This window comes from Chenopodium album, chromosome 26 (assembly GCF_948465745.1).
Source record: "Chenopodium album chromosome 26, dcCheAlbu1.1, whole genome shotgun sequence".
NCBI classification, from domain to species: Eukaryota; Viridiplantae; Streptophyta; class Magnoliopsida; order Caryophyllales; family Amaranthaceae; genus Chenopodium; species Chenopodium album.
In genome coordinates, this window is record NC_137859.1 from 1705392 (window position 1) to 1849570 (window position 144179).

At 33.1% G+C, this 144179-nt stretch overlaps 16 protein-coding genes, 2 non-coding genes and 2 pseudogenes across 18 annotated transcripts; 8 read left to right on the top strand and 12 right to left on the bottom strand.

The window, feature by feature from the left end:
* The first annotated feature begins 1341 nt into the window (after positions 1–1341).
* On the top strand, positions 1342–3246 carry LOC145616131 (uncharacterized). The gene is made up of 3 exons (XM_081670832.1): positions 1342–1731; positions 1904–2086; positions 2569–3246. Exons 1-3 carry the CDS (start codon positions 1342–1344, stop codon positions 2758–2760), a joined length of 765 nt encoding a protein of 254 aa, XP_081526958.1. The 3' UTR covers positions 2761–3246.
* A 4557-nt stretch (positions 3247–7803) lies between these two features.
* Positions 7804–11451, bottom strand: LOC145618145 (uncharacterized). The gene is made up of 6 exons (XM_081672936.1): positions 10947–11451; positions 10759–10836; positions 10588–10668; positions 9999–10153; positions 8642–9861; positions 7804–8087 (listed from the first exon to the last, which is right to left on the bottom strand). The coding sequence occupies exons 1-6, from the start codon at positions 11349–11351 to the stop codon at positions 7963–7965; spliced, it is 2064 nt and encodes a 687-aa protein (XP_081529062.1). The 5' UTR covers positions 11352–11451; the 3' UTR covers positions 7804–7962.
* A 2117-nt stretch (positions 11452–13568) lies between these two features.
* LOC145616627 (E3 UFM1-protein ligase 1 homolog) lies at positions 13569–22850 on the bottom strand. The gene is made up of 20 exons (XM_081671384.1): positions 22515–22850; positions 21567–21878; positions 21185–21451; positions 21048–21095; positions 20481–20546; positions 20291–20394; positions 19912–20005; positions 19774–19830; positions 19143–19560; positions 18909–19063; positions 18655–18720; positions 18492–18560; positions 18303–18395; positions 18120–18185; positions 16329–16375; positions 16111–16174; positions 15278–15355; positions 15100–15162; positions 14436–14528; positions 13569–14020 (listed from the first exon to the last, which is right to left on the bottom strand). Exons 1-20 carry the CDS (start codon positions 22686–22688, stop codon positions 13907–13909), a joined length of 2448 nt encoding a protein of 815 aa, XP_081527510.1. The 5' UTR covers positions 22689–22850; the 3' UTR covers positions 13569–13906.
* A 424-nt stretch (positions 22851–23274) lies between these two features.
* Positions 23275–26776, bottom strand: LOC145617811 (ankyrin repeat-containing protein At5g02620-like). The gene is made up of 4 exons (XM_081672563.1): positions 26436–26776; positions 25746–26201; positions 25129–25538; positions 23275–24504 (listed from the first exon to the last, which is right to left on the bottom strand). Exons 2-4 carry the CDS (start codon positions 26065–26067, stop codon positions 23629–23631), a joined length of 1608 nt encoding a protein of 535 aa, XP_081528689.1. The 5' UTR covers positions 26068–26201; positions 26436–26776; the 3' UTR covers positions 23275–23628.
* A 6208-nt stretch (positions 26777–32984) lies between these two features.
* LOC145617984 (nudix hydrolase 9-like) lies at positions 32985–36986 on the bottom strand. Its single transcript, XM_081672758.1, has 9 exons — positions 36864–36986; positions 36637–36711; positions 36442–36498; positions 36157–36245; positions 35465–35523; positions 34782–34930; positions 34211–34342; positions 33619–33777; positions 32985–33381 (listed from the first exon to the last, which is right to left on the bottom strand). The coding sequence occupies exons 1-9, from the start codon at positions 36948–36950 to the stop codon at positions 33271–33273; spliced, it is 918 nt and encodes a 305-aa protein (XP_081528884.1). The 5' UTR covers positions 36951–36986; the 3' UTR covers positions 32985–33270.
* A 1028-nt stretch (positions 36987–38014) lies between these two features.
* LOC145618034 (uncharacterized) lies at positions 38015–43078 on the bottom strand. Its single transcript, XM_081672812.1, has 3 exons — positions 42950–43078; positions 41625–42196; positions 38015–39869 (listed from the first exon to the last, which is right to left on the bottom strand). Exons 2-3 carry the CDS (start codon positions 42166–42168, stop codon positions 38323–38325), a joined length of 2091 nt encoding a protein of 696 aa, XP_081528938.1. The 5' UTR covers positions 42169–42196; positions 42950–43078; the 3' UTR covers positions 38015–38322.
* Positions 43079–46280: 3202 nt separating this feature from the next.
* On the bottom strand, positions 46281–48125 carry LOC145617770 (3-ketoacyl-CoA synthase 12-like). The gene has a single exon (XM_081672520.1). The coding sequence runs from the start codon at positions 47933–47935 to the stop codon at positions 46514–46516; it is 1422 nt and encodes a 473-aa protein (XP_081528646.1). The 5' UTR covers positions 47936–48125; the 3' UTR covers positions 46281–46513.
* Positions 48126–50818: 2693 nt separating this feature from the next.
* On the bottom strand, positions 50819–52702 carry LOC145616132 (exocyst complex component EXO70H1-like). Its single transcript, XM_081670833.1, has one exon. The coding sequence runs from the start codon at positions 52700–52702 to the stop codon at positions 50819–50821; it is 1884 nt and encodes a 627-aa protein (XP_081526959.1).
* A 573-nt stretch (positions 52703–53275) lies between these two features.
* TRNAA-AGC (transfer RNA alanine (anticodon AGC)) lies at positions 53276–53348 on the top strand. Its single transcript has one exon. It is a non-coding gene; the product is annotated as a tRNA-Ala (tRNA).
* A 69-nt stretch (positions 53349–53417) lies between these two features.
* TRNAR-UCG (transfer RNA arginine (anticodon UCG)) lies at positions 53418–53491 on the top strand. The gene has a single exon. It is a non-coding gene; the product is annotated as a tRNA-Arg (tRNA).
* A 749-nt stretch (positions 53492–54240) lies between these two features.
* Positions 54241–56507, top strand: LOC145616133 (cis-prenyltransferase 4, chloroplastic pseudogene; annotated as a pseudogene).
* Positions 56508–57482: 975 nt separating this feature from the next.
* LOC145616134 (uncharacterized) lies at positions 57483–57893 on the top strand. The gene has a single exon (XM_081670834.1). The coding sequence runs from the start codon at positions 57483–57485 to the stop codon at positions 57891–57893; it is 411 nt and encodes a 136-aa protein (XP_081526960.1).
* Positions 57894–76242: 18349 nt separating this feature from the next.
* LOC145616228 (calcium-transporting ATPase 4, endoplasmic reticulum-type-like) lies at positions 76243–83866 on the bottom strand. Its single transcript, XM_081670920.1, has 9 exons — positions 83726–83866; positions 81994–83493; positions 81567–81636; positions 81348–81466; positions 79858–80136; positions 79397–79774; positions 78544–78653; positions 77250–77478; positions 76243–77161 (listed from the first exon to the last, which is right to left on the bottom strand). The coding sequence occupies exons 2-9, from the start codon at positions 83407–83409 to the stop codon at positions 76580–76582; spliced, it is 3183 nt and encodes a 1060-aa protein (XP_081527046.1). The 5' UTR covers positions 83410–83493; positions 83726–83866; the 3' UTR covers positions 76243–76579.
* A 12209-nt stretch (positions 83867–96075) lies between these two features.
* On the top strand, positions 96076–98245 carry LOC145617899 (uncharacterized). Its single transcript, XM_081672658.1, has 3 exons — positions 96076–97041; positions 97403–97478; positions 97788–98245. Exons 1-3 carry the CDS (start codon positions 96223–96225, stop codon positions 97973–97975), a joined length of 1083 nt encoding a protein of 360 aa, XP_081528784.1. The 5' UTR covers positions 96076–96222; the 3' UTR covers positions 97976–98245.
* Positions 98246–102213: 3968 nt separating this feature from the next.
* LOC145617462 (dirigent protein 25 pseudogene) lies at positions 102214–103398 on the bottom strand (annotated as a pseudogene).
* A 664-nt stretch (positions 103399–104062) lies between these two features.
* Positions 104063–105768, bottom strand: LOC145617461 (uncharacterized). The gene has a single exon (XM_081672164.1). It carries the CDS (start codon positions 105717–105719, stop codon positions 104352–104354), a length of 1368 nt encoding a protein of 455 aa, XP_081528290.1. The 5' UTR covers positions 105720–105768; the 3' UTR covers positions 104063–104351.
* Positions 105769–110261: 4493 nt separating this feature from the next.
* Positions 110262–112751, bottom strand: LOC145616135 (putative F-box/LRR-repeat protein At5g02930). Its single transcript, XM_081670835.1, has 4 exons — positions 112728–112751; positions 111471–112352; positions 111192–111299; positions 110262–110555 (listed from the first exon to the last, which is right to left on the bottom strand). The coding sequence occupies exons 1-4, from the start codon at positions 112749–112751 to the stop codon at positions 110262–110264; spliced, it is 1308 nt and encodes a 435-aa protein (XP_081526961.1).
* A 2999-nt stretch (positions 112752–115750) lies between these two features.
* On the top strand, positions 115751–118093 carry LOC145617755 (11S globulin seed storage protein 2-like). The gene is made up of 3 exons (XM_081672505.1): positions 115751–116056; positions 117017–117737; positions 117839–118093. The coding sequence occupies exons 1-3, from the start codon at positions 115861–115863 to the stop codon at positions 117990–117992; spliced, it is 1071 nt and encodes a 356-aa protein (XP_081528631.1). The 5' UTR covers positions 115751–115860; the 3' UTR covers positions 117993–118093.
* A 516-nt stretch (positions 118094–118609) lies between these two features.
* Positions 118610–121484, top strand: LOC145616524 (monofunctional riboflavin biosynthesis protein RIBA 3, chloroplastic-like). Its single transcript, XM_081671262.1, has 7 exons — positions 118610–118772; positions 118889–119153; positions 119499–119717; positions 119847–120172; positions 120395–120524; positions 120624–120920; positions 121032–121484. Exons 1-7 carry the CDS (start codon positions 118717–118719, stop codon positions 121284–121286), a joined length of 1548 nt encoding a protein of 515 aa, XP_081527388.1. The 5' UTR covers positions 118610–118716; the 3' UTR covers positions 121287–121484.
* A 12646-nt stretch (positions 121485–134130) lies between these two features.
* On the bottom strand, positions 134131–135918 carry LOC145616136 (uncharacterized). Its single transcript, XM_081670836.1, has 2 exons — positions 135816–135918; positions 134131–135120 (listed from the first exon to the last, which is right to left on the bottom strand). Exons 1-2 carry the CDS (start codon positions 135849–135851, stop codon positions 134131–134133), a joined length of 1026 nt encoding a protein of 341 aa, XP_081526962.1. The 5' UTR covers positions 135852–135918.
* Between the last annotated feature and the right edge of the window lie 8261 nt (positions 135919–144179).

A 144179-nucleotide genomic window follows, 5' to 3' on the forward strand; every position in this document is an offset into this window, starting at 1 on the left:
TTTACATTGGAAAGATAAATTTACATTGGGTATGTAAAATAGTAGAGAGAGAAAGTAATAAAAGTACATTGGAAAACAAAATTTATATAGGAAAGATAAATTTGCACAAATATTGTTGTAATTAGAGAGAATTTTGATAAAAAATTGATAATAATGGTATTTGAAAAAAGCAAATGGGACTATCATTTTGGGACTAAAAATAAGCCATAAGGGACTATCATTTGGGGACGAAGGGAGTATGAGTTATGACTCTCTATACCAGAAACATAAAAATATACGAAGTATATATATAAAAGGAAAAGGTTATCAAATACAGTACAAAATTTGACTTTGTAAAATACTTGTATTACACTTATTACAACATCGAAGAAGTACCTCTCTCATTAAAGTTATTAATTTATTTATAAATCTACAGAGCATAATAAAAAGGTGACTTTAAAAAAATAAATAAATTTGTAAAAAAAAAAAAAAAAGAGTGTTATATGTGTAATATGGTATTCACATGGGGGCTGAATATAAAAATGATGAAATGCTGCAAATTGAGTCTTTCTCAACGAGTCTATCTTCCGTAGACCCCGCGCAAACCCGCCGGAAAGAGAATCAAAATAAAATTTGGTTTGGGTTTGGGTGGGGTTTCATTTTCGTTTTCTATCTTTTTACTGTTGCTTATGTCCATTTTGGGCCCTTTTCCTTTTTTCATCCTCTCTTTTTAGTTTTTATTTACTGTATTTAACCTGTTATTACTACCTCTAAAACACATGGGAATAAAATAATCAAGTATTTTATTTTCTTATATAGAATAAAAACAAGTAATTTATATACATAATCTATTTTCGCAAATTCATGAAAGTTATTTTAACAACATAACAGAATTTTAAGAAATTAATTATCACATCATGAAACATAGCCTGTTCACCCAAAAAAAAAAAAAAAAAAAAACAAAAAAAACCATGAAACATACCTAAGTTAACTTCTAAATGAAAACTTTAACAAAGGCAGGGAATATATAAAACAATACCTTAAAACACATCAGTGTAAAATAATAAGATGATTAATTGATTAGACTTTACATGAGATTAAAAACTCTTTATTAAGGTATGATTAACATAGATTAAGGAAAAGGGTACTGTAATTACTTTTTTGGGTGGGGAACTCAGGAAGTGGTGGTACACTGGTACTGCTAGAGAGACAAGAATGTAGGTAATGAGTCAACGCTTTTGCATTAGAGAAATAATCTCATATATATAAATAAGTTGGCAAGAGCACAAAGAATCTTCATTTATATTCATTTTTGAATTTTCAAGATCTTGTATTTCATTTCTGAAAAACAAAACACTAACCATGTATTGTCAGAATAACAGCTCTTTTGTTGATCATTCCACTGATTTCATTAACCAAAATTACCCTTCTAATTTATCACCTATGTTAGTCCAGTCTCTTGCAGGCGATTACGATTCTATTAATGAAGCTTTCATGCTAGCAAACGCCAATGGGAATACAAGTACTGGGAGCGGGTGTACTAGCAGTAGTTATATAGGCTCACCAAATTCACCTCTTAGTTGTACCAGTAGTCACCCACCAAATACTACTGCCTCTTTGATGCAGCGAAGCCTCAGTAGCCACTCACTCCATAAAAACGGGTTTTACCAGCATGTTTCGTCTCCTGTTGGACTCCATGACCTGGATATTGGGTCGGTTAGAAGGGTTTTTAGCACAGGTAATTTGGATCAGGTAATTCTTCAAATCATTTTAAACTAAGTCAAAAAGACCCAAATTACTGACATGATCTAAATAGTTACAACTTCGGAAATTTAGTAAAACAATACATACATAAATCAGAAGCACCACTTACTTTTAAAACCATATTCGTTCTAATTAACATAATTGATCATTCTCATGACAGGGAGTCCAAACCTTACGCCACCACCATCACCACCCGGTTGGAAGTCCATTGGCAAATGAAAGTACAAGCATTATCATTGAAGGTATGACTAAGGCATGTCGCTACAGTCCTGAAGAGAAAAAAGAAAGAATTGAGAGGTACCGCAGCAAGAGAAATCAGAGAAATTTCAACAAGAAAATTCAGGTAAGACTTAAAACAGTAAAATTCATCAAGATTCCAAAATTCTATGTAGGTTACTACAGAGCACTCAATTGTATTAGCATAACCTCAAAATCAAACATGGTAAATTGAAACATGTCCTATCCAATCATAGTAAGCTTCATGATAAGATATGTTACATAAATAGCCCCTTGAAATTAAAGGATTTGGTGACATGAGAAAGCTGAGAATCAGTCATTGCCACTAACATAAACAAAATATATTCAGCGAAAGTCATCTTTATAGCACTGTTGATTAGAATGAGTAGAACAAACAGTTATTAATCATGTTAACCTCTTGCAACTGAAGCAATTCAAACACTAAATTTCAATGATCACTAGGAAAAGCCTACACTACAAAGTCCAGAAAATTAATTTGTATTTGATAACAATATTTTATATCTTTGTCATATAGCACAGAATGACCACCTAACTAACTCTTCTATGGTTGCAATGCTTGGCCATCAGTACGCATGCAGGAAGACATTAGCAGACAGCAGGCCAAGAATACGGGGTCGATTTGCAAGGAATGATGAAATCGAACAGCCTACCACTTTCCAAGACCTACAATGGAATCAGATGCCAGGCGATGAAGACGATGAGGATGAAGGGCAGTGGATTCATCTCCTCAACTCCCTTTCAACCAATTTAGTTCCTTGAAGAATGTCCACTATCAGTTAGAATGCTTGTTAGACTTTTTAAGTGTCAAACATTGTTTTCAAATTGCAGCATACAGCAAGCAGCAGTCCTAGGAATTCATCATGTATATAATTCTGGTGGGTGAAGTATCCTAAGTAACATGGTACTAGAATTGATCAGCATTCAAAGTAGTTTGCATAGTATTTTGCATGACGGGGTCATGCATGTAAAAATAAGTGTACACCATTTTGAATGCCCCAATCAATTCAAAACTAGTTCAAGTTCTACGCCATTATTTGGCCCCATAGAACATTAAATAAAAGTTGGACAGGCTTTTAGTAAGAATGCTGTAATATCTCTACATATTTTAATCTGTAACACTAATAATGTGATTACACTTAATTATGCCTACTCAGCATATTATATTGATGAAACTCATAATGATAATCAGCAAAAACTATGACAAAAAATCTCTATTTTGGCGGCCAACTTACGCTTTGTCGGCCGCTCGTGGAACTGACATATTATAATATTAGTAGAACTACCTGCCCGTCTTTGACGGAATTGCTAGCCAATTTTCTAGATTATTAGATTAAATAAAATAATTAAAGCTCTATGTAAGCCCAATGCCTTTATCGTGTCATCAAATGGTTATCAACCAGCAGTGTATTCAGAATATGGTTTACAGTATCATCAAATGGTTACCAACCCGCGGTGTAATCTAAAATTTGGAAATAATTAATTTTTATTACTAATACTGTGGACACCTGTCATGTCATTGGTAGTATTTTAGCTTTCAGTTCTTACTTCATATTAGTCAAATGCCTAGCATATTTCTTTTCAGTACCTATTTTAAGTATTACAGTCTTCAATTAATATTTAGAAACTTCAGACTCTGGTTTGTTGTATATAAATCCACCCCTATTATTAACCATACAAACCTGTCCAAAACACAATATTTCCTCCTTTCTAAATAGCAACATATTCCTTTTTAGGATATTATTTGCAACGTTATTTTATTAGGCCAATGATTCTGCCTATCTATCTCTTTATCACATGGGTCTCCAAAAATACCGTGCAAGTGTGCAACCCTTCTACGTTGTGATTGACAGAGAAAAGGGGGCAGAACAGGGGGAGTACATTCAAAGGTGTTAACTGTCTTAGATATCAAAGTTGGACACTAGAAAAATTGGCATGTAAATAAATATCACACAAATTCAAAGATATGTATGTTTTACGTACACCATAATAATTGATACCTTCCTCGAGATCAATTCACGCAATTTTAAGCTGGAAGTTTACATTGTTTTGCATATTTAAATCACAAAAGCAACTCATAGTATTTTTTCCCCTTCCTACTAACAAGGAAAGTTGCACATACTAACATTCTTCAGAATATACCAAAATTGCACTACATTCTAGACAGTTTAAATTTGAATATAAGTGAAATTATAATAACTTTAAGCTCTTGAAAATAATATCAAAGTGGTACATATCAGGAGGAAGAAGAAAAAACCTAACTGAATATACTAAAGAATAATAAAAACATCTGTAGTCTGATAGCTAGAAAATCCCCCAAAAGATTGTGGCCAGGAGGATACTAGGATAGGACCATCACAATTTTATAATTTAGAAGTATCACATAGAACAGAAAATGGCTATGCACATGACAGAATAAAAAAGATAATAAAAGAGGAAAAGAATTAAGTTACTGACCGACATAATGCTTACTGCTTAGATCGACATGGAGCCGCAACCTACCTGACCCCTATTAAATGGGAAAAGGCATTAGTTGTTAAATCATCATTATCTTTCATTATAGAATAAGATGTACACAAATTATTCAGATGATAAATCATAAAATCAGCAGCCGCCAATTGTTATAATTATTTAGTTAACCATTATACTTCCAGGTGCCGGTAAAACTATATGCCTATGTCCCACTAGAAATATAACACAAGATATGCAGCTAGCACATGAGTAGCACTTCTATCAGTTAGCAAAAGAGTTGGGAAACTTGCAGTAGAATCAAGGAAGTATTAAAAGGAAAATAAGGAATCACACGTTTAATCATGAAAATAAATTAAAACCTCATGGGGACACCTAGGGATTTGCACGCACCACTTTCAGCAAAGAATTCCTTTAAGCTTGTTTAACTATTAGCTAGTACAAGGCAGGAACATTGTGAGGTTTCTCTAGCTCAGGTGGCAAGAAGGCCAAGAACTTGATGCCGTATCCCCATGCATTTATTCCCTGCAAGGAATTCCACTTCTGGTTGGAAAGAAGGTATACAAAGGCAATCATATTGTTAGCTTCTCATCTCCAACACCAAACAGTGAAAAACAAAAGAAAATATTTTTATTTAAATAATAGCAAAAACAAGAATGATCCACCTTCACAATTGAATTGAGCAGCAACACATACAATCTGACTGTGAGGTCTAAATGCTAAAGACAAGGAAGTAGCTGGGTAAAAAAAGGAATGTTCCTCAAGTATATTCTAGGAATCCTTTAACCTAGGGAGCTCCATCATTAAGATTATAGGCATAGGGAGGCATGATACTTTTCTATATACAAGTGGATTAAGTAATGGGAAAAAGGCTATAAACCTTAAATAATCAGGTTTATGGGTCTATTTACTGAAAGATGAGTCTCCATCATGTGATGCCTTCCAAGAAAAATGCAAAGTATCAGACTAAATGAATTTTTGTAATAGCCACTATAACATAACATTATAAATAAAATTGACTAATCCACTACCCCCATCTCCTCCAGAGAAACAAGTAATAGTCCCCAATTACTTAGCCATGAAGAATTCGGAGTCTTACACAGCAGAGACAAAATATTTCAGCAATGATTTCATTGAATGAACCAGTGTATTTGGAATACGGTATGTTCTATTGTGCAAGCACATGAATGGGTATGGGAACATAATTGGCTATATAATATAGTTTTAAATATTCAACAAGTACACCAGCATACTATAACCCAATTCACATGTTCCTAAAGAGCTTTTCTTGGGGGGGGGGGGGGGGGGATGAGCATGTAATACTATGGTGGATACACTGAGGTTCTTTAGAAGAATAGAGCACACCTGACAGTGAATCTTGACCTGCAAATATTATCAATGGAATCCACAATAAGCAAATATAAATTTTCATCCCATCTTCATGTTTATTTTCGTCATACAACAAATAACCAAACACCTAATTACGGAATTTCCACCTAAATCATGGAATCAAACATAGACTGTTTTATAATGTAAAGACCAGTGTGCAACGGATTTTCAACTCCATTTGACAATAGATTGTTCTGTGACAAGTGTTTTGAAATCACACTGAGACATCCGTTAACGAACAATATTGCAAGACCAATAAAGCAGACAGATACAATCAAAATCACAAGTACAAAGGGTTCTCATAAATTTTAGTCACACAGATTTAAACACCCTTTTTTTTTTTTCCTTAAAACTAACTAACAAGGTTTGAAAACAAATACTTACAACAGTGAAAACAATAAATTTAAAACAAAATGAAAAGGAAATTTTCATATACTAAACAAGGTGACATAACACTTGTGAGATTTTCTCCGGTGTCTAAAAAAATAAAAATAAATAATTAATTAAAATCATGAGATATTGTACATGCGACTACATGACCACGCTTATTTTGTATGACCTAGTCCACCTAGAAGAGTCGATATATAAAATGATTCTCAACAAAAATATCTTCATCACAGGTTATGAACAAATCGGTAGCAGGCAAAATAAACTGATCATGCTAGAGTAAGCCACTGTCACAGCAAATGGCTCAAGCATCTGCACATCAAGCACTACCTTGTTACTTCTCCAAAGAACCTAATATGCCTACTCCAGTAACCTTATAATGCATCTTAAAGACTATATTTAATAAGCTAGATCTAAAAAAATGGTGTCTTGGCACAGTTACAATACAAAAGATGATTGCTTGGATGTAGTTATATACGAAGTACTCTAATAAAATGGAAGCTAAGCTATTGAGGAGTTCTAAAAAATTAAACATTTATATGTAAATAGTGTATATAACAGTGGCAATTTCCATATTTTTTGGGAAATGTAGATGGGTTAACTTCAATAAACATCCCAGAATAAATTTCCCTGTAGTTAGTAAATATTCTTCATTTTTCCCAAACTTGGGCCCTGTTCTCTTACCTTACAAAAAAAACTATTAAGTAAAAATAATTTCAGTTCAAAAATAAGTTTAGTTCAGTAAAATTAAGTTCAGTAAAAGTAATTTTAGTTCAGTAAAATTCAGTTTTCTTAAAGAAGAATTATAATAGAAAATTAGCAAAAATAATTTCAGTTCAACAAAAATAATTTCAGTTCAGTAAAATTAATTTAAGTTCTGTAAAAATAATTTAAGTTCAGCAAATATAATTTTGTTTCAGTAAAAATAATTTCAGTACAGCAAAAATAAGGTGATGAGAGCGGGGCCTTACAAACAAAAAAAAAAGCCCTTAATCATTCGCATTAGTTAGCTAATACCCAATTTTCTAATGATTGAGTAGGAAATTACAGTAATATTATAGGATATTAAAAAATAAACAGAACAAAAAAAGCAAGTAAGACAATCATTTCAGCTAAAGAAATGCATGGATATATAGTCAGCTGTCCCTCACCTCAAAAAAGAAGGGACCAAAGGAAGGACTTAATAGTTTTAAATTGAGTGAAGAACTTTTGAACTTTCCAATCCTGCAGTGTTCTGTTTAATTATCAAGTTTTCTCACTTTGGACTAATTTCTAATCCTTTAGTCTTATTCAGACAAGTAATCGTGAACAAAGGTTTTAGGTGACTCTTATTGGGGGGCTCCCAAACAAATCAAACTGAACTTTCATTATGGCTCATGGACTCACGACCATATGGCTACATGGACCTGTGAAAAACCAAAAAGATAATACAGGTTTGAGAGGGCTTGAACATCTTATTTAAGAAAATAGGTGAAATTATTTGTACAACCTTAAGTCTCAACTATAAGGTAGGTCAGATAATGAGAAGTTATGCAATTGTCCAACTATGAAAATATGAGCTCAGGATTAGAAATTCTCTTCTAAATAATTAATGTTGCATAAGTACATGAATACATGATGTAGACAAAAGGCTGGTAATAACAAAGCTCGTATATTTGTATATACTGCCTCACATGTACAATAGCCAACACAGCTCCAGAAAAACTCCAAAATTTCTCCCTATACTGACCTCTTCCTGGTCTTGAGGATGGAATTTCTTTTCTTCTTAAATTGAACTTGAAATAACCGCTTGAAAGGAAACCTAATAACTTTGCCTGTATCCCGTCCCTTCACCTTATGATTACCTGCATTTTATAGCATATATACAGTTAGCAAAAGCATCATTTTAGAAATAAATACACCACTTGTCTTAATCGTCTGTTCCAAAATAGATGCATTACTTCTATCCTTGGTAAGTTTCTACCATATTTTATCATTTCACTCTCTTCCCATTATTCCACTCGAAAATTATAATCATCTCTCTCTCATGGTCCCCACTTAAGTAAATCTAAAAAAAAACAATCTCTCTCACATCCCTTTTTTCATGATCCCCATTGTCTTTTCATAAAAATAAATAAATCACCCACTAGCAAAACAAAATTAGAGAATCTATTTCCAAGAAACACAAAAGAATGTAGATTTTTCTTCCTCACTTTATAGGCATTTTTTCTGACCTCCCTTAACAACATCAACATCAAAGAAAAAACTACTTAGGGAGGATCACATAATAATGATATACCACATGATGGTTGGTGTTTTGGGTAACTTCAGTCAAGAATTTAACAAAGCAATAGAAAGAATATGCAACACGAACATAAACAAATTACTTTAAAATTACAAGATAGGATTAGTACATCACCTAACTTATTTTTGCCCAAATATTGATGATCAGCATCACCAACCTCTTGTACGTGTTTTCTACATTTCATCATGTCATCTGAAAACATGGATTTTGCAACTAAAAGATCATTTCCATTTTTTTCATGTTGGTGAGGATCCAATGGTAGCATGGTATCGGCAACTATAAAATCTTTAGTGTCAGTTTTGACTTCGGTGTGATCTCCCTTATGCTCCTTAATTTCTTCCACCTCCTCCAATGGATGCTGGTCACAATGTAGTAAATAATCACTATTGTTGCTCTCATTAAATGAATCCAAATCCATCACATTTCTAGCAGGTAAAGTCTTGTTTTTGTCAGCTACTGAATCTTCTTGTGGTGCCAGAGGTTTTCCATCTAAAGATGATTTAGAAATGTGTGATTTATAGGACTGATCAAAGGATTGCATCTCAGTTGAGGTCTCAGCATTTGTACTGTTCAACACATCAGAAGCTAACTTCAATTTATTAGTCTGTAAACCATTGCAATTAAGACCCTCAGATTTCATTAAGACCTCCTTCCTTGAACCAGCAATACAGCCCACATCTAAACCCTCATCTTTTGAGGTTATTTCCTTCATACAATCACTGAACACATTTTCTGCGTTATTGACGTGATCCTGCTGCTCTAATTTATGTAAAAGTGGAGAGGTGGTGGTTTCAAGTGCATTAGAGCTCTTCAACTCTTGTAGAATTATTGCAGAATAAATACTGCCATCCTCATCATTATTGCAAGCCAGCAGAGATTCGGGCAGAACTGCTTGCTTAGAGTTTTCAGCAGCATTGCCCTGTTGATCCATGCTGCACGAAGAAGTTGGCTGACTTAGCATTTTCTCAGTCTTTTTGGACAGCTCGAGATCCTTGGAAGTTGACATTAATTTTGTTAAGTTACTGGACATACATTGTTTACCCTCCATTCTAAAACTTGTGTCGTTTAATTTTAAACCATGTGATGGCATATGATCATCAATAGAAGAAGAATCAATGCCTTTAACGGTTTTGGAACTTTTTCCAGACTCAGCAAATGCTTTTTCCATATCATCTAAAAACAAATCACCTTCACCACTGGAAATTGGATCCCAATCAATATGATCAACAATCCAAGGCTCTTTGGGACCAGTTTGCACTCCAGGCTGCATCAAGTCAATTCTCATTGCCTCTTTGTAAAACTGCTTTGTCCTTATACCATCGGTTAGTAACAGTCTGCAGGGTAAAAAATACAAGTAGTTATAAGCAAAGGGTAAGAGCAGGTGACATATATCAAGCACTAATCATGCCCCCAAGCTTGCCTGAGGAGGAAAATAGAAGCAGGAATAGAGGTTTCAAAAATGAAAGCAAACCTGCAATTCTTAGATATAGTCGCTTTAGCACACTCATTTGAAAGCCCAAGCAACGATAATAGATTAGTCACATCGTTTGGACCTCTAAGCTCAAGAACCGAAGGAGCAGCACTGGATACAATTAAGTTCTTGCCTTGAGTCCACTCCACCAATAACTGATGTCAATAAATTGCTTGAGTTATTTATGAATAGGTTATAAGAAAAGTTCAACGATTAGTAAACTACACATTTTAACACCTCTCGAAATGCAAACGAGTTTTCACAAATAACAAAAGCAGTAGTTCTAATTACAATAGCAACATTCAAACACCTTAATTTTGTAGTCATACACTAGATCAAGTTTTCAACAAAAATAGCAAAACCTTCCTTGACACTGACAAATAACACTACTGCTAATACTCATATATAAGAGATACTAATATTTGAGGTCCTTCCAAAAGACATGTCATGCAACATTTTCGTTACTCATTTTCAAGGCAATACAATACAACAATTAGTGTCTATCACAATCGCATAATATCACTAAATTAGCAGTAAATAGCAATGCTAGGTATATATTAGCCATAGTATAGATTAACAATCGTCACACCTTGGCATTGGAAATCATTTGCCTCCTCATTTGAACATCTTGCATAAGACTTGAGTACATAATCTCAAAGTACACCCCTCGCTGCGCATTCGAATTCAATGTCCATTTCAATCAAACAAATACACAGATAATATCAAAACAATACAAACACACAAAGCGCGAGAATCAAACCGCAATAGCAGCTTTAACCATAGGAAGCTTCAGTCGAAACGGCACCTTATCAGCAAAATCAATCGAAATCAAATCAACCTATCAACAGAAAATTCAACAAACAAAATTTACAATGATTCAACAAAATTCTCAATTAAATCATCGATTCGAACGATAAATTCAATGTTAAAAAAAAATTGATGAAAAACCTGAGATGATTGACAAGCAATATCAAAAGTATTCTGATTCAAAGGTCTAACAGCGATCAAATCATAAGTCTTGAGAATCGGATTACCCGAATTCAAAGCAGAAACTTGAGCAGATGTTTCAACCGACATTGTCAAACGAGTGTACTGACGAAACGCAGACTTTTCGGGAACTCCGAGGAGACGACGATGAAAGGAAACAGTTTCAGAGATATAAGGAGAGGCCTTGAGGAGAGAGAAAAGAAGAAATGGAGAAATTGTACAACGGTCGGATTCAGACATTACACCTTTGATTATACGATTGAAAGCGATTCCAGAATAACCTAACTCCATTGCTTTGACAACTAATTTCAAGCGAGTTTGTTTATTTGATTCTGAATATGGAATGTTTAGGTCGAAGAGCTGCATTTTTTGCCCCTGTTTTTGGCTGAGGTTGAGAGTTTATCAATGGCGGAATTTGGTGTATTTTGCAGAATGCAGAGGTTTAGGGTTTAAAGATGAAGAAGACAGAGACGATTATTAGAAGGATATTGGGCCAGACCTATTTTATTTGTTTTAAATATTACTCCGTAAACATAGGTCCGTTCTCTTTCACTTATTTTTGCTGAAGTGAAATTATTTTTACTGAAACAAAATTATATTTGCGGAATTTAAGTTATTTTTACTGAATTTAAATTAATTTTACTGAACTGAAATTATATTTGTTGAACTGAAATTATTTTTATTGATTTTCTATTATAATTCTTCTTAAAGAAAACTGAATTTTACTGAACGGAACTTATTTTTACTGAACTGAAATTATTTATACTGAACTAAACTTAATTTTACTGAACTAAACTTATTTTTATAAAATTGAAATTATTTTTATTTAATATTATTTTTTTAAGCTGAAGAGAACACGGTCGTAGTCCGCCCTACAGCCAATTTTAAAAGGCTATTAACGTATTGTACCAAACCACAACAGAGATCGGAAAAATAAATTAATTTTTCAATTTGAATATTTCAAAATAATAATAATCAATCAATCAATCAATCAAAGCCTTAATCCCAAAAGTGGGGTCGGCTAACATGAACCAAATTTGATTATTCCGTGTAGTCATCAACATAAATCTTTCTCCTCCATCCCTTACGATCCAAAACTTCATCCTCACGTAAATCCATGCACTTCATATCCTTCCTCACTCCTTCCAACCAAGTCATCTTTGGTCTCCCTCTTCCTCGTTTAATCCCTCCATGGTCCCACTCTTCCACTCTTCGCACCGGTGCACCCTCGGGTCTCCGTCTTACATTTGAAGACCTATTCAAAATAATAATAATAATAATAATAATTTGAAGACCTAATTGAAGTATATTTTATCCCAATACTGTCCATTTTTTCGATCAAATTGGTTCTGAACACCCCCAAATAATCACACTATTTTTTTTTTTGAGGAAAATAAAATTAATAATCACACTATTTCTAGATGTTAAGTGGTATATAGAGTGGACCGAATCGAGCTCGTCAGTGGCGGAGCCACTATAGGAACATGGGGGACAGCTGTCCCCCCATTTTCGAAAAAAAAATAAAATAAAATAAAAAAATTTGTTAGCATAAAAAGATGCAGTTAATACATTTATATACATTACATATGCAATATGTATCACAAAGTTATAAGATAGTCTAGTGGTTGTTGGGCCTTGAGCAAGGCTTCTCCTCTTGTCCCTGGTTCGATTCTTTGCTCAAACAATTTTTAACTTTTTTGTATACATTTTTTTTCCCTTCTTTTTGGACTACTTATTTTTCATTGTTTTGGATTTCCCACTTTGTTAATATACTTGTTTTGGATTTCCCACTTTGTTAATATACTTGTTTTGGATTTCATTTTATAGTATATAATTTATAAATTTAAAGTACTACGTATTATAAATATTTAAACCTCTTACTATTTTTAATTAACTATTTAATCAAGTTCTGCCTTTTTGATAATGATTAATAATGTGCTATTCAACTACTTCATCCGTTCTTTTTTTATTGCACCATGATGGATTTCACGCTTGCCAATGCATTACTATAGCTATTAAGATCTCCCATTATAGTCTAAATTCAAAATTTTTATTCTATAGTGTTTGGAACTAAATTTCTAATTTTATTTTTACAGAGCACAGTGTAATAATTTCATTAGTCAAATATGTGGATGAAACTTATAAAAACTCAAATCCCTTTATATATATTTTAAACGCTTATTATTTGATAAACCGTATTTTTCGATTATTGGGATCACATAACTTACAATTGGGGTTCACCAAAAAAAAATTGTTGATAACTTTCTTAATATGCAATAAAAGTTATAAAAACTTCTCTTTGCCATATAAGAATAATTGTCTTGTCCATAACAAAAAATATATATTAATCTGTGATCATTTTTTTTTTCTTAAAATGTTTGTTGATTTTATTAAATATCTGAAATTTGTCCCCCCGAATTACAAATCCTGGCTCCGCCACTGGAGCTCATGCTTCTTTAGTACAAACCTTTCATTCCTTTCTAGAATATGGTTGTTCGTGCTTTTAGTTGGTTAGAATTTTGATTGCAATCACCATGAACTAGGACAAAATTAATAAATGGCCAAAAGGAACTTAAACATGTATTAGTAATTAATATTTCTGTAAAATAAACTTAACTAGAGGATAAAGATGCAAAGGCAACGTTGATGCTATTTTATTACAAAACAGTATCAGTAAGGATATTAATCTAAGCGTCCAAGTCAATAGTTTATAACTACGGAGTAGATACTAATGTACAATATTTGCTAGATACCCTATAAGCTGCATAATTGATCCAATGCTAAAGAGTATTTGCAATGTGCTCTGGCATAATTAGGTAGTGATTTTTCTGTGGCTTTTGCTACTGCGAAAGTCTTTGTAGTTTTATAAAATCCCTGTCATTCCAGTCTGATTCTTAGAATGGCCATGTATGTCAGAGTGATCAGCTAGCAACCTGAGGTTGGGTACTTCCCAAAACTAATCCTTTCAGTGTTGGCATCAGGCTCTCCAGAAGCTCCTTCTTGGTTGCAATCCTATCTGATGCACAGTCGTCTTCCTGATATATTAAGTAAGTCGTCTAAGTGTAAGAGACATTGCATCAATGAAGAAAAAAAGAAAGAAAAAAAACTCAGGCATATATTTTAACAAATTGGCGAACTTGTATCAACACATAAAACATTGGTACGAGGGGAACACTTTTTCATGATAGGATCAACACTAAGTTCATGTCTCAGAACACAATGCCTAAGTTCTAATCCTCATGGGGCAGAATGTTCTCAGAAAAAAAGAAAAAAATTTAGGCCACTAAAATAAATATGCCTGTTTTAGTTGATAAAATCCTGGTGGGGCCATAAGTAAGAGAGAATTCCTCAATAGCAGAAAAAATTACAAGATGATCAACCCTGAGGATCTAGATGACAAGCAAGGCAAAATTAAATAACAGAATCAGCAATCAAACTTGAATCACTCACATCATTAGTAGATGCTGACAACAATGCTAAAAGTGTCACTGTTGCAGAATGATAGTCCATTAAGATTTTGAAAGCCGAATCATCCAACTTATCCTGCGAGAAGACAAAACACACTTTTCAGTTGCACTAGCAGTCAGCCAGTCACCATAATGTGTTCTGGATAAAATGTCTCCACCCAAAGGTAAAGAAAGAGTACATGACCATATTTATGTAATTTCTTCACAGGTACGCTTTACAAACAATAAAGTCTTTGAAAGGCTATTTAAGAAAGAAAAAAAATCTTTATGAAGAAGAATTCAGAGAGCATACACTGCTTCTTGACATAGAAACATGCAGAATAACGGACATATGACCCTAACAGAACCAAAAGTGTCATAATTCCACCCCCTTTGACACCATAACAACAATTTGTACATAAAATTCTCTGAACAGTTCAAGTACGAGCAGCAAGATAACTCAGATATTTTACACCAAGACATTTCCATATAATGCAATTGTACAGAACAAGATGCATTTAAGATTTTCACAGTTTGGACAAGGATGATTTCTCTGATGTTCGAATCTCATGCCGAGTATGGCACAAGTCCTTAATGAAAATCCAGAGTTAAAACCTAGGATTTAAGATCTCACAATAGAAGCAACAATGCAACCGCGTACACATTACCTTCAACCGAGTAACAGCAGTAGACATGGCTCTTCCTGGAGCCTGCAGAGCTTTATTATGAATCTATGACAGAACGAAAACAAACTCATCAGGGAAAAAACAAACTCATCAAAGAAAAACAAACAGAATTTCCATGTTACAAAGAATACAAGATGTCAACTGCACAGTGTCAACTAACCTTCAAATAAAGCAAAGAGACGACTTTTGGTAGAAGTAAAACTGGGTCATTTTCCATGGATACCTGAGATGTGAGATCCTGGATAACATTACACAAAAACAAAATCCAGGGGGAAATATCAGTAATTGAACCATCGTCAAACATGTTCTCTAATTTACCATAGGGTTAACTCAAGCTTAAAGTAATTTAATACCTAGGTTCAATAATAACTTTAATTTAATATACATTAGGTTTTAACCATTGCAATGCCACAGGGTAGCCCCAATGCCATGGACACTTGATTTGAACTCAGCACACCCACATTTTCCCTACCCACAGTAAAAGGTGTATATTGAGCTAACCTTACCCAGCCAATATAGTTCGAATACAGACCATCACTTACATGATCAGTATGTGCTAGGCAAGAGTAGAAATCACAACTAAGGATACAAAACGCATTTTCCAAAACATCTCCAAGATATATAATATATGATGAGTTCCTATATGCTGCATTGCCTTTTACTAACTTGACCTTTTCAAAGCACATAAGCATATCCAGTAGTGCAATTGTTTATCCTGTGAAAATTATTTCCTATGAAACATAATCCACACTTACACGCACTTATATCGCATGTCAAACTATAGATCAGCAAATTTCGACAAAAAGTTATAGTCTATCTAATCATCTTCTGTCATTCATGAACACAAAACTTGACCCAAACAATAACAAGTACACCATAACATTATTCTCTCATCAGATACGTTGTGATATGAATGTAACAACAGAACTAGTGTGAGGAGGGATAGCACCCTAGGTTAGAACAGAAGAAATAACGAAAACAGGAGAGACATACCTTGCGATATGAATGCAACAGTGCCTTTTCCAATTTCTTATCAAGCTTCTTCAAAAATAATCCACTAAAGAAACAAAATCCATCTAAAATGTTAGTTATCAAAATCAATATCAAAGGACCAAAATATTGCTATGCAAAATTATCCCAGCATTTGACACAACACTTAAAACCTCTAACGCCCGGAAGCATCAGCTAAGGGTAGTAGAGCTCATAATTACCTTTCTTCCACCAATGTTGCCAATGCAGTCATGAATATATCCACTTGCTGTCACATGCAAAACTTTTTAGTATTACTTATTAAGAAAGAACTGAACAAAAATACATCTGAACTATTCTTCTGCCCAATAAAATTATGTTCCACAAGTAAGAAGTCATCAATAGCTATTAAATAGCACACGGGTCAACCAAGGCAAAAGTAAGCTTAACAACATGGCATCCTGAATAAGGCTGGACTTGGGGTCAGGCTTGCGAACCATATCAGAAGCTGGTGACAGAAAGTCGTAGTAATTTGAAATTTTTAACATATATACCATGGCTTTCAGTAAATTTTCAAGTCCTTGGGGACTAAATAACACCAAGAAAAGCTTATTTTGAAGGCTGTGACAAGATACACATCTGCAATACCTTTTGGGGCATGAAAATGGGAAGGAAATCTCCTAGGATCACCCAATGTCCTTGGGGACCAATAATCTATAAAGACCCCTACACTTCTTGAACCTAGTGAATGCCACAAAATAAAGAAAAAAGACTCCATCAAGACACCATTGGAAGATGAAGAAAAGAATTGGAGGAAAGTCACCTATATCCTAAGCTTCCAAGTAGCATTACAAGGTCGCTTCAATATTAGCCATCTTGACCCCAAATAAATGCCGGACCAAAATGGCAATTTTGGGCCCTGAAGCACCATCAAGAAGGTTATACTTCACATATCATTAAACTTAAAGAAAACTCCTTGGGTCCCGAGTCCCTATAATCTTACTCTACGAGACCTAAGTGTAATCCCAGCAGGCCAGCACCTCCATAAATAATCATCTGATTTACAACTGATTAAACTCGTAGTATTCTTGTTGCTACCCTCCTCCTAGATACCAAAAAACACTTCAATCTTACACTTAAAAGTAAGGACGCATTTTGACTCAAAAGTGTCATGGTTGAGAATCAAAGATCATTCTCTCTAGCTCCTATTGAGATACTCAATCTTCTAGGAGGAGGCAAGGAGCTCAATGTTATGATTTTATATGAAGAGGGGGGAAGGGGGGCATATTAGGTAGTCAATATAATTTACATAGTCATAAGGAAGAATGTAAGTGAGTTAGTTGGAGAATTAATACCATAAATAAGAGAAGATTAGGAAGGGAATAGCATCAGGAACATTGTTTGAGTAATTTGGCTTAGCTTAGTAAGTTAAATTGGGAGAGATTCCACTCTCAAATGTGGAATTGTCATTCACATTTGATGCAATTCCCCTTCTTATTAACAAAAATCATCTTCCTCTTCCTATGTTCTGCTACAAATGATGCTTAAGCTATTTAGATCTCAGTGTTATATGTGCCTAAAAATCAATGAAGAATTGCGATGAACTGACTTCAAATGCACATATCTCTCAATCTACAGATGATTTTAAGGTGTATCAAGTTGGAGGTGAAAGTTTATCTCATAGCTTTCCAACGATTGATCATATGCCCATTTTAGATAAGAAATGAGAAATTTAATGGCCATTTTACGAGCTGAAAGTTCTTGCTGAACTATACAGGTCTTCAAGATTGCATGCAGTAAGCAAAAATCAGCAAATGAAAAATATACAGAGTGACAGACTAACTTTAACAGAATCAATGAATTTAACCAAAGATTTAGGAGACACATATGGTTCATCAAAAAGAGAAGAGTAAAATGCATAAAGTACGTAGAGTAGTCAAGTGCAGACAGGAAGAAAATATCTTCACAGGAAATGTTTCAGACAGAAAGAAAAAGAAGCAAGAAATCAGTTTCTAAATGATGGATATATCAACCTTTCCTTCCAAAGACTCCACCAAAGCGACAGCCTTGACTGAAAGTGAACTATGCAAACTCTTTGCCTGAAATAAGACAAGAACTTGATCACATACTAAATCCCAAACTCCTTTGGTCTAAATCTATATGTGCCAAAAGTTAGTCCTACATAAACAGAAACCAGAAGCCACTTAAATACATACAATGGAAGTCCTTTCGCCAGAACTGAGAGACACAGACTCTGAATTTTGTGATTCTTCTACTGGAATTCCATTCTTCAATTTGTTGTAGACATCCTGAGTTCCAAAAGGCCATTACTTCACATGAAAAAATTAATAATTAACAAATAAATTATCACAACATTAACGATGACAGCCTTGCGACAACAGTACCAAGTTACATAAAAGCATGTCAGCAATTGAGGCTCCAGTAGTTCTAAGCAAATGTCTGTGTAATACAACCTGCAACAAAGTACCAGGGGAAAAGATAAATCACCAACACCGATGAAAAATGATAATTTACCAAGTGATATGGAAAAGAAAAGAAGTTTCTCACAAATGTTGCTTGGTCATCTTCAAACAGGTCCAATGCTTTTTCATAAAGCTGCATGTTCATATAAGACTGGACAAGAAACAAAGAGATAAGATAGGAAGAAAGAGGAAGCACAAGACATACTAAAAGCCATAGTAGCTCCTAGATTCAACATATTGGCCGCCATGCACTAGCTTAGTTATAGATAAAGTAATTGATATGCTTATTACAGCAAAATAGCAAGACACAGTCACAGTGAGTCACACAAGAAGACAAACCTCATCAAGCTTCTTTTGCAGGTTATCAAGCACGCGTTTCATTCTATCTGAATTTTCAGCTAACATTGCCCTTCTTCTTTCATTCCATGAAGTGACCAGCATAGGCCTCAACTGATTTGCCAAGGGTTTAAGAATTGTCTCACGATCATCCACATCTATAGCACAAGAAGACTATGTAAGAACCCTAGAAATTAGATGATAACAGTAAAGAGAACAAATAATTATTTCACCAACCTTGCTCTTCAAACTCAGGAACCAAAGCCAATACTTTATTGATTATCCACTCCTCTGAAGGACCACCAACACTATCCTCTTTTGATCTTTTTGACTCTGAAACATGTGAAACAGAAGTATCCTTGCCTTTTCTCTGGTTTCTCTTAGATTTTGAAGGAATAGGTTCTTGCTTATTTAGATCACTTTCAGCAGCAGAACCCCTAGGATTCCCTGAAGATTTTCCTTTCTTCTTCTTTGAACCTCTCTCCATGGCTGGTCTATTTCCGCTCTCAGTAATGACATCATTTAACTCAGATAATCTACCTGAGTCATTCCCACCCTTGCTTTCCTTGGTTGGTTGTTTCTCATCATCTATTTTGGAAGCAGAAGATATAGGAATAGTGGTTTGCATCTCTTTATCTAGCCGAGTGAAGACATCCTTTACAATAAAACATACGATTTGCAAGCATTCAATTTCATTAGTCAATTATAAGTTAATCTTGTAAGAGTGGTAGCAAATGATAAAAACATAGGAGAATATCTGTGATCCAAACACTTAACCAAGTCATTAAACATGTTCATCATATATTAAGGTCTTGGTCAGGCTAAGAGTAGAAAAGCCGATCGACTTTCGAGGATCCATATCCCATACCTTTATAAAGCCATCGCTAAGGACATAGGACTCTCCCACAATGAGTGCTCTGTTGGACTGAGACCAGGAATGACTTATATTAGGACAAGCAAACATACCATAAAATATATGAATATTTTATGGACTCAGAGATGTCACCTTAAGTGCAGACTGTACAGATGGACACAAGGACAAAATCTTATATGCATCTTGTGAGTCACATAAAGAGGGCAGCACTGTAAGTGAATCAATCCTGAAATCCATCACTGATCAGATCTACGGAAAAAGAAAAGTCCAATAGCATACAAGTGAACAAACACAGTAACCATACATTTTCTCTACTGCAAAGGTAAATTAACATATCACATACTTTTAGTAAATTAAAAGGGACTAAGGGAGCCACGACAGATAACAAAGAGAGTTGAGGGCTGAGGCCTTAAACAAGCAAGCAATCTAGTAATGTAATAGAGATTCTAACTGACACAAACATAACTGACATTCTAATGAAAACAGAGCCACCTAAGCTAAAAACACTCACCAGCTATTACGTTCAACAGCATCCTCCATAGCTGCATCTAACATCTCAATCATTGAGGGGTGAATAAACATTGTTACCAAAGGAATGCCTTCAGGATACCTGGACTATATTGAGGGCATTAAATTTCAATTAGAAAAGGGAAAATCACAATTAAGATAATTAAGAGATCAGTAAAAGGGCAGCAATTTACCTGTAAGTACTGCATGGGCTGGGGTATTCCTAATTTTTGAAGAGAGTCGTAGCTTATGAAGGAATTCTGCCATAGAATATAAAGGCAAACATGAGAATTCACCCCATGGAATAAACTAACACTCCTTCATTATGTCTTTGAGAGAAAGTCCTTTAAATAAAATCTATCTAGCTTATTCCTATTAAGATATGGACACCGCAATGAATCTATGTAGCAAATTACTATATACGACACATGGACACATGGTACGCTAGTAGTCCAGTAAACTTGATGATTTGTTTAAAAAACTAGGCAGTGAGTTATGTTCCTGCATCGAAAGGTATTGTGTCCAATGTAACACTAGGTTCAACTGATAAGCAAGTAATTAGCATTTGTATGGAAAATTCCTACAGAGTAAATTAATTTCAGGTATAGCTTGCACACATAATGTCCCAATATAAATATATAATGCATTGTAAAATAAAAACTGATGTTACTCAAATTAGGTTATAAATATCATCTATGTTCTATATACAGAGAGGAGGTGGATATAGGCTTGTAGCACAACAATTCAGGTAAGCTTCAAACCTGTGAAAGGAACGAATCCACAAATTCCTTCTGAGCTGAAGCAAAGACCTGGTAAAACCATAAGTCAATCCACGTGTAACTTTTAATCATCTATCTAAAAGAGAGGTAAAAAACACACACAAAAAAGAGAGCCCTACAGCAGGTGTCCAATGAACTCCAGCACGAAGAGAACCAAGGATTTCCACTTCCTTCAGCAACCCATTGAACAATGTCTGGAAAAATGAGTTGTCCACAGCCACACCAGTAGCACCATCCATTCCCTGTAGTAACTGTTGCAAAGAGCTCCACAAGGCTGACAAGTTCATTGGAACTGTTATACCCCTTGCAGCACCGCGAACCATTGCATTTACACGTGCAACATAAGCAGGGGTATACAGTTGCCCGCCTTCAAGTCTACCTTTAATCTACATACCACACATGGATGTAAAGCAACAGAAACCCACATTAATATTTTAGCTCAGCAAAATTCAAAGAGGGGGGATTTTCTTTTGATCATCATCTTTCAAGAAAGCATCATACCAAAGTCCCAAGCCGTGACTCCAACATTGATGATATCAGCTCAGAACCCACTTGTAATTGTGCAGCAAGCTCAGCCACAGCAATCTGACTGCATTCCTGAAGTCTTTCATTAATTTCTTCAGCCATAGTATCCCAATAAGATTTCGAAATAATTTCTCCTTGAATTAACATAAGATCAGGATCATCAGACACTACAAGTTGAGCCTGTTTCTCAACATGATATAAATCAACACCAATACTATCGGTAAGATCAATCAAAGAAACACGCCCTAGCCTCTTTACTTCAGAACATATTTCCAAGCGTAATTGTTCCTGTTGCATAAGAATTATAATATAATTTCGTGAAATCAAGTCCACTATCAAAACACAAATCATACTTACAACATACTATTTAAAAACCACCCAAAAGTTGCAAAACTATAATATGCCCAATGCTGTCAAATTTCAAGTTCACATCCAAAAGTACACTTTTCTTAAGATTTTTAATCGTAATGATTAGAATCTAATTGACTTATTCAAGGTCTAAGACACTTTATATTCATTGTAAAGTAGGAGATGATCATTGCATACTTAACTAATTAAGGATCAACAAGAAAATCCTCTCATTTACGCGGCGGCACAAGCAAGACGAATGGGCAAAGTGTTGATGTTGAATTAAATTACAAAACTTATAAGCATGCAAAAACATTCAACAAACATAACTTAAGAATTAAATAGCAGGTATGCTGTAATTCTATTCAATTGCCACAACAAAAACTCATCAAATTGATTTAATAAATCAAATTAACAAACAATCGAATTCAAATTTAATTGCAAAAACCCTAAACCTCTGAAATCGATCACATAAACAAAAATTGAGTCCAAATTGAGATAATTGAACAAACATAAAATTCAATCAATCGATCAAATGTGAAATTGTTAAAAGAGAGATTGAAAGAGAGAAATTACAGGAGTGATGTATTCTTTGCCGGAAACAGTGTGGAGGAGATCAAAATCGATGATTTGAAGGTCGTGAAGTATCTGAACCAATTCGACGACATTTCTATCAGATAATCGAATACTTGATTTAGCTTGTTGAGCGAATTCGAACTGTTTCTGCAATTCCAGCAATTCTTCATCCATGGTTTGTAGGAGAGAGAAAGATTGAGAAAGAAGTTTCTTCTGTTCTTCAATTTACCTCTAATTAAAGTTATTATGGAGTACCTGTGTTAAGGATTTGATTAAAACGAAAAAATAAAATAAAGTTTATGTAGTATGTGAAAGACTAGCTTTGGGATGGATTGATTATTTTACTACGAGACATCAAAAATTAATACGAATATTCGTATGGTCAAATGAAAAACTTGTTATATGGTCGCTTTTTGCACTAGTTTTATGTTTCATAGACTTTTCATTACTCGTGTTTAATATGAGTGTGTAAAACTTTGCTAATATGTATAGTGTATAGAGTTTAAAAGTCAACAACAATCATCAGGACTTGGAATGTAAGGATTTGTTTATAAAGGCTCTGTTCTTTTGAGCTTCTAAGCATAATAGAGTAGATTTCAGTAGAGAAGAGCAGGTGTTAACAGTGACCACAGCAGACCAAAAGAACAGGGCCGAACTCTCTTGATTGTTGTTTTGTTCTTGTCTAGTATTGCTATCTTGTTCTCGTCATTGTTTCTTCTCCTCCTAGTAATACTAAATTACAAGAGAAAGGACACAAAAATGATAAAAGTACGGTATTGATTATATATATCATTATATCCACACTCAAAGTGGAGATTAGCAAAATTACATAAGGCCTCAGGAATTTGTACAGAAGTTAGGAACACTTGGACAAAAAAGCTCTTATTTTTTCCCTCCCTATAATCCGTCACCACTTAGTACTTACCACCGTGGTGATCTTGATTAATAATATATATAAACAGCTGAAAAAATGATGCAGAAAAATGTGGCATAAATTTACAAATGATCATCGAGCTTGGAAGAATTTACATCGGATAGTGAAGCTGCATCAGTAAACTTGAGGCTTTGGAGCTGCTATGCCTTGAGGTAAATACAACATACAGCTTTAGAGACTTTAAATTGCATACATCTTTTTGAACTTTTCTGCATTTAAAATCTCTGTATCTGACATTGCTGAGACAGACCAAGACCTTGACCGGCTTTCTAGAGAGGATTTCCGAAGGCTCTTTGCCTCCATTCGATGTTGAATCACCCAATAACACATGGTACCCAAAGTAGTCACCATGATTGTTGTTCCTATGATTGTCACCCCAATGGCGAGCCACCTCTCTTTAGTTCCTACTACAATAAAAGACAGCGCCAAGAATGACACAGAGATGAGGACGCATGCCAACCACATGAGTTTGTTAATGATTGCCATCATTTGTTTCTTCGCCTTGCTCTCTATAACTACTACAGAGGTTTGAACCACGACAACAGCAAGGGAGATGAAAAGGGCAATCGAGTCAAAAACAAAGAAGATTATAAATGCTACATTTGGTGCAATGTTTGCTTCTCCAAGAGAGCTTCCCGGAGGTATATTAGTCGGGTCATCAACATATTGGCCTGGAACAGTAAATATGGCTGCAAAAGCAACGGTTGCTATAAGCACAGCAACCACGGTGGTGGAGTTGATGGCATTATTGAGGCCCTCAGCGTGCATCTTGTTGATCCGTTTTGCAATTCCTTGGACACGACGTCTTGTTTGTCGAGTGTGCTCTAACTGGTGATGGACTTCATGTTTTATGTCACTCACGGTTTGCTTGAGTTCATGGGCATTTTTACTGATTGCTTGAGGCTTAAGTACTTTGGCACTCTGAACCCCATGCACCCGGAGGGTTTCTGAAATCTGTGGGTGCGACATTTTCTCAGCCGTGTCAAGGGCAGTTTCACCCGCCCTGTTGACAACTGTGGTGTCTGTTTCACTTTCAGCTAATAATCTAGTTACAATCTGTGACATGGAAAGAACATTTCAGTTTCACTTCACAGTAGATGGAACCAAAGCAGTTCCATTCAGCATCTTTACAATCTACTCAATGGATTACACACACAAAAAAAAAAACTTGTTCCAAAAGAAGTATCATCAGATGCTGTTATAAAAGAGCACTGGATCTGTATCAACAGGCTATACATCACACAATACAAGGGAGGCAATGAAGTAGGATCAAAACAGCTAAATTTCCCAAGATCAATTCCCAGACCCCCCTCATGATTGCTGTTCTATTTTCCTTACCAGACAACGCAATTCAGCACACAAAAATAAAAATGCTAGTAATCTACATTATAATGTGACTCGTGATATTTAGAAAAGCCGTAAAGGGTCTAAGGCCAAGGGGCTATGAGTGTATGAGCTATGTCAGCTATCATCATCTAGTTCTTGAATTCTTTATCAAAGTTCAAAAGTCATGCACATTGCTACCTTGGTGACTATCCTAACTGTAAGTTTCATACTTTCATTTACCAAAACGATCATCAAATTCTATAAACAACTCAAAACTGCAATGTCCACTGTGAATCATTCCAGCCATAGACATGCATATAACTAAGTAGGGGCTAAAAAATGAAATAAACCCACCTGACACCTGCCTTTTCTTGTAGCTATATGCAATGCTGTATTGCCCTTACTGTCAGTCATATTGATCAAAGAAGGACCAGACTTAATCAGCTCCTCCACAACCTCAAGATTCTGACCCTTCACCGCCATGTGAAGTGCTGTTTGTCCCTTCTTATCGGTCCTTGTTGTAATCACAGGCTCCTTCTCCAAGAGAGCCTTCACTACAGCCACATGTCCATTCCTTGCAGCAGCGTGCAAAGCCGTCTTACCATTACTCCGACCAATGGTTGCCAAGCCACTTCCTGACTCCAACAGAAAATTCACCACCTCGATATGCCCTTGTGTAGCAGCAGTCTGCAAAGCCGTGGTGTTGGATGTATCATAGGTCATGGACAGATCAGGGTGTGTCTCCATTAGCAATTTGAGTGTCACTGCCACAATTTAATCACAGACAATGTCAAAACTGATGTTTTCCAACTACTAAACAAAACCTGCAAGTTCTACACTTCTACTACTACTACAACAACAACAACAACAAAGCCTTAGTCCTAAAATGATTTGGGGTCGGCTAACATTTCTACTGATCTTGCAAAGTTCTACACTTGTATTGATCTTGCAAAATGATTTAAAAAACATACCCAAATCCCCTTGCTTCGCCGCGACATGAAATGCATCATATCCATTCTTAGCCTTGATGCTAGCAGCAACAGGATCATAATACTTGATCAACTCTTTAACAACATCAATCTGCCCATATTCTGCAGCAGAATATAGTGCTGTTTCACCTGCCTGATTCTGTTTTATCAGCAATTCCTTCAATTCATCCTCTCCAATTCCACTCAATATATCCAAAACATCATCTAAATTGCCAGCTCTTGCAGCAGCATGAAGCTTTGTATCATCCCTTTTCCCAGTTAACTGTTTTGTCATCTTTTTCTGGGGTGGGCTTCCTGCCTCCATTTTTCAATCAATTTTTCCCAGAAAATACCAATTTATTTTCACAAATTCATGCTAAAAAAACCCAGATCAATAAACCCTTCAGAATTTATTCAATCATTCTCCCAATATCAAATTCTGGGTATTGTAATATTTACCTGTAAAAGAATATTTAAAAACAAAAAATCAAACTTGAGAATTATTGTATTGCATTTTAGCATTTATGATGAAGGCAATTCCTTAATAACCACGGATGCATTAAAAAGCCTATGAAATCCAGTATATATTAAATTCAATTATTGGTTCATTAAAGTTTGAAAGTGGGTTATAATTAATTAAATCAAATCAAATTATGCAAAAAAAAGCAGAAAATAAAAGAGAGAGAGAATCACCTGAACACGAAGAAAAACAGCTACTTTTGCTCTCCTCCATTAAAACAACATACCCTTTTATACTATATATAAAAATTTTAATATATAGTTTTAAGGGGATGAATTTACAACACTAAGAAAGGAAGAAGACAATCAATCAAAAATGTTGTGGCACATGTTAAGCAACTTTTTATTAACTTTTGGGTAAAAATCCAGAATTTTAGAAGAGAACCTAAAATAAAATTAATAAAGATTGATTCTTTATATTCTTTATGTAAAGCTTAGATTGCAAATGCAAATTAAAATGGGAGAGAGAAAAGAGGAGAGAGAATAGGAGCAAAATGCTAAAAGAGGCAGTGTGGGTGTCTGGAGTGGTGGTGGCCAATTTGTTGGGTCTCAACACTTAACCACGCGCTGTATTTTGACATTCCTATGATCAACATATTCGTTTAGTTTTCACCACCCACATAATAAAACAAAAATATCATATCGGCTTATGTAAAACTTGTAAAAAAAAAAAAAAAATCACACGTTAATCGGTATATGGTGAACATGTGTTATACTCTGATAGAAATGACGAGTAACAGGCAATTGAACCGGGTTTAATATCGTTAGATGAGTTAACTTCATATATTTCAATACAATTAGACAAGTTGACTTTTTATGCGAGTATTGTATGGAAAATTGAGCTTTAAATTTGATGTATTTCAATTGTCTTATATGTAAATAAAATTGATGATGTAAAGTGAATTATTTAAGGAAAATAACACTAAGGGTCTGTTCTGATTTACTGAATTGAGCTGAATTGAACTGAACTGGACTAAACTTAGGGCTTGTTCATATTTACTTAGGGCCTGTTCTCTTACGTTGAAATTCAGTTCAGTTCAGTTCAGTTCAGTTCAGTTCAGTTCAGTTCAGCTCAATTCAGTTCAGTTCTGTTCAGCTCCTAATTTCCTTCTCTTATAAAATATTCAGTTCAGTTCAGTTCAATTCAGTTCAGCTCAGTTCAGTTCAGCTGAGTTCAGTCAATGAGAACAGGCCTTCATTTCAGTTCAGTTCAACTCTAATCAGTTCAGTTCAGTTCCTAATTTCCCTCTCTCATAAAATATTCATTTCAGCTCAGTTCAGCTCCAATCAGTTCAGTTCAGTTCAGTTCAGTTCCAATCAGTTCAGTTCAGTTCAGTTCCAATCAGTTCAGTTCAGCTCAGTTCAGTAAATGTGAACTGGCCCTTAATAGAGCTGAAATGAATTGTTTATGAAAAAAAGAAAAATTAAGGGTTGAACTGAGCTGAATTGAACTGATCTGATTGGAGTTGAACTGAATTGAACTGAAATTTAGCTGAAAAGAACAAGCCTTAAGATATATGGTCATTTTATTACTAATATGGAGTACAAAATTTCATTCATAATCTAGCTAGAATTATAATTGACATGTCAATTCTATTATAGAGCCCAAATAGAAGTGTTGAACACAACATAAAAACAACTTTGAAGGCAAGTGACAATCCATTTGTGTAGCACAAAACAACTTTGAAGGCAAGAGTGACTTTTCAATTTGTGTCAAATAGAACATTCCACTATCATTCTTACTACATCATCAGAACAATTTATTGACGCCAATTTGTATTACAATAGTTTATAACAAAAATTGTTTACCTACAAACACCTCTTTTCTAACATGTTAATGTACTACTATTCTCTTTACTAGTCCCCTTTTTCTTTAGCTTGGTCCCCAATATGGCATTATATGAGTTGATACAATTCCTGAACATAATAAATTGGATAAACACAACGTTTTACTTATCGTGTTGGATAAATAAGACGACAAATTGACAAGTTCTTTTGAAAAAAGATATAAATTAAAGTAGTTTCAACTCAATAATTAATCTATAAACTTAGACGAGTTGATTCTTTGTGGGAGAATTAGTTGCACCCAATAGGCGAAAAAAGCTAAGGCTTCAAATTTCTTAATTTTTGATAGAGTGTTTAGAGAAAAATAGCATTAGACTTTATTGACTTATTTTTCAAGTCATAAATACATTTCACAATCTCTTTTTAAAAGAGTACGCGTCAAATGTTTTTCAACAAATAGTGAATGTACATTAATTATATGTGAATAATATATGTCTCAAAACAAGAATAAAAGGGTATAGTGAGTTGAAAAGGTTTGACATCTTATTATTTGCACTGGGATTTAATTTGTGAGATAATATAGTGTTTATTTCCTCTTCAACCAATCAATTAAATGACAATGAAGTTTTTCTTAATCCTTAAATTATATCCTGGGGATGAATTAATATAATTAATGTCTTTCTTTATTTAATACGGAGTAACTTAATTTATGTATACCAAATGGTTAGATTTTAACCCCAATAAATTTCAATATTTTCTACAATAACCAATATATGTGAAGATTATATAAAATATTGATAATATTGCATTTTTTTTTTTATTAAGGCCTCATTTTATTTTAAAATTAGAACATGACCGCTAAAATACTTAAGACGACCCTATATAGATTAATTGAAATAAATCAACAGACAAATTATGAGAAACCACAGGCATATACTATACATATGAATAAATGGTACGAGTACTAATTAATCTAATACGGAGTACAAATTATAGGTCATTTGATAATATCGAAAGGAATCCAAACTATAAAAACTAACCTGATGACTACCTACCTTCACCATTATCTAAGCTTTAAAATACTTATTAATTTTTATAAAATCAATAAAACCATTTTATTTTTTTTGTTTTAATTATTTAATTGAAAAAAACAAAGTAGATTAATAATTTAATTTGTTTGCAATGGGTGAATAATGTCATGTGAAACGATGCAACATGATTGAGAGTATGGACCTTAATTTATAATAGTAACCTCAATCCGATCCACATCATAATTGATTCTGAATTAGACAATATTTTCATCAATTATTATTATGTTCCTTGTATTATAATTTGGACATAGTCATTTAGGAGTATATACAATTATACACTATGATTACGGAGTATATATTAATGTAATGCAATTTGAATCTTCGTCTTTTATTGCTAGTGGGTTGCTCGTGCACTTTTAATTAAAGGAATTAATATCCTTGATCCTTCCTTTGATTGCGGTGCTATGGCATCTAATCATCTACAAGTACTAACTAACATATATATTCTATGACATCTTGAATATAAACTGTAATGTCAATGCGCATATCAATCGTCTATTTCATTATGATGTTAACTTGTTAAGGACAATATTTAAGTTTATATAATCAAGCAAGTTAGATAGGTGGAGTTGGTAGAAAACTCACTTTGTGATTTAAAGGTCACTAATTTAAGCCCCGCCAAAATAATTTACTCATAACAAGATTACATACTCCGAATATGATTTTTACGCGTTTTGCTTTGTCATTGAACCACATGAAAGTATGCATTTACAACATTTTTAAAAAGATGCAGCAACTTCAATAGATACAACAAAATAAAAATTGCAATTTAGTATTTCCACCACACGTGCATTATTACAAATTATTCCCAGACACTCAAAAAAAAAAAAAAAAAAAAAAAAAAAAAAAAAAAAAAACTGAGTCAGCATAGCACTCCCCAAGAAGGATTCAGCGTTACAGCCACAGGCAAACCTTATCATAAAATAGTGGGCTGTCTATTTTCATTCAACCAAAAATAGACATTTTCATAATTGATTAACATAAAAAAATAAATAAAAAAAAAAAAGAGGACCATTTATATTGTATTTTAATGAGTCTGCTTTTGGAGTATATTAAAACAATAATAAAGTTGCATCATTTAGTTGTTGTTGACTATTGACTCTGGAGTATTGACTTTGAACCATAGAAAATGACCTTACTACAGTACTGTAATTTGGATGCCAAGCTTTTTTTGTGAGGACAAGTAAAGCTAAGGTTTATCTAGTTAATTACGAGTAACTTATATGATGATTGATAATATACGAGTAATTATCAAAGGATTAGGTAAGTTAGGGGCCATCCATTTGAAAGCAATGAAGTTAAAATAGCTAATTTAACTAAAAGGTATGAGTTTGTGGTACATATCTTTTATTAAAAGAAATCATTATGTGAAATCTTGTTTTTAATTGGCTAGAATTTTGTCAAAGTGAAGAGGTTATATGTCAATTAAAATGTTATAAGTAGTAGTTTGACAAAAAAAACTCACTTTATTCCACTAGTTATGTCATAAAACCAAGAGTTTTTTTTTTTTTTAAATAAAAAAGAGGAAATTTATTTAATATATAGAGGATAGTTAAGGGTATTATTGTAATATTTAAATACGGCATTATTTTAATAATATATACACGATCAAGGCATCCAAAGAGAGTAAGGCGTATAATTATTTCATAATAGGAATCATATTTATAGTCATGTAGGCATTTTCACGTTGTATTACTTCTGTCTTTTTGGGATGGAAACATTGAGTGTTAGAGATAATATCGGAAAATATATGTGTGATATATTTTCCGTATTGATCTTATTAGGAGAATAATATATTTAGGTTTATTATATGTTAAGATATTATTTAAGTATATCTTTTAGGAAGATTGTTTCCTATCTTATATTCTTAGGTTTTGTATAAATACTCTACCTATTGATGAATAATAATGAAGCCATTCTATTCACTCTTCTCTATTAATTTGTCATTGAGTAATTGGAGATATTTTTGCTAACTAAGGTTGCAAGCAAATTAGAGATATGACATTGAATCTGAAGCAAGTTTGAGATTTGACATTGAAGGAAGAGCCGTAAAAAATATCTAATCACATGAAAGAATAGAAAAAAAAAAAAAAGAAAAAGTCAAGGTACTGAAGGCGTGCTAATAAAAGTCTTCATGCTTTGTCAATTAGTGTTTGAATCCCGTTATATCACTTATGTCTACTGGGACTACTGCCATGCTCAATTGCTCTTAAGCAAAAATTCTTTGATCATTTCGCATAAATTATTCATCAATTTTAATGTGAGGTACGAAATATGTTATAAATTTGTTTCCCTTATGTTTAGATTAATAAACGTAATATTCAATTGAGTAAATTTTAGGAGAAAACACATCAATTTCTTCATTTATCTATTATTCTTTGTATTAATAAATTACTCGTAGTTTATTAGGGGTAACTTGACCTTCTTATGCTAATTTGTCCCTAAAATATGTACAAATATTAGAGATGTCAAAAACTCAAAAAGCCATTGATAACTTTCTCATCCTTAATCCTTAATGGCAACAAATAAGACAAGTTGCGACTACCTAAACCATGCACACATTATTTTACTACTTTAAAAAAGTCTAACATTTGTAAGAGTTGTAAAACATCGAGTTAGGTTTTTTGCTATTTTTATGTTAATTTGCCTCTTTTGGCTAATAGTTTTTCTTTATTTTTTTGCTAGGCTTATCATTCATGTGGTTGCGGATACAGAGTACTATGCGATGGACAATGTTTTTTTTTTTAAAAAAAAAAAATAGCCTCTGACCATTCTCATTTTATGCAAATATCACAAATATTGGCAGTTTACCAAAGTTAACAAACCTTATCCTGTTCTCTCTTACTAGTATATGAATATGACGGCTATATGTAGAAATCAGCAACATTTCCAAGTTCCAGGACAAAAAAAAACAACTGCCATGTTTGACAATTAGGAAATGAGAGATTTGGTTGCTCATATACAGTGGCGGATCCAGGAATCCGAACTAGGGTTAGCAGTAGACAATAATAAAAAGAAAAAGCATAACATTGTTGTAACGTAACATAATATAATCAACCAAACATGGATATAATGCGTTGTGTAGTCATATAATAATTAACAATCAAATTCAAACATCTATATTGACAAGGTTTTTTTTTTAACAAATAATTTAATTATATTGTAGATATCGATTATACTATTATAAACTTTCCACCTATGTATTTTTTATTTTTGTCAAAGTTAGTTGCATATGAAATTATACTGAAATCTTGGGTACAAATATTTCCTTGTGCACATATGCTAACGTAAAACTTTGACTGAAAATAACTTTAATAATTAAACTTATAACAATTGAATATTAATAAATTTGACGGTTCCAACAAGTACCCACATGACTATATTTATTGTTATGTATAAATCACAAATATTAGCTAAGGTGAATTAGATGAATTGTGCAAAAGTCAAAACGTTTCATTTTTTTAAACACGAATGGAATATGATTTTTTAAATATATTTCAGTGTAAATTTTCATACTATTATAAACAAGATTTAATAATGGCCAAATAAATGCAATAAATATTATGTAATGAAAATGAGAAGAATGTCATAAAATTTAACGGAGAGATTATTTCATATTAATAAGGATCCTTGTGCTAATTAAATAGGAGGAAAGTGGAAAATCATTTGAGTTAAAAGCAAAAATTAAAAAAAAAAATGATACTATGGGTTCTCGAACCCTGAACTTTAGGAATAAACACACTTCACCCATCCAACTCCCCTACCACTGAAGCAATGCTGAAGGTGTTTACTATGAATACAGGTTATAATATTTATATATATAAAAGACGCTTTTTTCAGCAAAAACTTCTTTTTCTTTTTTTTTTTTTTTTTTTTTTTTTTTTTTTTTTTTTGTGGGGGTAGCACGTGCCCCCCCGGGCGTCAATGTGGATCCGCCAGTGCTCATATATATACATAATCAGTTATTGGAAACGTCATCAAATCTTAAACATTACCATGCTAGTAATACAAACAATTTAGTTAGGTCGAAGATAAACCTTCGCCACATAAATAAAGTCTTCAAATCAATGCCTAGAATAAAGCTCACATGAGCTTTACAAAAACTACATGAATGTGAGGGTATCACTGGTGTTCTACAGGGATCGATTCACACAGTTTTGTTTAGCATCCTCCATCAACCTGTAGAGAGCTAATCCACCATGATGACAACCAGGCATCTTCCACGCCACGGTTTCCAATTCATCCTGTCAATTGACTATATAATTCAGTATTCCATACTTGCATTGAACTACACTAATGGCAGCTTACATTACAAAAAAAAAAGCATTCAAGACAGTTAAATGCGTGAGGTAGTTGCTATGTCTGTAGTCTGTACAAAGTTATGAACAATCAAAACTAAACAGTTCAGAGCCACAAAAATAATCACTCGAGTAAAAATCAAATGGACATGATTATGATACAAATAAATATGAATTAATAACCTTTGAAACTGCACAAAGTTGAGTGGACTCGAAGCCATCTTGAGCTGAACCATACAACTTCTCAATTTCTTTTGACTGAAGTGAGCAATTCATAAAAAAGAAAGCAGTAGGCCGCACATTCAGTTCCCTTCTTGATATACCAATGAAAACTGGGTTGGACTGCATAAGAAAATAAGGAAATACCATCAAGATTAAGACTAAAGAGGAGCTCTTAACCATGAATGACACCCGTACACGTATTATGCTTAGTTCTAGAGCAAATGACCAAAAAAAAAAAAAACCTTGTCTGCAGGGTAAATCCAATGTGCAAATAGAACTATGACAGTGCAAATGCAAATATAACCATTATGATAATGTTGACATCAGTTGGCAAATGAAATGATAAATCAGCTTAATACCTGACAAAGCTCTCACAAAAGTATATATCCATTGCCTTAAAAGCTTATTGTCAGGTTCAAGGAGTTTGTGAGTGAGGATCAGATGTATATAAGCTTCACAACTTAACAGCAGAGAAGCTGCCCAAGACACCAAAACAATCACAAGAGACTCCAACAACGTACAACCAAAACAGCAGAGAAGAACCTCAACTCACCAAAGATATGGCTGGCACCCCAGTTTCTTCTACTACTTCACGAACAATACTATCAAACATCTCGAAAGAAGCTCTTCTACACAAGGATTCAGGATCCAAATTGTCATGAGATATAATTCCAACCTCTTCAGGCTGTAAAAAATGAATGAGAAAAAATCTATAAAATAAATAAATAGAACAGATCAATAGTTACAAGATGATAAGATGACAACTTGGTGATTAATGCAAATTCGTAGCAGGATCATTATCCAAAACATCAACTTTACAAAACTAGGCCACAGAGCACCTTTATGATAAACTCCTTAAAAGCCATATTACATAATAGGTCAGAGAAGATGAGGGCAACAACCATTTCATAGAAATTGTAGGAATTCAACAGTCAACCAGTAGCTGCACCCTGCACATGCTCAAGTGCGTATTTGTGTGATAGAGCATGTGCAAAAGTATCTTTCTATTTGTGGGTGGGAGACTGGGGGGGAGGGGAGTGAGAAGCAACTCAATGAAAAAAAAAAGCATATGTTGCAGTAAGCATAAGATTTAAATCTGAAGAATCTCTGATAAGTTTAATTACCTCTGGATGACCACCAGGGAAAACAAAATGACCGGGAAATTCCCCCACATTATTACTTCGTTTCAGCACAAGAATCTTCCCATCAGAAGTCTCTACAATTCCACCATTACCAAGTGGATTTGAAGTGTGTTGACATCGTACAGTTTCATCTATAAAAAGTAATATGTCAATAGTAAGATAATATTCACCTGAAATATGGCCTTTTTTTTGTTATAATGATACAGCAAACTGTAAATTTACAGTAATCAATTCAGCAATAAGGAAAAAGACGTTGAAATATTGGAAGAAGGCATTTATAATAATTGGAAGTCACAAGTTCAACTCAATCATCACCAGGACGATCTTCAACTCTTGCATGTTACAACAACACTACAAGTAAACAAACATAAGAACATCTTTTTTCATCAATTCTTTCAATTAGAACAACAAACACCAGCTATATCAAACATACAGTAAGTCAGTTATTGCTTGTAGAAATAGTTTTCCTATTCAACTAATATACTTTGTCCAGAAATTTCCAAGTGACATTTGAAAACATCTAAGGAAGCATAATATCTGCACAGGATATGGTGTTTTACAAGAGTCTTGTTACAATTTAATATTACACAGATCTGTAGCAGTGAAATTGCATTCGCTTATGAAACAAAATGCATTAAGGAATTAAAGATTGATAAGCTACCTACCTTCTGATTGAACTAGAAACTTTTCCCATAATGGATTTAGATTTGTTCCCATGAAGGTCCTAAATAAATGTAAGCAACAAATCTCATTAGTCAAACAATAAACTGTTAGAGGAAAACTTTCACATACAAAGCTGCAGATGGGCACACCACAACAAACTAATCGAGGGAGGGGGGCAGTAACTGTAGGGCAGGGTTTGGAGACAACATTGCCAACAATGATGCAAATTCAAAGAGCCAGACATAAGGAGAAACCACACAGTAAATTGCTCAAGTAAAAAATTATAATGAACAAGTAACACATACGAAGTAGGAGAAAGCCAACAGCCTTAAATCTCGAATAGTGCTTAAGAGCCACAATTAGATGATATTTCAGTTCTGCTTAACAGTTGACTACATAACTATCGTCCAATGATATATAGAGTAGACTAATATGTAGGTAAAAGATCATTCGCACACTGCAGTCTTATACACATAATCTCTCATGAAAATCATGATGAAATCTTATACCCCATCACAGGGAGGATTCTTTCTAAGGACCACTAGAGTGACTGACAAATTTAAACACGAGATATAGAATAACGAGCATGTCTAATCCTATTTGCAAGCATATGCAGTGACAAGTTCAACACATAATTGACATTCATGACATCCAAACTTCAGAAGTAAAAGTCATGAGAAAGAAAGATATAGACCTGTAATCTGTCAAACCAAGGTGCAAGTTCAAGTAACAATCGCTCTTACAATCAACACCACCAGTACTATGAAAGGCATGCCCACCATACTGTACAATCAGTTCCGTAAAGTTACTAGAAAATTCGCGCATTTGACAACCATTTATGCACCACAAAAAGGAAAAAACCCCAAGAAGACAAAGAAAAAACCCCAAGAAAAAACCATTTCGATGAACATCATAGCTACGAACGAATCGTTGTTCCTACTCTAAAACGAAATATATGCCATTCCAAGAGTGAACATACTCTGAACTTCTTCCCATTATACAATGATGGATTTTGTTGAGCTCTTTGATCCCATATCTACCAAAATACAACAAACAGAATAATATCTCAGATCACACAATACAATTATATACAAAGTGATCAACATTGTGAATTGTACGAGCTTAAATCTAGTTCAAAATAACGATAAATCAAGTAAATAATAGGACGAATAACCTGATCAATCGATTTTTCAAGGTCGAAATCTGGGTGCGGGACTCGATCATACGATTTGTCAAAAATTACTGATACCTTCATTCATCCAACCAAAACAAAATCAATTGAATTGAGTTAATTATTGCACAATGCTATAACTAGTACTAAGTAATTGAGGAATAATCCAAGATTAATTAGGGTTTGTTCATCTAAATTGAATAAAGAGGAGAGAGAAAAGGGGAATATACCTGAGAAGGAAGGAGACCTGATGGGCAGGAAAGCATGAGCTTGTATGGAAGACGAGAAGTGACGTCATAGTTGCCAATTTCCGCCATTGCTGTAAATTGAGAGAGGAGAGAGAAACAGGGAAATCCGGGCAGAGAAAGGGTGGGAAAAGTGTGGGAAATGGCTCATTTAATGTCACGTGATAAGCACGTGCTTGGACGACGCCGAAGTAAAAAAGTCAATTCGGTAAAGATAGTTTCTTACAACATTATTCTCTGTAAGATAGTTTCTTAGAGTAACATTTTGGTTTGGAATGGAGTAATAGTTTGCGATCACCATGGAGCTATTGTTCGTGCTGCCTGCCAGCAACTTGAACAAGCGTTGGAGGTGGTGAGTGCTGTGGAGGCGAAAGCTGTTGGTTGTGCATGGGCTGCCGCTAGCAGCTCAATGATATGCTAATGCATTATGCAATCAAAGGGGAACGTAGTTGGTTAGATGCTCCAAACTAATCAATTTGATAGCTTTTATTTAAGAGTGATTATTAGAGAAGCTTTAGAAGTTGCAAAGTCATTAGATAACATTAGCAGGGCAAAATCTATTGTTTCGGTTTGCAAATGGCCTTGCAATGTAATGCTTCCTCTATCATCTTGCAAAGTGATTGCTTGGAGATTATCAAGAAAATCCGAGAGATCCTCGGATGGCAGAGGGATCTTATGTTGGTATGCTCACGTCTACAGGGAGGCAAATGAAGCGGCTCACTCAATGGCCCAACTTCGTCCTTTAGAAAATTCCTCCATAGTATGGCTCAGCATATGCCCTGTCATTAACTCATTATAAAGAAAGTTGTAGCTTCGCATCTGATTGTAGCTTCCCTCTAAAAGAATAAGTATGGCGCTATCAAAATCACTGTGCAACGATAAAGGAGTTCAAAATAAACAACACTCGGAAAAAAAATTATAGAATCCAAGTCTCCAGTATTACTGTATGGAATACTGTAGTATACTAGGTACAATGAAAAACATATGCTCTAGAGTATCTCAAACAGATATAGATGTCACCTCTTCTGAAGAGATTAAGATGGCCACAATCTTACAAAAAGAGGAAGAGAAAAGAGCGACATTCTGCATTAGTTGCGAATACATACTCCTAAAAACATTAAATAAAGTCTCGCAAATTTTTCCATGAATTGGCCAAAATAGAGTAACATTACCATTCTTTTTCAGGTCATGATTCAAGAGCTAAGGAACATCTAACATCACTGTAATAAAAAATCACAAGTTCAGGGAGCAAAAGAGCATGATACAGTGCAAGTAAACAAAAACCTTATCCTGATATATAGCTAAAAGCCAAGTGCAAAATAAAACCTTACTCCAAGAAGACGAAACTATGAAGGTAAACAAAAAGTGGGGAGGAAAAAGGACCTTTCAAAAGCAGAATTGCAATTGAAATAGAAACTTTACAGAGTTCTTCTAAAAGAGCTCATCACTCCCTCATGTTACTACCTCCTGCTTCATCTTCACTGTCACTTATATCAAGATCAGCGAGCAGCTCATCTAGAGGCACAGAGGGCAACTCATCACCGTCTGTCATAGAAGCTGTTTCCGATGGTTGGTATTCCTTATTGCGGTACAGTGATACATTAAACCTCAAATCAGGGTTCTCTTCCAAGTCTCTTAAGAACTCTTCATATTCATTAGCAGCCTTATCATGGTCAACTTTAGCATTACCAGCGTCATCAACCTCCATATTAAGGTTCTTGAGCTTCCAAGCACGGGGCTTCCCACGTTTTCTTTGACGCTTCTCTTCATAGCTCTTCTTAATCAATATGACTTCAGGAAGAACAAGCCCTTTGTATTTGTCCAATTCAGAGTCATTAGGATTAGCCCCATAAAGATCATAACCAAGGGCATGATCCCCGGGGTTTAGAAGATGACCTAAGTGCGTTCTAATGTGAAATATTGTATCATTCCTTCCGAAGTCTGATACACGCGCCACTTGGGCATCTGCCAAAGCATACCTTGAGCCAGAAACAACTACTTCAGGTGAAACATTGTCGATATCCAGCACAATGTATTCCACCAGCCGCCTACTAGAGAGCAGGGATTTGAAAGGTGCCCTCCAATACTGATCAGCATCCAGGAAGCAATACCTCAAGGTGTTTGGATCCAATAACATTAAACTGTTGGTCAGTTTTGTACAAATCACAATGGGACCCAGATTCCCCACACTTACTGCAACTTTCGGAGGAAGACATACAAGGTCCTCACGGCAGATGGGGGAAATCTCAACTGAGAAAGTATGCTTATAATTGTAAGTGTTGCTCTTGGAATCCTGAGACACAAGCTCTTTATCACTGCGACTCTTGATGGGAGCAACTTTACCAACAAATTCCAAAAATTTTACAGCATGACTTCTGTTGGAGAAGAAGAAATCAATTCCATTATTCATCTGCTTGATTCTGATAGCCTGGGCCACAGCATCATGCTTAAGAATAAGTTGCTCCAGGTAGAAGAAAGTCCTTCTGTGAGGAACATGTTGTCGGAGTTGAACTGATGCCACCCACTGATCTGGATTCGCCTGGAGCCTATTACAATAATCACACATATTATGGTGCACAACATACTCAACAATATAAGCCTGCTCTAGAATTGCCCCGTGAAGTACTTCCTTTTGAATTCTCAGTTTAACCTTGATCCTCTTAGAGTGCGGTTCAGTCCACACAAACTCAGCATGCACCAATGTGACTTTGGCTTTATCCAAATTCAACCTCTTTAGACAAAATGTTAGGAGTTCCCTTGATTCTAGCAGAGCCCTGATCCGAGTCTTCGGAGGCTGCAAATAAGTCTCACATTCAGGGCAAAATAAGATTGTCACTTGCTTCAGCAAACCTTCAGTGATGTCAATTTCAGTACGCAAACACCTCACACACATGTTGGCAGCATTGGGTTGCATAGAGATACCACATTTGCAGCATAGAACACTGCCAATTGTTTGTCGTACATTAAACATGCCATTTTCCTGATCCATTGCTACAAGAAACCCAGGAAAAAAAGTCAATAATATAAATTAGTGCACATAAGCATCAATAATTCAATAAATTATGCAAAAACAATTCTTAACCTAAACTAATCTAGGATGATCAAGCAGGTCTCACATTAGTTCTTAATTGGGCTTCAGCGAAAGTGAAATTAACCATGAAATCAATTCTCAAACAAATCCAAACTTATACTTTATAAAAGAAAGGTTTTAGAGTTCATCAAGGAAAAACAATTAGAAGGTGACAAGCAGTAATATTTACCAAACAGACGCGGAAAAATGTCAATCCCAAAACAGGGAACACTGATACGGCAAATCAGAATGCATACAACATATCAAAAAAAAAAAAAAGATAATTTGATAACCTATTCAATGAAACACTAAATAACTGACATCAAATCTTACCATTAATCTAAAACAAGTAAACAAAGTGCCACGAGCATCGTTACATACACAAATAAAAGGATTTAGTTTAAGTCCTAAAAATCATGAAACTAAATACTTACAAATAATCACATCACTTGGTTATTTAGAATAATCACTACATCACTAATCAAGTAATCAACCCCAAATAATCAAAATCAAGCTACAGTTCATACATTAAATTAACAATTATCAAATTAAGGTAAAATTTATATACATAAAAAAAATCAATTTCCAGCAGCAATTAAATAGAAGTATATAATAATGAGACTAATTATAATAAAAAAAAAAACTATCAAAACCTGGAATTTGGAATTAAGATATAATTACTCCAAAACAGAAGAAGATATGAAGATGTAGAGAAAATTTATTGAGGCAGCAGCAGCGCCGGTGAGAGAGGGTCGTTGGTCAGAACACCGGTGGGTGCGGCGGCAATCAGAATGAGAGGGTTTAAGAGAAGTGAGGGACTGAGAATGGGTGCGGCGGACTCGTGTTGAGAATGAATGAAAGAAACCAAAAGAATCGTACAGCAGGGTTTCATAATTTATATTTAAAAAATTAAATAAAAAAATAAAAAACAAAAAAATAATAAAACCCTGATATGCTAAGGTGGCATGTTCAAGACGTATCTTCCTATGTCCTCCAGAGTGTCCGAGTCAAACACCAACTGTACGGGATATATAATGACCCAACTCATTACTTTATATAAAAAGCCTTCAATATACCAATGAACCGTGCAAGTTAATAAAAGCACACTAGCCCAAGCCTATAACCTAAAAAAAGTAAGAACATTACAAAGTATTATAAATACAAGTCACATGGTATGACTCTATCTCTCTCTCTCTCTCACTCTCTCTATTTCACTTACTCTCTTATGCTCTGATTAACTCAGATGCTTAGGGTTGGCCCATAATCATCATTTCGGTTCCACCCCGGAACACCAACAATCCTGAGTGGGCCGACTGGCATGTCCGTGCATCCTAGATATAAACCAGTAACACCACCAAGTCACCAACAAATCATAGTGCTGCTATATGTTTCCAATTAGCTACCGCATTAATGGGTTTATGGCAACTGTTTTCTTTTAACCTTCAAATCCTCTCACTAAGTGTGAGTAACGTGATAAAAGAGAACTCTTCCACTACTTACTAGGTACAACTTGGTAACATCACAGCATTATATTTTTTAGGGAATAAAAATCCTAAAATTATTTAAAATTTTAACTATATTTTTAAGTTAGAACCAAGGATTAACTACCAAACAACTTCATAAATGCATCAAATCCCATATCCTCAACTAAGTCAGTGGAGGTGAATGAAATGCACCTGGCTTGCGCACTCCAGAGCTCTGTGATGAAGTAGAATATCTAATAGCACTGTCTGTATCTATAGCAGTTGCTTTGACTCCATAGTTTTGAGATAAATTACGATTTGTTGTAGTATCTCCATCCTCATCAACCTCTTCTTCCATGAAAGAATCCTCGCGTGAGAGTTCCTTTGCTTTTAAAAACTCATCATAATGAGCTTGCCTATGCTGTCTAAAACTCACATTCCTCCCTGATTCAGAATCTTCACCACCCTCCACTATATCATCTCCTTCATCCTCAGAAGATGACCACGCACCAGACCTATGAGTGTTCTTTCCATTAAGAGAAGTAGCATCACTCAAAGCATGATGAGCGGCTTCACCATTTTCAATATCATCTATACAATCATCAAAAGCACCTTGCATTGGTGACACAGAACCATCATTATCAATCGAGCGATGAAACGGCGTCTTTGGCTCAGTTATCTTTTGCCTTGTAGGTTTATTTTTCTCAATTTCCTCCAAGTTATCCTCATCCCACCTTACATGTCCTCTGTCACCCATTCCTCTACTTTGTTGCTCTCCTTGCAATCTTAAAAGAAAAAAAAAATGCAACGCCACCAAGCAGCTCAATCAACCGGAAGAAAATGCCAATAGAATCTCCAATCATAACTCATAAGCATAAATTAAAGCCTCAGAATCCAATTCGCCAGTGCGCAAAAAAATAATTAGAGAAATTTCATTCTTCCAATTGTTATGTTAGTACAATAAAACTTCAATATGATACTTTGACACTTTCCATCCATTTATATAGTTCATTTACAAGCAATTCGATACGTTCCATCCAACTAAATATAGTTCATTTACAAGCAAATTGCGCTATTCTATCCAAATAGACATTTAATTTAACAAGCAATTCGCAACACGGTCTTGTAATACTACTACTGATTCGAGACATTACCCCTTCCATGCTCAGTCGATTATATAACGCAATTTCAAGGTTAGGGTTGATCAAATATACAATAAACGCGCAAAAACATCAAAAGTATTTTCCAATGAAATTGCAATTCATAATCAAAATATATTATTAGCAACCAATGAAATTGCAATTCTCCAATATATGATTAACAAATATCAGAATTTATCATACACAAATTAAATTTATCAGATAATCAAACAACTTCTACAAGTTTCAGCATAATTCAACGACAATAAACAACAAATTATATCATATTCAAAGAAAATTACCCAAAACGAACCAAAACTATAAAATTATCAGAAACAAATAAATTCACGATTCAACTAATTATTGCAAATTAATCAATGAAATTAAAATATAAAGTACCTGAATTTAAGATGAACGAAAATCTGGCTGCCGGAAAACGACGATAAAAAACAGAAATTAGGGTTTAAGAGGGATCGTAGTCAGAAATGACGAAGTTTGGGGTTTTAGTGTTTTACAGCTTTATTTACTTGGTGATGAAAGTCGGTTATGGCAGAATTGGGCTTTTCAATTTTTTTTATTTTTTTTTTATGTTGGGCTTTTAGTTTGTATTTGGCCCTTATGCATCCCACTAATGCCCAACACCTTTAAACAAAGTTCAAAATTTCATATACGAGTAAGTAAAAATCCGGTGAATAAATTACACGGGATATCAATCTATCAAAGTTTAATTTATCGCTAAAATAAATTTTTATAAAGTTCATACTAGAGTAAACATTAGATAAGTTTATGTTTTTAGTCCATTTTTTTGTTAACCATATTTCTACATATTCAAAGAAAAATAAGTTCAAAGAGTGTATGTTCATGAAAAATTAGCTCAAAAATTCTGATTAGAGTTAATGAAAGTCATTCAAGTTTAATTTACAACTAAATTTAGGTGAATAGTATGGATCCTTAAATAAAACTCAGGTTAATGAAACTTAGGTAAAAAAAAACAAAAACACATCTTTAGTTTAGTAAAGATTTTTTTTATTTTTTATTTTTTATTTTTTAAGAAACATAATATTATAATTTTTTTTTTTTTTTTTTGAAACACATAATATTATATTCTTATTCACTTTCTTCTTTATTTATTTATTTTTCAACAAAAAGAGAAAGGCAAAAGAGGTTAGTAATATGGGTATTGGGTACAGTTGGTAGTGATTCTTTGTGCCTCATGTTGATGGGAGGCTATTCATTGAAAAAAAGCCTAACACAAGCCCATAATTTGTGATATAGTGACGTGTACCTACTTTGCTTTGGTGCAAAGTGGGGCGAGATGTCCGTGAAGTTTTAATCACCATAAAGTCCATAGCTTAAGTAATTATTTTCGATCCGTATCTATATCGAATTTCATTTACTACTGTCTTCTGTCTATGTTACATATTATGTACAACTTTTGAATATTTTATATTTCACAATTATACTCAAAAGTTGCACATCATATATAACGGAGGTAGTAGTTCTTTTTATATTAATAATTTAATTTATCTAGGATTAAATAATTATGTCGTCTAATGGTTTATGTCATTGTCTACAAAGTCAAACCCGAATTTTCAATCTCATGGTCAGATAAAAAGAATTATAAACCCAACTTGCTAATATTAACAATTAGTGCATTAATTGAACCAAGAATTTATAGAAATTCCTAAAGATTGTTGGATCTAATTGAACATTCTGACCTAGCTTGATCACCAGCTAGCAAGGCAGCCAACCATTTCAAATAATCCTTTACAATACCATAAATAATAAACCAAAGCCCATTCTAACAGTTGTATTATAAAGCGACCTAAACCAAACTAATAATACTATCACCATCAATATGTGCTGCTATTAGTTGAAATTATTTACTCTTTTGAATGAGATCGATGATAGTAAAAGTTAATCAATCAAGATGATGACTTAAACTAGTTTTACTATTCATTGTCGATCTTTACTTAAAATAGAGAGTAGAGGCAACATTAGAATTTCGGCTAGCTAGAAACCTAGAAGCTTATAACAAGGGCGAGGATGAGAATCGATCCCAGGATCTCAGGGAACCGGGAGGAAAGCTCTAACCACTTGAGCTATCGTTCACTCTCAATTGCTACTCTATATTTCACACTTATTACTTAGAAGTTAATACACATTAAGCTCCTACTTTATAAGTTCTATAGCACAATTCTTCATAATAAATGTTACTATTTTTTTTTCCTTCTCTTTTCTTTTTTTTTTTTTTTTTAAAAGAAACTTACTAGCTCTAGGCCTCTAGTCTATAAGAGCTTGGAGGTGGACATTTATTGAGCTACAGGCATGCAAATAGTACACTAATTTGACTAGAGATAGGAAATTAAACTATAGCAATATACGAAGAGTTGAATTGGTTCGTTCTAGATGACTTCTAGTCATTGCTATCTTATTAACTCTTCGAGGATAATATAGATATAGCCATTCAATATTTATGGGTACGTAATACACTAAAATACTCGTAATTCAAACATGAATCAGACTGAAACTTTTCCATTCAACTGTTTATCAAGTGTAATTTACTTCCCTTTGTTTCCCCTCTACCCCAAAAAAAAAATGTTTAATGTACAGATATACTTCGTACATGAAGTGATCGACTTATTCAAAGGGCCAAGTACAAAGTAATTAATTACCTACGTACATGACTTGACCGTGTTATTGTATCTAGTTATTTACTACGTAATTATTTTTTTAATAAGCCGAGAGCTAGCAGCCCGGTCCAATCTAATGAATTCAAATATATCTTCAAAATGACATAGAGTTGTTATAGATATAGTCAAATACTACGTATTATAAAACTACCACCATACCTATTTTGAATGAACTCAATCAATTAATAATGAACACTGGCTTCTGCAATTTATGATATTGTAAGAATTTGTACTCTTGGTTTCAAATAGAAAAAAAAAAAAGAATTTGTAATCTTGAACACTGATTTCTACTAAATAATATATGATGAACTCATACAGTCAATATACGTAGACACATAGTATATTTTATTAAACATTTTCTGTATAACAGCATTACAACAATATTATTCTAGCTGTACACGTATGAGAAGATACATGAAAATTTATGTCCCTTATTATTCCCTCTTTTTATCGATTATTGATTCTAGAATGAAACATCATTTGAGTTTGTAACTTGTGCATTTGCATGTACGTGTTTGTAACAAATTACCATATATATATACGACTATATGCGTGTGTGTTAATTGAGATAATTGTACATGAAATTTTAAACTTTTTAGTGAAGATAATAATGGTGTACAGCCTGTTGTGATTTAAACCACAGTAAATGATCCCTTTCCATTTAGCGTAGGACATTGTGTGTAATACTTAAAGGTGTATGCCTTTATAAAGCAACACAATTTATTATTGTATTGGCAAACAGTAATAAATAACTAATAATGTAATAAATATAAATGTACAATGACAAAGTTCCATATATTCATATAAAGTACCATATAATTAAAGAATTATGGAGTACATTATGTTCCATTCATTCTCTAGCTAAATAGTTATACATGAAAGATTACAAAAAAATTATAAAGGCTTCAGAATTTATGAAGCATTATTATATTTAATAAATAAGAGAAAAATACACCAACTAAACAAAAAAAAATATTACAGTAATTTATCAACTATTACCTTTCAAAAAAGAAGAAGGAAAAAAAAAAGAAGCAGTATTAAATTGCCAAATGAGTAGCTGAGTGCCCTTATATAATCAGTGTCACCCCTATTTTTTTTGAAGTATATACCTTAATTAGGCAATAATTCTTGGTAGGTATTGAATAATGAAGAAAAATGTAAAAATTACCAAAAAAAAATAATTAAGAATAAATAATGATATCATTCCCTTAAACATAAAAAATATATATAGGGCCTAGGTGGTATAAATTTATATATAGATCTATATATTTCAATTCATTTTTTCTTGGTAATAATTCATTTTTGCTTCATGATCCTCTGGAAAAGTACTAGTGTCTTCATTTTGGATCCAACCAAACATCTCCAAGTAAGGATTAGCCAAATTCTTAGGAGGATATTCTTCAATAAAGTCCTTCCAAACATTGTCACATCCATCTAAGTCTCTTACCACTTCCCACAAACAACTATTACACTTAAACCCTGCCCCAAAGCTAACCATCAACACCCTCTCACCCTTTTTTAGCCTCTTTTTGGACTCCATGTACCCTAAAACATACCATAAGCTACCCGCTGATGTGTTCCCAAACCGGTGGAGGGTCATCCTTGCTGGCTCGAGGTCGTACTCACATAACTTTAAATTCTCCCCTAAACCATCTATAACAGCTTTACCACCCGTGTGAATACAAAAATGTTCTACCCCCGTCTTAAAATTAATACTTGGTTTATTACCTGCTTGCTTGTTAGGTCCGGAGAAAAATCTCCGGACCATAACTGCAAGCACAAATCGAACCACTTCTTTAGTTGGCAAGATCTTCGGGGCCAACTCCTTAAGATTATCAACCAAACATCGGGCCGCGGATTTAGGAAGGTTTTTACTAAGGTGAAACCCTAGCCTCCCCACGGAATCCTCCATTTGCATGCAACATCCGTACGAGTCATCTCTAGCACCATGATGCGTCCGTACAAGACACTTGAGCTTTAACATAGCCTTCTTCCTTAAACCCCATTTATTGGTCAAGAGAATCGCGCTCCCACCCGACCTAAACAAACAATTTGACAATATCATGGACCGGTCATTACCCGTGTACCAATTCGAGCTTAATGATTCCGATGTCACAACTAAAGCGTAACGCTCTTTTTCGTGCTTAAACACACTTTGAACAATGCTTATAGAAATTAAGCTAGCACTACACCCCATCCCACTAAGGTTGTACACCTTAACATCATCCCTCATTTTGTAATGGTTCACAATCCTTGAGGCCAAGCATGGTTCGGACGCAAACATCGACACATTCACGACTAAAACGTCGATTTCTTGAGGAGAAATTTTGGATTTAGAGAGGAGTTTTTCAATACTATCTTGAAAAAACTCGTCCATTTCTTCTAAGCTATCTTTAATTGTTGGACATTCTTCTTTGCCCTTAAGGATGTTTCTTGGGGCATACGTTTCCTCCCCAATGCCGGAGCTAACAACCGCCTTTAGAAGAAACTTGTACTCATTAATGCCCAAGTTTTTGTTCCGGGCAAGGATTTCACCGGAGAATTGTGAACTTACTTTGCGATCATCGGTCGGTTTATAGCATTCATAGCTTAAAATGTAACAATCTTGGTGTCTTTTAATAAGAGCCCATTTTAGAAAGTGAAAGAGGAAAAAAAGAGAAGGGAAAAGAAGTAGTAAGATGAAGAATCCCATTATTGTTTTTTTAACAAAAAATTATTTTTGGTTTGAGAGGAAGCTAAAGAATAATCTTTATTTTTTTGTGGGATGTAAAGCTAAGAAGAAATGGAGGCATTTAAATTAAAGATATGTAAACTTAGAAATCTAATAAATATAATTGGACAAACCAACTTCTACCAACTAATTATGTGCATGAATTAGGTCACAAAAGAAGGTTCGGACATGTGATTGAAGAAGAAGCTAGTTATAACTTATAAGACTCATCAAAAGGTAGGGACCTTTATTTCTTCTTCTTCTTTATATATTTATTAATTAAATTTTTTATTTATTTATTTTGGTATCAAACAAAAAGACCATCTTTAAACCCTCGTTTTCTTTGTGATGGCCATTGTCTTTGCCTCATTGCTGTTAAAGATTTGCAAAATCGGATACGCTTTTATAATAACCATAAATATTATTAGGGGAATTATTTACTTTTTGAAATAGACAATTTATCTCTTGAAAGTCATATATCGACATTTACAATAAATTAAATTTATTAGGTAAATTAATAAAATTGTCCTATGGATTGACTTCAATTATTACGTATATAGATTTGACAATTTATCCCTTTTTATATTATTATTTTTCATACTAGCCGTTCTTACGAGGGGGTTTATCAATATGTTATTAAGTTACAATTACAAGATATTTTTAAAATTCGGGACGTCCTATGGTAGAGAAGGAGAGGAAGTGACTTGTACTATGTTAACTCCTATTAGTGGATATACTTTGTAATAGAAATTTGTTATCAATTCTATCCAATTATTTGAAGTTTCTTGTAAATTAATGTTTTAATTATTTGTGACAGTTGGGGGTACATTCCATTCTTGTATGAGGGAAAGAATCAATTTAATGATCAACTATTTTTAAATTTTGGTCTACCTATAATATTCCGAAAATGGGTTTTGCGTAAAGAAGTAATATAAAAAGGAAGGAAAAAAAGATACAAAAGTGACCAAGAGAATTTTGGAGTATATTATACGGAGTAATGAATATTGAAAATAAATAGATATAATGTAGTGCAAGTTAGAAAAAAAATTATGTATTTGACTTTATTTGTGACAAATAAACAAATAATATCCAAGAACTTATTTTGAGCATTTTAAATATAAGTATATAAAAATAGAATTTATTTGGAACAACAACTTGATCCATTTGGACAGTGATGGATAACCTCTTTTTCTATCAACAAAATTCATTATTGGTATAAATCAATAAACTCCGTGTAGTTCAAATTTAATAAATTAGATGAATATAACATGCTTCATATATTAAGTGACATAAAGAAATCGTAAATGATCGAGAAATATATGTTTTTGCTACAAAACTTAGTACACATCCAACCCAAAGCTAGACGGAACTAAGCTAACAACTCAACAAGGTCCAAATCAATCACAAATCTAAAGTGGAATATTAATACTCCATTGGCTATGGTTTCTTATGATGTCAATATTAATCACAATGAATTATGAATGTGAGAGTAAACTGTTAGACGTGATAGCAATTCTTAAAATTATTTATCCTCCGATCCATAATTTATATACAATCTAAATAGAATACACGAAAAAAATAAGGTTGGGAACACGAGGAGGGAGTACCGGCCTTTTACTCGTATATAATGTAATGAAACCACAATAAAGTCATAGTTTGACATAGTTGGTGATGAAGCTAACATCATTTTCAATTATAAATTACTAAGTTAGTGATCGAGCTGGTGATAGGAAAGTTCTAGTAGTAGAGTGTTACAATAAGTTTACAAAAAAGAGGATAATAAATTTAAAGAAAAGGCAACAATTATTAACAGAGATCTTTCATTGGTATGGTAGGTTTTCCCTGATTCGTGTTTTACTAGTACACTCAAAAAATGTTCATTTATTGTTATCTATGGTAGAAGGAGGTGTGCAATTAATGATTTAATTATTAGTACAGCAAAGTATTTATAATTTATTTATTTATTTCTTTTTACCTTTTGACTGTCTTCAAATTTCGGTCAGGTGAATTTTAATTAGAACAGTGAATTCTTGATTGCATGGAACTAGTAAGGAACTCTGAACACTTTATTTTGCAGGTGAACTTTAATGGAAGTTTGTTTCTAATTTAATACTCTATATCTTAATACAACATTTACATATTTTTACTTTTATCATTAATACATAAATTTTACTACTTTGTCGTATTCTCAATAAGAGGATACTAATAAAGAAGTTGATATTTTGAAATTTTAATTTGAGTCAAATAACAAGATCTCACAAAACTATATATGTTTTGCATTAAATTTATTTCACCATATACAATCAAAATGAGGTATATTTGAGATGAGGAAGAACTATATTTTTTTTTATATATTAGCATATATACACTTCATGCAAATTATATACTCCATCATATTATCCATTGTATGAGACCATCATAAATAATGTTACCTCTGTCTCAAATTACAATCCTTAATAAAATGTTTAGTCCCAACAAATCTGAACTAAAACTTAAGCCACAACATATTACAGCTAAGACAAATTCAAAGCTAATAGCGTGTACACAAATGTTTGCACATCATCAAATATGTATGATATGTCATTGCATGCACAAAACATCTTCCATGCACGAATTGCCAAGTGCCTACTTCACAATTTATAAAGATGGCATGATTAATTACTAACAATATAATTAAGTAGCATTCAATAATTTTGGTTAGAAAAATTCTTGGCCTATTAATTACTTGTACAAATACATGTGCAATTAGCTTCAAATTCTGATTTCTATAGATTCCTAAACAATCGCATTTTCAAACGATGATTATTATACTCGAATTTAAAATGTCATCTAATCAAATACCGGATAATCTTTATTAAGTAAGTACTAATGATGATGTTGACGAACCAAAAGAAGAAGACGTCGACTACGTCTTTGAAGAACTGGATTTTCTTTTCTATCATGCAACGTCATTTCACCTCTTTCAATAGAAGGTGAAACAACGTCGTCCTCTTCATGACCATCCAATAAATCTGATAAGTAATTTTCCAAATCTTCGGGGGTAAATTTGACTACGGAGTCAATTTTTCCTTTCTCTCTACTCTTAGCTAAAACCACTTTATATTTATCATACATCTTTCGATATCTCGCGTCAACTTTCCTAATAATTGAATTTTTCATCTCGTCTCTTAACTTCGTATCTTGTACAACCCATTCCACCTGCTTACGATACTCCTCCTCAAAGTCAACGTTAAATCTCTTAAAACATTCTTTGACTTTATCAAGAGAAATCTCCACCGTTAGATCTTTTGGTAATGAAGATATCACTCTACCCCACCCCATCCTTTTATAGTTTGCAGCATATTGTACCACTTTAAAGGAATGTTTGTTTACCCATTTTTCCCCTAACACGTTATATAGTTTGGTAGACTTTACTTTTGTTACAACATATTGAAGATTATTTGCTAAGAAAAGGTATGAAAGAGATGCATCTTTGTAAAGCTCTGATTTACTATCTAGCTTACCAAGTAATATCAATATTAACCAGGCAAAATGTAACGCCACAGGAGACGACATTGTTTCACCTTCGAAATAACTCTCTGGTAACGGCGACTGCAGGCTTACTGGATAATCTGCGAGGATTTTGTCCAATGCAGAGGCGTGATTAGAAAGATTGACCATGTAGTTCATTTCATATCTGGTCAAGGGGTGGATCCCTCCTCCAGAGACTACACCCTTTGAGGAGTCTTTATACACATGTGCCTCAAAATCTGCTTCCATTGATTTCACGGCTTCAGTTACTCGTCCTGTAGAGGACCTCAGTTGTGATCGAACAACTGAGGTGAACTCTGATGAGAAGATCTTTTCAATTTCCAAGGTATCCTCTATCATCCCCTCATAAAGGGTTAGGAACTTGAAGATTTTATCAGGGGATTTCTTTGCGTGTTTTGCAAGTTTCCCGGGAATTCGAAACAAAATTAGGGCAGACTCTTTACAAACATCCGAAAAACATGATTCCGTAACGGATGGCAAGGTACAAGCTGAAAAAAGATGTTCACAAAGATTTTTCTCAAGGGAAAATATCTTCACACAAATTTTTATAGAATTCAACCATTTAGTCATTTTAGCATCAATAGTCTCCCAATCTAATTTCTGAACTTGTGATTTCTTCAACTTACGTGCACCTAGCTTAAGTAGGGCATCCTCAACGAAAGACCGCCTCGTAAGCTTAAATATCTTAAGACATTTCTTCCCAAACCCGGCACTCATCATGCAATCCGCTATCAACTTAAGGTCGGCCATAGTAGATGCCTCCTCCGTGGTCGAGTCTTCATGATAATTATTATTTGACACGGTGAAAACGGCTAAGTCGTTGTTGTTGTTGTTATTGTTATTGTTATTGTTACACCCTAATGAGGGGTCACACGACGAGAATATTGAGTGACCCCCCTCAACAACGGAATAATAATCAATGTGGTGCTTACTATTGGCCTTAAGGAGCGAAAAAAATTCGGTACTCAAGCGCTTTTTTGCTATACGAAGCAAGTTTTGACACGAGACTATCTTCTTGTGTGAAGGATAATGGTAGGAGAAGTTTGAGGTGCCGGAGAAGTATTGGAGGGCTGCGTGAAGGTCTTTAACGGCTCGCATGAATTCGAGTACTTCTTCGCGGCTATGATGGTTAAAGAGTGATGTGTTGGGGCTTATATCGGAGGTTTCGTAATCCCATGACATGATAACTCTCATTGATGCTTCCATGGTTTCCTCCATGATTGTTTTGCATGTATTGTTCTTTTGTTGATGGTTTGTTTGTGGGAGAAGTTTTTTTTTTTTTTTTTTAATCAAGGTTATTATGACAAACTATGAATTTAAATTGAGTGTTTTGAGGTTTGATGATCTAAAATGAATCATGTTCTTTGGAAGATGGATTAAGGGAGAAAGAGAAGGCAAAGGAGCACGTAGAATTAGGAATGAAGAATGGAGATGAGAATTTTAAGGATGAAATTGAAGAGTTTATATGAATTTGACTATTTTGTAATGAACCTTTTTTATTACAAAAAAATTATGGCCGATAATAATATGTTTTTTACGTTAACTTTATCATCCAGCAATTCCTATATCATTGTATTTCTATAGAATAATTAATAATCATGTTTAAATCACAAAATATATACAAGTATAAAAGCAATGTATTATAATTAGATCTTGATGTATTATAATTAGCTACACTTTTGATTTGCATTGTACATATTAAAAGGTTAAATTTATTTCCTTCCTTTAAAAAAAGGTTAGATTTATTGTAATTTTGTATATTATGTTTAACAGAATCATGATGAACAGTTAGGGGATGTAGCTCAGATGGTAGAGCGCTCGCTTAGCATGCGAGAGGTACGGGGATCGATACCCCGCATCTCCATTTTTTTTGAATGCTCTTAATATATTTATATGGTGACCTAAAATTAAAGTTGTACCAATCTTTCAACATGACCGCATAGCGCAGTGGATTAGCGCGTTTGACTTCGGATCAAAAGGTCGTGGGTTCGACTCCCACTGTGGTCGATGTTTTCATGCTTATTTTATACGTATTCAAAAAGATTCCACATAAAGTCAAAGCGGATCAAGTAAAAAAGAACGAAGGAAGCAGTATAGAGTACTTTGTATTAGTTGAAATTGACTGACAAAATAATACGCACCGAATACATTATTTTAATTGTAGTCGATGTTTTTCATGCTTATTTTTTACATGACCTGTTTCTTTTATCACGCTTTCCAATGCAAAACTTTAGCGATCAATAACTCTAAGGGGGTGTTTGGTATAAATATTGTAAATGAAACGGAAAGGATTCAAATAAATAGGAGAAAGGGTAATGATAAACGTTACCTTTACTATATGTTTGGTATCCTAATGAAATGGAAACAATTTGAGTAGATTGTGATTGAGTAAGGAAACGTAATTTGTTTCCACTAGTTTGTCAAGGGTAACAAATTGGGAGATTTTGTTACCCTTAGAAAACGGTATTTGTTACTTTTAACACATACCAAACAAGTAAAAATGGAAACACTTAATTGAATCCGTTTCCCCATCTAAAATTACTATACCAAACACCCCCTTAATTGTATCTTCTTATCATAATGTTTAAATAAATATTTTTGGGTAAGCAGAGAAAACGTTGAATGAACATTTATTCATTTTTTATTAGAGAATAATATTAAATGAATAAATTTAGATCTTAATCACTAATGTAACTTGAATAGGCCATTAGGCTGAAGCACCAGATCCTTAAACTAATACTCATTATTGAAACAAAATGACATTCTTAAGAATATTGCTCCCAAGAGCTTCATCTCCTCTTTCAATCTCATCTCTTAATCTCTCTCTTAAACTCCAATCTTACCTCCCTAATCACTCTCTCGGCCGGGCCACTCCGAATCGTGGGGCCCACATCCACTTCTCCACCACAGTTGAAAATGCCACGGCCACTAAAGTTGGAGGTGATATTGAGATCTCACCGGCAAAGTTGCCGGCGACGGAGCTCCCGGCGAGTCTCCGGCGAGAGTTGATGCCAGGACACGTGGCGCTGATTTTGGACGGGAATAGAAGATGGGCTGAAGTAAGAGGACTTGAATCAGATGCAGGGCATGAAGCTGGGCTTAAGACTTTGCTTCAAGTAATGGGCCTTTGTGCTAAATGGGGTATCAAAGTTGCCACTTTTTTCTTGTTTTCGTCTGAAAATTGGCGTCGCCCCAAAGTTAGTGCTTTTCTCTTTTTACCCTTTTATTTTCTCATTTATTTTGTTGATCATATTCACTCATCAAAAAAAAAAAAAAAACTTCTTTGATTAGACCCTGTTCACTCCATCTTTAAAAAATAATGTTCAGTAAAATGAATTTCAGTTCGGTAAAAATAATTTCAGTGTAGTAAAAATAATTTCAGTTTTGTAAAAATAATTTCAATTCAATTAAATTAATTTCAGTTCAGTAAAAATAATTTAAGTTTAGCAAAAATAATTTCAGTTTAGTAAAAAAAAAAAATCAGTTTAGTAAATATAATTCCATTTCAGTAAAAATTAGTAAACTAATAGAAAATGAACAAAATAATTTCAGTTCAGTTTAAAATTAAAAATAATTTCAGTTTAGCTAAAATAAGGTGAAGTGAACGGACCTTAGTCCAAAATGATTATTTTAATTACATTATGAAAAGAAGATACAATTTAAAATAATGTGTCTTCGTTGCACGTTATTTTGTCATTATATCCAACCTCATACAAAGTATGTACTCCGTATCTTATTTTAACATTAAGGTTAGTAAAGTGACTAATACCATAGGTATACTTAAGCTAGCATTCATCATTACTAAGTAACAAGAAAAACTTGTATAAATGAGTTATGTACAAAACTATTAAATTGAATCAAAATCCTGTTTTAGAAATCAATGTTTCTAATATTTTGAGAGTTTGTGACATTTATTTTGTACCTAAAAAATACAAGATTGAGTTATTTCCTCATATTTTCATAATTATGAAATATAAGGGATTCAAACGAGGATAATTGCATATATCAATAGTATATTTGTGCTTCGAAATCATGGAAAGACTGTTTCCACTAGATTTGAATCATATGATCACTCTTTCAACAATTTTCTAATAATGGACATTATTGTACAGCTTTTAAGTTACTCCTGTCTAACAATTGTCCTAGAAACTTGATGTACATAAATCAAATGAATTTTTATGTTGGCTGACAAAATTTCTACACATAATGAAAAAAAAAAAAAAAACTCTGTTGTGGCTGTAAATGATCAGATATGGTGCATACAACATAATTTTGGACTTCTTTGAATAGTATTCAACTCGTACTTGCAGTGTTTAAAACTCGCAATACGAGCATTTTAAGACCAATTATGTACTGAGCATCAAAAAACATGTGTTGCAGGCAGAAATCGAGTTTGTGATGTGGCGGATCCATAAGATGTTGGTAGATGAACTCGAGAATATCATTAGGTTAGTACCTTTGTAATATGAATGTACAACTCTATGATAAATCCAGACATTTGATTTCATGTATCAATTATCATATTGCAATTTAGCTTATCACATGAGATTTTAATATTTAAAGATTAACATTCAACAGGCAAGGAATAAGAATCTCCACAATCGGAGATACTTCTTTGCTCCCTGCTTCCTTACAGGAGGTGATAGAACACACAAAAGAATCGACGAAAGATAACACCAAAACACATGTAATCTTTGCTGTTAGTTACAGTGGGAAGAATGACATCGTGCAAGCATGCCAAAACATCAGTAAAAAAGTTAGAGATGGCCTGATCGAGCCCAACGATGTGTCTGAAACTCTTATCGAGCAAGAGCTAGAGACTAAGATAACGAAGACTCCTTGCCCTGATTTACTCATTCGAACAAGTGGTGAGATTCGGATCAGTAACTTCTTGCTATGGCAATTGGCCTACTCTGAACTCTACTTTACTAAAACACTGTGGCCTGAATTCGGAGAATCAGAGTTTGTAGCAGCATTAGAGTCTTATCAGACGAGAGGAAGGCGGTTTGGAGGGCGATTATGAAGCATCAATGTATGTTATACCTTAAACCTTCAGTGTAATTAGTCAACATGTTTGATGAGGATGTGTTATTTTTTATGTATTTGTTGAGATTTGAACTTTTTGGCATTCAGAATGTAAGTTTAGTGTGCATGAAGTTTTGAACTGTTGTTTGATTGAGAGCAGAAACCATTTTACAGCAGGAAACCTGCGAGTTTATTGGATTTGGTGATGCGACATTCAATCTCTCCTCTCTACTCGAGTTAGAAAAATATTTTTGAAAAAGAAATAAACCTTTATCTTTTAGAGTGGATTCAAGAGTCTACTCTTTCTTAGTCTCTTCGAAAATGTCTATAAAAATCGTTCTTATAAAGTATGCATTATTCACACCTACTGGACAAAGAATTATCAAACACTAATTTGTTACCTTTCCTAAATTTTACAACTTGGCTTACTAGAAAATCAATTAAAAACTAGTTAAATTTCCTCCTTTTTACAAAGATAACTCAACTTGACAACTTCCTCAAATTTAACATAGTAACAATAATCTAAGAAATTTCACGAGTCCTTATCCTAGATAATAATAAATAAGATGGAGTGTCAATTTATTCTGTTAAACAACTAACAAAAGTAACAAGTAGCCCATTATATAAGTTACACCTTAACCTAAGGTTATTGAAACCAAAAATAAAAAAGTTCAACTCTTGAGTCCCTTCAAAGAGCAAAAAAAAAGTTAGAAATAAAAGCTTTTTATCCACCTTACAATTTGGGTTCCACACCTTACTACCTTCCAAAGCAATACGTCCACTCTCCTAAATATACCAATACCATAATCATAAAAAGCTTAAAAATGAAAAACAAATATAAAGCAAAGTCACATTACATGTTTCATATAAATATTCATAACATCCCATAACATAAATTCCCACCCCACCAACATATTGTATAATACTACTTTCCTTTTATTCCTACCAAGAGAAGCAAATCAACTTATACACTATGTCCTCCTCGACCTGCATATCAAGCAATCCTGTGTTCAAACCAAAACCCGAATCCCGGTTTTCGAAACCAATGGATTCTAATGGTGGTGTACCGGTGGTTGATAGCAAGTCATGCAGGCAGTTGTACTTAAGAACCGCCTACACGTTTTCGAGGCCGGATGAGAATAAAGAGAGTGATGGGAATATTGAGAAGGCTAAGAAGTGCTTAGGCAGGGTAAAAGACAGAGTTACTCTGGTTTATAAAAGAGATTATGATGATAATAAAAGTTACAAGGTTATGATTAGAAATAATAAGGGTAGAAGTATGGTGATTTTTAGAAAGGTAAAAGAATTTTCTTATGCTTCTTTCTTGTCTATGATTCGTAGGATGCTTTCTTGTACTGCAAAAGTTGATGTTTCTGAACATTAGTAATTTTCTTTTCTTGGATCATACAAACTTGTATACCTTCATAAAAATCATCTTTGATGAGTATAATAATGATGATATATATACTCTTGTTATAGTTTTATACTACTAGTAATAATTTTTGTTTGTTATCATAGATGATACTTCGTATATACTTGTATATTTTTATCAAATTTATTGTGATTTTACAATCTTCTAGTACAAATGAAAGGATTATTGTATTTAATTAGCCAAAATAGATTATTTGCTCTGTAATATTCCAAATAAATTTAAGTCTTACTATAGATGATTTTTGGACGGTTGATATATGTATGGCAAATAAATTGGAACGGAATAAGTATGACACGTGATGAAAGTGTGAAACTCTTAGATTTCTGCTTGGTTTAGTCTCGTGAGTTCAATTTTAAAACTATGTATGTCATTGCAAAAATTTGATGTTGATACAAGCTAAGGCATCTCAAGCTCAAATCAAAGAATGTTTGCATGGAAAGCTGGAAAGGTGGCCGGTGTTGGATATAAAGTAGGTTACTTTGTATAATAAGGAATTACGGGTTGCTAACTTCATCCCTCGTTTATACAGCTCATATTAAAATTGTACTCTACTTTGTGACTTACTCAAAGTGATGAAACAACAAATACAATGTAAAGAGTTTGTAAATACAACGTATCATGTCCATAGGATAATCGACTTTACGAGTAGTAAAAAAAATTTGATTATATCCTCTATACATAAATTAACTAGTGTGTGACCCCGGGCTTTGCCCCGGATGATACTTTGAATAATTTCATTTTTATATTAGAAGCTTTAAAAGACTTATTAATTTATTTAACATGGGTAAATTAGAATACAATGACAATAATAATTTATTTTGGATTTTTTTGGTTTTATTCAACAGTCTAATACATGTATGTAAATATATATAAATTTTGATTAATAAAGCATGAATTAATTCTAGCTTAGATGGTAATGCATTTGGTTTCCATTCAATGAGGTTTGGGGTTCAAATCTCTTTGTATGCATTTTTAATTAATGATGTGGCATGATGCTAAAGGATGTTGAATGATGATGTGGCACTATACGGGTTGTGTAAGAAAGGAAACACGTGGCACATACACAATTTTATAAACGCCTTTTGCTTTAACAAGGTTGAACGCAAGATTTATAAGAATTGAATCAGGAAGGGCGGATCTCGTCACTTCTGAAATTAAATGAATCAACATCCCTAGCTATTATCTAAATAGATCATGCTAATGTCAACACAATGAATAAAATGAGTTAAGTTAATGTTAAGAGAAAATGGACCCGTTAATAAAATGATACAAACGCAATTTTAATACAAGTATATGCCATGGTCCACTTGATAGCTCTAGTTTAGAATGTGATGTAGTTTAAAAATGACCTTCTTAAATTCTTTTGTCCTACCTTATGTGCTCAAAAACTGTTAAAAGAAAAAAGAAAAAAAAAAAAAATCAAATTTTCTGATTCCACAAAAAAGATGAACAATTGGTGTTTTCTGGGAAATAAAAATGAACCATTGAATTAGAAAGGCTAAATCAAATGTATGGTTGTGACTTGTGAGTGGGAAACTGGGAATTAATGTGCGTTTGTTTGCTGACTCATTCCACTACATAAGGGAAGTGAATGAATACGATTACTATTGCTACGTTAGACTTCCACTCGTTTTAAGCCCACTCAAATTATACAATAATAATGTATTTTATAGTCCCTTAAAGGTTTGATCCTTTAAAAGTGCTCATTTCAAAGCGTTGATTACGAAAAAGATTAGCATGCATTTTCACAACTTTTTCCTAAGTTTCCATTTGATTTGGACATAAAACACGGATTAGGGGTTACAATTTAGGTTAATTGGTCAAATTTGAGTTAGATTTTGGATTAAGCATTTTTGCTATATAACTATTAGAAACACGTAAATAGTTACAAAATAATGTGATATATAGGCCAAATTGAGTTGATTTTAAGTTGTTTGGGCTCAGATTTCGCTTAATAACTTCATGTTGGATTATCCGGTTGGATTAGAGATTATCACTTATCAATTGTCACCACAGATATAGATCATAGATTGATTGCGTACGTGCTCATACTCTCCCAATTGGTGCCCTTAAAACATGATTATACGCAATAATGTATCATCATGTATAGGCTATAGAGAAGCAATCATTGGAGTTCATTTTGGTTATGTGGATTTGTGATGGCTTGTAGTTTATGATTTCTTGATTGAGACTAATTGAAGGTACTACTACTCCTTTAATCACCACAAATAATTCTAGCTAATAATGTGTGGAAACTGACAAATTTGGTGAATCTAAAGATGACATAAAGTTATTTGGCAAAAGTCTGAAAGAAGAGAGGAAATAGTATAGCCACTTTTTTTTTCTTTTTTTTTTTTTAATTTTTTTTTTTTTGAAAACAGTATAGCCACTTAAGTATTTCTCATTTCTGTTTTACTCAATTTGAGCCACCAACGTAAATAGGAGGGAAACCCATTGTTGTAGTCTTGTAGAGTTGTAGATAAGGCTCTAGATTAAAAGTCTTAGGCCCTGTTCTTTTGAGCTTCTGGGCAGAGCAGAGCAGATTTCAGCAGAGCAGAGCAAAGCAGAGCAGAGCAGAGCAGATTTCAGCAGAGCAGAGCAGATTGAAGCAGAGCAGAGCAGAGCAAAGCAGAGCCGAGCAGAGCAGAGCAGATTTCATTAATATTAATATTATTATTATTACTAATATTATTATAATTACTAATATTATTATTACTATTATTATTATTATTACTATTATTATTATTATTATTATTTTTACTATTATTATTATTATTATTATTATTATTATTACTACTACAATTATTATTATTACTACTGCTGCTGCTACTACTACTATTATAATCATTAAATTTTATTATTAAATATTAATTATAATTAATAATATTTATATTATTAAATATTAATTATATTATTATTATTAATATTATTATTATCAAATATTAATTATGTTATTATTAATATTATTATTATTAAATATTTATTATATTATTATTATTAAATATTAATATTTAATAATATTATTATTATTAAATATTAATTATTATTATCATTAAGTATTAATTATTTATTATTATTATTATTAAATATACATTATTATTATAATAATTCAATATCAAGTATTAATTTTAAGCAGAGCAGAGCAGGGCAGAGCAGAGCAGAGCAGATTTCAGCAGAGCAGAGCAAAGCAGAGCAGATTTTAGCAGAGCAAAGCAGAGCAGAGCAGCTCTAAAGAACGGGGCCTTATTTGCCTTTCTCACACATTATTGGAAAGTATGTAAAAAGTACGGAGTAATGCCCCGTTCTTTTCACCTTATTTTTGCAGAATTGAAATTATTTTTACTGAAATAAAATTATATTTGCTGAATTTAAATTATTTTTACTGAACTTAAATTAATTTTACTGTACTGAAATTATTTTTACTGATTTTTTTTATTATAATTCTTCTTTAAAAAAACTGAATTTTACTGAACTGAACTTATTTTTACTGAACTGAAATTATTTTTACTGAACTGAACTGAACTTAATTTTACTTAACTAAATTTATTTTTACTGAACTGAAATTATTTTTACTTAATATTATTTTTGTAAGGTAAAGAGAACAGGGCCTAAGATGATATGAAGTAATGATTTTGTTAATAAAAATGTGAAAATGAAAAAAATGAGCTGAATATTGCTCGGTGAATAAAGCAATCTTCACTAGCTAGCTATATGTTAGTTTAGATGAACTACTACAAGAGGGGGGGGTGAATGGTAGTAGGTTCCAATCGCGGAACTTATGCGGAAATAAACAATTGAAACGTAAAGGAACTTAAAGCACACAGCAAGTTTTACGAGGAAACCATCCAGTGCCTAACTGGAAGTAAAACCTCGGCCCTATTGGGACTTATAAACAAATTCCACTATAATAGGCAACTCTCCTAGTACAACCTATTACACAGACCTTTGCTTTGCAAGTTCCACCACGGACACTTGACTCTATGATAGGACACTTCCTACCAGACCTAAGACACTTCTCAGGACCCTTTTTCTCCCTTTACCCAGGACACTTCCTAGGTGACCCAAGACACTTCTCAGGTTCCTTTCACTCACTGTGCACTCACAGCTACCACTCGAATTTTACGAGATTTCAAACTCATCACTTGCGTGAATTTAAGAGAATTCACAATCTCACCCCAAAATACAAAACACTCAAAACCCTTTTTCCATTACAAGATCTCATTGAATATCCCTAAATACATATCTATGAATAAAGAGATAAAACTAATATATTGGACACTCGAGACCTGTCTGGAACTCACTGGACGTACTGTAACCAAAACCTGATAGGAACTTTGACCAGGAGAACTGACTTAGCTTCGTGGTGAAGGATAAAACCATTAAGCACGACCACTACACTTCGTCAGCCTCAACTTTGAATGAATACTTATGAGCATATTTATAGTACACTCGAAATATTCATTTCATCTTGAAAAAGATAGATTTTCTGAAAAGATAAGTTTAAAAGATATTTTCTAAAAACAAGTTTTCCGAAAATATATCTTTTTGTTCAGAATAAAATCTGTCAATAATAATAAGATAACTTAGCATAAAATCAGCTTTTATTCCAATCTTATCTTTTAGTTTAAAAATACTTTTTAAACAAAATTTATCTTTTTCCAAAAGGGATTTATTAGAAGATAAATATCTTTATTCAGTAAAACCAAATCCCTAAAAGATATGCACGTATTAAGTAAATATATATATCATTAAAACCGACTTTTAACGACGTGCATACTTAAGTTCCTATTAGGTTCCTGAACTCTGACAGTCTCTGAGTTCCTGACAAGTCAGTCACTCTAATTTCATTAACTGTTTGGAGTTCACCTTGGTTCCATATAGACTTGTTCCAGACCGACTTTTATGTCCAACATACTTACATGAATCCTAGAGCAATATACTTCTATTTCTCTGTCTTCATGTTGCTTCTCTGAAACTCTTGTTCTGGAATCCTGTAGTCTTGATATATTCTGGATCTTAGGGTTTGCCCCAGCATTACACCAGAACCAGGTCGTTACACCCGTTTTGAAGTTCCTGTTGAGAAACTTCGGGAAGTTCCATTGCTGGAACTCTTCTTCTGTTCTTTACTTGTCCTCATGGATCTTCCAAAGTTCCTTTGTTCCAGTTCCTACTTCAGCCCTCTACGCTTACTGAACCTGCCAACATCACAACACTAGAAAATCCTTATTAAATGGAAGTTTGCTCAATTCTTAACATCATCATCAAAACCTCATAAGGGTCAACAAGTTGCCCCTTTTTAATGATGACAAACTGAGCAAACTTCTGAGGATAACAAAGTAACTCAGAAGGTTAGTTTTTTCATTTATAAAAACAATAAAGAAAACTAAACTAAATTAAAAGACTCCTACACATACATGACCTATATATGTATAGGATACTTACCTTATGAAGCTAACATATGCAAACACATGTTTACATAGTTACCTTCATGGTTCCTTAGCCATCATCATGCTTATCAACCATAACACTTATCGTTGTTCTTGTTCCTCTATTGCTTATCCTATATTGCTCAAGTTCCTTACATATATACCTGTCATTACTCAGGTTCCTTGTATCCTGTTCCAAGCATAACTTGCTCTTTCTATGCACAACTTAACATACACGTTAGATAGATAATCATCATTAGTTTATAATCATCAAAACCTAATTGCTCAACACTATATCTTCACTGCTTTGAGAACGTAGGAAAATGAAAAAATCAGCTTGTCTCATGGTTTATGAAGTTTTAGCGATATGTGAAACGGTAGAACATAACACATCCTTAGTCTTAAGGAATATTGATGAAACTTGATAAGGAGCGAGTATTGCATATTATATTTAGCCAATTTTCCTCGTATACATTGATCAATACTATAGCAAAAGGTCAAAATAACAACTTTCTTGTGTTAGACGTACAACACCGGCTTATTATCATAATATATTAATCTCCGGCCATGTCAAATTTCATTCTTGATGACTTTCTTAATATTTATTCTAGCTTGCAGGCCTTAGTAGCCGGCTGCTGGCCTTGTTCTTGTCCTGCCAAATTGAATACTACAATATGCATATAATCGAAGATAAGCCAATAACCAATGAAGTTACAAACTCACACGTACGGTAAGTGAGTCAATGTGTGTAACAAATACAACGTGAGGCCTTCACCAGTTCACCAGAATTCCATACCTCATTACCTCCCAAACTAGCTGATCTCCTTCAATGTCTCACTTGTATATATACGCGTAAATGTTGTAACAAGTGTTCGATAATAATGTTGTTTTTTATTTAGTTTGTATGTATATTCTTTTGCCTTGATCAATCTCCTTAGAAAATTGTTCCATCTACATTATAGCCCAAATTGTAGACGGAAGATCTACAAGGCGGCTAATATAATAACAATCAGAACCTGATTTGTTAGCCTTGGCTAGCAGAGTTTGCAGGTAAAAATGTGCTTGCATGATTTGTAAACTATTGAATAATTTTAGATTGCATTACATATTTATGTTCATTGTTTTGAGAAATATTGTTCATTGATCAAAATCTTAAAATGTCTTTCATTGTTTTGAGAAACAATCAGATTTAACAAGTTTCAAATGAGGAACAGCAGCAAGTTAAATGAAGGTAGCAAGTGTAAGGATGATCAACAGGCTTCTTTAATAACATCAGTTAAAGAGATTCGTCGTGTGGCTGACATAAACCAAATGAGGTTACAACAGTTAGAACTGGCAGTTGCAAATTTAACCACCATTTGCAGTGCAATTAGACATGATATGTATACCTTGAATTCGGCATCCAATCAAGGCTCGCTAAATAAGGTGCAAGCAGAGGTTGTAGAGATGAAACGACCCTCCTATACACGATCAAGTTCATCCGACAAGGATGATGTATTGGGAGCTCAGATGCAGCAGCTAGTTAAGCAAGCTGCTGCACTAGGCATTCTTAAGGACTCTAACACTAGTCCTATTCCAGGTAATAATTAAACACCTCTATAAACAAAACACCTCTGTACGAGTATGATAGCTTATAATTATGTAGCGCGACAATACAAAATCTGTTGCTGAAAAAGAAGGCAATTTGATTTCTTGACAAAGATGGTTCATTTGATCTGAATGATTATGCTCTTAGTCTTTTATTAGCTTTGCTAATTAACATTTTTTTGAGGTCAAACTAATAAGTTTAAGCAGGGAATGAGAAGGCAAATTCAAAGATACAAACAAGACTATCTCCAAAGAAAATGCAAATAACAACAACAAACAAGAAAAGTTCAACAAAACAACCAATTCGAAGGTTGGAATCAACAACAGAGAGGAAAACGTCTATGAAACTCGCAACAGTCGATAAAAACATGGGAGCAACTCAGTCAAGTAGTGCAGGCAGCAACAAGGCAACAACAAGTGCGAAAGTTTCACTGAAATCGACTGTCAGAAGGACTAAAACAACCATTTCCAAAGTCTATGTTGATCAACCAACTCAGAAGCAGGGCAAGGATAATGTAGTCAAGACTGTGCAGCAAATAGAAGATAAAGGTTCGATAAAACTAACAGTCAAGGCTCATAAAGATAACAAGTCTCAGTCGTCATCAAAATCTCATTCTCCAACTAAGACAAATTCATCACCTGGTGCTGTTAAATCGGACATTAAACCTCGAAGGAAATGGAACACTCCAGAAGACATTAAGCTTAAGAGGTAGGATAGATTTTGAGACAAGATAAACCAAATTTTAATCATATAGATTCATGTAACTAAAAAAACAAAAATACTTTGAAGTTTGAAAATTTGTTTGAATCAAGTTTTGTTCATGTCAATGTGATACTCTTGGTCCATAATCATTTTAAGAGGTAATAAATCAAAATATAAAAAGGTCAGTTATTATATGATAAGAAGTTAATTGATAAGTAGCTTACACTCTTTAAGCTAAGTAAAAGCTTACCAGACTTAGGGCTTGTTCTCTTCCGTTGAAATTCAGTTCAGTTCAGTTCAGTTGAGTTCAGTTCAGTTTAGTTCAGCTCAATTCAGTTCAGTTCAGTTCAGCTCCTAATTTCCTTCTCTTATAAAATATTCATTTCAGTTCAGTTCAGTTCAGCTGTGTTCAGTTCAGTTCAGTCAATGAGAACAGGCCCTTAATAAACATTCACCAATATCAAAATTGCATTGCATAAAGGTTCAATGATCAGTTTAAAAGTCCTTCTTTGCTATCCAAACAAAGGCTATGGCAAAAATTCCCATCTGAATAATACTTGGACAAAATATAATTTCCTTACTCCAACAATTCAATGATTCAATTAGATTCTGCCTCACCACACAAATGCTCTTCCGGCAACTTGAACTGTTGTGTTCAAGACCCACTACCAACACTAGTAGAATAGCTTGTTGGATAAGCCAAGCAAGGTAGTCTGTAGATTAAGCCAAGTGTTGACTTGGTTGCTTTTATAGTAGTGTACTTCTTTCGAAATAAAATTGATTCATAAATAAGTCATACGACGTCTACAAAGAGATTTAGATCTAACAAATACATAATAATTGAATTATATAAAAAACATTCCGTAAGCAAAGCTACGATCGTTGTTGCAAATCGTACATTCTTCATACCCTCTTTCATATCGCTGTGATTTATAGCCCTTTTCGGCGAGGGAGTTTATCGATATGTTATAGCTGTGTAGAAAATTTCCATCGGAGTCGTTATATTGTTGTCAAAATATTAACCTCATGAAACAATTCTACAGCAAATAGCAATCTATGAAATAAAAAAAGCAAATCCTCCTCAAAAGAGACAAGAAAAACCCGGTCTTTCGAAGGAGTCAAGTCCTCCTAAAGAAGAAGAAAAACACTGTTTTTCGGGGGAGAAATATTCTTCCTAGAAGAGGTTATTATAAACCTAAAACAAGAGAAAAAACACAAAAAAAAAACAACGATTGCTTCAAAATTCAACAATGGAGGCTAAAGTTAGAGAGAGAAGAGAGGAGAGAGAGGCTAGTCAATTTATGTTAGTTTACTTTGTACACTTTGTAGTTAGCTTTTAGAATAAGCTATAGCATGGGTTTTGTTGTAGTATCACTAATCATAAGAAGGGTGGTCACAGAAGCATTGTAGTTGTAAGGAAACTAATCAGCACATATAAGCTACAAACAAGTAAGATTGGAAAAATTAGTACATTAAAACTAAACAAATAAATAACAATTAACACATAAAAAATTAATATATACTAGCCCCACACCCCTACTGCCACTTACCCACACAAACCAATCCTCTCTCTCCTAAGGTTTATGTGTGTGTGTTAGTGTGAGTGTGTGTATTTTCTTGTTTAAGGGAGGAAGGAGGTGTAGAATCAATAATATATACTAAAAGACACATCAGCAATGACACGTATTATTTTCTGGTGTATCCTCAGTATTTAAATTTTTCTAAAAAATAAATTAGAATAATTTTTTAAGGAAATTATTCAAAAAAAGGTTCGTATTTGTCAACCATATAATTATCAATGATATTTTCCTTCAATTTCCTATACTGACACACAATTAGCAATAGAATAATGAGGAAATAAATGATATTTTTTAAGAGGATGTAATTTTGGTAGAATATTTTGTATGAATAATCTGAATTAAATATCAATAAACATTTTACAAATTTTGTATACATTTTTATATTTATTTTTTAGAAATCACTATACTATATGAATGGAGATATTTATCAAAAATATAATCCAGTTATTAAAATGGACTACACTCTAATTGTTTAAATTGTTTCTTTTTTAAAAGTTTGAGATAGTACTATTTTTTCTCTCTTCATTTTATTAACCGAATAGTAATGTATGTAATGAATCAATCCGTCTATATCAACTAATTTCGTATGGACTATTTATATAAAGTAGAAATTAATTATGATTATATTTTTTTTTCTCTTTTTCATAAAACATAATTTAGAGGGATAATTAACCTTATATCTATCTTATAATTTGTACAAGATAATTATTTTCCTCTTTAATTGAGCGTTTCCAATAGCAAATATAAGCAAATTTCAATTTTTATTATATAAATTATTAATTTATTTAAAGAAAATATGGAGTAATTAAAAAAACGTGCATGGCACGGGACCTAACCTAGTTGTAGGATATATGTAACACAAAAAATAAAGAAAAGGTAGAAAATTAAATACCATAAGAAATAACAAAGATCCTGAAAAGAATTGAGAAGGAAGTTGTTCCCATTTAATCTTCGCATTTATAAGGGAATCAAGAATAAACTTCGATCAATTTAAATTCTTGATTTTATCAACACTAGTCAAATATCTCAGAATATTGTGATTAACACTCTTGTTTTATCCTCCTAACAAATAAACAAAATAATAAAATTATATTAAAATGATCAATAAGAAACTAAAATAAGCAAACTGAAAATAAAATGATCAAAATGAAAGTAAAATGAGCAAAATGAAAATGAAAAGACTAATAGTGGAAACAACAAGAACTATAAAACTTAACTCATGTACATGTTCATTAAGTTTGAAAGGCTCGGAATCGAGAATATTCAAGGAACAACTCTGAGCATCAAATTGTTTGACCAACCAAAAACTTAACAAGGCAACTTGTATAATTCATCGTTATTATTGTTGAAATAAATTTAATTACTACCTCCGTTACATATTAGTTGCAACTTTGGGGATTATTTGTGAGAGATAAAATATTCCATATTCCAAAGTTAATATGTAACGGAGGTAGTAAAACAAATATTATTAAAATTATTTATACATTAACAAATTTCATAAATTATATATAAATTATATACGTATGAACATAGTTATTAGAATTGTGATTCTACCTTGAATCGGTGAGTGGGGTAGAATCGAATCGGTACTTCGTATATTACAAGCTAGATTTTCTAAAGAAGTAGTACGGCATTTTGCTTTTCATTTGTCTCATTATGTCACGTTTATACTCTATGTTATCGCTTTTCGAAGGGGGCAAGGTGATCCGAATCCTAATGACCTTAATAATTCTTTACCGTGGAAAGAACTACAAGGGCATTAGCCATTAATTGCACGCTCCGACGAAGATCTCGCGTTATTTGGGGATAATTACGATGACATGGGGGGTTTGGAAAACAATTCAGGGATCGGGATTAAACATGGGCACGGGTCGTGCCCGTGCCGCCGCGGGCCGTGCCTGGCCGTGCCGTGCCTGAAATTGGCACACCCCAGCCCACGGCACGGCACGGCCCACGTGCCAGCGGGCCGTGCCGTGCCGTGGGCGCGGGCCAAACCGTGCCTACCTTAATTTTTTTTTTTTTTTTTTTTAAAAAAAAAATAAATGTTAAAAAAAACGAATTAAAAACAAAAATGCATATAATAAAAAAAAATACTAGTGCGATAATCCGAAAACACAAAAAATTGAAGAATAACTTATTTTATTATATGACGGTAGCCGGTACGAATGTACGATAATTCAATAATACAAAATTACAAAATAAGTAATGATAATTAAAAATCGTACAATAGTGTATGAATATTGAATAACTTCATTTATTATACGGAATACGAAGTTCGATAATACAAAAAGAATACAATAGTGTATAATGTAAATATGTAATCATGTAATTATTATTGGTCGTCTTCGTCTTCGCCTTCGTCTTCATCTTCGTCTTCGTCTCCTAGAGGTTCAAGGTCATCCGCCAATTGAGTGGATTGAGAAGTATGAGAACTAAAAGAAGTCGACGTTCCTTCATCGTCGTCGTTTTGTGCATAAGTACGATCTTGAGAACGAGTTTCGGCATCCAACCAATCCTTGAAGCAAACACACATTTCAAGTGTTTCGGGTTTTAGTCTTGTTCTTCTATCGTCTAGAACTCTTCCCGACGCACTAAAAGCTCTTTCGGAAGCAACGGAGGAGACTTGGATAGCAAAAATATCACGAGCCATTGCCGACAAAATTGGATGTTTCACGGCTTGTGATTTCCACCAATCGAGGATGTCGAGGCCAAACTTCTCTTCATCGTCCATGCCTTTCATGAAGTCGTAACTTAAGTACATTTGCAACTCCGAAACATCGCTTTGTGTTCTCCTAGATGATGATGATTCTGTACCTGAATACTTAGACATCAAGTTAGCAGCTTGTGCAAATAAACCTTTGGCCCGTTTACTTACATTTTTGGATGTTTGAGAAGGGGCAAATCGAGACACGGTTCCATATTTACTTTCATAAACATTATATAAATTAAAAAACTCATCCGTCACCTTATTCTTAAAAGTTTCAACATCATCTTCAAAATTCATGTTACTATAATAAATATCAATTAATAAAAAGGTGCCATCATATTTTTGTCTAGGATCTAAAATAGAAGCAAAAATATAAATCATAGGAATATCGGTGTAATATTTACGCCATTTATCCTCCATGGATGGAAGATATCCACGATAAACATGTTCTGATCGGTGTTCCGCAAAAAGTTGTGCAAGTAAACATGCATTGCTAAGAAAAGAATGAGCACAAGGATTATATACAGAAGAAAAACAATGTGTCATACCATATAGTAATTGTAAAAACTGCATATATTTTTCACAATTAGCCCAATCATCTTCAAGTAAAGCATTTTGTGGATATTTCATATTATAAAAAAGTGTTAAATGAACCTTGTACTCGATTGCCCGACTCAACATTTCATAGGTGGAGTTCCACCTAGTTGGACAATCCGGTGCTATTTTTATGGTTTTAATCCGTTGTTGCCTGCAAAAACCTTTCCATTCTTGATATCTCATGTTAGAGCTATTAATAGTGCAAATAGCACTCCGTATTTTGTGATAAAATGGACCAATTGCTTGTGTTCCATCCTTCACACACAAGTTAAGAACATGACAAATGCATCTAACATGAAGTGCATCTCCATCTAATATAACATCGTTCAATTGGGATTTGACCAAATTCGCACTATATGTCATAGAAGTTGCATTATCGAAAGTCATAGACATGATTTTATCCCTAAGACTATATGCATCAATGGCTTCCATTAAATGATGTGAAATGTTAAGACCGGTATGAGGGTATTCAAGCATTTTGAAATGAATGATGCGTTTTTGTAACATCCACTCATTATCTAACCAATGACAAGTAACACATAAATAGTGAAGTCCGTACCCACCATCCCATGCATCGGCGGTTAAAGAAACTCTACTAGGAAGATTAGCTAATTCATTTACTAATCTCAATTTGTACTCTAGATAAGTCTTCATGGCAGCAGATCGAACGGTTTTTCGGGAGATTTTTTTGTGTTTTGGTTGTAGTGCTCGGTTAATATAGTTGTTGAAGGCATCATTTTCGGCGAAAAGAAAAGGTTGTTCTGCATGTACAATCATTCTCCCAAGTTCATCCCTATCTCTCTCGTAATTGTAAATGAAACCTTGTGGATGGAATTGAGAAATTTTAGGTTGGGTTGGATCACTAGATGGTCCACCACATTTTTTTGTATGTCTACTAAGGTGTCCCGTCCCTCCCTTGGTATCGGCCGAGAAAATTTTACCACAAGTCCGACACTTGCATTTTTTTCCATCTTTACTTAATTGATAATGTGCCCAAACTTCACTCTTTCTTTTGGTTTGAGCAAAATCCTCTTCGGTACACACTCTAATATGTTAGGATTTTGGGTGTTGGGCATGTGAGTGGATGGTTCACTCGACCCGGAAGCTTGTGTTTGGCTACCTTGGGAAGGAGGAGGAGGAGGAGGAGGAAAAGGAAATTCATATTGTTGAAATTGGGTCCAAGGAGCCATATCATCCATTTGTTCTTGCCCTCCCATGTTTTGGGGATGAAAGAAAGGGGTGGAAGTGTTTGGAAAGGGCATGTTAGAAGAGGGAAAGGGCATGTTAGGGGGGGGCATAGACATTGAAGTGTTTGGGTTTGGTGATTCCCTACGTGTTGACTTGGCTTTTCTAGAGGAGGAGGAAATGTTCGGGTTTGATGCCATGATTAATTAATAATAATAACACAACTAACAATAACAAAGTAACAATTAACAACAATGAGATCAATGAGAATTAATTAGTAAGTAATTTTTATATAAATTAAATTTTCAAAAATAATTATAATAATAGTAGATTATCTAAATCAATGAGATCCCAGGTAGGAGAGGTTAGGAGCGACGTTGTCCAGAGCCCAAATCCCGCCTTAGACAGATTTCAACAATCCAAATAACCCACAATTAAAATAGAAAGTAGTTTTTATATAATTAAGTAGTTCCAAGTATACAATAATAATAATAATAATAATAATAATAATAATAATAATAATAATAATAATAATAATAACAATAATAATAACAATAACAATAACAATAACAATAACAATAACAATAACAATAACAATAACAAATTAAAAAAAAGTTGAGTTAGATCTTACAATGACGCTTCAATGCTTTCCCAAATTTATAATTTCTCGAATTTATAATTTCCCGAATGTAAATATAACAATTTTTTTTTTTTTTTTTGGTAGTAGACTAATAATATTAAAAATGTAAAATTTATAAGAGAGTAGGAATTTTTTTTTCTTTTTCACAAAAGAGAGGAAGATTGTATGATTTGTAGGAATTTGAGAATTGAGAATTTGGGAGTAAGAAAATTAGAGAATAAGAGAGAAGAGATGAGTTGATGAATTGTGAAAATTTTGGAGGAAAATATGAGGTATTTATAGGGGATTTGGGTGGGAAATTGGAGGAAAATATGGCCGTTTATAGCTGTTGGAAAACGGCCATAAACGGCCATATTTCCAACGGCTAGTAAAAGGCACGGGCCGTGCCGTGCCGTGCCACGCCAGCCAAAGCTTTACTTTTTAAATTAAATAAGGCTCGCGCAGGGGCGCTCACGGGCCGTGCCTGGCTTCGTGCCGAGCCGTGCCGAGCCGTGCCTGGCCGTGCCACGTGCCGTGCCGGCGGGTCGTGCCAGCGTGCCGGCCGCCGTGCCGCCCGCCGTGCCAGAGCTGGAACTTTTGTTCACGGCACGGCCCACGGCCCACAGGCGTGCCACCGTGCCGTGCCGGGCCGTGCCGGAGTCGTGTCGGGCCCGTGCCACCCGCGTGCCGGCACGGCCCGTGCCCACCTTTAATCGGGATTGAGGTTTTAAGTCAAGCCGTAATAGGGTTGTGTAGCAATGGAATGGATGCAAGAAAACACATGAAGTGTGTGTTGTATCATATGTGTGAAGGCGTGCGATTAACTCCCGTTTTTATAGAGTATGCACAGTTTTTGATCTGTCAACATGTTGTGGTTGTGCCAGCATATTCTTCTCTTATAGTTGAAGTCAACTTAATTAGTTAGCTCCAGTGGTAAAGGTTTATGGGGTTCCGTAGAATTTCCAGCAGAATATCATGGTTGCTATGTTCACAAAATACGGGTACTCAATGGTCATATCCGAGTGCGAGTGACTTGAGACTTTATAAACCCATATCGTTGACTCTGCCAAGAGAGATGTGTCTTGGGTATGCTTTCTTTTTTCTCCCCCTTATTGTCTCATGTGCTTTTTGTATTAATTTAATAGCATCTATTTCAAGTGCTTAAAATTATTTTTGAATCTCTCTTTATTCTTGTTGTGTTTTCTCTTCAGAAGTTCAGTTCCAGTTGTGCCTGAACCGGTAGTAAGATGCGATTATTTGGTTGAGGTGTTTTCCATTTGAATTTGTGGGACTAATTATGACGTGCGGAGTGTTTCCGGTAGTATTGTTATTGATGATGCTACAAATGATCTTATTTTCTCTTCCAGAGTGATGAAAGAGCAACTTCAGAGTCTGTTTTGCTGGGTGATAGGAGTCTACTCTATCAGGCCTTGACCGAATTTCTCCTGATGCTGACTTTTGTTTACGAACCGATATCAAAGATCCAATGCGGGGGCGTGAAATCAGTATAGGGGGCATGCAATGGAACAGCCATAGTCTAGGGAACATCAACAGGTTCTCTTGGTATGACAAACGTATATATTCTGTTATTAAGGGCAAAGACGGTTGTGTTGTGGTGCATCATACAATCTTTTATGATGCTGTCAAAGCTACCATGGAGGCTAAGATGTACTTTAACGGTGGTGCTGATGTTGCCGCATTTGTTCATGGATCAATAGTTGTTCGTTATGGAGCCTACGAGTATCTAACATCTTATGAAAAAAAAAGTACTTTAAGACTTGGCTATACAACACGAAGAAAAAACACTCTTCATGGGTAGCCAAGGCCAAGGGTGATAACATTCCATTGCCAAGATATTTAGTGGTCGTACCTAGAAATTCATCTCTGATTATTAAAGTGGACTTGATTGCAACTAGTGCTTCGATGGGGTTTCAGTTCCCTAAAGAAGAATTGCGCGGGGAGGCAGAATTTGATATTGGTTCACATGATACATCTCATAAAATTGAAGGAGCAAGGGGAGCATTTGTCACTGGAATTTGTGTCAAGTGGGGAGGGCATCTAATAACTAAGAAGGTTTAGATGTAGAGGAGTGAGGAGATGGAAGGATGGTTAGTCCCTCCATCTCCTTCCCATGTGATGGGGGTTCGACTCCTCTCAGCCCCCATTCCTGTGATAGGGTGGGGGCCCCTCCCCCGTAGTTTACCTTAAAAAAAATAAAGTCTAGAACTTTAGATGTTATTGTGATAGCCTAAAGAATGACTTTATTATTTGGCTAGATTTGCCACATTTATTTAAACATAAGTAAATGTTTTGCCTTGATTTTACGAAATATATATATATATATACTTAAACTTTTGGCACACCAAATATCAAAAGACCCTACTTTGTTTTTTTAGCACACATCTAAACTATATTTTTATTTTACTACTCCTCCCGTCCCATTATTACATGTCTGTATTCGTTTTTGGGGTGATCAAAATTAAGTGTCTATTTCTATTTATAGATTGGACTTTTTTACAATATTATTCTTTTTTGGATGATTTGTCACCCTTTTTCTTTTTCTTGTTTGTACTTTACCATCAATTCTCAATACTTTCTCTCTCCTAATTTCCAACCACTTTTTCTTTCTCTCTATCTCTCTCTAACCCCACATTGGCCACATGCATATTTATATTTCCAATTACGGAATATTAATTTTAAAAAATCTTTAACTTTCTCAATTCCTGTGCAAAATAAGAAATAGACATAATGTAATAATGGGACGGAGGGAGTATTAGTATTAAATTCTAAAATTATAACTTTTGACATCGCTAAACGGTTTCCGTTTGGATTTTGTTAGTGGTAAGCTAATTAATTTTTTTTTGTCTCGATTCCATGCCGAAAAATGTTATGTTAAAGTTTTGAAGTCATTTTAGTTCTAAAGGCTCCAAATTTAGCTCAAATTAGCCACAAAAAAAAAGTTGTGTTAAAGTTTTGAAGTCATTTCTTGCTTCCATTACTATTAGTATTTCTCGTTTTGTGTGTCACTAAATGTATCAATTTGCATTTTATTAAGTTTTTTGTTGCGGGAAATTTTTTTTTGTAAGGTATAGGGGTTGATTTAGCTATAAGAATCTAAATTAAGCTTGAAATTGGCAAAAAAAAAAAAAAAAATAACATGAGTGACTTGTTTTGCAAATTCAGAGCTCAATTTGAGCCCTGAAGAACTTAACCGACTTCCAAAACCTTACATAGACAATTTTCGAGACTAAAAAATTAATGACACGTAAAACAAGACACTTACGTTTTTATTTTGCCAATGCATGGCACGATTAAGATCTTTATGGATTAAAATAACACCAAAACCTTAACGAAATACGAGTATATTTCAATATGCGAAACGAGAAAAAAATATATTTAACTGACCACTAAAGAAATCCGTTAAGTGGTACCAAGAGCTATACTTCTTTTTTTTTTTTTTGAGCTTATAAACCTTACTCTTTTTTTTTAAATTTAAATGTTATTAAGCTTAGAGAGCCACAAGAGCGAGAATAAAAATTGATCTTAGAATCTCCTGGAATCGGGAAGGAAGTTCTAACCACTTGAGCTATTGCTCACTCTCACCTTACTCTGTTTGTGAGTCCCCTTGTCAGGAGGTGGTGTGATGGGGGAAGTGAGGAGATTATAAACATGTGAATGGATGGAGTGGCTGCCTGCCTAGTCATGGGTAGCGCAATTTTAATGGAGTGGTGGTCCGGCTTGGTGGGTGAAGAGGGAGGAGAGAGAGAAGCGACCAAAGGGTCATTGCACAAAGCAGTTTCAATAGTTTTAATAACCCGAGGGAAAAAAGAAATATCATATCTAATTAGTAAACGACACGGTTTCCTAGAGGCTAACAAAGCCAGTCTGAAACACAACTGAACAAATGTTGCTGAAGATATAGTAATTCCATTGCTTGTTTAACACAATACAGCTTACATTGTAATGGTCAAACAAAAAAAATCAATCAGCCATGACCCCATAATGTTAAATTGAGCATAGATGAAACACAACTGTTTTCTCCCTCTGCAAAATCTCCTATAAATAGTTTTACATACTGTTCTAGTTCATCTACTAAAAGTTCAGAGTTGTAAGTAAACTGAAGTGCCAAAGCAGCAATAGCTCAAGGGAACTGGAGTTCGAAAATTATCCAAACCTTGAAGCCTGGAGTGGGGCAGAATCTTGCCAAATCCTGCTGATAGCAAATCCAACTTTCTCACTCTGCCTTGGTTTTTGGTGTCCGTCTGGACTTTGTCCGGATCCCAGAAGTACACCGCCCAATGAACTTAAGGACTTCATCAATTAATATGACTGGAAGAGCGACTAGCAAAACAAGCATCCATTCATTGAAACTAAGAGGGACTATGCCAAACACTTGAGCAAGGAAGGGCACATAAAGAATTAGGAAGTGCAAGCCAAAAGAGACAGACATGGCTAGAAGCAACCAAGGGTTTACCCATGGTGGCATAGTTAGAAGACTACCATCTTCAGAAAGTGCATTGAGGGAGTTGAACATCTCAATGGCAACCAACACAGAGAGAGAAAGGGTCATTCCTTTGATTTTTCCAGTTTTGAAGTAATCACAGGGATCATCATCAAACCTAAATGTTTGGGCTCCAGCAGTGAACGGAGAGACACTAAAATTCCCCCAAGAATGGCACTGACCCCAATTTGCAAGCTGGGAATAGCTCACAAGAGTATGCCCGTCTTGGCTTAGGTCAATACCAAAAAATGAGCCATGTGTATACCAAATAATAAATACTCCAACAGTAGCAACCCCCACATAAAGCCCGATCACCTGCATTCAGTTAAGAAAAATAGTTTAACATACAGCTTAAAAGAGCTAAACTCACATTAGACCCATCTCATCAAGGCAGAGAACTCACCATATACCGGAATAAAGTCCACACATCGATCAAAGAATCATCACTCCTTCTGGGAGGTTTCTTCATTATATCCTTGTCAGGTGGATTGAATCCCAAAGCTGTTGCTGGGGGACCGTCAGTGACAAGATTGACCCACAGAAGCTGAACAGGAATAAGACCTTCTGGAATACCCAAAGCAGCAGTGAGAAAAATGGATGCAACCTCACCAATATTTGAAGAGATCATATACCTGTATTTCACAAATAGTGTTAGTTTCTGACAAAATTAAAAGCATCTGCAAAGACTGCAATTACCGAGGACAGCACCTCTGATAGGAAACAATGGGGCACGTAAGCATGTGATACACATCCCCTTCGTACTTCACAACCCATTCTCTCCCCATCTTTTCTATCTCCTAGGCCCTTGTTCATGCTAACCAGCCTTAAGGCACAACTTTCACCAACCATTGTATCCTAAACCCCACCATCAAAGGGATTCCTATCATTGTTGTAAATTGTAAAAGTTGTAATGTTAAATGCTTATAGCTGGTTTCAAAAAAAAATGCTTATAGCTTTGACATGTACTGTTGAATATAGTTTTAGACAATATCAATGCCCTGTTTTAGACATGTACTGTTGAATATAGTTTTAGACAATATCAATGCTGGTTTCCAAAAATATTAAGAACACAATAACACTAATTGTGCAATTCAGAGGGCAAAGCAGGAAAGGGAGAGAAAATCAGTTCAACATTAAACTTTACGTGAGACTTCAAGGATTCACGGAGCTTAGATAACCACGGACATTATGAAACCGAAATTGTCTACGGGTTCGTTTGGCATCACTTTGGTTTTCTGTTTTTTGGTTTTTTGCTTTTTAAAATCATATGATATATGTCATATAATAAATAAAAAATTAGTCAAACTTATTAAAATCATGATAATTTTGAAAACTGACAACAGAAAAGTGGAAACACCTTTTTCTTGTTTCCTGTTTTTGGTTTTTGGTTTTCAAAAAAACTGAAAACTGAAAACAAAAAACAATGCCAAACAAGCCCGTAATTAACGCCCTGTTTTGATTTGTGATCGGTTCAGTCTAGCCCATGTATAACAACTTGCAGAAATCTACCAATATTAGGTAACATCTTTTCACCAACCTCCTTACTCTAAACCAACTGCATGTAAATTATGCCCCAAACATATGGACCTTACAACAAAAGCTACACGTCTACTGACTACTTAAGGACTTCCAAAACGACAAATCAATTTCTTATTGCATATAATAAAATTAAACAGAGGAAAAAAGAGGGGGCAAACCTAATGAAGGCTTTCATATTGTCGTAGATTGATCGGCCTTCGGAGACAGCAGAAACTATTGTGCTGAAATTATCATCTGCTAGCACCATATCAGAGGCCTCTTTTGCAACCTGATCCAGTAAAAATAAGAAGAGACTGATGACCATACATAATTTAATGAAAAATATGGAACAAAGTTTGATAACAGATAATGGTGGATTTTTGGCCCAAAATCCATAGATATAATATGAATATATGTGTCCAAAACAAGAGACATACTACAGATCACGTGACAATAATTTAGAGATTCATCCTCTTCTAACACTGAATTATCTGCATGAAGTCCATGGAGCAAAGCTACCAATTCACAGAACAAGGCACATTAACAATATTAGAACTATTTTAATAAGTACTATGTCAGCCAACAATGCTGTCAATATCTATCAGATGAGATTGGATATTGCACAGAAAAATATATAATGAGCTCCTAACTCCTAAGTGGCTAAGTGATATATCATGAATATGCAAAACCACATCCTGGTACATTCATCCTCTTCTAACACTGAATTATCTGCATGAAGTCCATGGAGCAAAGCTACCAATTCACAGAACAAGGCACATTAACAATATTAGAACTATTTTAATAAGTACTATGTCAGCCAACAATGCTGTCAATATCTATCAGATGAGATTGGATATTGCACAGAAAAATATATAATGAGCTCCTAACTCCTAAGTGGCTAAGTGATATATCATGAATATGCAAAACCACATCCTGGTACCATGTCCAGTACTGATGAGCACAAGTGTTTATACCTCGAATTATAAAAAAAATTGACAACATTCTCAATTAATGACAAATCAAAGGGCATACCTCAGTCCCTGCAATGCCCATGGCTATGCCAATATCAGCCAATTTCAATGCTGGTGCATCATTAACCCCATCACCAGTCATGGCAACCACTTCACCATCCTCTTTAAGCAACCTCACTATTTCTTGCTTATGCCTAGGTTCAGCCCTGGAGAAAAGAAGGCCTCCAGCCTTTCTCAAATGACTCTTCTTGTCACTGAGCTCCATGAATTCTTTTCCTGTTAAGCTTGTCGATTTAATGTCTTGATGAGACCCAAAAACTCCTATTTCACGACAGATTGCTTCTGCTGTATTCTTGTTATCTCCTGTTATCACCATGACTCTAATTCCTGCAGCTCTGCAATCCTCAATTGCTTGGGGCACCTCTTTACGAGGAGGATCCTTCAGTCAAAAAAAAAAAGGATAAATGCATAAGGTATTGCAAGATTTGCAACTTGCAAACATAATAAAAAGTCATCACTTACTCTTAAGCCAGCAAAGCCAACAAAGATAAGATTACTCTCAATGTTAGAGTAGTTAGATGGATTAAGTAGGAGCTCATGAGCTGGGTGCTCTTCACCATCGTAATCTGCAAAATCTTCAAGGTGCTCCTTGTATGCAAATCCTAGACAACGCAAAGCACTGGCAGACATTTCATGAAGACTGTCCAGTATAGTGTTCTTCATAACTTGATCCAATTCTACAATAGAACCATCAAGCAACTGTACATAGGAGCTTCTTTCTAGCAAGTTCTCCACGGCACCCTGCAATAGCAGCATTCACAATAAGGCATACTTGTTCCATTTGTATACATATGCAAAAAAATGACTACCATAAAAACTGAAGGTCAAGACAATATATTTGTTTCTAACGAAGACATTGAACCAAAAGAAAAATACTTGGGCAAAGTCCTATATTCTTTCTAGCGGTCTAATGGAGTAAAAAGAGTGTTTAATTTATAAAAAATAAAAATAAATAAATAAATAAATTATAAAAAAAAAAATCTCAGTCTTATCAATTAATTTGTTACATGTTAACATCAGAAACCTCATGTGACAGATAGATCACATCCAGGTCATCCACCATTAAAGCTAGACAAAATGGATGCTAACACAAATCAGATACAGAATAATGTGGATATAAAGGTTTGAAATATGTCAACAGTAATGATAGTAGATTACTCACGAGAAAGTTAGAAATAGAACTATTTGAGAAGCAAAAGGATAATAAAAACTTAGCAAACAAAGTCCATGAACCAAAATGATTCATAATAACATGACAATGAAGTATTCGAGAAATATATCAATCACCTATTAAACAATGAGTAGAGCAAGAAATAACATTTCTTATAAAGTAGAGGATGTTGTTTGACTGAACATGAAAAGTTTACATCCCATCGGAAGTTGCTCAAACTTCCTAAGAAATTCAGAAGTGATACTTCCCATGTTTCAGCCAACCAAATAACTCTACCTTCCTCATCCAAGAAACTTCAATAAAGTATATGTTAAACAAACAAGCATATATAGCATTCAGATACTTCCTCCGTTTTCTTTTAAATGCAACACACCCTTTAGCGCGGTAATTAAGAAAGGTGGGTTTACATGATATAATAAACTTCAAAATAGCATGAGTGGTTGTTAGGAGTGTAATTTAGTTGGCCATGTGCTTTAAATAAGGGATATAGTATAGTTTTTCCCAAAGCCTTTTATAGTGTGTTGCAAATATTGTGACATTTCCTTTTTAGGGAAGTGTTGCAAGTTAAAAAAAAAACGGAGGAAGTATATGCTAAAAGCCATGCTAACAATAATACATATTTTCTAAAGAAAAAAGGACAGGAATTTTTCTGAATTTGATACCTCTCGTATTCATTGCTTACTTCTGTTTAATTCTTCTTTTAAGAAGAGGGGGTGCTCTAGACCCAAACAACAAAAAAGAATTTTTGAGGTAGTTTGCAAATATATGCTTATCCACGTACCTTCACAAGCAATGAGTTCTTCCCAGATCTTTTGACAATGACGCCCATGGATTTTCGATCACGATCAAACTCAAGAGTCGCAATACGATCTTCCGAAGTCGCCCATGTCCGGCAGCAACCTTGAATAGCCCAAAACAAACAACAATAAAACAAGTCAACATTCAAATCAAATGGCAGAGACATTTACAACGTGCATAGACAGCAGTTAACCCAACATACATAGCAAATCATCAGAGCTTGATGAAACACGTTGTAATCCATTGGGAAGCCCCATTTTCTCAACCATAACCTGTAAAGAAATAGAAACAAAATTGCATCAATGTAATGTCTTAGCCGGGGTAGCATTCCAAGTAAAAACTTCTCCAACTTGAATATGCAACCAGACAAAATTCATAGAAATGCACACAAACAACCAACAACTGCATCATAAAACACTTCTCAGAGTACTTCAATAGTTACAATTTCCATACTAGATTATGGCAAACTTCATTCCTTGTGTATAAGTTGATTTTTCAATTTTGTATGTTACAATTCTTCAAGGACATCAATTCAAAATTACAGATGTTAAACATGAAAGAAACAGCATATCAGGATAATAAATGAACAAAAAATACATTAAAAGTTTGATCAAGTTTGGTTTCTTTACCTTTAACGCAGCCTCAGTAGGCATACCACTTGCAACAAATTGATTGCCAGTTTGTTCGACCCCAGCGTCATTGCAAACAGCTGCCACTTTAGCAATCATTTGAAGATTTTGATCCATGTCATTGGCAGGCCAGTCTTGTATCCCACCATCAGCAGGATTATAGGTAGTTCCATCCACATTGAAGTTTCGGACAATTTGTGCTCTGGTTCCCATGGCTACAAGCTTTGCCACAGCCATCTGATTGGTAGTCAGGGTACCGGTTTTGTCAGAACAAATGACAGTCGTGCATCCTAGAGTCTCCACACTGGGCAGTTTCCTGACCAGAGCATTCTTCTGAGCCATCTTTCGTGTACCAAGAGCTAGGCATGTTGTGATAACTGCTGGTAACCCCTCTGGAATAGCAGCAACTGCCAATGCCACAGCAATCTCAAAGTAGTAGGTGCACTTCTCAAATGAGAATTTGAAATTTCTGGGCCATCCATCCACAAATTCCCAAGAAAGGAAATACTTCACATTGATCAGCCAAACAACAGCACAGATTACACCAATTATAGCAGTCAAAACTTCACCAAATTCATTCAACTTCTTCTTCAGTGGAGTATCCTCCTCATTTTCAGAAGCCTCTTGTATCTGTGAGTGCACCTTCCCAATCTCAGTGCTCATCCCAGTATGAGTAACCAAGCAAATACAGTTCCCATTGACGACAGTAGTCCCAGCAAAAACCATACATTTCTTCCCCTGGATATCTGAATCTTCAGCGATAGGCTTCACAGTCTTGCTAACCGCTTCACTCTCCCCCGTTAATGACCCTTGCTCTACCCTCAAAGTCGAGCTTATCAAAGTCAAAACCCGCATATCAGCAGGCACCTTATCACCAACCCTAAGCTCAACTATATCACCCGGCACAAGTTCCTTAGCAGGCAAACTAGGCACTTTCTTCCCATTCCTGATCACCGAGGCATGTTCAGATTGAATATCCTTCAAAGCCTCCAACGCTTTCTCCGCATTACTCTCTTGCCAAACCCCAACAATGGCATTCACAATCAATATCAAGAAGATAACCAAGGGCTCAACAAAAGCCGTAATCCCCATCTCACCACCTTCATCCCCATCATACCACGCTAACACAAACGAAACCACGGCAGCACAAAGCAAGATCCTAACTAATGTATCATTAAACTGGTCCAAAATCAATCTCCAAACCGACGGCCCGTCGTGTTTCTCCAATTCATTCAAACCATATTTCTGCAACCTCTTCTCATACTCCTCACTCGTCAAACCAAAATCACGACTCACACCATACTTCTCCTCACACTCCTTAACATTCATCGCCCACGGCTTAATCGAATCATCATTCTTATCCGATTTACCACTATAATCCTCTCGTTTTCCATAATCCTCCCCTCCTTTCCCCATTGAATCCGACTCAATTACTTTCAAAAATCAAACAATTTTCCACATAAATCGAATTCAAAATCCTCAATCCTAATATCAAATCTCCTGAAAATCAATCAAAATTCTATCCAATTAATCAACTAATCAAAATCACAAGATCTAACCTCCAAATCAACGAATCAAATAATTCATAAACCCTAACCAATTCCACACCAAATTCAACAATCAACCAATCAATTTAAAAAAACAAACTGAATCAAATCAAACAAACATAAAATCAACAACAAGAAAAGAATCAAAATTAAACAAAATGTAGAAGAAAGAGATAACACCGTACCAGATTCCTGGAGAAATTGAGGGTTTAGTAGCAAGAAGCTGCTACTATACTGTTTTCTCTCTCCTCAAATAGGAAAGATTAAAATTGAGATTTCGTTTTTTTTATTTTATAATTATTACTCCGTATTAATTTTACTTTTACCCTCCACCCTTTATTTATTTTCTCTCTCTTCTTCTTCCGCTTTTATCATCGTTCAAGTTTTGAAATGACTATTTTGCCCCTGTAACTGAATTCGCGCGAATAGTGTACCACCTAAGGAGAGCCAATGAATGTGGTCCACGTCATGATTGTGACGGGTAAATAATGGAGAGGTAAGGTTCATGCTTTCTTGTGGGTCCAACTGCTGACGTGGAATTTGTTAATTGGTTGAGTGTTGTGATGTAACTATAGGAGGAGGAAATTTTCATTAAATTGTTAAACAAAGAGTTATTCGAATTAGATTTTTAATTATCTTAATTTTCTACAACTAAAAAGTGCGGTGAATTTTCTAGGTTGTTTCCTTGGACTTAGAAATTTGTTAACAAACAATAATTATAACTTTATAAGGTATATCTTTGATTAGTACAAGTATTAGACTCATTATGGTTGGTTAGATTTGTTTTCAAGTTCAAAGTAAAAGTTGGAATTTTCTTCATGAAAGAAAAAGTTTATGCATTGGTTATTAAAATGGTTTGGGCATTTTTAAGTAAAGTTTAGTGTATGTAGTGAGTTTATTTAGGTATGTTTCGTGAGTATTCATATATGATATGAAACTCTACATAACTAGAAATACATACTTTGTATCATGTTTCATCTTATTTAACCTTTTCTATTTTACTTAATGTGTTTGACAAAACTTTAACACGAAATACACAATTAAAATCTGAACAAAACAAAAATTTAGGTTCAATTTATGCATGATAAAGCAAATTGTAAAGCATGTCTTGAGAAAAGGGTAGAGATCAAATGGCAAACAAAAGAAAACTATGAGATTGGAAACGATTATTACTTGGTAATCTATCTTAATGTTTTGTTCTCTTCACCTTATATAAAGTGATATGAATATTGTGATATTAATTTACACTGAATATTTACTATTTGTAGGACCAAATTTTATTAGTTCAGTTTCTATTCTTAACTTATAATTAATAAAAAAATTATGATATGAAAACAAGATTCGAGAATAGTTAACATGAGCTGTTAACTTATTAGTCCAAATTTATCCTAGAAAAAATAGGTCGAGGTTAAGGATTATAACATTACATAAACATTGACATGACTAGTAGTTTAGCTAAACAAAAAAAATGTGTGTTGTATATGAAGGTCTTGTGATTACATTAAAAGAAAAAAAAAAAAAAAAAAATTATTGTACTTTGAAGTATCATACAGTCATACGGAGATGTACTTAAATTGATGCACACGTATGTGGCTAAGCTAGGCATGTTGTGTGTGAAGATGGGAATTGAGTAATTGAGAATTTCTGGCAACCACAATGAATCTTTACATAGAATATTCGACAAAAGGTCTCCTTATGAAGATACAAAAGCTTAATCACAATTTAATAATCTAATTAAATTAATAAATCTAGAAATTTCCACCCTCTTTCTCCTTAAAGTTAAACTTGTATAAGATGAACACCTATCTTTTGCATAGTGTAATGTGCAACCTTCCATATAAATCAGATCTAAACTAATTTTATATTGTTTGATTAGCATAAATATGGATCTAGTACCACATGTTTACATACAATATAATCCACACTAATAATATTTTTATATACTGACAATTATATTGCTACTCCATACATATACAGCTGTTCCTAATTTCAAACAAAAACTTTTTGTTACATTTCAATAATAATATTATTATAATTTGAAATTATTGGTTTTCAACTCTCAACATTTTACTTGGTCCTTCCATGTGTACGGATATTGTAATATCAATTCACACAGAGCACCCTCGAGCATTGACATATCCCGTTTACTCCGCCTGTGTTTCATAGCACGAGTTTATGTGCATTGACGCATTTGTGTGAACAAGCACACGAGTTTAATTAAATCAACTTCAAAGAGTTATTACTTCGATAACGGTGATACTTGCAATTATTTGACTTTTTTACTCAGTTTGTATATTAACTTTAGCTAAATGCTTTGGTACTCCGTAGTGTTTTATGCTCATTTGATAGATAGTCCGTATTTTTTTTTGCTGATTTTAAAATGAGCAAAAATATATTAAATGAATTCTATTATATGTTGGTTTTAAATAATGCATGTATACATATCTAAAATTTATGAAATTCTAGTTTAGTGTCTTTTATTGGCAAAGTTATGTGTTGCTTGATTAACATCTTCATAGAAAGGCAATAATCACTCAAGCAATTAGATGCCAAATGTAGCCTATGAAGGTCATGCAATCGAATCGTGTATTGATATCCAGCATTGTCTTGCCTCAAGCTAAGTTTGAATCCATACGACTAGCATTCTTCATCGATAAGAAATATTCCATCTATTTAGCTAATTTGAAGTATATTACTCGAAGTTTATACTTTAGACTTTCTTAAAAAAATGGCATCGATCATTTTTATAGTCAATATAAGACGAAAAGAATATATTCTCGTATTATATTCATAGATAATAAATACTCGATACCATATTAGGGTAAAGATCACCGCCATAGTCTTTAAGTAGCTTGTACGTACTTAGAGAAATTTGATTTTATAATCTCAAGATTATAAGGCAAATCCTCTAATAATCCTATATTTTACTCGATGAAGAGTACAAGAGTGTATTCGTGTAGACTATGTAGCACTGGTATTGCTCAACGACAACTAAATAAAAAAGGCAAAAGAGAGAAAAAAAAAGGAGGTCCTAAAATAAGTAGGGGTTCCCATGTCAATAGAAATCGTGATTCGTGAGGCACACAACAAAAGTAGATCTCTTGTCGGATCACTCTTTTTTTGTGTTTCTTTTGGACTTCCCCAAATCACTACATCTGTACATCACATACTAATGTACTATCAGTAGCTAGTTGACTACGGGGTTTATAATATTACTCTCTCCGTTTTTAAATACTTGCTCCACTTTGATTTTTTGGCCGTTTTTAAATACTTGCTCCAATTCCTTTTATGGAAAGCTTTTACAATATTTAATTCATTTATCACATTTAGTTGACCCAACATAATACTCTTTCTCCTCCTATTTTTCCACTACTTTTGCTTTTTACAATTTTTTATTTTCTCAACTATCCCACAACCTTTATATTTTATGGAGTATTACAATCTCCAATTTCTCCCAAAACTCCGCGCATGAAAAATGGAACAAGTATTTAAAAACGGAGGGAGTATTATTATTGTACTACGAATCTAAAATATCCCGTTAAACTTTGTTGGGCCTTTATTGGGCCCACAAGTCCGCCATTTAGAAACAAATTCTCGAACTTACTTGCTTGCCAGGAATTAATAACTGGTCCAAAAATTTTGGTCACCCAACCATAAACATTACTCCTTAGAATTTTCTAGACTCTAGAGCATGAATGTATGATTGTACGATCATTCAGCAATATGTTTTTTTTATAATGCACGAGTCCTTCTTTTTATCTGTAGCATTTTGACTTATACACTATTTACACATTAAATTCACCTACGTACTTTCATAATATCAATATCTATAACGACTTTATTGATATTTAAAGGCATTGTAGTAACTTAACTAATGTATTGGCAATCATAAAACGATAAGTGTTACAAGTAACAAGAAACAAATGAGGTCTATACTCTATATTGAAATGAATAATCTACATAGAGATCTAATAAATGTTGATTGTGTTTGTTTGTTTGTGCAAACAATCTGGTTCAATGTGACCAAACAAATTTAAAAACGTTAAGATTTATTTATTGTTGAATAGTACACTGTACTAGAATTACTAGGGTGAATCTAAATGTGTCACACTATTTGAGTCATGGGATATGATGCATTGTAATTTTTGCTCCTATTGTTGAGTCACAATTGGTTTTTACATCCTAACTAGCTTCAACGTAACATGCATGCATGTTATTGTTAAGAAATAATGTATTTTTTTTTTTGGTGTTCCACCCATTTCACCCTTTAAGCTAATCCGGATTCAGAGATAAGTTCTTATCATGTGTATGTAGATCAAAGTTAATTCAATGAACTTTCATATCAGGATGTATAAGTTCTTATCATGCACGACATTTTGCATGGATTCGGTGACATCGGTCCACTTAGGTAGAAAATGAAGTAAAATTTATGGACTTGTTCTTGTGGGACTTTTTATTCCGGGCCTTATACAAATGTGAGACCATCAGTTGGACCTTAAAAGTTATAGCTACTTTGTTATTACACTGGACCATGTAATTAGACCCAAGCCCAAGTAAGTTGGTGCTCTTCATAAGAAAATGTACCCTAAATGCACATGTTACAACTTACAGCTCCTACAAAGTTACAAGGTGCATCCGTACAAGAGCTTATTGGCAATTTTTTTTTCCTCGAATCCAACAAAGGAAAATTGTACTTGTATGGCAATTTTTTTTTTTTTTTTTTCCCTTCTAAATCCAACAAAGGAAAATCCAACCCAATTCACCCAGAAACTACATTTTAAAACCATACTAGGCATACTAGGAATACAACGTGTTTCTTGTGTGGCTGGCTGACACACACCAAAATATTGACCGGTAACTCCTAATCAGGTAACCCCCGACCGACCGAGTAATCCTTAATCAAGTAATTCTGACCGCACTTTGTGGTTAGCCACATATGAAACTTTGTGCTCAAAATATCATGTTCCGCATTATTTAGTTAGTTTTCATGAAACACTTTATTCTCACCACCCTGAACAAATATTTGAATTAGAAGTCTGAATATGTTATAGTAGCACAAAAATTCAAACGATTAGTCGATAATTATCTGAATTAGAATTCCAAACATGTCATGTTAGCAATGGCTGCTACACGAAAAATTGAGCCAATGTTAATGATCTGTTAAAGGTCTTTGATTGTCTTTTATAACTCTAGAGCCTAATAATAAAGCTTAAAAGTACAGATAGTGCTTTTAAAAGTGGGCTAATTTAGGGCATTTTATAAACTGATTAAACTAAACTTGCTGATGGAAGTCATCATTAGCTCTACAATTAGTGAAGATAAAAGCGTTAGATAACTTTTTATCATGATCTTAATCTACGAAAGCCGAAACTCATGGCTTTTTATATTACTTAAATTTATAAATTATTATATTTCCTCAAAAAAAAAAAAAAAAAAAAAAATTAGTAAGTCATTGTTAAAATAAATATTGTATTAATCTATAAATTTCAATAATGATGAATATTGGGCATATTGTAACAAAAATAATTGTAAGGCATTCATAGAACTTAACTACATAAGTCCAATATTTTCTGAAACTTTGTTTTAAAGGAGTAACTCCTATAATAGTAGAATCATTACCAACCTTTTAGGGGCACTCAAGAATCGAGTATATGACTTTCAAATAAATGATTTTTTTTTGTTAGTGAAATTTGGTGAGTAGTAGAGTGGATTTTATATTATAGAAGATGGGATTTAGACTATATTAAATTCATGCCCGATTAGTTGCACTTATCTTTATATTCCGTGTTTGGTGTTTCACATAAGGTACATGCAATATCGCCTTTTATTCTTCTCTTATATGAATTTTTAACTCAATATAAACTTGAATCGATTCACTTTAAACAAATTAAGCTAGAACATATATCACCGACTTCCTCTATTATTCCATTCTTCTCCTATATGAATTTCCAACTCGAAATAGACCTGACCCAAATGAATCGACACAAATCGAGCTCAAACGTTTGTCACCTATAATTAATGTTTGAAACATACTAGTAATAAATATTGTGAGAGTAACGGTTCTCAACATTATTAATGAAGAATAGTGATGCACCACAAAAATTTCCAAGTGTCTAGAATAGTACGAGTAATCGAATTAAGAAACAGAAGTGGGCCTTGCTTAGATTGGTAAGATGGGCCCGATTCAAAAATTCCAAAACTGTCGTTCAGTTCTTTGATAAATGGGCCAAGTCTTTTTCCTTTATGTAGTTGCCAGCACGGGGGTCAGGGATGATTAGGTACAAAAGGACACACAATTCACTTTACCACAACAATATTATATAAAAAGAAATGATCAAATATAAAATTATTTTTGTAAAAAAAAAAAAAAAAAAAAAAAATTATTAATCAAACATCAATTTTTAATTTAATTCGTAAAACACATACACTACTCTATTACGTTAAAATTATGCGAAGTAGGTAAGATTAACTTTAACTACTTCATTTTTATTAGCTATATTTTGACTATTTACATTATATATTTATTGGTCTTGACTTGAATTTAATGTATGAAATAAATATTATTATCATGTAATATTCTCTTTATTTTTTTTAATAAGGTAAGAAAAATAATCATTGTTGCCCTTCTCATGAGAGAAATTCTTTTTGTGTAATTCGTATGTTTTTATATTATATATCAACATTAAAGTTATGGATTGACAAACAAAATGTGTTTGCTCAAAGTGTTACAATTTAAAAATTTCAATACGCAATTTGAAATATCATTTTTTTTTTTACTCGCTCAATTTTTTTATTTTTAATTTCTTTTTTTCTGAACAAAACTTGCTCAAAGTTTTTTATTTACACGGTCAAAAAAAGTAAAGTGTTAATAATTATTTAAAATGGAGCCACTTACAGAGGCAGTAATAATAAACTTAAATCTAAAGAAAACATTATTTACTGAATTATTTGTATTCAATAAAAGATAGAATGAAAAGAAAAGGATATTTGAGGATCATAATAACATGGCCCCTCTTACAAATTAGCAAGGAAGGATTCTTGTCTTTAAACGCGTGACTAAAAAACAAATAATATTGTATAGACCCACACATAATTCTTGGAAATTATTGCAAACATATTGGATTAAACTTTTTTTTTGTTAATAAGATAATAGGTCGGTCGACATAAGAAAGACCCACAAATTTGGTGTTTCTGAATGAATGAAGAGGCATAATTGTGACACTTGAGAAAGGGATGTATCTTCATTCTTGGCTGCTAATTCTCATACATACCACTATACAATTGTGCAGCAATTAGGAAAACATGCAAGTGGTACATATATAACGAATGCATTGGATTCCATTACAGGATTTTGTACTTCATCTTCATAATTCTTAGGTTGAGGCTATTCCATGCGTATTGTTGTTTTAATCTTAGGATTACCATTCGGCCATCTGAATTAATTATATGCATGTAAAAAGTTAATTATGTTATAATTTTTACAAATAATTTGCTCTCCTGAGAAAGAATTCTTACAAATACCTGAAAAAGGGGTAAGTTGTTTTATTTCTAGTAACTTTTAAATAAAACGGATGTTCAGTAAATTACTGAACATCCGTTATAAAGTGACAATAAAATGCGCAAAAGTTACACTAAAACGAACAAAAGTTACTCTGACATAGCATAAGAGTTATTTATGCTTCATTGATTAATTTGACAAAAGTGAACCCGATTTACAGTAAATTACTGAAAACCTGGTGTATACAATCCGCTAGGTAATTTTACATTGTTACAGTATCTAGCTAATACTTCTCTAAATGAAGATTCTAGCTCCTTTCCCTTACTAAGAAATGCATCGTTGCTATCATGAAAATGGGCGTGTGTAAAACATTATTATCCCTAGAAACTTATGATTTTTTTAGCAGCATCTAACATATATTCTACTAGCTAATTACAAATTGAAATTCTCAACTGAATAAGACCGATGTCTTTTCATCATATTAATTCATTTGACAATAATTGGAAACAATAAATCTTGTTGGTACTACGTAGTTGTTTTGTGTGATGTGTAATAATCTCATTAATTTTACAAGAAAGCACTAGTTTTATATAATTGTGGAGCAAACAGCAAACTTATTTGGTTCATATAATGTTATATATAAAAACAAAAGGTCAATTCAATGATATCTTGTATAGAGTACGTAGAAACAATTGATTTTAGATATTTATATGCCAGTTAAAAGTCTATTTTATGTACATGCACAATATCTCAAAAATGAACAAATTATAAGTGGATTATATGTCATTTACTAATTATGTTAGTTGATTACACTAGTGGTCTCATGAGTTATGATAATATCTGAAAATTGATCGAGGTTGAACCTCGTTCACTTTTTTTTAAACAAGGACCAACACCAGAAGCACACAATCGGATGTCACTCTATATATTAATCCTTATCATAACTTATTTTCTTGTGTAAACATATTCAATTTTAAGTTTACCTTAGCTTATACATGATAATAAGGTGAACCTGTGAAATAATTATCTTTGCCACGTCAGCTCGTGTGCCAGCTCAACAGAAGTTAGTTACAAGCATTTATTTCTGTTATTAATTTTTGTATTAGCAGAGCATCTTATAAGCTACTGCATTACCTTTTCTTATTCATTCACTTAATAACAAACTTCTCTCTCCTAGTTTTCTCTCTCTACATTCCTTTTATGCTTCCTGTAAACCTCAAGCTCCTTTAATGGCGATTGCTTCTTTTCTCCTTCTCTACTAGTATCGTGAGTATATTTGGCTTCCTCTGCTCATTTGTAACAGAACCTAAAAACTCCTATAGCCTAGTTGATCTTCACCGGCAACCACAAGTTTCACATCCCAACATATAATAAGTTAATAATCAAATTATGTTTTTCTTTGATAACAAAGTTCAATAATTAAATTAATAATTAAGCACTGCCTAAAGATTCAATACTTTAAATTTCCACAAAACTGCAAAGAACATCTCGAACTTTGACACCAAGAATTTAGCTGAATCATTTTGGACTTTGTAATAAAAAATTAATGATAGTGATTAATTAAATTAAATTAATTATTAGATATGTATAGATTGACAACCTTAGTTACCAAGCAAAGGCTGGCAACGTCAGTCACGAGTGATGTTATGAAAACACACATCTTAAACTTTGCCTTAAATTAACATACTGCAACATATGATCCCTCTAAAGTTACAGTTATACAATTAAAATGAAGCATAGAATTTAATGATGTAATCAGTAAGAATTTACTCCTTCTGATGCATTAATTAATTGTCAGTTAAAAGAGTATTTAAAGCTCGTCCTTGTACAAGTATAATTAACTGGAGATTCCAGTTTATACTCCACTTCTTAATACTCTTTTTAAGTACACTTATCATCTAATTTCCCTGGACATTACCGTTTATGTTCACGTGCCGCATACGCTGATTCCTTCTGCCTCTTGTTCCTTTCTTTATATTTTTATTACATTCTTCGTTAGGGTTCGATTGTCACAATGCTCGTTCAAATTACATAGCATTGCATATCTTTGGAAGTTGGCTCTAAGTAAAATTTGAGCTAGCTTTTCATCGACTTTGCATTATGTTGATCATATGACAAACATTAGGAAAAAGAAATTTCTAGCCAATTCAATATCTTCTCTCGTAACAACTACTACATGTGCTGATGTGCAAATTCTTATATGAGACGGTTTTATAATACTGAAACTGAACTAATTTTAATGTCTTACTATATACATTGCGATATCATCCAAAGATTACCCGATCTGATAATATTGTTGCCTATACGAAAGAGTGCAAATTTTATTTATTTTTATGCAGCCATCCAAGCTAAGAGCTAACAGTGTAGTTGTGTATATTTATTATACAATAGGGAGAGATGACTGACCATTTGACCGTTGCTTTGAGTAGGCCAATAATATTAATTGAAGAAAAGGGTTTTAATTACAACTTTCAGTTGCATGTGTGTATTTATAAATTCATGACAATAACAATTGGAATAATGAAAAACAGAGAAAGGTACTATGAGTAGTAATTAATTTATATCCCTTCAATGTTGTCATTATACATTGTGGATGTGTATTCATTTATTGGTAGTCCCCCATAAAAATTGTTGCTTCAAAAACAAATTAAAGGATAAAATTTGGTAAACATACCAAGGAAGATCCAAAGCAATTCTTTGGACCCTTTCAAACTAATATTTTATACTAAGATTTATTACTAGTTGCTTTAGATTACTTATGCTAGCTTAGATGCTACTCCGCCAATTACCATCAAATTTTTAAAAAACAAATAAAAAAAAAAAGTTTAGATTAACGCAAAAGTTAAGATTAAAGTTAAAAAAAAAAATTAGTGAGCTTAAGTAGGGGAAGATTCTTTGTAATCCGAGATTAATGCAAAAGCTAGCCGCGCCACGGTACCGGTAAATTCATGCAATAAATTAACCACATTCTTTTACAAGTGTACTTTAACAAAATAAATATCTTTACAAGTGTAGGAGAATTATAGCTTGCTTTTACATGTACACCTAATTTGGTTATAATTTTACTTTAATTTTGTTGTTTAGTGAGTGTGTAATCAATTAATCATCCATGCTAAAGAGAATGGAAACAACACCAAAAGTAATGGCTTATGTATACAAGAAGATAGTCGTGCAACAAATAATACTACATGTCGCATCTTTGGATTACCCTATGCAGATACATCAAATTGCTTTAATCCTTAATTTTTTTTTTATACGTGCGATGAAAGATAATTGTACAATTATATGTTGCAAATTTGCAAAGTAATTATCAGATCGTCTCAACTTCTCAATTTATGTTCAAGTAAACAATAGCAATTACACCATTCATCCATTAAAGTGAGATTAATCGGTTAATTAAGAAGGGAAAGGGAATATAGGGAGAAGAAAAAGTAGAATGTAAATTCATTCTTAGCTAGCTCAGTAAACTTTTGTGAACAATGATTTGTTAATGATCATATAAATCCTTAACACATATAGCTAGTACTACTATAGTGGTAAAAATGTGTAATAATGATGTTGCTACCAAAAATTTAATTTCCAAGTGACAACTTTGTTGTCCCCCATGAGAAAAAGACTATGCTACAACATTGAAGGTCGAGATAAAACCCATGTGCATCTTTTGAGGGTAAAAGCATGAAATTATTAAACTTTTGGTAGGGCCTTGAATTAACAGGTGATTAATGTATATTTTATGTTAATTAAGATGATTATGATAAGATTAGTTAGGGTTGAAAATTACTTCTATCTTGTATAGTAGTGGTAGTAATGATGATGTTTTGCACCCAATATATCACCCAAAATTAATTTAATTTATTGATATATATATTAGTTTATTATTTTTTAAATTAGGAAGACCTCCTTATTGAAAGAAAATTAGAGAAAGTTTGGCACAAGTTGCTAATATGAAAGGCACATTCGTTGAAAGAGGGAGAAGGAAGTAACTTTTAGCAACTAGCAAGACTTTTGATCATATAAGTGGAATGTTTGAGAATTTATTTCTTCTCGAAAGGTCGTTGTTTAATCATAAAATGTTGTGGTGGTTCAATTCTTTGGATACTTCATGAGGTTGTTAGATATGATATTTTCATGGTAATATTTCTCCATTACAAGTTACATTGTTTAAATTACTGTACATATATTACTGTCAATTAGCTCCAAGTCATATATATATATATATATCAACCTTAATGAACTTTGACTCTAGAGTCTAGATACACCAAATAATTAAACCAACAATAATACAATATCAGTCAATATCTCTATAATACATCTAAATGTACTTATAAAAAGTTTCTTAGTTTAGAATAAATTTGTAAAAATATCTATACTTTTTAAAGCACGTGCGTCTTTAAAAATCAATCTTGTTCACTCCCGCTATTTTCTTATTAAGTGTGGTAGATTGACTTAACGTGTTTGCCAAGACATGATTTTGACTAAGGGTCTGTTCTGATTGACTGAACTGAATATTTTATGAGAGAATGAAATTAAGAACTGAACTGAAAATAATCTGAAGAGAACATGCCCTAATATTATCTTTAATTGATGTTTTACAAAAATATATATACCACATTAGGACCAACCAACAGCCATAAAAATTTACATATGTTAAATTTAATGATGTATAAGTAGTCTAAAAAATCAAACTATGACACTTAAAAAAACAGATTTAGTATAATTAATCAGGTAATTATAAGAATTAACAATTCTAATCCAAACACGAGAGTATTGCTTTTGAGACAATTAATAACTTTTTTTTTTTCTCCCAATATCAATATCAAATCATATGAATATGATTGTGAATTATCCTAGGTAAAATCCCCTAGAAGTAAATAGCTCCTATTCCTACACAAAACATTCACACAAATTCTTTAGTCAACATTTCAATTTTTAACCAACAAACAATATACTGGACCCCACATAAAACCCCCCCTAAAAAATCTCTCCTAACCCTATCCCCTTCAATTCCTCTGTTTTTCAGCCTTTAAAAGCAGAGGTAACACCTCCCCTCAACCCTTCCCTTACAAAATCAAAACTCTTTCTTCCCTCCTTCAATTTTTATTTCTCAAAAAAACCTACTCTAAATTAATTAAGCTACATTTATATCATTAAGTAGTATATTTTTTGTATTTTCTCTCTAAAAAAATGCCAATTAATATCAAAAATATGAAAGGCTTAGATTTTTCATGTACTTCACCAGCTTCAACAGCCATTTGTTCTAGTACAGACCAACGTTACATGGTCAAAAACACTACCAAATCTCTTACTCGTTTAAATTCATATTTAAACGACCATTACAAAAATTTCACTAATAATAACATCATTAATACTCATAATCATTCCTTTTCTCCTAGAGCACCATGCATTTCTGAGCTCCCTTTCACTCCTAGGCTTTCCTCCTCATACCGCGAAAAAACCCGAAAAAAACCTCCCTCGAGCTCTATTGTCAAGCATAGTGATCTCACCACCACCCCTAGAAGGAATAGCTCGGCTGATATAGCGGAGGTTCGACGACGGTACTATGATAAATGCACCTACAAGGGTAGTTGTAGTCCACCTCATAGTCATTCCTCTAGGTACCTTTTAGGTGAGTCTAAATTCTTGGATTCACTTCATGAGTCATCTCATCAAAGTAATAATAATGTTACTAAAAATAGAAAGTTTAGTAATAGTAACAATGATGATGATGCTTTGGCGTTGATTCCTAGTACTCCTATATTGAGTAAGGAAACTCATGAAACGAAGAGTTTTGGGTCGTTTTTGGATGCTGAAAAAGATACTAATAAGAAGATTAGCAAGTCATTAACGCTTGTTAATAGTAATTCGAGTGATCGAAATGTTATTAAGTCGAATACTTTTGATTATGATGGCAATAATCAGAGACAAAAGAGTATGGGATATGGCAGGAATGATTCTCTTGTTGTAAAGAAATCGTCTTCTTCTGGTGCTCGATCTCGTGACCAGGTTTTTATCTTTATCGATTGTTTCTTAATAATTTATTTGTTGGTTAATAATAATAATAATACATCCGTTACATATTATGTGCAACGATTAGATATTTCCCCTCTCTAGTTTATGTCAAATCGTTGAGGTAGTAATAATAATAAGGATGAATTTTAAAAAATGATGCTTTTGATGATAATGGGTATCTTTATGCTCAGAAGTTTGATTGGATTTTATTGGTTTATAAATGAATATGGTTAGTATTTCGAGTTTATGAATATGTTAAAAGATTATTATAAAATTTATTTTACATGAAATTTGATGAATTTGTTGTCTGTTGCTGTCCTTTTTGGAGTAATTTTGACTGATTGGGAATATGCAGGTTGTGGTACTGAGAGTATCATTGCACTGCAAAGGTTGTGAAGGCAAGCTTAGGAAACATCTCTCTAAAATGGAAGGTCAGTCCATTCAATTTTCTTAATTACAAAGTAAATACCTTAATTATTGGCATGTTATAGTACATTATTATAAAATATACATTATACATTGAGATATCACACGGAATATATGTTATGATGGTTCTTATATTGTTTTATCTACTGAAATTATAACAGAATTGAGAACTAGGTGACTCGTTAATTTCAAAGTATTTCATCGGTGGAGTTTGACATTTTGTAGTTAATGTTATGGAAGTAGTTCCTCGATTTAGGCTATAGTGTCGAAAAATCAAAGACGATGATACTAAGATATTGGCATGATTTATGCAGGGGTGACATCATTTAGCATAGATTTGGAAACAAAAAAAGTGACGGTCATAGGAAATGTGACACCATTAAGTGTATTAACAAGTATATCCAAGGTAAAGAATGCGCAATTCTGGCCAACACAAGCATCAGCTTCGCCATCATCTTCCTCTTCTTCATCAACATCTTCTTCGACGGTCGATTTCAACTAATTACAAGGAAATTATGCTTTCGGAATCATTGAATTAGTGTGAATTTAAACTACTAGTTTGAAGCAGTTTCCTATTACATGATGAACCAAGTTTGTGAAGTTACTAGCATATTCTAGCTTAGCTTTTTTATGATCAAACTTTTGCCTTATTACTTAATTTTGTGGTATAGTGCTATGTACTGTAAATTCCAATCAAGAACCTTCGACGGTGTGTAAACTATATCATTTCTAAAATATATGTTACGAGAGTTTACAAATTTTATGGTACTTGAATTGTTAGAATGACTCAGATTGAATCACGTCATAAGACAACTTTTTCTCTATTATTTAACTTAGGGTATATTTGGCAAAATCATCTATAGTACTCCGAATTAGATAGTACGACATATACTCCATATTTCATACTATGTAACACTCAAATGTTGTTTGTTAAAAGACGGATATCATAGTAGTTGTTGATGTATTTGTAGGTGTTTGAACTTTGAACACAACCAATACTTACATAGTTACATTGTACATATATGTCACACACCAGTATATACTCATATCGAACATGATCTTTGACTATTATCCTTCAGTGTAAGGGTTCAGGTAGTGTTGCTATATACTCCCTCCGTTCCTAAATTACATTCCTCTTTCTCTCTATTATGTGAGGAATAAATGCTAGAAAGAGAAATGTAATTTAGGGACGGAGGGAGTATGATTAAAGTAGGAATACTTGTTAGCAACAACTTTAAGACCATAATAATGGTGATATATATACATACTCATATGATAATTATAGTAGAAATAATAATAATAATAAGTGTGAAAGCACGAGGAGCTAGCATGGCCATGATCCAATATGAATAATGTGGCATGAAAATTAGAGCATGCGTTGTATAGTTTTTACTCATTGAAAGTAACAATTGAGTAGTGAGCACCCAAACATATTTATGTTGGGTCAAATTACAGACATGATTCATTTTTTTCTATGCATCTATCATTCACTTTACCTTTCATTGGGAGCAGGTTTTTATTTGAATATACTTTTGCCCTTTTTTTCTTCTTTTTTTCATTTGGAATATCTCAGCTACTTTGGATTTTCATTTTGTTTGAATTTGAATTGCTTATTGCTACTTTATTTGTCTTGTATGCATCTATAATTGGATAGAAATTGAATTCTTGTTTAGTTCTTTTCCATGAAAATATAATCAATAATAAGTTGTACTTTAATATATATAGGTAAGATTCAAAATGAGTACCTAAAAGTATTGTATTTATTGTGGTTATTTCATAGATATTACAAACCTAGTACCTACCCAATTAAAGGTCTTTTATGAATGCTAAGACAAAATAACTACTCGTAATTTTTTCTTGTGTAATTAGAAAAAATATTGTTTTTTTTTAAAGAACTAATATACTGTACAAAGTATGTATTATCAATCTATTTAATTTACATTGATCGAGAAGTAGCAACCATACATATAATAACTTACACTAAATGTTGTGATTCAAAGTCATCACTCATCATGGTTCTTGGTCTTTATTTAAAGCATAATAAGACTTCTAATGTAAAAATTAGACTCGTTTTGTAAATCAATAGTCAATATATCAGTGTCAAAAAAAAAAAAAAAAAAAAAAAGTCAATATATCTGTGATTACTTCGTATTAACACAAACAAAAGGTAATAAGAAATGAAGTAATTCAATCCATATCTAATTTAATCTAGTAGTAGAGAGCTAATGCTATTCTATACTTTAATTTAAATTACAAAATATATATAAACCCAAGATTTAAAATCATCCATTCTTTTTGAAAAACTACTATATGTACATAAGAACCACTATGTTGAAAAAGTGGGGTCGACATTTTATCCTATAAACTTGCCATCTTTGTTTTTGCTTTAGGGGACGATCATCTTCCTTAAAGATCCTTCAAAGTTAGAAAAAGAATTGTATGTCATCACTATTATAAGTTTATAACTACCATTTTTTGGAATCAAGCTTAAATTTAACATTTCTCTATCCATTTTTTTTTGTCATTTTTATTCAATATGATATCTTGCTTAGCTTCCCTCAATAATTACCTCACTTTACTTTTTCTTTTTTCTTTATTTTTTGTGATTGTTTGTTAATTAATTTTGCGTGGCTTTATTTAAATTTATTGTATATATTCTTTGACTATAACACTATTTGGACGGCTGAAAAGGAAAATACTGGAAGAAAGTAGGAAAAAGGCTAAAAGCATACATAAATCCATGGTAATCCACCTTAAGGATCTTGGAGTATATAATTAGTGACATTAATATTATTATTATTAGATAGAAATTAATTAGTTAACGAGAGCTAACTTTTATGTATAGGACCGGCGCACCATGGATGGTTAATTGTTATGTTATGTGGCAACCAAGCAACATTATTATTGTTATTTTTCTATAATTTTCAGGTAGTATGTACATAAATGCATGTGAGTAGTATTTAATTTAATTCTTTTTTTGAAAACCATTTAATTTAATTCTTCTTTGTACATGGAGTATAATATAACAAGAAGGTATTAAAGCCTTTTGGATTAAACATATAATTAATTAATTATGGACGATTTCACACACTTATCTAACTACTTTTACTAATGAAACAATAAGTGTGTACCAATAATAAACTTATAAGTTCATATGCATGTAACTGAAAGAAAAAGCAGTCAATTTAATGCATTATATTATACGAGTAGCAAAATACTTTATACGTATTATATTTGAATTGAATTACATATAGAGTATATATCATACATAAATTATGATATAAGAACTCCCTTAATATAAGTGACTTAAAGTTACCCACCTAATATTGGCATACTGCCTTTAATCGTACATGATCAGTACATACCTAACATACGTATGATCTTAGATTAAAGTATTTTTTTTATAAAGTAATAACCTTTCTTAATAAAAAAATAAAAAAATAAAAAATAAAAAAAAAGGAGGAAATATAAAACATGGGATGACTTTTACTAGGTCATCAGCAATAATTAAAATGGTAGAAAAATTTGAATGCCTGATACTTTAATCGTTATTCTGCATTGAAATATCCCTATCTCCCCTATTACGTGTATCTAAATTATGCATGATAACATCCCATTTTTTTACATTTTTATAAAGAGTACATACATATAATGTTCATGATATGCTTTATACATTAATGGTCCAAAAAATAAAAATTACCAAATGATTACAGAAATATATTTCGTACACCTGTAGCTTAAATAAAGACCGAAAGTGATGCGTGAAAGAGTAAAAAAGAAAAGTTTAAATTTACCGTCGGTAAAGAAATAAGCTGAAAATGAAATTTTTTACTATTTGTGTTGGAAATTTTAGGATCATTGGCTGGATAATGTTGACTCACATGGTACTTTTTGGGTGATAAAAAGATTTCTTTGTTTTGTTGCTTTGTTCATTGTTCATCCCACTTTAATCACTTTAATTTCAGTGTTTTGTAGTATTAGAACTTGATTTACGTATATGGGGCTCAATTGTTTTCAAAACTTGTTAAATCAATAAATCATTATATGAGAGAAAGGTAGACTTTATATGCTAACTCGTAATACAGATTACGAAGATGCATTATATACGGAGATGTATCACAGATTCACAGTCGTAGATAAAGGTTAGAGTAATTTGCATTGAGATATAAATAATGGTAACTATAGAAAAATAGAGGAAGTATCATTATTATGTACTTTAGTGAACTATTCAAAAAAAAAATGTATATTCCGTATATTATTAACCAAATTCATGATCAAATGGTTCATTTGAGATCACTAAGGCTATGAAGGATTATTATTTGTGGGCAATAAAAATAGTTTACGAGTCCATAGGACGTGAATACGTGATACAATAAAAAAATTTACAACAGTCAAGAGCTCATTCACCAACAATTCTGATAATGGCCATTGGATCAAGTACTCAAGCCCAGGCCCTTTTACTTGGACCCATTGAACTGTTATGGGCCGGACTATGGGTTTGTTGCCAAAGCCCATAGCATAGGTAGTCTTCTGGTCAAATGATAAAGTGGTAGTTTTATTATACATTCTGAATACATATTTAAATGGATATCAAGAAAATGCTAATTGGCCTCATTAGAATTTGTATGATAGACAGTTATGTGAAAATCAAACGTAATAAAAATAACCAAATTTTTCATAACACTCAAATTGGTTTACACATATTCAGATTTACAATAAAAATCAGAAATCACAATAATTACACATCAACGCACACTAATATGTAAGGAAAACAGAGAACTCGAGCACAGTCTGAAGGCCATCGGTCTCATGCTGATCAACAGGTGGCAGTGTTTTGACAACGGCAAATCCCTTGGCATTGACGTACTTACCAGTACCACCCATTATGGAAACAATAGATTCAGAGACAGTAGTCTGATGAACCCCAAAGAAGTTGATACTGTTATGATAACCACCTTCTTGGAACATAGCAGTAAAGGCCATGGTTTGGGTCTTACCGTCTACTGAGCTGTAGACATAAAATCCTTGAGCTCGGCCTACCATACCTGAGTTGAGTGCATGACCTTCAGTGAGTTCATCATCAATTGCAATCATAGTTCCGGACATAAGCTGCTGCAGGGATGTCCCTGAAGTGAGCTGGGCTCCGTTCACAACAGGGAAACCATTCCCTCCAACGTAGTTGTTACCACTGTTCTGCATCACATTAGAATTAATACCACCAAGACCAGTGAGGAAGGGGACATTGTTGTTGTTCATAGTACCAGAGTTGCCATTGCTCTGACGGCCACCATTCTGGTTAGCGAGGATTGCACCATTGGGCTTAGCAAAGGGGACTTGCCCACTAACAGCAGGGTTGGTTACAACACCAGTGATTGCTTTGGCTGTAGGGTTAGATCCTCCGAGGATGTCATGCATGAAAAAGACCAATTCAGGGTGTTCCCCATGTGCCACATCTCCAGCATCGGCTCCTGTGGCTGCACCAGCAGCCGCACCTCCAGCAACACCACCAGCTGCTGCACCTCCAGCAGCTCCACCAGCAGCCCCACCTCCAGCAGCAGTGACTCCACCAGTAGCCCCACCTCCTGTGGCAGAGCCTCCACTGGAAGCCCCTCCTACAGAGGAAGCAGCTCCACCAGCAGCCCCAATTCCAGAGCCAACTCCTGAAGCTTCATCAGCAACTGGGGCATCTGCCTCAGGGACGGGTGCAGCTACTTCATCAAGGATTCGAGCTGAGGTGGCAAATGTGATGAGAAAGAGTAGTGTAAGTGGGAAAAGTTGGTTCTTGAATGACAAGGCCATTGTTGATTTTCTAACGCAGTGTGGTTTTGTAGGAGCTAGTTGGTTGGATTTGTATTGATTGATTGATGAAATTGAAATCTACCATTGGAGTTTATATATGCAAGCAAAAGTGAGTTGAAGAAGAATAACAAGATGGAGTTGATGGGATGGAGCAGTTGTTGGGCCATTTAATCATATTGTGGTGTGTTGGTTAGAACATGGAAACCTAAACCTCAATATCTCCACTGGTAAAATAATTAGATAGGAAAATTCAGGTGCTAACTGCTACTGGAACAGCTCACTATAACACTAAAATATTGTATCTGGACCTCTCAGCCTCAATTGCATCAGGTAACCACTACATTATTTTTCGGTTAGGATTTGTGGCAAAGCCCACAAAACAAATTTTCACAAGCAAGGCCCATATCTATTAGACTTGTATACCGACCTCGAACATAATAGTATGGTTCTCAATGGATCAACAACACAATCCAGACACCTCTTTTCTATTTCCTGTAACTTTTCTCTGAGCCAGAAACTCTAAAAACTATAATCAATTTAATGGGCGCAAAGCAAAACAACACAGTCCATCTTCAGACTTCTAATATTTTATCCTTCACTCCTCCACCACCCTTCTAAACAGCACACACGTTTTCTTCCTCGGTATGGAATTAGTTGTCACATCATCCAATCTTTCATAAAAGATATGAAATACAAGTTTTAGATAATAGTAATGTTATTCTTATGAACTCCTAGCTACAAGGGTGTGTTAGAAGATCTAATCCAGTTTCATGATATATGAAAGGCAAAAAATTTCCAGACATCCTATGGCATCACTGAATATTAATTCCGGATAGAGGAAGTATACCATATAATCCTCAACAAGGCTTTAGCATGTAGTCATTAACTAATTTAGTTATCCCACTTGGGAGCGTTAAGAGTTTTGGGACAGTAGTCATGTTCGCGGGATGCAATATACGCATATGATATGGCCAGCAAGAACTTAGGTAATTAAAAAGAGTAGGACAGGATATGTTTAGGCATACAGGCACCCAAAAAAATGTCACAGCTTAGAAATAATTTAACTTGTATTTAAAAGTTTATGAATTCAAGGAGCTTAGTTCACTCACAAGTTTAACAATAGTGTCATCACCATCACCACATAGCTCCACAACAAGAGACTCCCATCTTGCAGTTTGAAATCTCATATTCTTCTTTTCCATCGCTTCCAAGACAAAACAAGCATCATCCATCTTCCCGCCCTTGAGCAAGCCCGTAACTAAACAATAAAAACTTTCCAAGCGCGGGTAGTGGTGGCTCAACATCATAACATTTAGGATACTCAAACCCCTCTCATACTCACCAACTCGACAAAACCCATCGAACAACATTCTATAAGTAGCTGCATTAGGCTCACATCCTTTAATTTGCATATCAACAAGCACCTTATAAGCCTCCTCGGCTCTCCCTTCTTTACACAAAAAGTTCACCAATATGTTATAAATTACAACATCTGGCTTTAGCCTCTTCTTCCTCATGTCATTAATCAATGATTTTGCTTCATCAAACTCCCCTCTCTGAGTAAGATCAGTCATCAAAACCCCGAAATTAGCGAGCCGAGGTTTGCACCCTCGGTACTCCATATCAAACATCATCTTCTTAGCCTCATTATACTTCCCTAAGGAACACAATCCTTCCATCAATAGAACAAAAGTAACCACATTCGGGTGCGTTCCTTTGCTAATCATTTCATCAAGCAACTTCAAACCTTTACTCACTTCACCCTTCTTACACAAAAACCCAATCAAACTATTATAAGTCACAACAGTAGGCTGAACCTCTCTCTCAAGCATTTCATCAAACACCTTACACGCATTCTCCAACTCGCCCTTCACCAACCAACCCTTCATCATTACATTGAACGAAACCGAATTCGGCTTAAAACCCAGTTCTTTACCCCTCAAAAACAAATCATTTGCATCAGAAAATCGATCATTATCAATAAGAACATTAAGCAAAATATTGAAAGACTGCAAATTTCTTTCACAATTGAAATTGGGGATTTGATTAAACAATTCAATTGTTTTCTCAACCAATTGACATTTCCCATAATGCTGCATCAAAGCTATAAACAACCCTTCCCGGCAACGAATACCGCGATTTTTGATGAAATCAAGAAGTGGGTCGATTTGATCAAACTTACGAGAGCGAGCAAGCTTGTAGAGGAGAGAAGCGTAAGAAGGGTAGTCATGTTTGGCGCCTTTTTGGGTGTAATCTTTGAAGAGGGAGAGAGCTTCATCTGGGTTATGGAGTTGCTTGAGATCAGCAAGAAATGGAATTGATTTGGGTTTTCGACGCTTTGAAGATGGTTTGTGAGTTCGATTTTGAGGTCTTGAAATGGATGTTATGGTTTGAAATTGTGATTTGGTGATAGTTTTTGGGATATTTGAGTGATGAATCTTCAACATCACTTCGTTTTGGTTCTGAATGATTTCGGGGAAAAACAGAGCAATTCGAATAAACTTGTATTTTCTCAAAAACAACTGTTTTAGTAATAGTTAACAAGTAATAGTTAACAAGTTCATACTCTGTAATAATTCGTACTGTAAGTTTCTCGATAATAATGACTTGTAAATTTTTAATTGGAAATAATGATTTGATAGGTGGGGAGGGGATAACCGGATAGGTTGAAAATTGGAGGTCTTCCAAAGGGAGGTTTGATAGGTACCTGCACATATATATCAAGGGACATAAGAGACATTTTGCATGAAATTTACCCATCTCTCTCCTCCTTTTTCTCACCCCCATGTGCTGGATTTAAGTGTACCACTGGTGATTAATAGTATCACTAGATGGTCAAATAGTATCATCGAACATTCAGTGGTACTATACATTCATTCAATGGTACTGTATATTCATTCAGTGGTACTAACTACGTGTAGAAATAGTATCACTACACATTCAATGATATTATATAAACTTTCAGTGGTACATTTAAAAACTGATCCCACGTGTCTATTTCTCTCCTCTTTTCTCTCACCCCCATGTGCTTTACAATACTTTTTAATATTTTAAGGTTTGATATGTATACATATCAAACCTACATTAGTACTTCCTCTGAAAATTGGAACTTTTGGGCTGGTCTAATTGGTTCGTGCAAATAGGTATACAACGCCTATACTTTTGAACATTTAGTATAAATCTGAACAATTACAAATTTTGAACATGTAGTAAAAATATTTGAACATCGCAAATTTTGAACATTTAGTTAATAATCTGAACAATCACAATGCATCATGCATATACTTTTTAACATTTAGTAAAAAATCTGAACAATCGCGAATTTTGAATATTTAGTAAAAAATCTGAACATCGCAAATTTTGAAGAATCGCAATGCACCACGCCTATAATTTTGAACATTTAGTAAAAAATATGAATGATAACAAATTTTGAACCTTTACTAAAAAAATCTGAACAGTCGCAAATTTTGAATTATTACATGCCAGACAAATTTTGAAAGAAGTTTTGTGTGACTTGTAATAATTCAATAGCTTTGTAATATAAATTGAACATTTACTATATACAAAATGAACATTTCTTTATAAAATATGAACATAAAATTTTTTATGTTCAGTTTTTGTGACATGTTCATATTTTTTTACTAAATGTTTATTTTTTTTGTAAAATGTTCAGATTTTTTTACTAAATATTTAAAAGTATAGGCGTGGTGCACATAATACTAATACTAATTGTGAATAAGAAGACATTGGATGGGTCATTTTCAAGGGCTTTTTGGGCTCCTTTTAATCTGGCGCAAGTTCTTTTTAATTTTTTATGAATTGAGCCAAAATGAATTTCAGCCCAATTCTTTATTGAATCAGAAAGAAGGTTAAGTTTTGAGAGTAATGGTTAAGAAGGTGAAACCCCTTATTACATATCAAAGACTCGACAAAAAAACCCAAAAAAACGAAAAAACACTAGCCGTTACTTCATCTTCCTTCTTTTGCCTTCCAAATTTCAATTTTTCCACCTGCAAATCCAATTTCATGGACGCTTATTCAATCCAACGAATGAAGCTCCTGTTGTGCATGAGGGATTGTATAGCTCATGCAAATAATGAGGAAATACAGCAAGAATTACAGAATCTTAGAGCCGAGAGAACAGATTTAATTGATCAAATATTGGGATTACGGCAAATTCAGCCTTTCACTCAAGAAAATCTCCAAATGCTAACCAATCTTTCTGTAAATTTATCAAGAATTAGTGATAGAATTTCTGAATTGGAGAATAGACCATGGAATGCGATTGAAGATCAGCATTTAAGGGGTCGAATCGAAGCCTTGTTTTTGTGCCACTTGGTGACTGCTCCGATGTTGGAGGTCGATGACGTCCACACAGCCCAATTTGCACGTAATATGCGTGATAGTTACGGATGGAGAGGCAGTATTTGTATTAATGGGGAAATCCCCTTAAATATTCGTGATTTGATTGTAGAATAATTGGGCAACATACCCCATCAAACATTTCAGATGATTTTCGGAGTACCAGTCTTTGTTCAAGGTGATTAGAGGTTGCGATGCGTATAATTAGCGTACAGAAATTGATTATTTTTTTTTGTAGAACAGAGTGCAAATATTGAATATGGTAAAACAGAGTACTGTATACCACTGGTATACATGGAATGCGGCTATTAATTTTTTTGTGTAGTGAGTAGTATTAATCAGTGGCGATTAGGTTAATGATTTTCGGTGGTTTATCGGGTGTTTCTTGAAGATTTAATCAAGAAATTCTGGGTTTGTTGAAGTTTTTTGGTATTTGAAAATTTAGACAATTTGTCGTTCCCTTTCAAGAAATTACGAAGTTTTTGAGGAATTGGTATTAATTTTTGGAGTTTCATGGTTATAACTACTGGGTAATGGTGTTCTTCTTGATGGGGTCTTCTTCTCAAGGTGAAATTGAACGTTTGTTCTCTTAAATCTGTTTCCAGAAATTATAGGTTGGAATTGTTCTCTTATGAAGTCATTGAATGAGTATGTTGTTGATGCCCGAGAATTTCATGTGTTAAAGTTGATTTTCAGTTGTTGATGTTACTTTGTTTGACTGTAAGTTTGGTGGTTCGTTTTGTTATTCTTGAAGATGGTACTGTTGAGAATCATTTGATACAATGTTGTCGATTTGGATGTGGTATGAATTGAACTGTGGCAGTGGTGTAGTGCAAGTTGTAGGTTGATATTGGATGTTGGCTTGATTACATCAATTTGGGATTGTTTTGATGTAGTTTTATATGATTGGTTGTTGTGGATATTGAGTGGTGGTATAATGTGTAAGCAGTCAGCAAGCAAGATTCCAGGGGTTAGCTCACTTCAAGTCTTTAAACTGAAAATACTTGTAATATACTTGTATAGTTTAGTAGTGTAGGTTTAGTAGTATATAAATACATGTAATAGTGATTTGTATCCAACTTTTCATTCTACCAATAATAAGATACTCACTTTCTCTTCCTCTCTTCAATCTTAAACTCCCATCTTAAACTCCCAAATTTAACAAGTGCATTGAGAATTTCTTGTGAATCAAATTTCTATTAATGAAAATTTAGTGTTTAAAATGATGGAAATTGTTCACTAAAGTGATTATGTCACTTTCGAGGATTATTTTTGACAAGTGAAGTTTACTAAAATGAATTGCATGATATGTCGTCCAATATACTTTAGTGCTCTAAAATTGGTGGAATTTAGAACAAAGTGGCTAAATTATTTAAAACCAATGTGTCATCATATCCCGAGAGAATTTATATTTTTGAAAATTACTTAAATACTTGTTGTATTTTTTCCTAAGGAAAATTTATAGTTGTGAATGTTGTGCACTATAGTAGAAGATTAGGACATAGGATGATCATTGATAGTTTATGAAATACAAGAGTGATCGGGTTAAAACCACTCATTGTGGTTATAAGCATTAGTTACCTATCGTTATGGCATATTTTTCATTGTGATGCTTAAATGAGGTTGAATTTTTGGACTTTTAATGGATTAAAGACCCATGAGGTTAGTGTTGATTGAGGCGCACTTGAGGAATTCACCATTTTTGGTTATGAGAAGGTTAGATTTAATTAAACTTTATTTCATAACCCAATATTTGGGTGGTCATATAGAGACAAATTTGATGAATCCATTGCTTTAATTTTGAGAGGATGAGCAAACACTCTTAATGATTTCATATCCCAGGGTGGTCTATTTGATAGACTTGATGGAATAACCTATGTGAGTGTGAAAGTGGCCACCTTCTATGAAAAACTTGGGCGTTTTCTCATGAGACCTAAGGTTGGGTGCGGCCATATTAAAAGCGGTAAATATTATCGCAGAGTTCACACAATACTTTTTTTTTTTTTTTTTTTTGACATCGTTCACACAATACTTTGAGACATAACATGTGTCGCAAGTTCGCAACTTATATCTTAAAGTTCAAGAATTGGGAGTTGGGAGAAAAGTTTCACAAATTGGCCAGAGCTCATTCACCAACAGTTCTGATAATGGCCAATGGGTCAAGTACTCAAGCCCAGGCCTCTCAGACAAATCTCAGCCCACCCATCTTGATTACTTGGATCCAAGCCCATTGTAATTTATTCGCAGTGTTATGGGCCGGACTATGGGTTTGTTGCCAAAGCCCAAAGGTAGTTTTCTGGTCAAAATAATAACAATAAGTATTATAAACAAAACCAGAAAAGGAATTCGGGTATGGACTATAAAAATGTCAAAACAAAAAGTGTGTTTCACCTAGATAAACAAAGACTAGAGAGCAAAATGTACATCTCATTGAGATAAATTATACTAGGAGCAAAATGTACATCTCATTGAGATAAATTATACGAGTAATTCCTAGGGTTCTGGGTAAATTTCAGACAAGTATAATGCAAAATTATTCCCAAACGACTCAGTCACATAATATTCTGAAGCATAAAACGACTCAAAACATCCCATCACAAAATCACCACATCAACATCTCTTCGAATTTATTTCGCAAGCAGCTCAGCAGAGCTTCTCGCAATTTTCAATTTATCCTTATCTTCACTGCTATACACAGTGGTTCGTTTTTTTACATATGAGGGTCGACGAGGATCAAAAATAAACTTGCTAACCATGGAAGCGTGCTGTGTTAGAAAAAGTGCAAGCTTGGAAGCAGTTGCACACCCACCATAGCCAACATACTCTATAGTCTTAAGGTGCTGATGGGAACGTATTGCATTAACTTGAGCATCCTTCGGGGCTGAATTTGTACCTTCGAACAAGGTCCTATACACGGGTAGCTGCAAACCAACATAAACTCATGTCAATACTTCCTGCCATGCCAACATTAAAGAAAAAAGTGCATTACTCAAACGAGTTATAAAAAAGCACAACATAAAACTCAAAACTTCATCTTTTGGACGGACACTAACGAAATTTTTCTTTAGCTTAATAGCCCTCAATAAATAACAAAATTCTTCTCCCTACTTGGCCACTTGTATTTTATAGGCTGCCATGAGATTGTGTTTATGAGTTTATCTTATAGAAACATCAACCGGAAAAGAAGATGGTCTTGAAAGGCCAAACAGGTAAAAGCAAAACCAACCTTGTTTCATTCCAAAATTTGTGACAGTATAAAGTGATCAAGTATTGATCTTGGAAGGATAAGGAAAAATTCTTGTCAAAGTGCAGTGTGGAGAATGTACTCGCAAAATAGTCTACAATACCAGGTTTTGTAGATGAAGATATCAACTGCTTAAAGCGAAGCAATCCAATTTACATCATAGAGTTGACACATTTTAATAGAAAAAAAATATTCAAAAAAAAAAAACAGCAAAAATAGTAATCAAAAATCATACTTGGTATTTATATAACTCAGTAAATTAAATGAGGATGCATCCTACCTTTAATTTAAATGTATGCAACAAAGGACATGCCTCAATCAAAGAGGCCAAGGAAAAACAGTCGCCATCACTTTGGAAATAAAAAATCTCCAGTTGCTTAACATTAGCAAAAGTTGGAAATCCAGCAGATGCAGAGCGTACCTACAAAATTGGAATGAATCAAAAGCATTTGGGATATACTTGTCTGTGCATCCTAAATCCCTAATAACCTATGTTACTCAGACTCGTCACTTGAGCCCGTGTTTGACATGATAATTTGAATTTGAGTAACATAAATTAGCAACATAGGAAGTATTATAGCAAGCAACTAACCATGCACCACTCAACTGAGAGTTTTTGAAGCTGAGAAGAGAAGCCAGATAGGATGTCCAAATTATGGAAAATGTGACGGCAATGTGGCCCTCCAAAAGTAGCATCCACCAATGATGTAACGTTATGATACTCCACATGAATAATAGACTCAAAAAATAGAAAAGAAGTAAGATTTGAAGCAAATATATGGAGTGCTTGAATGTTGAGAGAGTAAAAAATCTCCAAGTGTTTGAGCTTAAGAGATGTAACAACAAGTTTAGAAGGGGTGTGAGAGGTGGTCTTGCAGCAAACAAGCGATAGACGGTGAAGATTAACACAGTTAGATAGTACCCATTCAAGCAGAGGTCCATCTATAGTGACTGATTTTAAGTGAAGCGATTCAAGCGTAGTATTGACAAGCATGGCAGGGTTGGTAGTAAATATCTTAGAAAAATGGATTCTTGAATAAGCTGTCATCAAATTGATCTCCAAATTGCGAACCTCTTTACTCAAGGAAAATCTGAGCCAATTGTCAATATGAGCAGCATAAAAAGTACTCAAGGGAAAATGTATTATGAAGTTTTCAAGATATGGAGCTCCACTTGCATTTATAACCTGGTTAACACACTTAACATACTTATCCATTTCGGGTTGCCCGTATCTTGCACTAGTATATGGTGTAGTCATTGCATTTGCAATAGCAGTGGTTTCGGGGTTGTCGAAATCAAGATCCACGAGGTGAGTCCAAAGATGTCTCCACCTCTTGGAAACAAGGCTACTTCTTCCTGCTGTTTTTATATCCACTAAGGACAACATCAAGATCAACACATCATCAGGTAACCCACTAATCAAATCCCCACTCTCATCATCTTCATTTGGATCTTTATTCAGATCTATGTTCAACTGCCAATCAAGTCAACAACATTTCTTTTAATCTATCAATAGGGTATTGTTGATAAAATATCGTCACAACTAAGAACTTTGAGTACAACTTAAAAACCCAAGAATTTAGGGCTTGTTTGGCATCATTTTTGGTTTTCAGTTTCCTGTTTTTTTGAAAACTAAAAACCAAAAACAGGAAAGAAGAAAAAGGTGTTTCCACTTTTTTGTTGTCAGTTTTCAAAATTATCATGATTTTAATAAGTCTAAATGTTTTTTGATCCATTATGTAACATATGTAATATACTTTTAAAAAACAAAAAACCAAAAAACAGAAAACCACAACGATGCCAAACGGACCTTTAGGTCTCAATAATAGAGAGATTCAACAACACTCACCTTTCTTTTCTGCTTGGGAGGCATGGGCTGTTGCTCTTTACGTAAAACCCCTGAAAATCCCAAATCAATCTCGAATGTTTGTCAAAATTTTAAAAGAATTCAATAATTAATAACATAAATCTTAAGATTACTGGAATCACACTAGTATTAAAACACTATATTATATTCCCATCAAAATATGAAAAACAAAATCGAATTCGAGGAGAGATTACTCAGAGAGGATGAAGCCGCGGTCAGATCGTCTTGTAAAAACAATGGGAGGCGTTGTTGCCGGCGCGGCGATATTGCGGAGACAAGAGAGGAGAAATTTTTTTTTTTTTCAAATATCTTGAAATTCATGTCAGTATTTAAAATACAGAGTCAAATGCTTTTAAAAAAATAAAAATAAAAATAAAATACTCGTACAGAGTAAATCTTTTGTATCCCAATTTTGTACTGGAGTATAATATAATATCGCGCCTTTTGGGCCGGGCTCTAATTTGTGTGTTTTGACTTTTGAGGGACCAACAATGACAGGAGCGAGGTTATTTAAAAAAAAAAAAAAAAAACTAATGTGGAGAAATTAATATTACAGCTCCATTCTTCAATATACTCCGTAATAATCTTTGATTTTTCCACATTTACTTGCAAAATTAATATGCCTTATATGATATGATGTGATTCTACAATCTTTGATTTGTCCACATTTACTTGCAAATTTATATATATATATATATAAATTGAAGAATTGAGCTGTAATATTAATTTATATATATATATTTCCTCCGTTTTTAAATACATGCTCTATTTCTTCATACGCAGGGTTTTAGGAGAAATTAGAAAAAGTAACAAAATATGGAGGTAGTAGGGTTGATGAAACAATAAAAAAATTAAAAAAAAAATAAAAAGTAGTGGAGAGAATTGAAGGAGAGAATATGAAATTAATATTGTTGGATCCACTTGGTGAGAGAAATCAATTAAATATTGTAAAAACTTAAGGAAATGGAGCAAATATTTAAAAACGAAGGGAATATAACTTACGGTTCGTTTGACATCGTTGTGCTTTTCTGTTTTTTTATTTTTTAAAAGTATATTATACATGTCACATAATGAATCAAAAATTATTTTAAATTATTAAAATCATAATAATTTTGAAAACTGACAACAGAAAAGTGGAAACACCTTTTTTTGTTTTCTTTTTTTGGTTTTAAGTTTTTAAAAAAACAGGAAACTAAAAACCAAAAATAATGTCAAACAAGCTCTTAATTTGAGTGATCATATATACTACTCCCTCCGTTTCATAATGATGTTCCTATTTCGTAAGTCGATACAAATTTTTACCCATCTTTGACCGCATATATCTATCTCACACTAGCAAAAAATATAAAAATTAGATATTAATAATCTACTCATTTAGAGATTCCCTCTCTTTTTAAAAAGTCAAAGATTCCAACACAAGAACATTAAAATGGAACGGAGGGAGTACATACTACATAATTATATTTCTACGATTTATCTTATGGTTTTCATTATCGTTATATTTCATTAATCCTAACTTATCTAAAGTAATCATTTTCAATTTTATCCAAAACATATTCGAAAAGTAGTAAAGAGTTGCCTTTTAAGTTGGAAAGTAAATATTGGATGATGTGTATAATCCACTTTTACAAAAAATGTAAATAAAAAATCACCGTATAAGGCATATTATCCTCACTAATTTGCAAGTAAATGTGGACAAATCAAAGATGGTAGAATCACATCATATCATATCATATTACTGATATATAAAGCTAAACTTTTAACCAGACCACGAGACAACGATACTTGGCATTCTAATTTTTTACCAAGTATCGCGCCACGTTGGATAGATTTAAATAGACTTTATAAGATAAAAAAGTTAGTTTATGATTTTATTTGGATAGAATTGTAGGATAAAATTGTTAGTTTAGAGTTTTATTTTCGATAAAATAACAATATTTCAATGTACAAATTGAATTATAATTTTATTCATAAAAATTATTAGATTATAATTCTAAAAAATTATCATATAAATTTATTTTTTATATCATAATATTTTTTAGAGCGAAAGAAATAGTTCAAAGCGTAAAGAAATAGTTCAACCTAAAGAAATGTTCAACCCTTGCCCAAAGTTTTGGGTTCGGGTCAACCCAATGGGCTCTGAACATTTATTTTATTTAATTCATTTTTAGCTAATTTTTAATTTTTTTTAATGTATTAAATCGAACATTTCCACCAACATTATTATTAGTCAGTACTGGATGAAGCCCGTTCATCGCACGGTTTGTTTGAATTTTTTAAAATAATTTTTTTATATATATATATTTATGTGCTAAAATTTGTTATATAAATATTTAAATAAAATTCCTGATATCAAAAGATAATATTTTATATTTAATTAATTCAAACTGGAAAATATCATTCGTCAATTTTGCTTACGTGTCATTTAAATTTTTTAATTCTAAAAGAAATTAATAATCTCGTATTTAATTGGCTATCACTAAAATTTATTATCGTACGTGGCGCTGAAAAAATAAAATCCTACGTGGCTCTCTACAAACTCGGGAAAAAACTCCCCTTTATATATATATATATTAGATATGCCTATTAATTGTCACAAAAGCACATCAATTCCTAACTTATACTCGTATTTTAATAATATAAAAGTTAAGACCTATTATAGGAGTATTACTTTTCCTCATTCTAAAAAATTCGTACGGGCAATTTCCTTGTTCCCAGTGATTCTTTTCTTAAGGGTAATTACATAATTTTAAATTAATAATAATTTATCTTCTTTTACAAATTGTTTATAAGTCTAAATTTGTAACAGTTAATTATTAAAAGTATAAACCGATAAATTAAAGCAAATATTGACTCATAATAGAGGCATAATAAATTGATTTTATCGTTAATCCTAAACATAATCCATTATTCTGTTTTTATCAAAATCTCTTACGAAGTATTCCCTTATTTATACTCTCCTAATCACCCTATAATTAATATCACCTATTTTTGCTATAAATACCCTTTAAACCCACCTATTCTCTCACTCAATTCTCAAACAAAAACGTTCGTCAAAAAAAAAGAAACCCTCAAAAAAAAGTTTTGATTTTTCGATAAAAAAAACAGAGAAAAAATGGAGCTTGATTTGTCCCCAAAATTGTCAAAGAAGATCTATGGAGGTGAAGGTGGTTCCTACCATTCATGGAATCCTTCTGAACTTCCCATGCTTAAAGAAGGCAACATTGGAGCTGCTAAGCTTTCCCTTGAAAAATACGGATTTGCCCTTCCTCGTTATTCTGATTCATCTAAAGTTGCTTATGTTCTTCAAGGTATAATCTTTTTCAATCTTTATTAATTTGCTTCTTTGATTTTTGATTGCCCTTTTTTAAAAAATTGATTTTGATGATTTGTTATGATGTAATTTGGATTTGAGTTAGTGGGTGTCATGCATGTTGATTAATTTAATTTGGAAATTTGATTTTGCGCATTATTTTATTATAGCCATTGTTAGTGTTAATTTGTATCGAAAGTCAATGCATGTTCTGTATTTTGTTTAATTTTTGTGATCAATTTAGTAAAAAATAAATTATTTAATGATAATAATGTTTGATGTTACTTGAAGTTGATAGCTTTGTGGGTTCCAATAATCTCTAAATTGTTTAGGGTTTTGTCGGGATAAATGATTATTATTCTTGAATCTTGATTGATTTCAATTAATATAATGATTTTGGTTGATTGATCATTCAGTCTTTGAATAATTAATGTAAACTCACCCTTGAAAAGGATGTTTTTCGAAAGAAATATTGTGTGATCTTAATCTTTAGAATTGTTCGATGTCCATTGATCGTGATTTTGATTGATGGGTGCTTTATATTTTCTTGAAATTATATGAAATACCATATAGTATAAATTAAGACTAATTTTATGTAATCGTGTGTTACTCTGTATTCATATTAGATGTATGATACTATGATTATTTATTGGTTATAATTACAATATTGGCACGTTAAAACAAACAACTAAATAATTGGAGGGATACTACATACTACAAAGTATATTATAATTGTGGCCTATTATTAGGGGAAGATGTAATGAAAATAATTGTTTAATCTACGTAAACACAGATTTATGCTCCCTCGCTTAGTCAATGGACAACCTTAAATTTATTAAGGATTAACTATCAGATTCAAGAGGCTGTTAAATATCTTTTGTTTAATGTATTTGTCTGAACATGTTTACAAATAATTGTGGTTGATAAATCTTTTGTATGTTTTGTGATTGTGTTTTAGGTGAAGGAGTAGCTGGAATTGTCCTTCCTGAGCAAGAGGAGAAGGTGATTGCAATCAAGAAGGGAGATGCAATCGCGCTTCCTTTTGGTGTGGTCACCTGGTGGTACAACAAAGAGGACACCGAACTAACCGTCCTCTTCTTGGGTGAAACCTCCAAGGCCCACAAGCGCGGTGAATTCACTGATTTCTTCCTCACCGGTCCTAATGGAATCTTTACTGGATTCACACCCGAGTTTGTTAGCAGGGCATGGGACTTGCCTGAAGATGTTGTCAAGACCCTTGTCAGCAACCAATCCTCTAAAGGCATTGTCAAGCTTAGCGAGTCCCACAAAATGCCTGAACCCAAGAAGGAACACCGTGATGGAATGGCATTGAACTGTGAGGAAGCTCCATTGGATGTTGACATCAAAGGTGGTGGAAAGGTGGTCGTCTTGAACACCAAGAACTTGCCTTTGGTGGGCGAGGTAGGCCTTGGGGCTGACCTTGTTAGGCTCAATGGCAAAGCTATGTGCTCTCCAGGGTTCTCTTGTGACTCTGCCTACCAAGTGACTTACATCGTCAGAGGAAGTGGTCGAGTTCAAGTAGTCGGGGTTGATGGTAAGAGGGTGTTGGAGACCAGGATCACAGCAGGCAATCTGTTCATTGTGCCCCGGTTTTTTGTTGTCTCAAAGATTGCAGATGATGATGGCTTGGAGTGGTTTTCTATCATCTCTACTCCAAAGTAAGAAACAGAATCCTTTCTTTTGTATTAGTTGAGTTGCCTTGTGTTATTGAGACTCAAGATAGATTTTCTAACATAACTTTTTTTTGTGGTGTTTGCAGCCCTGTTTTCACACACTTAGCAGGGAAGACTTCAGTCTGGAAGGCATTATCGCCTCAAGTGCTGGAAGCCGCCTTCAAGGTGCCTGCTGAGATCGAGCAGCAATTCCGCTCAACAAGGACTTCAGATGAAATTTTCTTCCCCCCTCCAAATTAGGAAAATGAATGCTGAGTACTTATCAGAAATTGATACTGTGGTTGGAGTATTTGAATAAGTGATTTTCGCATATAGGCTTGAGATTTTAATTAATTATGGATTCTGTTTTGAATGTTTAATAAGAAATTTTATGGTTTTTTCGTGAAATTTTGTGTGGTTTTGTGATTATTATTAATTTCACGAAGGACAGAAGAAGGAAAGGGGAGTAGGTTAAGTTATGTTCCATATTAGTTTTTATTGAACCGTTAAGTTATGTTCCATAATAGTTTGTCAAGGAAGAAATTAGTTCAAGTAGAATTACCTAAATTATATCGTAACTAAAGCAAATTCCAATAAACAGATATGGATCAATATGGTACTATATGGTTTTCTTCTTTTTTTACAATAGCATATTTTGGCAAAACAAGAGAGTGATGGATAGCTCAAGTGGTTAGAGCTTTCTTTCCAGTTTCAAGAGATCGTAGGATCAATTTTCACCCGCCCTTGCGGCTCTCAAAAAACTAATTTGGCAAAACAATCACGTTACGTTAGTAAATGAAAAAGACAAAACTCGATAGCTATATCGTCCACTTCAAACACACAAAACGCAATCCAAAACTAGAGGTGAGACTTCTCTTATCAAAACATTTATAATTGAAAACAAAATATGGAAAACCATGAACTTGCCAAAGCTCTAGTTTAGCAACACATTCTTATTGGCTGTAAACTCATTCAACTCACTTAAATGGGCTCCATCCCCTGTACTCATCCTATATTTCCTAATATTTCCACTCGATCAAGGTATTATCATAGATTTTTTTTTTTGTATTTTCTTTTTTTTTTGAAACAAGGTATTATCATAGATTAATCCAAGTTCAAGCTAATATTTTTTACACCTTTTTTTGACATAATTTCAGCTTACCCAGATCTTTGTTCTTTAGACACAATAAAAGATGGTGGAATTTGAGTTGCTGGGCTTCTAACTTTGATGATCAGAGTTCATATAATTTCGAAAATCAAAATGGGGCTTTGAATAATTCAGCTTCTTTTAGCACATTAGGTGCTAAAAGTACCTCAGAATCCATTGATTTTTTTGTTAGTGATGCTGAAGGTGATCCTGATTGCCCCGCCAAAGGTTATTCTTCTATTGATCAAGCTCTCATCACTCTGAAACAAGGAAAGGTTAAAGCTTTTTACCCTACCAAATCGCCATTCTGTTTTAATTCTTTAGTTTTATCATCACATATGTTTGTCGTAATAGCAAAATCTTGTATAAGACGATCTTACATTCTAGGGGTGACTCATGGTTCGCTTTGAATATTCATGATCAACTAGTGTATGTGTGAACCTTTAGGTGTAATATATGAATGCATAGGATTTATGTAATAGTACTTGTATAACTTCTAGTGTAACATAGTCAATTTGCGTTACATATTTGATTATTCCATTGCCAAGTGAATTTTAATTAAGGGTTAATGTGTGCATTTTGTAATATCCAAAATGGTTGGTAACCTGTCAAAATACCAGTTTGTGATTGTTGTAGATGATGAAAATGAAGACGAAGGAAATCTAGTAATGGCAGCATCATTAGTCAGTCCCCAAGCCATGGCCTTCTTGGTCAAACATGGAACAGGAATCGTGTCGGTGGGAATGAGGGGGGATGATCTTGTAAGGCTAAAGCTTCCTCTTATGTCACCAGATAGCGAAAATGCAGACTCTGCTGCTCCTACTTTCACTGTCACTGTGGTATGTATCTCAGATGGACAGTTCTGCTTTTGCTTTAACATTGAATCATAAGACAGATAGGGCCAAAATATTTAGGTGCATGTTATTATATTGTATGAGTAAATAATTTGATTTGTTACGGACTTTAAGGATGCTAAACTGGGCACAACAACTGGTGTATCAGCTTCAGATAGGGCAAAAACAGTTGCTGCACTTGCATCCCCGGACTCTAAACCCGGAGATTTCAGGAGGCCTGGTCATGTTTTCCCCCTCAAGTATAGGAATGGTGGGGTTCTAAGGAGAGCAGGACATACTGAAGCTTCTGTTGATTTAGTTATGTTGGCTGAATTAAGACCAGTTTCAGTTCTTTCGGCCATAATTGATCAAGATGATGGTTCATTGGCCTCTTTAACCACTCTAAGAAAACTATCTTTGGAGCACAACATTCCTATAGTCTCCATCACTGATTTAATTAGGTAAAATATACAGAATCCTATTTATATTTGTAGCTGATCATTGAACAAGGTTGACATGACATGAACTGTCAGCGAGTCAGGCCAATAAAGCCGCCAATATTGGGGTGTGGCCTAGCCCATGAGGCCATGATCAGCTCTTGTCACAGCTAATTCTTATACACTATCGAGTATTTTTCTGTAGGTGAGTACATTCTAGCTTCATGTGTTTGTGATTGGTATCAGATATAGAAGAAAAAGGGAAAGATTAGTAGAAAGAACTGTGGTTTCAAGGGTTCCAACAGATTGGGGACAATTTGATGCTTACTGCTATCACTCCAAGTTAGATGGAATTGAGCATGTAGCTCTTGTAAAGGTGTTAACTAGATGCTTATTGTTCTTCAAAAACCTCGGTTCATTCATTTCTAAGTCCTATTTTAAGGCACTAAATCTAATCTTCAACCTATATATATAGGGAGACATAGGAAATGGTCAAGACATCCTAGTAAGAGTTCATTCCGAGTGCTTAACAGGTGATGTATTTGGTTCTGCACGATGTGACTGTGGAAACCAATTAGCTCTAGCAATGGAACTGATTAAGAAAGCAGGAAGAGGGGTTTTTCTTTATTTACGAGGCCATGAAGGGCGAGGAATTGGCTTAGGACATAAACTCCAAGCTTATAACTTGCAAGACCAAGGCCATGACACCGTTGAAGCCAACCTTGAACTAGGACTGGCTGCTGATGCGCGTGAATATGGTATTGGTGCACAGGTAGTTTTTCATGCTAATTGCAATTTTTCTTTAACAATGAGTCAATGAGCATGTGTATACATTTTCAACTTTGAATCTTATACTCAAAATGTTTGCAAATTTCACTGGCAGATTCTGAGGGATATTGGGGTTCGAACCATGAGGCTCATGACCAACAACCCGGCAAAATTCACTGGCCTAAAGGGTTATGGCTTGGCTGTGGTAGGACGGGTTCCTGTCTTAACACCTATAACTAATGAAAACAGGAGGTACTTGGAAACCAAGCGTGTTAAGATGGGGCATATGTATGGATCTAATGTACAAGAATCATCGACGGGTCTTGTTGATCCGTTGGATACACAAGAGAGTGACGAAGAAACAAGTTGAGTTTTTTTAGTATGTTCATAAATGCCTCCTAAACATACCATTTTTTTGTCAAAACAGTTTAATCTTTTTATTATTATAGGAGAAAAGTTATACTTGTATCACTCTTTGCAAAAACAACTATAATTACACAAGCAAGTACAGTATATGAAATTAGCTTGTACAAGGTCATATACTCATATTCCAGATTCTGAATCATAATTTTGTCATATTCGATTTCATTTTTTATAGGCCCATTTTCGATTTCAACCCATAAATATATCTGAGGCCCATCTACCGAGTATATCATTGGCCCATAGTCAAACTACATGAGTCTCACACATACACATGCACATTACACATTACACGGACCTAAAACTCTAAAAGGGCGCAGATTTTTATCACAATATATGCTTTAAGTCTTTAACGATTAAATTTTGCGCTCAATTTTATTGTGTATCAAATACATTAACAATTTAACATAACCTCTAATCGAAATAATTATTTTCTACTTTGATCTAGTACTCGATAATTACTATACGAGCCAGGGTGCAAATATAAGAATGGACACATTAATGCTAAATAAAATTTATTTCAATTAATCGAAAAATAAAGATTGTGAATAAATAACAATAATAACTTTAATAGTCATTCTAATTCTAATTTCACTAAACCAATCAGAATTATTCTACGAATATTAAATAAACAATAAAATAAATACCAAATAAAAAATATAAATTATTTTTAGTACTCTAAAGTCTCATTGTGTCGTGGTCGCTTGCTCATTGAAACAGGCACAGGAGGAAGTTGTGGATCATACGCTAGTTGTGGTGGATTCGACCACTCGGGTAGTGGTCCGGCCACCAAAAGAGAGTCAAGAGTAGGACCTGCCTCAATCACAGACTGTAGAAGCTTCCCTTTCTCAGGCTTTCTTTTCCCTTGTGCTAAACTGTCCAACACACTTGGATCATAACTTGAGTTAGTACACTTCATTAGGTTATCAGAATTACCTAAGTAGCTTACGTCAGAAGAAGAACCAACGTCGAAGAATGAATCCATGGACGATGATGAATTAGCCATGCTCGAGTTGACCTTATTAGCCGAGAGGTTGGCATTGTTATCAAAGAAGGGACTTTGAGAAGACATGGTATGAAAATTTGTTTTGTGGTTTGGGCTAAGGTGATTTGTACCAAATTGTTGTTGATGTGTTGGTAGAGTGATTGGCGGGTTAGAGGTAAGGTTGCATGCATTTGAATCAGTGTGGACTTGGCCAATAACGGAACCTTTTGTTGGTAGGGTGATTGAAGGATTAGAAGTAAGGTTGCGTGGATTTGAATCAGTCTGGACCTGGCTAACAACGGAACCTATATTAGGTTGTTCTTGTTTATTTGGTATACTTGTTAACGTGTTTGTTGTTGTTGTTGTCATCGTTGTTGATGGTAATGAACAAGTGCAGGGTTTATTATAGCCCTTGGCCACCGAAAGTACGCGCAATTGGTGTTTTAGTTCATCTCTTTCCTTGTAGGCAAATTCCAAGAGATAAATCAATTTCTTGACATTCTCCATGTTAAGTTTTTCCTTTTCAATTTTTTCTTTTCTTGCCTGTTCATGTTCATTCGTCACACGTAGAAGCTGCATCCTTAGATCTTCCTCGGTCTGCAAATCAATCGTACGTAATAAAATTCAGTACATAAAACATCATAGGTTATAACATTGACTACATTGTAACATTAATCCTCTGTTTCCTCTGTTTCTCGACGTGGAAAATAAGTGTACATCCGAACATGCATGCATGTATAATTATTCAAAAGTTAGGAGAAAGATTAAATCAACAACATGATAAACCTATCAAATTACAAATCCATTCAAGTCAAAAAAACAAAAAACAAAAATTGGTTATTTTTTGAATGATGGTATAAAGCTTGGAAAATAGTCAACCGGCCGCCATACATGATATACTGTGTACTAACTACTAACACTAGATAATTAACCTAGCTAGAACATTCTCTGCATCAAGTACGAGTATTCATAAACGAAAGCGAATTGAATCAAATGAAATTTCAATACTAGAACATCCTAGCATGCTAGATTTCTAGGTACAATGCTCCATTACCAACCTCCCATAAGGTTGTTCAATGTCCTTGTGTCGGGATCGGATAACTAACTAGTAACTACTAAAGAAACAAGACATTGAATCATTAAAAAAGAAAAAGAAAAAGAAAAAGAATGTAATATAAGAAAAGAAAGGTGCTTGATAAACAAACCTCATCAAAATTCCACAAGAAAGTTAAATCTTCCACATTCTCTAAGTTATCCATGATATGATCTTATCCTAGGCAATATTATGAATGTAGTAGTAGGAAGTTTAGAGAAATAAAAGGGAGAGAAAGTATAGTGTAAGAGAATTAGATATTGGTGAACTGTATGAAATTTATAATATATAGTTGAAGAATTTATAATATAAAGACAATAAAAGGGCGGTGTGTTTAAGAATTTTATGATCCTATCCATATAATTAAGAGGATAGAGCAGAAAATAAAATTTGGGGAAATCATTTTATTAAAGGAAAATAGCTTATAAAATTTTCCATGAAATTAAGATTTTCTTTGGTAGAATCCAGTTAATTTACCATATATTTGACTAATTTTCCTTGTTTTGATGTGATCTACGGAGTACTATTTATTTTCACTTTCTTTCTAAAATGTTTTTTTTTTTTTTTTTTTTGATTCCAGCTAATTATTTCTGTCACGCGTTTTGTTTTTAAATAAATTTCTTAAAAGTTGAAATTTGCATGTAATTCTTTACTTGCATGATCTTTGAGAATTTTGAGTGGTACGTATTAAAGAAAGTGAGAGATTTGCTGCCATTTTGAGGGTTTTCTTCTTCTTTTTTTTGTAATATTTTCTTTAAAAAATTGAGAGGACTTTCCTGAAAATTATACAGTGGGCTATTTAGGGCCTGTTCACATTTACTTAATTTCAGTTCAGTTCAGGTCCAATCAGTTCAACTCTTAATTTCTCTCTCACATAAAATATTCATTTCAGCTCAATTCAGTTTAGTTCAGTTCCAATCAGTTCAGTTCAGTTCAGTTCACTTCAGTTCAGCTCAATTCAGTAAATATGAACAGACCCTTAGTAAATCCTTTTTTGTAATCTTTTTTCTTTTTACCTTATATCCAAAAAATAGGTACCGAGTATATCCTTCTAACCTCTATTTAGCAAATATGAAGATCGGAGTACTTTTTTTTTTTTTCTTTGAGCAAAGTAGTACAACTTTGTGCAAGTAAATTAAAATTGTAAAAATGTTGACACGAACGAAATAATACTATATAGTCATATAGACTATTAACCTTATTAAATCGCTCTAAATTTTTACGGGAATAATGTAGGTGATGTTAATTATGATCTATCCATTAAAGTGATGGTGAGAAGAATGGAAAAAAAAAAAAGAAAAAAAAAAAAAAAAGGGAATGCAATAATGACATACGAGTTACAGAATCCAGTTAGATTGCCTTAATTATTCCAAGCTCTCACCTTACAATAAGTTTACATTATTAATATTCCTTCCTTGATGTGATCCACCTCTTTCCTCTAAACCCTTTTCTATCCTAAGCTAGCTTAGCTTGGCAGCTTGTAATTATCTACTTGTATCTTTTTACTATTACGCGTTTTCTCCCTTAAACTTTCCATAAAGTTGAAATTTGCATGTAATTAGCCATCATTATTATAGAATATAGATAAGAAGCCAATTTTTTGATACATTCATTTGTAAGGAGTATGTATTTTATTAGAAAAATTAGCTTTAAGGGCTATTGTATATTTGTATGTAAAGGATCAAGCATATAATATTTCTTGTAAAAAAGATTACGGAGTATATTATTTTAACTTCTTTTTTTCTTAGAATATTTAAACTTTTTTTTTTTCTTAGAACGAAAATTTTAACTACATTTACGTATTATGGAGTAAGGATGACATGATTTTTTTTTTTTTTGAGAAAAGAGTAAGGATGACATGATTGACATCTAATATAATAACAAAAACTCGCAATAATATTATTTTTCTAAGTAAGACAGGGCGGCACTTGAAATTTATTGTACTTATCGGTTCAAAACTTCTTGTTAAGGAGTAATGAGACAGCAGACGCTAGTGCATGGCATATTGTGGATATTATTTGTTCTCCTATCTTAAGGATGCATAGCCATATCTCTCTTCATTATCGTTGAACTAGTGAACAACCATACGCAGCAAACTAAAGTATTGCGGAAAAAAAATTAGCTTCTTTTTTTTTAATTTTTTTTTTATTTGAAAATTGACTTTTTTTTAAAAAAAAAGATAAATGTCAATAAGATTTTGTCATTCAACCATTTTTCTTGTATATAAGCCTATAAGGAATAGCATACTATATACTTGTATAAATAAATAAATATATACTTATAAAAAAATGTAAATAATTAATTTTTAACAATAAGCATATAATATTGTCTACTATGGTTGATTACTTACTAAATTGTTAGAAAACAATGGTGATTAATAATTAATTAAAAAAATAAAATAATGTGTTTAGTATAAAACAAAAAACCAATCCCATAAAACTATATTGTGACAAAGACAATGAATGTGGACTGGGGAGAATTCCGTCGCAAAAAAATGACTATTTTCTTTCTTATTACCCGACAAGCGCCTTAACTTATTTTATATATTTTGTTAGTAAGCAACTAAGCACCTTATTTAATAAATTACTTGCTTCAAACAATAACCATATAATTCAATCTCATCCGTTAGATTGATTATAATTTCATCAGCATATCGACTTATCGGCTTAAGAAATAAGGGTCTGTTTACATTTACTAAATTGAGCTGAACTAAACTGATTGGAGCTGAACTGAACTGAACTGAAATGAGCTGAAATTAATATTTTATGAGAGAGGGAAATTAGGAGCTGAACTGAACTGAACTAATTGGAGCTTAACTAAACTGAACTAAACTGATTGGAGTTGAAGTGAACTGAAATTAAGTAAATGTGAACAGGCCCTAAATTGTTCCTTTTTTTAAGAAAATGTTTGTCGGTTTTTCTATCGCTAAAGAAACTTATAATTGTAAACTACAATAATGTTTGTCTTTTGAAGTAATTCTACTTGAGTGGCTGGTTTATGTTTCAAAGCATACAAATTAAATAGATCATTAATAATAAATTTAATTTTTTTTTTTAGATCACAAGAAGATAAATTTTGATGTTGAAAATCAAACGTTATTATTTCTAATACTTAATTCGTAATGGAATTTTTCTACAAGTTTATAAGATAGGTTGATTTCTAATTTGTAAATCGTAATATTACAATCCTTGAGTCCTTGGCTTCTTGCATGTTAATATGTTATACCTTGTTATATAACTACATGGAGTACGTAAGGAGTGTTATATACTACTCATACGTAGTATTCCTCTTTTCCTAATAACACCGTGCGTAGTAATAAATTCAAATCATTGATATATTCAATTAATAATATATCCTGTGTTTTAGCATGGATAGATTGCTATTACTCGTATCCTCTAGTAGTTATAATAATACAACATACTCTTTGTTATTGATCTTGGTATATAAATACATGAAGTAAGGAGTATTATATACTCATACGTATGTATTCTTCTTTAATTTCCCTAAGCCCTAAACTAAGGGTGTACTAGTTATACATCATATCCATTATTTCCTTGTTCTTTGTTTATCAAAATTATAATGCAAGTTAGTGCTTAATCCCCGACTAAAGAAAGTGCTTAATTGACCACTAATCATTATATTAATAAGGTCCAAAAATTTTCTATATTATCTATCAAGTATGTGATGTGATACATTTGTCCCACATTGATCATCAAATGGAATTTTTTTGTGATGTTTGATTTTCCACGACCTATCTCATTTGACAATACAACTCTAGTTATTACTTACTTGCCCAAATTATTAATGTCTCTCAAAAGATCATTAGTAATATGTGATGATTATTGATTAGCGTGCATGTTAATTAGAGTCGAGAGATATGAAATTTAGTCATAAAAACTTTTACTTTTGAAATTTTAATTCGTCATATAATTAGATAACAGTGTTTAAAAGAACAAAAGTTTGTTCTCGTTAAACTTTTCCAATTGATTTTCTTAAAATTAAAATAGTTTGGAATTCTCTACATATCATTTTTTTTAAGTTGTATATCCAGTTTTTTTAAATACACTTGTATACTATTTTTCTGGTTTTTTTTAGTTGACATTATTTGACTTTTACATTTATACAAACTAGGGTCTATTTACATTTACTGATCGAGCTGAACTGAACTGATTGGAGTCGAACTGAACTAAACTGAACTAAGCTGAAATGAATATTTTATGAGAGAGGGAAATTAGGAGCTGAACTGAATTGATTGGAGCTGAACTGAACCGAACTGAACTAAACTGAACTGAACTGAACTGAACTGAAATTAAGTAAATGTGAACAAGTCCTATATTACTGAACTAAACTGAACTAAAATTAAGTAAATGTGAACAAGTCCTATATTTTAACTTCATTTAATTATATCATCTTTTATAGAATTGAATGATTATATTTATAGTTGAATTTTTTTTTATACTATATATTTAACTCAATTTTTTACAATGAAAAAAAAAAAAGGACAAGGGAAGTATAAGTGAAATAACAACTTACCAGTAACCATAATAGGCGTTAGCCGTTGGTTTTCTACTGTTGAGTAAGGGGAGGGGCCTAGCTAGCTAGGCATACAAATGTAGGCAACACAGGTGCAACTTTTTCTACTTGAAGTAAAATCTTTATTAGATTAATTTATCATTATTAATAATTAAAGCACCAAAAATGGTCCAGAAAAGTAAAGACAGGCTCCACTTTCGTCCCCTTGGATCCCTTAAACGAGTAACGACTTTACCTGTCGGTTCAATCATAATATATATTTGATCAATTAAATAATACAAGTACTTTGGGGTAAAATAATCACTTCATTAATTTGTAATGAACATTTTAACTTTGGGGTAAAATTATAACCGATAAAGTTTAGAACGGCCAACCCTTGTTTTTTACCTTTTGATTTTATGCTTAAAGCCGTACCAAAAACTTTTATGAGTTAATCCAATAATGCCTTCATGTTGTTAGCTTTTTAATGCTATAATAATAAGATATGATTACTTTCTTGTTACAACCACAAGTATAATCTTGTTTATAGATTTTTCTTTTTGTAATAACTTTTAACTTTTACTGTAATTATTTATTATGAAAATAATTACGGAATAAAAGTTAAAACTAGAATATAATTATGACAATCAATCATATCTAAATGCTACAAACTAGTAATAATATTAATCTACTCCGTAGTTATTTTGAAACCCACCCCTGCCCCCCGAAAAAAAGAAAGAAAAAAAAAAACTTGACTTGTCATCTCTTACACTTGAAAGAAAATGTATTGGTTACAACGATTGTTAAGAATTTTTTCTGAATTGACCATGTTTAAAATGATATGCTAATTTCACTATAATTCAATCACATTTGTACACTTATTTGATTTACTTGAATAAACTATTAGCAAACAAACTATTAGCAAATTGTTAGATTCATCTCACTAGAGATACTTGCACTTTTCGTTGGTATGAGATATAAAAAATAAAAAAAATTTATAAAAAAAAAGACAGAAAAATTCTTACCTAGATGACTAGATGTGATATTCTTCCTACTCAAATTAATTTTACCTCACAAAAAGCATTTAAGTGAGAAATGAGAAAAAAAATCATCAACTTATCATGTTGTAGATTATAATTAATTTGAATATGTAAAACAAGTTTGTGATACTCCTTTATTTATTCATAGCGCATAAAAGTAAAAATATTTCATTTTATTTGAGAATTGGGTAAGTTTTACTTATGAGCAACACTTAATTATTTTAGGGAAATTCTCATTGGTAGCAACAAACTATTGCACATTCTCATTGGTAGCAAAAAAATTTTAAAAGTCTCTTAAATAGCATTAGTAATCTAATTATTCTCTAATGTAGCATTATTTTACTAAAACTAACATAATTAAGTTAATTGGAGTAACCATGGTTACATAATTTCCCTCCAACACAATTAAAACAATTTCCCTCCCTCAAAAACTAGGGTTCTTATATAAAACTCCTATTTCCCCAATTTTTCTAACTTCCATCTTCTTCTTCCTCTGAATTTTGTTTCCCTCTTCTTCTCTGTAATTTTTTTCTTGCGAATTAAGCTAGTTGAGATGGTGGAAAAGTGAGAATATACACCTTGCATTTGTTCCTTAATCCGTCTTGCATTCCTAGTTGTCCTTAAAGCCTTAGCATCTTTAAAAATTTGACTTGGGCTATTAGCATCATACACCCATATGTGTATCTCATTCTTTCCAGCAAAGTCATAGAACATCTTCATTAAGTCTTGATCACTATTAAGATAGTGGTAATTTTTGTTATGCATATATCTAAATGTAGGGAATTTGGACATTTCAATATGTCGTTCAACGGCATAATCCCAATAATCTATGATCACATCGATAAGGTTTGTCTTATCGATGTCCTGGACAACAACATCTACATCACCACTTTTAAACTTGAATTTCAACACAATAGCATCACCCATTCTGCATTTATTAAACCAAATACACATCTCAATTCAACATGCAACATTAACTCAATAAATTCGTAACATTCAACTTATTTTGGACATAACTAACAACCCTAAAAATACACAAGAATTTCTCCATTACAACCACACGAATTGACATATAAAAACCCAAAACAAACCACACACCAATTAACAATAAAACATACCCTAAATTACAAGAAAGATTCAAAATTTCAGCACATAAAAACCCAGATCTTAAATAATCATCCATGAAAAAAACAGATCAATTATAACAACAATACATTTCAATTCGAAAAAACAGAAAATTTAGGGTTCAGATAGGATGACATACCGTCCCAAAGTCAAAATTCAGCACCTTGGAGAGATTAGGATTGAAATTGGTATATTAATGATTGTTGTTTAGCGCTCGAAAATCATCAACGCAGCAGCAAGTAATACGTTCGAAAGTGTTCAACGGCAAAGTCTTCAATGAATGGGCCTTTATTAATTGATCAGTGGGATGCATTTACAAAATTAAAAGGGGGTATTTTAGTCCATTCCATATTATGTAACCATGGTTAGTCCAATTAACGTAATTATGTTAGTTTTAGTAAAATAATGCTACATTAGAGAATAATTAGATTACTAATGCTATTTAAGAGACTTTTAAAAAAAATTTGCTACCAATGAGAATGTGCAATAGTTTATTGCTACCAATGAGAATTTCCCATTATTTTAAAACGAGTATATTTTTGCCATGCACTCGTTTTAACAATTTTTAGTGCACATTCATCTTCAAAAAAATAAAAAATAAAAAAAACAAAAAACAAAAACTAAGGGCATGTTCTGATATACTAAACTGATTGGAGCTGAACTAAACTGAATAGAGCTGAAATGAATATTATATGCTTCCTCCGTTTTCTTTTACTTGCAACACACCTTTTAAGCATGCAGTTTTAGGAGATGATTAGTGAGGATAAACGAGCGAATTTATAAATATAATTTTTACACGAAAATTAAAATAGGGTTAAGTATCATTTGTAAAAATTATAATGAAAAATTTGTCCGTTTACATTACATAAACCCGACCTCAAAACACGTGCCACAAGGCTGTGTTGCAAGTAAAAGAAAACGGAGGAAGTATGAGAGAAGGAAATTAGGAGCTGAACTAAATTGATTAGAGCTGAAATGAACTGAAGTGAAGTGATTGAAGCTGAACTGAACTGTAGTGAAATTAAGCTGAAGAGAATAGGCCTCTAAGTAACTTAATTCTAAATTTTTATTAATTTGACCAAGAATAAAGTCTTACCCAAGAGTCCAAAACTATAAGGTGCCGTCTCCTGTTGTGCGGCTGCACATGGGTGGGTATAGCCGTGTAGCCATCCCAACTCAAAGTCTTGCAACCTGCCTCTAGCCTGTAGGGTCCCACTTTGTTGCACTTTCTAATAGGGCCCACCAATTTATGTAGGGTCTCTTCACATTTATCCAACAATAAGGGTCAGCCACGTGTTCTACAATTTTCTCATTTTCTTTACCTGACACGTGGCATATTGACCGTATATTATGGCACATGCTAAGTATTTGCTAGACCTAGACGACTATTAGCATTGGTAGATGGCACGTGCTTCAGCCTGATAGTAACATTCTACCTGTACTAGATTTTTGAGTTGTATTCCTAAGCTACAACAGTAGTTTGTACTTTGTACAAGTATTAAATCACAGTATCACACGTTAATTAGATCGATCATTATCCCTTCTTTTTTTCTTTTTTCTTTTTTTTTTTAAAAGAAACTTCACTTTATAAGAGAGGCATTCCTATAATTGAACCTCAATTTGATTTATGCCCCTAGATACTTTTCCTCCTAAATGTTATGAACGTCAAAGAAAAAAATATATTGTTGAAGGATGATAGAGAGGTAAGATCGATAAACGGTCCTATCAGACCGAAATCTTTAACAAGTCAATCCATTCAATACCGGTTAAACAACTAGTGTAATTCAAGCATAAAACTAAGGACAAATAATTCATTTTTCTAAAAAGAAATTTAATTGGCACATACATGAGCGATATTGAGATGGAAAAGGAAAAGTAACGTAAAACCACAGTGTAGTAATAAACAAAGTTCTATACCAAAAAAGAGTTAAAAAAAAAATATCAAAGAGTCAAAAGAAAGAGGCAGGGGAGCTCTAATCTTGTACATTAAGCCTATAATACTGATTAGAGAATTAGAGTGATTAATTACTTCAGAGTTATGAGCCAAAGATGTAACTGAGAGAAGAAGTAGCACTTTTGTTCCCACATCGATCAAGTCAGACCAAACTCCAACTATCACCCTAACCAGTCAAAGAGCTTTGAAAGTACTAAACATATGGGTCTTATTCAGCTTTTATGATAAAACTGGTCAAACTAATTGCCCTAAGGCCCCTAACTAAGGTTAACACATCATTTTCTTACTATTATATTTTTGCCATTACTACATGTAGTCATGTACTCCATAATAAATACTTGTCCTATTTTGTTTAATGATAAAACGAGGAGAAGCACAATGTTTAAACAAAGGAGAAGACATATAGAAAGAACTCATGTCGTAATGAATCTAGATAAAAATAACAATTGATAATGTAAAATAACATTACAATTATTATGCAATCCGATATTTAAAAGTAACACGTTGCGAGTAAAACAATAGTGAATTATTTTGAGAAGATTCTTATTATCCAAATGAAAATACAGAAGTATCGTAGAAGACTAGGAGTAGGAGTATAAAAATGTCAATGAAGTTGGGTGTGTAAGTAGGTCTACGACGGCAAGGAGAAAATGGAGCAAATAAACATTGTCGTTATATCTCTTTTTCTGTCTTTGCTTATAATATGCCCACTAAAAGCCGGCCCTTTCAATTGGTCATGCAATATTGTGGTTTTATTTTTTATTTTTTTATTTTTTTTTATTTTTTATGTTTATAGAAAAGATATTTTGCTTTGACCCCACCATAGTTACAAACTAGCAAACTTAGTAGAAAAGAACCAAAAAAATATATACATATTCGAACGGTCGAACCTACCATATTGAAACATGAATGAATGCATGATTCGTGAGTTCAAATTTTTGTGAGAGTAAGGTTGATCCATGCACAACTTCTAGTTTAATGAGTTTGATCTCATGGGATTTGATCGGAATATGACCGGAGTGATTTGTGTTCACATATCACAATTATAAACTAATTTGGATTTTTTTTTTAATATATATTTTGATTACACTATTCAAATTGAGAAGAAATGTAACGTTCGGTTTGGATTTGATTTATCTTTGTTATGAAAGAGAAAGATGTCGTTAAACTTTTGTTTATAAAGATATTAGCAATTAAATTGGTAAATTGTGTTCATTTGATATATAATTTGTTGATGTGATGCTACAATGGATCTAATATTCAAATATCGACGGAAAAAAGTTGTGTTAGTTCTCTCTTGAACATGCATGAAGGAGACACATCATGAAGACTAATTTTGTTAGTGTTAAAACACTAAATGGGCATATCTCAAAAGTGATGGAAAGGTGAGTTCTAGACATGTTACAAATGTTGGCGAGGCGTTTATTGACACCATCAAATGTTATTGCTTTCATCATCAAATCAGATTAGTTTTAGAGCCTAGGCAAGTAGGCATGAACATAACCTAAATAAACAAGATACCGCCTCATGGATTGAACTTGAAGGTTCACTTTGCTACTTTGAAACAGAGAATATAATTACTCAATATAAATAGAAGGTTCATGAAACCATAATGGTATATTATCGATGTTTTATATAAACACTTAACACTGTTAACAGTATTTAAATGGTAACCAAGCCTTTTGCTTGTTTATATGAAGTTACGCGTATTAGTGCATGAATTAAAATGGACAAATATTATTAAGGATGCTGATGAGCTTGCATTATGAATTAAATATGGTCAAAGTTCATTAAAAATGTTACTTTGTAGGTTCAAAGTTAACTTAAGACATAATATAAGCCAATGCCAAATTGCCAATCATACAGAAGAACCTATATTATTTGCAAAACAATGGATGATCTTTCACTAAATACAAAGATATCTATAGACTAAAATCACTAATAATTATGCCATTAAGCAATAATACATCATTTTTTTGACAAGAAATTCATCATTTATTTACAAGAAAAGCAGTTCAGCCAAAATATACATAATAATTATAATAAAATAAATATTGGGAAAAGAAAAATGAGTCAAAATTATTTTCAAATTATTCTCTGCCTCTTAGGAATCTGACAATTAAATCCAACATTTGGATTAATCATCATTCTACCACCCATCAAACAAGACGATCCACTCCCAAAATCCAACATTGGACTTGTACATACACCAAATGACCCACTAGAATTATTGTACAACTCTGAATTACCCATCCCTTTGACGACATAACTATTTGTAACATTATTAGCCATTATATTTTGCGACAATACATTAGATGGTTGTGGTGGTTGAGATGAGCAAAATTTAGAACCCCCCGGGGATTGATTTATCACTACCCCACAGCCTTTAAGGTTTACGGGAGGTATCTGATGGGTCAATACACCTGGGGGGTTTCGCCATTGGGGAAGTGACCCGGCCACCATCAATGTCGAAAGAAGTGGTCCTGCCTCGAGCACGGCTTGTAGGAGCTTCCCCTTTGGTGGGAGTGCTCTCCCCTTGGCTAAATTTGCAATGATCAATGATTCTTGGTCAATTTTTTTGGGTGTAGGTTTAGGAGAAAGGGTTGTTGGAGTACTAAAAATATTGTTACTTGAGTCAGGAGACGAAGCAGCTGGAGACGAAACATGAGAGTGAGGATGGCTAAAATTGTTGTGATTGTTGGTGGTGTGAGTTTCTAATGAAAAACTGCTTGAATCAGTGATGGTTGAGTTTGCTTTCGTCGTTGCGAAATTGGCTGATAATAAAGGGCTATCGGGGGAGAAAGGAGGAGCCAAAAAAGCAGAGGAATTTGTAGTTGGAATGAAATGATCAATAGCATTGTTGTTGTTGTTGTTTGGTTTGTTGAATGCCATAATTTGTTGGACTTTTTGTAATTGAAATTTGGCTTCATCTCTTTCTTTGTAAGCTGTTTGTAAAAGCTGAAGCAATTTCTTGATTTGCTCATTGCTCTTCCTTATCTCTTCATTTGTCTCATTTTTTGTCATTTCTAACTCATATGTCTTGTATTCAAGCTTCTGTTTTAACTCAATAGCACTCTGTAAAATCAAAGGAAAAAAAGGGTAAATTAGTAAAATAATTATAATAAATTACATGGACAAATTATTAGTAAAAAAAAGGGATTTTTATGAAAAAACAAAAAATTAGACCTTTTGTAAAGTTAGGGAGATGGGTAAATCATGAAATAGGGACCCCATGAAAAAAAGATTTTAAAGTTCATTTTAGTCAAAAACTCTGTTTTTTTCCGTTATGAATTAGACATACGAAGTACATACAAAAAATAAAAATAAATAAAAAAATTGTACTGTTGATAAGAATCCAAAGAACATGGACAAATTTTATTTTTATTTTTTCTTCATTTCTCAGTAAAATGCCAATGTTTCACTATCACTGATAATCATCAATAGTACCTAGAGAATACCCTTTTAATTCATTAAATATTTAAGCTAGCCAATGAAAAAAAAATAATTGAAAACCTATAATAAATTTGAATTAACATAAATTAGTGTTATTAATGCTTAATATTTCCGAATTTTATACAATGTCATGACAATTGACAACACAAATCATTCAACATGAGAAAATTGAATCAATTCATCAAAATTTCAGAATATTAGACAAAGATTAAGGCAATTAAAAAAAAAAAAAAAAAGCAAAGAATTCAGCAAAATGTCAAATTTAGTTAAAAAAAAAACAGGGGAAGTTAAAAATGGGAAATTGTAGAAAAACCCACCTCAGGAAAACTCCAGAAAGAATCAATGTCCTCCATTGCTGTATAGTTGATGATCTCTGCTAATAAGAGTTTAATTGTAATTAAGAGAGAGTTAATTAGAGAGAGAAAGTTGAAGAGAGAGAGAGAAGGGGATGGAGAATGGAGAAGATGATGAGTAATTTATAGAGCTGTGAAGTGTGAAAAAGGGAAGATGCAAATAAGGACAAAAAAAGAGGGGCGGATTTTAATTTATTTATTTTTTTATTGAATTAAAAAAGGACAGTAATTAATCTATAATCTATAACTTTATACTAAAGGCGAAACCAGGAATGACACATGTCATCTCCTGGTTAAAAATTTTCCCTCCAAAAGTTTTTTTTGTTTATTTTATTTTAATTTTTATTTTTTTGGCCAAAGCTTCTTAGAGAAGTTTTTAATACAAACTATACAATAATATTTCACTTCCGATTTAATAAGTATATTCCATTTGTACACATTCAAGCAAAGATATTATTCTTTTTATACAATATTATGCAATAATAGTTTTCTATCTTTAACTTTGTAATGTAATTCATAGTTATTTTTATTAGTCGTGCATATATTATTCACTCTGTTTTTTTAGTGTGATAAATTTTTTTAAATTTTTTTGTAAGAACTTTCATCGTATTTTGCAATTAGGTAGAATAATATTTTATTTATTAAATAATAGTGTTAAACTAATGCTAAGTATTAAGTATTAAACATTACCGTGCATGGCACGGGATTTAACCTAGTATTTTAAGATAGAAGAATAATATAAGGCGGGTTGGTCATGATTTTAAATAATTTCTAAATTTAATCTTGGTAAAACAGGGTAATTTTATATGGTAATTAATGGTTTATGGTAAATAATGGTTATGAGTATGGTAAGCTAGACTATAGTCTCCCCATTTTACGCAATTTTGTCGAATTGTTAAATTTAATCACAAGCTAAGTCAGCATTTTTAAAAGATTGGTTCATTAATCCATTAATTAAGTTTGGACATGAAATTTTGAAAAACTGTTTTTTTTGGACATGAAATTTTGAAAAATTCTTCTTGTTTTGGGGATAATACTATTGTACTCCTATAGAGTATTTGTTATTGCTAATAAAAGCTCCACCAAAGTTTTAATATCTTCGATTCTTCATTCTATTATTTTATTTATCTTACTCTGAACTGTATTCGAATTTAAGTAAATTTTTAGGAGTTGTTTGATTAATCATTTTGAATGAGTTGAAATGAAATTAAAATGCATTATGTCCATTTCATTAGTTGGTTAGGCCGTTGTTTTGAACCTCATACTAAGAGATTTTCATTCTAACCCATTCCCGAAGAATTACATGCGGTCATATATACCTACCTTAGCCCCCCTAAGATTCACATTCCACTCTACCAATAAAACCAAAAAATCATTTAAACATAAAACCAAAAAAACTTCAAACTATGCTTTTCATTTTTTCTTGGTGTTTGAGAGCCACAAGGACAAATGGTAAGAATCAAATCCCAAGATATTTTGGAACTGAAAGGGTAGCTCTAACCCCTTGAGCTATCCCTCGCTCCCAACTTCAAACTAGTATGAGATTTAGAATTCATACCTCAATATACACAATTAACAAAATCACTGGAGTAACAATTATGTCAATATACTTCATCATAGTAATAAAATTCCACTCAATTAAATATGAGCAAGGTTTAAATAAAATTCCACTCAATTAAATATGCATAGATCTATCTAATCTGAACTACTACTTATATATATATGTAAATTTATTTTTTCTGAATGAATTTAATTTGTCTTAAATAAACTTAGTTGTGTATGAAATTGTCTAAATAAATCATTTTGTCTTCTAAAGCTCCGTTTTTAATTACTTATTTTGATAAGGTTTATTTTGTTTGAGAAATAAGTCAAGATATATTGGTTATTGAACAAAGCATGAACCAAACATCTTATGCATGGGTTTACTTTAAAGAAGTGGAAATGCTTAAAAATTGTATCAAAGCTTTATTGGTGTATGTAAAATACTAAAATCATGAAAAGAATGTTGCTGATATTCGTATAATTAATCATCAAAACATCGTTACTCGCGAAGTCCACAAATTCGGACTTACGGCATAAAAGTAAACGGCTAATAGCCATCTTATAATTGTATTTTAAATACTTGTATAGTTGTATATATGTAAATATGTAATATACCCTCCACTAAAAAATAAAAACTATCTAACATATATATAGTCGTATCAAAATAAAAATTTGAGCTATATATTTCATTATATTTTGGATAAAAGAAATTTCTTAGTTTATAAAATGGATTGAAAAGAGCATTATTTATAAATGCAACAATGGGAAATATATACCGTAGGTGGGAGGCGCAAATGGCAAAGTTAACTGCCCAAGAAAAGTAGGACGAGGCACTACATATTTGGCTGACTTATATGCGCACATATTCTTTAGTTATTATGCTATGTGACAAACCAAAGCTAAACCCACATTGTTTGTTGACTTGTACGTTCTTATATTATTTACTTGTATTCTTTTTCTGTCTTGTTACTTGCATGGACTCTTATGCTTTTGCATGTGTTTTTATTATACTTTTGTTTGCTACTAATAACAATCCTAGACCATTCAAATCTATGGTATGTAAATTATTCAATGCTACCATTATATTTGATGTTAAATAATGTATGTTGTTGTACTATAGTCTAGCTAGCTAGCCCCGCCGGCGCCTTATCCCCCTTGAAAAAAAATGTTTAACTTGTTCTTCATCGTCGGCGCAGCTAGCATCTATAGCTTGAATTTTTTAGTGTGTGCGTTGTATATATTTGCATGATGGATAGGGCCAAGTTGTTTTTTCTGATGATAATATTGGTACTATACCCTAATTAGGATTATTAAGTAATAAATGAGCTTATCTAGATCTCATAGATAAGTTTGTAAAAGGTGATCTCAAGATGATTCATGGACAAGCTAGGTTAAAATATAATAATGTCCTCTATGTCATCATTTTTGTGGCATAGGCACCTTATACACTGCTGTAATCTAGAATAGGGTAGTATGATTGTATGAATTGAAGCCTAGCTACTCCTATTTTGTGCATACAACGGAAAGGTCGATGTTGTAATGGAGTTTTTATTTAGTCTAAACGGTTTTTTTTTTTTTTTTTTTAACAAGTGTTCTTGATCACATGTTAGGTTGCATCATATTCCACATTTTAGAAATCAATTTAATACGAAGTAAGTAATAAAAACTCTTTGTTTTGAGGCATGTAAACATTTTAAAAGCTAGTAAATAAAATGTTAATTTTTAATGTTATTGTAGTTATTTTTTAATTAATATAATATGACGCATATATCATAACCTTACAATTTTAATAACACAAGTAATAGCTTTTCATTTATTTATAACTATTATTAATAAAAGAAAATTTAAACCCATAATACATAAGTTAATAAGTAAATTTATTACGAAGTACAAGTATAGTTCATCAAGCTAATTAAAGAAGAAATGGCAATGTCTTTTTGTCATTAATAATCATGTAAGAAGCTTAATGTTATATAGCTTAATGTTATATTATTGTAATTAAGATTATAAATTAGCTAATACAGACGATAGATCATATCATTAATCATTGCATCATAAACACCACAATGGGATTCCTTTTTTGATGTTAATGTATTACTTGGTTCCCTCACTTAAAGAAAACTGACAAAAAACAAATTAAGAAAATATTATAAAATTGCTTAAAAAAGGTTTATACTTAAAGACAAAACGGCTGATCTCAATAATTAAATCCGTGTAATAAACAGACTCGAAGTACAATGTATCTAGCAACTCAATTTACACATTCTTGTAATAGTTTATGCAATATATACTTTGTATTGATCTACTACATGAACTCTAAATAATCTCATGAAGTCATGATCATGTTCTTCTATATGAATAAATATTATTGTTTCGATGTGCCTAGATTGAGTTGACCTGACCCCTTTGCCTCTTGATTCTTCTTTATCAACAACTAATCATTGATCCAAAGGTTTCTACATTACTAGATAAATATCGATGACTCTTTATTGTTTTTTACTAGTTGTATTACTTTATAAATTTTCGCGATTAATATCATTCTTAATTGTAAAACACAATCATATATGAAATTAACCACTTTTTATTATTATTATTATTATTATTATTATTATTATTATTATTGAGATTATAATACGTGTTTATTTGGATAGTCTAATAGAGATCAGAGTTAATGTGTATTCTGCAAACATGGTCATTCCCATACATATGGCATGGCAATACTATTGTCTATTGAAATGGAGTTGGCACAATCATTAATTATCATTGGTTTTTAGCCCCAATCGGAACACATTTATACTAACTTTAACGACCATGTATATATACATCATTAATTAAACTCGCATCATCCTTTGAATTTTGGCCATGAATAATCTAATACAATATCTTTATTGCCATACATGACCATATTTCTCGATGTATTAATATTTCCCCATGAACTACGTACTCTACCTAGCCAGACTACTATTGTGGTTTTTACAGTATTTTACCTTATGTATGCGTATGATAAACCTTAATGAAAACTACTCATAAAGTATAATGCCCAAATTATGTGCATCCAATAGCAAACTATAAAGTAATAATAGGTCTACAAATAAATATTCCAAGATCATAAGCTCATTACAAGCTAATAGTAATAGTATTAATAATTCATAATCCAAAGTCCAAACTATTTAATTATAGCATAAAACTACCTAGCTAGGTTAAGATTAAATATTATTATTAGCTACTCGTAACTAATTAAAAAGCTTGGCGTAGGATTTATAGGTCAGGCTACTAATTAAGGTAATGCGTAGGGGTATAATATATGATTGTAATATAGTTTAGTGATTGACGAGTTATTTGTTCTGGGGTTGCCGAGGAGTGGTCCATTAAAGTGAAGACCCAACTCCTTATATTCTTAACGGACATTAACGATTTTACCCGCCGACCATTATCATTTCCGAACTTTGTAATTTGTGACATTATTTTTTATTCTTTCGTGCAATTATTATCACACAATTTATTACTCTAATATAGAGTAAGTGATTAGTTAGGTTAGCTACGAGTGTGTATCTTAGTTTTGACTATTTCTCTCTCTCTCTTTTTTTTTTTTTTGAATAAGTTGAAGTAATAGAGAATGGTAAAGTTTAAAATTAATAGAATATAAACCAATCGTAAACTCTAATCATCATGTGATCATGAGTTAATTTGATAGGAAAGAGTCACGAGCGTAAACTATATTCACTTCCCCTCTTCAAATTAAAGTGAAAATATTAATTAGTGTTGAGTATGAGTAAATACACTTACGTATAATTTAACTTAAATTTTTAGTTGAATTGATCATTTTGACAAATAAAAAGGCATGCATACTATGTATGAAGATGAGAGCGTGTATATTTGTAGTATGTGTTCATTTGCTTTGTAAGTAGTGTGATCATTCACGGAAAATCTATAAACAAAGGTTATTTGATGTAATACATATAGAGTATATAAACCATCCCCAACTCAATTTGTAAGATTCTCCTAATCAAATGCAACAAAACTACTTTCGCCACCTAGCTACTGTACTCAAAGTCGTAAAGAAGGCAGTAAAATAAAGCATAAGCAGTTGAAAAGGACTGTAATTTAATTATTATGGGAATACATATAGTAGACAAGAAAACATATCTTATGTTGCAAGAAACGTTGACATACTTAAAGTCTTTTGCCTTTTTATATTACATGCATCGTAATATGATGATAATTGTTTGCTCCATGCATAGTCTTCTTGTAGTTTATCACTAATTACCGTAGAAATCAATCAAATTATACACGAAAGTATGCATTTACTAAGCTCCTCTATATATATATATGCTGGGAAATATAAAAACCCTTGTATGCTTTTGTTCATTACATAAAGTTTGACATATGTACGTTGTCTAACTCCTCTAATTTTTAAGATGATCATTTTTATTTTATTTTTTTTAAAATGTGGGACAATTCACATGTGAACATCAAAGAGGTTTCAATCGTACGTAATACTTCATAGTACTCTCTCCGTTTTTAAATACTTGCTCCATTTCTATTTTTTGCACTATTTATTTGTCCTACTTTGACTAATGTTTGTGATCTATACATAAAAAAAACAATATAATCTTGTGGGTACTTGTTGGAATCATCTCAATGAATAGATTATTAATTTTCAATTGTTAGAATTTATACTTATTGATAATTAAAGATATTAGTGATCAAAAATTAGCATCGACGACATGCGTGTCCAAGAGAAATGGAGCAAGTATAAAAATGAAGGGAGTACTATAATCTTATTTGCGAAATGTGAAATAAGAAGTATGACCAATAAAATTGTTTGTAGTGAATATGCACATGGAGGTTAGGTGACAAGTGAAGTGGGGTCCACTAGCAACGAAAGCCACGAACATGAAATCTAAGGCGCAAACATACAAAAAAAGTCTATTCACACACACATCTATTGCGTCTCCGCCGCTACACGATTCTCCGACGGTGCGTGCTTGTACCACATTAACATTTTTCGCCTTCTACCCAATACCGTTTCTAGATCACACGACTTCTACTAATTAATTAAAAATTTAAAACTTCATAACATGGATGAAGAATTTTGAGATTAAAAAAACTACACATTATATCTAGATCAGATAAAAGGGGAAAAATTGTTTAAATGTTCAACCTTATGCATGTTATTTGAGATTAAGAAGCTCGTATATAAATGATAGATACATTAAGTTTCACCGATTAATAAGCTTACATAGTAATTGAATGGATTGAGATCTAGAAATGAATTATACATGTATGAGGAACATAATCATTTGTAATCTAGAAAATTTGTTTAACAGTGTACATACATTATAAAGTATCAAAATTTATTGATATACATTTTTGTAATAAGAATTAATTATGCAGTGGGTGATTTTAAACAATTGTTAATTTTGTGTACTCCGTACTAGCTTAGATTCAAACAGAATGATCGAGTAAAACTACCTTAAATGTTTTGTACGAAGTGAGTAGAGCCTTATGGAACAAAGTGAGAAAAACTACCCTTGTACAATTAATTAATTTTTACACTTGTACAAATAGTTAGTGTTCTTAGACTACATCAAATCGTGTCATCATAATGGGGTATAGGTTGGAGAATGATCAGAAGCTATATTTTTTTTTTCCCAAAAGTAAGATACAGGAAACATCTTCTCACAACAATATTGTAACCTAATTTATCAAAAAGTAAAAAAATAAGAAAATTTGTTATCCATAAAAGTGTTGAAGTTATATACGTAGGGCCTGTTCTCTTACGTTGAAATTCAATTCAGTTCAGTTCAGCTCAGCTCAGTTCAGTTCAGTTCAACTCAATTCAGTTCAGTTTAGTTCAGTTCAGCTCAGTTCAGTTCAGTTCAATTCAACTCAGTTCAGTTCAGCTTCTAATTTCCTTCTCTTTTAAAATATTCATTTCAGTTCAGTTTAGTTCAGTTCAGCTCAGTTCAGTTCAGTTCAATTCAACTCAGTTCAGTTCAGCTTCTAATTTCCTTCTCTTTTAAAATATTCATTTCAGTTCAGTTCAGTTCAGTTCAATACAGTTCAGTTAAGTTCAATTCAGTTCAGCTGAGTTCAGTTCAGTTCAATTCAGCTGAGTTCAGTCAATGAGAACAGGCCCGTAATAAAACATTCATAAATATGGTCAAATGTTGAAATGTATACCAAATATATGGATAAGAATCGGATTACCCATCACTCTGTTATGTCTACTCCATTAAATGCAAAATAAAGGTAAAGCAATGCAAGGTTCTTGTACATTATACTCCGTGACACCTAGTCCCGCCGGCACTTCGATGTCACTTGTATAGTTGTATTGCCAATTTGCCATACATATAACTAGCTTGACTCATGAGTTGGAATAGAAGGCTACTTATAGGATGAAAAGGACGGCATATAATCATGATTTTTTGCTATTTTTTTCACTTATGTCAAAACATAGAAGAGAAATTGTTTTATTATTTGTGACCCTACATTATCTCTAGAAATATTTTGCTATCGTTTCAAAAGATATACACCTTATCAATATGATTTATTAGGATACTTGACAATCTTCCTAACTTGTCTCTCTAGTGATCGAGTATGTAATGGGATAGCCATATATACTTTACTAGCCCACTAGTGAATGTTAATTGGCTTAGTTGTTTATTATCTTTTGATTTCTAATAGTGATATTTAAGATTGAAGATCACATCACATAAATATATATACAAGGATGTACTTTGTATATTTTATGCACATTCCTCCTCGACAAACTAAAGAACT

Bases quoted from the DNA above. Each gene is read 5' to 3' on its own strand.
- LOC145616228 (XM_081670920.1), bottom strand. From the start codon at position 83,409: ATGGGGAAAGGAGGGGAGGATTATGGAAAACGAGAGGATTATAGTGGT. The intron at 81,637-81,993 runs GTAAAGAAACCA...ATTTCTTTACAG, and splicing joins CTACTGAGGCTGCGTTAAAG to GTTATGGTTGAGAAAATGGG. The intron at 81,467-81,566 runs GTATGTTGGGTT...GGGCTATTCAAG, and splicing joins AAGCTCTGATGATTTGCTAT to GTTGCTGCCGGACATGGGCG.
- LOC145616524 (XM_081671262.1), top strand. From the start codon at position 118,717: ATGGGCTCCATCCCCTGTACTCATCCTATATTTCCTAATATTTCCACT. The intron at 119,718-119,846 runs GTATGTATCTCA...ACGGACTTTAAG, and splicing joins CTACTTTCACTGTCACTGTG to GATGCTAAACTGGGCACAAC. The intron at 120,173-120,394 runs GTAAAATATACA...GATTGGTATCAG, and splicing joins TCCATCACTGATTTAATTAG to ATATAGAAGAAAAAGGGAAA.
- LOC145616131 (XM_081670832.1), top strand. From the start codon at position 1,342: ATGTATTGTCAGAATAACAGCTCTTTTGTTGATCATTCCACTGATTTC. The intron at 1,732-1,903 runs GTAATTCTTCAA...TTCTCATGACAG, and splicing joins GCACAGGTAATTTGGATCAG to GGAGTCCAAACCTTACGCCA. The intron at 2,087-2,568 runs GTAAGACTTAAA...CTTGGCCATCAG, and splicing joins ATTTCAACAAGAAAATTCAG to TACGCATGCAGGAAGACATT.
- LOC145617770 (XM_081672520.1), bottom strand. From the start codon at position 47,935: ATGGGATTCTTCATCTTACTACTTCTTTTCCCTTCTCTTTTTTTCCTC.
- LOC145617811 (XM_081672563.1), bottom strand. From the start codon at position 26,067: ATGGAGGCAGGAAGCCCACCCCAGAAAAAGATGACAAAACAGTTAACT. The intron at 25,539-25,745 runs GTATGTTTTTTA...AAATTGTGGCAG, and splicing joins GGCGAAGCAAGGGGATTTGG to TGACACTCAAATTGCTAATG. The intron at 24,505-25,128 runs GTGGGTTTATTT...TCCATGTCACAG, and splicing joins CAAGAAAAGGCAGGTGTCAG to ATTGTAACTAGATTATTAGC.
- LOC145617984 (XM_081672758.1), bottom strand. From the start codon at position 36,950: ATGGCGGAAATTGGCAACTATGACGTCACTTCTCGTCTTCCATACAAG. The intron at 36,712-36,863 runs GTATATTCCCCT...GGATGAATGAAG, and splicing joins CAGGTCTCCTTCCTTCTCAG to GTATCAGTAATTTTTGACAA. The intron at 34,343-34,781 runs GTAATTAAACTT...CATTTTTTACAG, and splicing joins TCCCTGGTGGTCATCCAGAG to CCTGAAGAGGTTGGAATTAT.
- LOC145618034 (XM_081672812.1), bottom strand. From the start codon at position 42,168: ATGGGTGACAGAGGACATGTAAGGTGGGATGAGGATAACTTGGAGGAA. The intron at 39,870-41,624 runs GTGCATTTCATT...GGTTTCTTGTAG, and splicing joins CTCTGGAGTGCGCAAGCCAG to CAATGGATCAGGAAAATGGC.
- LOC145616132 (XM_081670833.1), bottom strand. From the start codon at position 52,702: ATGGAGGAAACCATGGAAGCATCAATGAGAGTTATCATGTCATGGGAT.
- LOC145617899 (XM_081672658.1), top strand. From the start codon at position 96,223: ATGCCAATTAATATCAAAAATATGAAAGGCTTAGATTTTTCATGTACT. The intron at 97,042-97,402 runs GTTTTTATCTTT...GGGAATATGCAG, and splicing joins GTGCTCGATCTCGTGACCAG to GTTGTGGTACTGAGAGTATC. The intron at 97,479-97,787 runs GTCAGTCCATTC...TGATTTATGCAG, and splicing joins ACATCTCTCTAAAATGGAAG to GGGTGACATCATTTAGCATA.
- LOC145617461 (XM_081672164.1), bottom strand. From the start codon at position 105,719: ATGTTGAAGATTCATCACTCAAATATCCCAAAAACTATCACCAAATCA.
- LOC145616134 (XM_081670834.1), top strand. From the start codon at position 57,483: ATGTCCTCCTCGACCTGCATATCAAGCAATCCTGTGTTCAAACCAAAA.
- LOC145616627 (XM_081671384.1), bottom strand. From the start codon at position 22,688: ATGGATGAAGAATTGCTGGAATTGCAGAAACAGTTCGAATTCGCTCAA. The intron at 21,879-22,514 runs GTAATTTCTCTC...CTTATGCAACAG, and splicing joins GCAAAGAATACATCACTCCT to GAACAATTACGCTTGGAAAT. The intron at 19,831-19,911 runs GTGACATCTCTG...TCCTGGTCTCAG, and splicing joins CTGTACAGTCTGCACTTAAG to TCCAACAGAGCACTCATTGT.
- LOC145616136 (XM_081670836.1), bottom strand. From the start codon at position 135,851: ATGGAGGACATTGATTCTTTCTGGAGTTTTCCTGAG. The intron at 135,121-135,815 runs GTGGGTTTTTCT...TTGATTTTACAG, and splicing joins CTTTCTGGAGTTTTCCTGAG to AGTGCTATTGAGTTAAAACA.
- LOC145616135 (XM_081670835.1), bottom strand. From the start codon at position 112,751: ATGCCTCCCAAGCAGAAAAGAAAG. The intron at 112,353-112,727 runs GTGAGTGTTGTT...CTTGATTGGCAG, and splicing joins CTCCCAAGCAGAAAAGAAAG to TTGAACATAGATCTGAATAA. The intron at 111,300-111,470 runs GTTAGTTGCTTG...CCAATTTTGTAG, and splicing joins TCTCAGTTGAGTGGTGCATG to GTACGCTCTGCATCTGCTGG.
- LOC145617755 (XM_081672505.1), top strand. From the start codon at position 115,861: ATGGAGCTTGATTTGTCCCCAAAATTGTCAAAGAAGATCTATGGAGGT. The intron at 116,057-117,016 runs GTATAATCTTTT...ATTGTGTTTTAG, and splicing joins AGTTGCTTATGTTCTTCAAG to GTGAAGGAGTAGCTGGAATT. The intron at 117,738-117,838 runs GTAAGAAACAGA...TGGTGTTTGCAG, and splicing joins TCTATCATCTCTACTCCAAA to CCCTGTTTTCACACACTTAG.
- LOC145618145 (XM_081672936.1), bottom strand. From the start codon at position 11,351: ATGCAGCTCTTCGACCTAAACATTCCATATTCAGAATCAAATAAACAA. The intron at 10,154-10,587 runs GTGTGACGATTG...TATTGACATCAG, and splicing joins AAATGATTTCCAATGCCAAG to TTATTGGTGGAGTGGACTCA. The intron at 8,088-8,641 runs GTGATGTACTAA...TATAAAATGCAG, and splicing joins TTTGGGCAAAAATAAGTTAG to GTAATCATAAGGTGAAGGGA.